Source organism: Rousettus aegyptiacus, unplaced genomic scaffold (assembly GCF_014176215.1).
Source record: "Rousettus aegyptiacus isolate mRouAeg1 unplaced genomic scaffold, mRouAeg1.p scaffold_m13_p_4, whole genome shotgun sequence".
NCBI classification, from domain to species: domain Eukaryota; kingdom Metazoa; phylum Chordata; class Mammalia; order Chiroptera; family Pteropodidae; genus Rousettus; species Rousettus aegyptiacus.
In genome coordinates, this window is record NW_023416307.1 from 38,349,658 (window position 1) to 38,493,836 (window position 144,179).

Sequence of the window (144,179 nt, forward strand, 5' to 3'; positions counted from 1 at the left end):
AAGATCTCAAGATGTAACCCGCATTCAACATAAAATTACTTTTACTTATATAGTAGTGGTATCTCTGAAAGTTGTAAATTTTCGCATTTTGAACAGTATTTTCATAGAGATTATTTCCACAGCAAAATTATATTCTACTTCGATGAAGCTGAACAATCTAAAAAAAGAGAAGCTCCCAGTCTACTACTTACCAATAATTTGAGCTTTGATAAGTCACTTAATCTCTCTGAGCCTCAGATTGATTATCTATAAAAAAAAATTAATAACCCCACTTGGTAGTTCTTATAAAGATTGAATGAATGTACCTGTGCATACTTTATAAAACTCAATACTAATATTCAGTGGAAATTTAACAAACATCAGACATTAGGTCCTTAAGTTCTTCTTTTGGAAATCTTCTAATTCTTAGAATATTCAACATCTTTATAGACCACAAAGTTATATGCAGTATGTTCTTTGTTAAGGCACTGCCAACCTAGAAAACTCTTGTTCTCATTAATGCATTTGGCCACTGCTCTTATGGTTTTAGAGATCCTTGCTAGTTGAAAACTTCTGTGAAACCAATTCAAGCTTCTTAATACACTAATTACCCTATACGACAATATGCTAAGCCTGACAAAACAGCCAATAATGATGTGCTTGCTAATTTTAATTCCCAGGTCTTTGCCAAAGAATCCAAAATTAAAGAATCACTCTTCTCCCTGGTATGGTCAAAAAGTCAGTTATTTCAGTCGTTGTAATTCCTTTTTCATTCTAGCTCTTTATAACCTCCCTAATCAGAGAAACCAATTTTAAACATGTGACCACAAGATGTGATTTAACCCCCATTTCATCTGTTCAGTTCTAGCTCTGTCTCTTATGGCTTCATTAGACACCTGTTTTCTGTACATTATTGCAAAACACAATGTAATATGACATTAGAGTCTCTAGTTATAGAAAACTACTTTCTTTACAATAAAATTATTTTCCCAGGTTGAGTCCGTCTCTCAGTCAGCTTTTGACAAGTACTCATAAAATCGTATTGGCATTGCTAGCAAATCTAAGGAGATACTAATTTTGGAAACTTGAAGTCTTTTGGCATTTCTGAATTTGAAAAATGATCTGAGTGGCGACCTTATAATAGCGTATTCTATTCTTCTTTGGGTCTATGACACCATCATGAATGTACTAGGACACATCTGAAGGGTGTTCTCCTTCCCTACTCTGCTATTCATCCATCAGCCCAGCCAACTGTTTTAACATAATATTTTCTACCCTTACTCTTACCAGTATCAATAATGGAAAAGCAACTGAACTGAGAGTGTTCTTTGTCTATTAAACTTCTTCAACAGTCATAGCATCCAACGCCTTTTATTATAATTGCTTACTTAATTGTAATCTGTTGTATTTGCTTCCCCTTTAGACCTTAAGTTCTAGTGCTGTTTACCCATTATCTAACATAGTTCTTGTTATAAAGTAGGTGCTGAATAATAATTTATTAAATAAATAAATCCTCTTTCCCAATCCTAGTTCCCATATTCATCGGCAAAATTAATCGGTCAAGGTGGTAGCTTTATGAGTCAATTCCAGAAAATATAGTCCACCAGTGCTAGGCACAGATTGTTCTCTAGAATGTGAAGCCATTCCTGGCATCACCCACAATAAAGATGTTTCCACAATGACAAATGGGTGATAGTCAAGTAAAATATTAAAATAAGTTATGCCGAATGAATGGCAAGGAATCCATCTCACTTTTTGTTATTTTTTAAATCAAATAGCAGCTGCCACTTTTCATTATCAATAATCTTGTCTCTAGCAATTACTCCTTTCTCCTCATAATAGCTAAGGTTTATTGAACACACACAGGTGATAAAACTGTCTTATGCACTTTATATAAATGCATTATCACTTTAAATTTGTAAGGTAGAGATTGTTATTAAGCCCATTTTATAAATTAGAAAACAAAACAATAAAGTTAAATAAATTTTCCAGTTTTCCAAAACATGTAAATAATAGAGCCAGAATTCAAACCTGCTTCTATTTGAAATCAGAATACAAGCTCTTGTCTGCTACGCTCCGTTACTGCTGCTTAAAACTCAGGATTGCCAGGCTTGTTTTAGTTTAATTCCATTGTATTCAGAGAACATACCTTGTATGATTTCATTAATTATAATTTTCTGTTTTTCGTTTTATGACCCAAGATACAGTTTATCTCAGTCAAAGTTCTTGGTGCGTTTGAAGAAAATGCGTATTCTGCTATTGCTGGGTGAAGATCTCTATGAATATTAATTAAATCCAGTTGGTTGATGGTGTTTTTTAGTTCTATATTATTGCTGATTTACTCTTTACTTATTCTACTATTCACCGATAAAGGAGTGTTGAAGTCTCCAACTATATTTTTTATTTGTCCGGTTCTATCACTTTTTGCTTAATGTATTTTGGAGCCCTGTTGTTAAGTGCATACATTTAGAATTGCTATGTCTTCTTAGTAAATTAACTCTTTTATCATTATGTAATGTCTCTCTTTATCCCTGGTAATTTTCTTCATTGTGAAGTCCACTTTGTCTGATATTTTTCTAGCCTCTTAACTTTGTTTTGAATAGTGCCTGTATTATATGTCTTTTTCCTTCCTTTTGGTTTTAATCTACTATATTGTTATATTTAAAGTGAGATTTTTATAGGCGCACGTAGTATTTTTTATTCGTTCTGACAATTCCTATATTTTAATTAGTGTAGTCACATAATTTACATTTACTGTAATTATAGATTTTTAAAATTTCAGTCTACCATTTTAGTACTTGTGTTTTGTTTATTCTTTCTATATTTTGTCCTCTGTTTCCACTTTCCTACGTTCCTGTAGATATTTGTATTTTTTCTACTTCATTTTAATGTAACTATGGAGTATTTAAATTATCTCTCTTTGTATAACTTAGTGATTTATCTAAGGATTAGAACACACATACTTAACTTTTTGCAATCTACTTGGAATTAATATTTTACCACTTCAAGTGGAATGTAGAAACCTGATTACCATATAGGTCCTTTTAATTCTCCCACTATATGTTGCAGTTGGTATATGTATTATACATCTACATACATTGAAACCCCCACTAGGCAATGTTATATTTTTTGCTTCCAACTGCCATATATATTTTAAAGAACATAAGAAGAATAGTCTATTACATTTATTCAAATTTTTTCATTTTGGTTCCACATTCCCCTCTGGTGTTATTTCTCTTCTGTCTGAAGAATTTCTCAATTGTTTCTCTTAAAGCAGTTTGCTGGTTTTCCTTCATCTGTAAATGCCTTTATTTCACCTTCATTATTGAAGATTTTCACTGGATGTAGATTTCTGAATTCTTTTCTTTTAGTACTTTAAAAATGTTGTTACAACTTCCTCCTGGCCTTAGTATTTTCTGATAAGAAATCTTCATTTATTCAAATTACTTTCCTCTTATGTTTAATACTTCATTTTTTTAATAGCTCCATTCAAGAAGTTTTGTCTTTGGTTTTCAGTACCTTGATTATTATGTGTCTGGGCATGGCTTTCTTTAAGTTTATCCTGTTCATAGTTCACTGAGCTTCTTGAATATATAAGTGTATATGTTTCACCAAATTTGGGTAGTTCTTTAAACCTGTACTACATTCTTTCTGCTATCTTTCTAGAATTCTGATAACATTGAAGTTAGACATCTTAGTATTGTCCTATAAATTCCTAAAGCTCTGTTCATTTTTCAATGTTTTTTTATTATTGTTGTTTAGACTAGATATTTGAATTAATTGATTTGTCTTCTCCATTTTGCTATTGGCCTCATTCAGTGAATTTTTTAAATTTTCAGTTATTGTATTTTTTTAGTTCTAAATTTTACATTTGGCTCTTCATTTAGTATCTCCTATTTGCTGAAACTTTTTAGATTTTCATTTATTTCAAGAGCATTCCCCCTTACTTTTTGAAGCATTGCTATAATAGTTACTTTAAAGCCTTTGATAATTCCAATACATATGTCATCTTGACATTTGTTGATTATCTTCTTCCTGGTAGGCTGAGATTTTCCTAGTTCTTCGTGTGCTGAGTAATTTCGTATGTATCATTTAATATTATGTTTGTGTCTCCCATGTGCACTATCCAGTGATTAGTCTGGGACCTGGGCAGTGACCTACTCCATAGTTCAGTTCCATGTCAGGTCAGATCAACTCATCACAGCCCAGAGATGGTATCACTCTCATAAGCTCCTTTCTTTCTACAGTGTCTTTGAAATTGTCCAGCTAAGTGAGAGGAGAGGTAGACAGGGTAAAGGGGGTCAAATATATGGTAGCTGAAGAAAACTAGACTTTGGGTGGTAAACACACAATAGAATATACAGATGTCAAATTATAATGTACACCTGAAAATTATATAATTACATTAATCAATGTTACACCAATAAGCTTAATTAAAAAAAAAAGTATGCTATTTTATTTTAAGTTCAATTCAACATCTAGAAATCAAATTCTCTGTTTCTCAAGACTGACAATTATCCTACACTTCTTCTTAGAGCCAATTCATGAAGTAGTTAAAGTATCATAAACATCCAGGACACAGAGTTTTATTATTTATTTGATGGTTCATCTTTGATTAAAGAATAGTTCTGAAGAATCAGGGCTACTTTCCTTTGTTCAAAAAAAATTAGAGTTTATTTCAGAAACTGTACTTTCTCTGTTAAAAGGACCATTTGAATTTGAACTTACTATGAATTATTCAATAAAACGGTTTTTACCTCTCTGGAAGGTAGTAGATCTAGAATCTACCTTTCTCATAACACATAGAACTTATTACTTGAGCCACGTGCTTTAGCTCTTGAATATGTGCAGCTTAAATATCTCACTTATACTGTTTATTTCCCATCTTTGTTGGTTTGGCTTCTTAAGCTTTTTGTGAAAGGAAGAGTCAAATATTTCTTCTGCAGTGAAACATGAATATTCACATTAAGTGGAACGAATAGATTATGATCAGTCAGTTCTAGTCAAATTTTACTACTTAGTTACAAAAAAACCTTTGTTTTTAAAAGATTTTTTTGAATTTAAGAATTATAGATACCAGTGTATAGATCTAAAATACTATGATACAAAGGAGTTTTTGTTTATACTGAATAATATTTATATTTTTAAATCAAATAAATTACAACCCTACATTTAAAAATGTACATGTGCATATACACGTCTACAAATTGCAAACAGATATTACAATAATGTTCTTATCTAAAGTTTAAATAGTGTCTGTCAGGTAGATACTGGATTTACCAGTATGATCACTTCATAAATTGTATAAATGTATAATCATTATGTTGTACACCTAAAATTAATATAACATTGTATGCCAACTGTAATTGAAAAATTAAAATAATATAAAAAATAATAAAGGCTTAAAAAGAGCATATATATGTATATATACAAATATACATATATATATACAAATATACATATATATATATATATGCATTCACAATATTGAATCAAAGACTTGTTTTGAGAATGTTGATACTATTAAAAGAATATTAATCTATTACACCTTCATATTACTTTATATTTTGTCAAACAGATTGCCTTCCACAATGCGAGTGGGCCTCATCAAATCAGTTCACATACCTAACAGAATAAAAAGACCAGCCCCTTAGAGCAGGAGAATTCTCCACCAGACTGCCTTTGGAATTCATCTGCACTCTTGCTTCTCCTGGTCTCCAGTCTGCCTGCCTTTGGACTAGAACTGCACCGTTGGTTCTCCTGAGTCTCCAGTCTGCAGATTTTGGATTTTCCAGCCTCTAAAATTGCATGAGCCAATTTCTGATATTAAATTTCTTTATATATACATACATGCATGTGTACACACACATCCTATTGATTCTGTTTCTCTGGAGAACCTGGCTAATATAGGGTGGGGAACACAATTCAACCCATAACACAGTCTCAGGGATACTCTACCAAGTTGAAAAGAGACATACATCATAGAATTTTAAAACTTGTGCCCTATTATAACATACTACATATAGAGTATTGTAAATTAATCTTCTTATAAATTATGTAATCATCTCATGAATGGTATAATTATATTGCATTTTTTTTTTTGCCTTTAAAGGATAAACAGATGTCTTTGAAATATACCATAAAGTTTACAGCCCTGTTTGGAATTTATTTCTATATTAACATTCTGGAAGCTTCAAAAATTGGATAAAGCTTAGATCTTTCTCAAGCTCCGAGACTCGACTTAGCTGTCACTTCAACTCTCCCACTTGCTTCATATTGCCAGGAAAGCCTTGTTAATTCTCGCCTGTTAGCCTTTCCACACACTCTTCTACTTTTCTCTCTCCCAGGTCACATTCATCACCTTCTCTAAGAAATCATCTCAAATAAACTCCAGCCTTGTTTAATCACTATAATTAGTTACATGTCCAATTCATGCTAGTGAGAGAAAAAGTCTTCTTTCATTTTCCACACCACATTTCTCAGATTCCTTTACACTTAAGTATACTTTTATGACAAAGTTCTCTCCAAAGACTTATAGGTCAATCTAAGAAACTTGGAATCTACAGTATAGTAGTAATTAAAGTATTAGAAGCAGGTGAATGAAATGATTCCATTTTTACTGGAATGTTTCCTCTGTCTGAACTGTAGAAAATGGATTAGAAAAGATAAAAATGAAGTGAGAAAACAAGACAGGAAGTCCAAATATTAATCCAGATGTGAGGATTTCAACTTTAGGATGGTTGCAATGGAGGCTGAGGAAGAAAAAAATACTTGGTAATATGTTTGATATGAAGAGTGAGGCAGGAAGGATCTTTTAGTAATCACTAACAGATATAAAAAGATAGTCAACCTCACCCCATAATAAGATAAATGCAAATGAGATCTGTAGAGAGAGAACATTTCTCACTTATTTGGGGGAAAAATCAAAATTTTGGTAACATACTCTGTTGTTGAGACTAAGTTAGGGAAACAAACACTCCCATTTAATGCTGGTGGGAATGCCAAATGGCACCACATCTTTGGAGGAGAATTCAGCAACATAAGCATTTATCCTTTGACTCAGTAATCCCGCTTCTAAAAATCTATCCCAAAGATACACTGGCAAATATACAAAATTGACACATGTAGAAAGCTATTAATCACAGCAACATCTGTCATAGCAACCAATGAATGAATGTACAGGAGCTGGCTTGCATTGCTTACAAAAATTGATTGTTAAATTTTGGTAATTTTGCAAACTGTTGTTAAATATAGTGAATGTTTAAAATTAAATTATATAAACTTACAATTAAATAACTTATATTTAAGAACAAAGATAACAATTACTCAAAATTCATCATTTCTTAGTTATGTCATCATACGCTATTATTATCTGTGCTCTTGAGGTGTTTTACATGTATTATACCTGAATAGTAGAAGTACTATATAATGATGTGCTACGGTATCTCACTTCCCAATTTTAAATCTAGCGACAAGATATTAGTAGCTTGAAATCAGACATGGTGGGAGCATTTATACTACATAGAAATTTGCAAACACTCCAGAACAAGAGCTTTTCCCCCCAGGAATGATTGTTAAACATTTACTAACACACAACTGGAAAAAATTAAACACCCATCAAAAGGGTTCTGGTTGAATAAACCATGACACATCCACTCAATGAAGTACAACACAACTTTAAAAGGAAATAGACCTATTTTTATATACTGCTATAAAAGTGATCTCCAGAGTATATAGGCAAGTGAAAAAAAAAAAAAACTGAGGAAAAGTATATACAATACGCTATGCTTTATTTTTAAAAGGAAACAGGTAAAAAAAGTATATCTATTTTGCTAATTTTTTTAAATAGAAGGCTAAAGTAAAAATGTTTTAAAATGGCTACATATAGAGAGAAGGAAGAAACTGTAAGAAAGGTAAGAATATACAATAGACTTCTTTGAATATACCTTTTTTGGTAGGTTTCTTTGGAACCATATAAATACTTTACATAATGAAAAGTAAAATTTTATTTAAAAGAGAAATGTCTACAAATGTTAAACAAAATGAAACAAATCAATCACGGTGAGTTGGTGGCATAATCACATAGAAAAGAATTATTTTAAATAAATTGAAAACATAATAATTTTATCTGTCTAGAAGGATATATTCTGAGGACAAAAATAATAAATAAAACGTGAAAAAATATCTTCAAAATTTTTCAGTAATTATATTGTTAGTGATAACATTGGCTATGTTATTCTGAAACTATTTTATATAATCCAGGATATAGAAAATGAGTAATTATGTTTATACCATTAAGAAATAATATTTTTACAATGGTAGAAAATGGCATAAATTTCAAATCAAAGAAGTAAAAAATTTGTAATCTTAAATTTAAAATATTGTGAACTCATATTTTCTTTTAGAAAATATTTATATATTTCTTAGCTCTGTACATTGAACGAGCCTGGAAACTACACAGCAGCAGTGAGCGCTCCTAAAATCCAGATCGTGGTCTCCAAATCCCATTTCCCAGTACCAGACTCCTCAGAGAAATGGATGATCTCAGTCCTGTAGTAAAATATGTCTAAGATGATCTTGAGATGATCTGGCATGATTTTATCATACCGGAAAGCAGTGAGGTTACCAAAGACTAGTGAGGCATGTCTAAAAGATTCAGGAACCAAACTGAAGAAGCTCCTGCTAGTCAAAGGTGGCATAACTAAAGCACCAATAAAAATAATGACTGCAGTGGATTGAAACATGTAAGAACATTTTTAAAACTTCATCGACCGCCTATGAAGTATGATACAGACTCAACTCATTATGCTGAAAGTTGATAAACAAAGGAAAATAATATTTTGTCTTTCCCATATGAAATATATACCACTAGGTAGCCAAAAGTTGTGAAAGGAAGTTTCTCTTTACAGTTTGGGGTGTGGTGGAGCGGGTGGGAGTGTAAATGAAACAAGGTCGGCCAGGCTAATTGTTGAAGACGTGTATTCTCTTTGTTTTTGTACATGTTACATAATGAAAAGTAAACTTTCCATATTAAAAAATTAAATTTAAAAATATATGACTACTTAGTTTTTGTTTGAACTTCAGGCATGAAGTTACTACTTGCTGACATCGTAATGTTTTAAGAAGGATCAACGTGGAAGTGGGAAAGAGATCTAGAAAGAGGGAGATTAATAATTGAACTTTCAGTTCAGAACATGGTTCAAAGTATCTGAGAGATATCCAAGGGAAAGTACTGATTAATCAGATATATGTAATGTCTGAACCTCAGAAAAGATATCTAGGCAAGAAATCTAAATTTAGGATTTACCAGTATATAAGTGGGAATTGATATGATAACTTAGGGAGAATATTATTGCAGAATAAAAACAATTAAAACATACTCAGTGCCTACTATGTACCAGGCAATATTCTAAATTCTTTAAATGTATGTACTTAATTCTCACAATAATTCCTTGAAGTAGATATTATTATTATTATTATTATTATTATTATTATTATGTCCTTTTATATATTAGGAAACTGAGGCACGTAGGGTGTAAGACTTATCTATAGTGAGTTTAAGCATTGTAACCAGATTTCAGATATTTGAAGTGTGACTCTGTGTAAAAACAGAAAAGCCCAGGGCTGTGACCTAAGAAGCTCTGCTATCTAGAGGTAGAGAAGGAAAAGCCAGAAAAGGACTCTCTGTGAAAAAGCAGCCAAAGGGGGAAGATAGAAATGGTTGAGAGAATTGTTAATATAAGCCAAAACGAGAACACATGCAAGAAAGGAAGTGGCCAATAGTATTGAATGTTGCTGAGGTCAAAAAAATGCATGCTGAAATTAATTCTATCACTGGTAGCAAGCTCAGCTCAGGACTCACATTACAGTTTATTTCTGTCAGGATTCTTTTCATAGTATGACTTATGGTATGATTCTAACTTGATAAATAATAAAGAAATTTTAGCTCCTATTATTGTACACGTAGGTATAAAGCTTCTCCTATAATATATCTTGCCTTAAAATACATGAAGTAAACAAATCTAGACACTGAAAATATAATTTAAAGAGGACTTTCCTGCAGTTAACAATAGAATTTCTTACTGAAATGATTCATCTTACGATTCTTTTATATGAGGATTTCTCCTAATACATTTAAAATATGATTCAATTTTCAAATCTGTCAGACACGACTTTTTACAGATATATCTGCTGTACACCTGTACTATGATTTTTATATGTTTTATTGTTTGTTAAGATTAGGAAGAATTTAAAATTTCAGGAAGAATAAAGCTTAAAAGCTATTTAATAAAAGTGATTAGCTTTTTCTACCATTCAAAGATTATCTTCTTTAGATTTTCAAATCTTATTTTCAGTTTCCATGAATAAATTGTTAGCATTTATGTTTTTGGATTCATAGAGAGAATCTCCACATTCTTAGGAAATTTATTATGATACGAATAATAGTAAAGAACTCCGTTTTCATTTGCACATTCCCACTTCTTAAGGAATTTTCAAGCAACAACTACGTTGCATATAGTAGAAAATGAGTTAGAGATCTTCTCAGATAATCTATTTATAACCATCAGTGTAATATTAGCTTCTGTTTCCACTTTGATGAAAGAAATATACCATGAGTGCTTTTTTACTTGAATTTTTTAAACCTTAATAACAATACTAGAAAATGGAAGATGCTTACTCTCCCATCTATGCTTGTTTGATTTTAAATGCTGGTCTAAGGATCAAGATGCAATTATTAACGAGCTGGTTCTAATCTAAAAACAAACAACAATGACAACAAAACTGGAAAAGAATAGAAGAAAAGGATGTGGCACTTGCCATGAACTGCATAATCTGAGAAAGCTTATGAAAATGAATGTGTTATTTATCTTCCCTAGGATCTACGGTGAGAGAAAGGGAAATAATTGATATATTAGAGCTGCCAACTACAAGACCAGAGCACGCACATGACCTAGCACAGTGACACACAGAGGGCATTCAGTAAATCAGTACAGAACAAACAAACAAACAAATAATAAATGAAGTATGTGTTTGTACCAGTAACAAGAAGCAAAAAGCAGTGTGTTAAATAATAACAGCCAAATTACACTGCATGGTTACCATGTGTCCAGCACTCCAAATAATTTTAATTCATTATTACTTACCATGTGCTCCACTGCTTACCAAACCATTATGGATTGACACTGCAATAGGTAGCATTATCATCATCATCATCTCTCATCATTTCATCTTATAAATGAATACAATGAGACACAGAGAGGATAAGCAACTTCCCCTAATCACAAAGTTGGTCAATTGTAGTTTTGGGCTTTGAACTGTTTGCATTTGAATCCTGTTCTTTTCATCACCCAGTCATGTTGCCTACATTTCGTATGATTCAAAGTTCTCTATTTGTTGCATTGGTTAAAATCCTTCCAGTTCACCCAAATCCTTTGGGTGTGTGTTAGTACTAAACTCTTTCAAGGCTGTCTATGTGGCTTGTCTCTACTACCACCAGCCACTTGCCACTCCTATAATGTATTTGTCTTCCAGAATCACTGACTTTCTGAGCTGACTAGTGGCACAGAGATCAATATATGGCAGTAGCCCTGCACATGAGCTTTGGCCTCAGGCTAGATCCAAATCTTGGCCTTGCCCCTGTACCAAGAATTTCTTGAAGTTCTGTTTATTATTATACCACCTTGGAAAGAGGGCCAAGTATAATAAAAAGATTTGCATACTGCTTACCAGCTACAGACTACATTAGTTCAAATTCCAGCTGTTAAACTCTGGGCAATCTAGTCATTAAAGAATGGGTTCCTGCTTCTAATGAATGAGCCTCATTGTTAATGATTCCTTACTTTTGATGAAGCAACTTTGTGGGAAATGGAGAGGTGAGAAGAAATCCTATTCTTTTGACAATGGAAAAGATGGAAAATACAGACCATAATAACACCGAATTTAGTCCAGCAATTTTCTAAATGCAATCTGCATACTCCTGGGGTCTCCAAGATCCCTTCAGGGCGGCAGCAATGTCAAAGCTATTTTCCTAATAAAACTAAGATGTTACTTTTCTTCTTCACTATGATAATATTTATCATTAAACTATTGGTCTTTTAGGAAGAATCAAGGCAGTGACAGCAAACTACACCAGTAGTTATATTCTTCACCATCATTCATTCACAATAAAAAAAAATGTCGAGTCCACTTAAAAATGTCCTTTATAAAGAAATTAAATGATTAACTTTAATAGACCTATTCCTATGTTCTGTATGATGAAATGGGAAGTATACATAAAGCACTTTTTCAGTATACTAAAATGTGATGGCTGCCTCTAGGAAAAGAATTTTATGCCATTGAGTTATAAGCAGAACCAACTTTCATTCTCATGGAATATTATTTTTACTTGAAAAAAGAACAGACAAATTATGGATTATCAGACTCTCTCTTCAAGGAAAATAATAGATGATATGTTTTGCCTCTGAGAAAATTTGAGCCTTAAATTGAAAATTAAAATTTTGGAAAACTTGAGTCCACCACAGTCAACTTTACAATTTCTCAACAGCTAAGTGCTTTTCTGATGAGACTGGAGGTAATGTTAACTTCTTTTTCATATTGTATAATGAAATGAGTCAACATTCAGAAGATCTGAATAAGTCAGTAAACTAATATTTTCCTAGTGACTAATGAATAATGTTACAAAACACACATTAATAAATGATTCATTCAAAATTCAAGATAGATCAGTAGCTTTTAATACAACCAAGTACACAAAGTTTATTTATATGGTTTTAGATTCCATATTGCCATTAACCTTTAAGAAACTACCCTTCATAAGGGTTTGATATAGTATAAAAGATAAGAAAACAGGGACAGGCAGAACAAGTGAATTGCCCAATATCCAAAACAAATTTCTGAGGGTCTGAGATTAGAAACTTGGCTCCTAAATTCCTACCTCCCAAGAAAAAGTTTATAATAATATTACCCCTCCCTTAGTGGTAGTTGGCCTTATTAAGATCCTAAAGAAAAACATAGTCCTAACCTGATCCCTAAGCATCAGAACTTAAAATTTAGAAAGTTTCCAAATTTTTAATGCTGAAATATTTTGAGAACTGCATTTAGTGCTTATTTTTTAAGCATCCGTGGACAAAATGCCAAAAGGAATTATATTCAGTCTATCAGCAATATGTGGTATACTTTTCGATTTAGGGGACTCATTCCAAAGATCCGAATTCTCCAAGTTGGAATTGAAAGATCTTCATCTAAACGTTTGAAAGAGATAATAACAAAGAGAGCCCTCAAATTCAGACTAACGCTGAAGGCAATAATTTGTCTTGTCAGCAGTGGATAAATCTGAAGTGTGTGTGTGTGTGTGTGTGTGTGTGTGTGTGTGTGTGTGTGTCAAAGGGACAATTTTCTCAAGAGGAGTCAGTCTAGGGCCTTTGACAAAGTGCTAGTAGCCTGGGATTGGTGAGGAAAACGGCACTCAGTCTAATTTCTTTTGTGAAGCTAGCACTACTTTGGCTTTAACTGGTGTTCCAGGTATACCTTACTTTAACTCAGAAATACAACAGCACCATATTACTCTATTGCCAAACTAAATTCGAAATTGAAGTTGACAGGATCTGCAAAGTAAAAATGACTATGTGTAAATATAAGTTGTTGTCAGTATCTGGTCACATTCTAACCAACATTTAGATTCAAAGAATTTCAGATTTGGCAGAAATCTTACATCTCATCTAGACAATCCTCACTTTTCAAAAATGAGGAAACTATGGCCCAGAAAAATTTAACAGCTTGCTCAAATTTTTACAGTGAATTAATGCCAGAGATGAAACTAAAAGTCACAGGCTTTTCTCCTTATTTGATTATTTAATTGCTTTTTTCCTTAATTGTCAGTTTCTTATCTCCAAACCTAGATTGAGATCTTCCTCACCACATCAAAAATGATACAGTGTGATAAAGAACTGGTTAAATAGAATCAAGGAATCCTATTTAATTGCCAAAAAAGAGAAAGGTTTGTTAAATGCTAAGAAGTTTTATAATAGTCTAGTCAGTTGACACAGGTTCTTAGGTTTCAATTATAGGAAAACATTATTGCCAGAGTCCACAAGTGATATCCTAATTTTTCAGATTACTTCCTTGGAAAGTGTGCTTTTGATCTGTTCTTCCAAAGAAGAACAAATGTGCAGACTTCAATGCTTAATAAAGTTGAAAGCTTCTCCCTGGGGTAACTAAAATTTTTATCAAAGGGGCAATAGACCTGGTTGCAGCTGCAACAAAGAAGTGCCATATAAAGCCAAGTGGAAAGCAGTTATCCATCATTGGTGGTACAGGGCCATTGAACATGGTGATATTAATTGGAATCCATTGCACAGGACATTCCACTACATGCTGAGCAAATGACCCTGAAAGTTTTGAGTCTCTCTAGTGAATAAAAAAAAGTTCAGATGTAAAAATAATCATACACATGGTGAATTTTCTATCCTTGAATGAGTATATCTACAGTGAGATCTGGGTGGCCGGAAACTTTCTTTTTTAAATAATGCCCTTTGAGTGAGTCCCCCATATATGCATCTTCTTTTACAACCATTTTAAAACTTGTCTTCTAATAATCTCACACAGAGCTTTCAGCATAGCAACATTCAAAAGGATAAAACCAATGAAACATAGCAACTTTTACTTTTTTACTTTTGTACTTTGGGAAAATTTCGATTAAAAGATATGAGGCAGTTCCAGTTGGAATTGCTTTATTGCTCCCAAAATGAATAACTTCTAATCTGATAGAAAAATTAGAGAGATTTAAAGCCAAGGTAGTATGGAACATGTTTCAGATGCATTAGGATGCAACCCTTGTGCCCTTAATGATTAAAATTCTCATATCTTTAGATGCTCATATTGTTCCTGATTGCAGGTTGTATATACAGAGCAATCATCATATTTGTCTTTTAGGCAACAGCCATTCCTGAGCTTCATCACAGCCTCTTTATCTTACTCTTAAAACTAAATGTTAAAAAAAAATCCCACAATATATAATAATATCAATGAATAATAATCTTAAAATGTCAGAAATGTTGTCAAGATATAGCCAATTGATAAGAATAATCTCTTTCTTGGATTCCCAAATTTTGCACAATTTAATAAATAAATTAAAATACAAATTACTGAAAATGTAAGCTATCACTAGATGATGCCTGGAAGATGAATATCTTTTAAAACTATCACACTTCAAACCAATTTTTATTTACTTGAAACCGAAAGGCCCAAATTCTCATGTACATCAATCTTTTCATCAAACTATATAACACATGCTAAAAAGATGCTAAGTTGATATTACATTTAAGTTCTATTTTCCCCCAAGGATCAACACACAAAGTTGGCTGGATTTTTGATTAACATATGTATCTAAAACACAACATTCATAAGAAGTCCAAACAGAAATCAACATATTTACAAACAGCTTTCCTTAAACAAATTAAAGCAAACAGAATAACTATATTTTTTCCTCTTCCATAGCCATAGCCAGTGTCTCCTCTATGTTTATCTTTCTACCAACAGGTTAAATTTCAATGATACATCCCTTTCACAAAATGACTACTTCAGAATGAATTGAAGCTCCCAAAAGGTGAGCATTATTATTGCCAAGGAGACCAGGGAGAATATTTACAACCAGAGCTTACTAGATGTGGCAATTTTTATATGAATAACCTATTTCCTAAGGATCAAATATCAATGAATATATTATTTAAGTAAGAGCAACATGAGCTCTTGAATCACACACACTCTGTTGGGTAGAATGGAAATGATGAAAGACAAACAACAAATGAAACAGTATGATATTCCACTGTGGGCCTTGCTTCCTCCTGAATAGGATCTTCCATCTAGCAAGAACCAAAACCAAAATTTGATAGAGATTACAAGATAAGTATGGTAGACTTTGCCAAATTCTCTCTTGATAAATAACAACTCTGGTCATCGCTGTTTTCATTAATTATCAGAGTAATAATCCCATGTGGTTATCATTGAAAAAGATTAGCAGAACATTAAATGAATCATTTTCATACCAAGACATTAGGCTGTCTATAATACTTTCCCCCACAGCTCTCCATTGAAATTGATGTGGCCATAATATTCGGTGAAGGATGTGAGCAAGCACTATTCTATAAGTGGTCTCACTACAAAATACAACAGTAGGGACACAGTTGTAATGGGAATCTACTTTTCCTAGATTATCTACTTTCATAAATGTATATCACCTAGTATTACCCAAGCAATTTATCTGTATGCACATTCCATAATCAAAGTAAAAAACTTTTATCCTCAGTTGGAGTACAAAGCTTTTCAATCATGTTATTATTGTATTATTTTTCTTAGTGGCTGGTAAACTGTGATTGTTTTACTTGCCTAAAATATCTACCAGAGAAATTCGAGAAACATTTGATGGTCCACTTAACAAAAAATCAATCACTGACTATATAACATATTAGTTTTAGAATCAGACAGATCTAATTTGAATTCAGAGTACCATACATATCAATTCTGCAACTTTGATCAGGTTATATAAGTTCTCTAATCCTCAATTTTTTTCATTTTTAAAATGAAAATGATAATACTTTCAATATAGGGTTGGTATGATTAAATATGATAACACATTTAAAACCTTTAGCACAGTGTCAGACATATAATAATTATAGAGATAAATGGTAACTATCAGGGCCACCACCAGCTTTATAGTTCTTTTGAATTAGAAAAAGCCCAGTGTATACCAACTTGAAAAGCAGAACATGAACTGAATTTTAGCATCCCTTGGCCACCTCAGCTAGGTGCTTCTGTTCAGTGTAGACACTGTACAGCTGTATTCAGAGGTCTTGAGAGGTACTATCTATTACAGCACCTGAAATTTCCATCATTTAAATAATTCCTTGTTAATAAGTTTTTTTCATTTCCCTAGGAAGCACCTGCTATTTTGACATTTAATTAAAATAAGAAGGTAATGAGATAGATAATTGCACACACACTATTTCAGATATCAGTAACAGAAAGATATCTTAAAATCCTCCTAAATTTGGAAACTAAAAAACACGCTTCTGAACAACCACTGGGTCAAAGAAATCAATAGGGAAATTAGAAAGTCTTTGCAACTGAAATAATATAAATGTAATATTTCAAAATATATGAAATACACCTTAAGCAGTATTTAGAGGTGAATTTATAGCATTAAACATTTGTCTTAGAAAAGAAAATGGTTTCAAATTAATGACATTAGCTTTAATCATAAGAAACTAGACAAACGAGATCAAAAGAAACCCAAAGTAAGCAGAATAAATGAAATAATAAAAAACCAATAAAACAGGAAACCAAAAAAACATTAGAGATCAATGAAATCAAAGGTTTTTCTTGTGAGAAGATCAATAAAACTGACAAACCTGTAGTTAGATTGACTGATTAGAAAAAATGGGAGAAGATAGAAATGACCTAGATAGGAATGAGAGAGGTGAATTAACTTCAGATCCTACAAATATTAAAAGTATAATAAGGATATATTATGAACAACTTTATGCCATTAAATTCAACACTCTAGATGAAATATTAAAATTTCTTGAAAAACACAAACTACCAAAGCATTTCTTTTGGAAATGCCATTTCTGCTCAATAGGAAAAAGCAGGTAAGCAAGTAATTGAAGAGAACAGAAGCAGTGTGGAAAATTACAGAGCATAATCATAAAGATTATTTTTAACACCTAGAAATTTTTAGTTCCTTTATGATCAGTTCTTTAGCAAAACATCAATAGAATCTGAGAATATAATTTAAATGTATCAAAGATGTGATGGAAAGCATTTGACTTTTTAAAGGCCTAATAAAGAGTCACCGAGTTTTATATACTTTTAATGTAAGATCTTAACTAAAAAGTAATTTTAATGCAACGAATAAGGCAAAGTGAATGATTTTTTATATTCTCCAGAATCACCTTTTTATGAACTTGGATAAAATATCTGTAGTTTCCATAAATGACATAAACTAAATACCTGTAATATATAAGGGGCTTCTACAAATTAACAAGAAAGATAAATGAGGCTGAGAAAAAATGATCAAAGGATATTGAAATTATGACAATTTACAATTACAAAAAATAACAATTACAAAAATTCAAACATCAATAAATTAAAAAATATTAAAACATCTTTAACTTCACTAGTTATCAGAAACATACAAAGTAAAACAATGAGATAGCATTTTTCACCTATTAGGTTGACAATGAGTAAAAGACCTTAATAATAATCATTGCTGACAATGAGAAAATTAGTTTTGCAATTTGTTTTGGGAATATAAATTGTTATTGCTTGAAAGGGTAATCTAGCATTATCTATCAGAGTTTAAAATGCACACATCCTAAGAAAGGATAAAACTCACATGTTCACCTCAGTGGAAACAGAAAAAGCATTTGACAAAATCTAACACCCTTTCATAATAAAAATATTCAACTAACTAGAAACAGAAGAGAGCTTCTTCTACCAGATGGACATGTACAAAAGAGAACCTATAGCTAATATCAACTTAATGGTGAAAGATTGGATGCTTTTCCCTAAGATCGGGAATAAACAACCCATCTGCTCCCTCCACTTCTATTCAACATTGTGCTGGAGACTCTAGCCAGGACAATTAGGTAAGAAAACGAAATAAAAGGCATCTAGATTAGAAAGGAAGAAGCAAAACTATCTCGTTTTGAAGATAATATTATCTTGTATGAAGAAAACCCTTAAAAATCCACTAAAAAAATTACAAGAACTAATGAATGAGTTTAGCAAGGTTGCAAGATATAAGATCAATATACAAAAATCAATTGTCTATACTAGCAATAAACAAAAAAAAGCAAAATTAATAAAACAATTCCATTAATAACAATTCCATCAAAAAGAATAAAATACTAACAAATAAACAACCAAAAATAAAAAGTCTAAGACTTATACACTGAAAATTATAAAACATTGTTGAAAGAGATTAGTGAAGATCTAAGTAAATGGAGACACATTCCATGATCATGGATTAGAAGACTTAATATAATTACAATGGCGATATTTTCCAAATTAATCTACGGATTCAATATAATCCATATCAAAATCCCACTGCAGTTTTTGCAGAAGCTGACATGCTGATCTTAAAATAAATGTGGAAGTTCAAGTGACCCAAAAGAACCAAAACAATCTTGGAAAAAAATAACAAATTTGAAGGACTTGTCCTTTCTTATTTTGAAACTAACTACAAAGCTACAGTAATAAAAACAGTGTGGTACTGGAACAAGAATAGACATAGATTGATGAGCATGCAGAAATAAACTCCTATATTTATAGTTGGTTGATTTTTGACTAGGTTGCCAAGATTATTCAATGGGTAAAAGAATAGTCTATTTTCAGACTAATTGCTGTTTATGTAGAGATGGGCCACAATGATTTATGGGGTCAAAATCAAGTGCTGAGGTCAAGAATTCAGTTTTGGGATAGACATCTCTGACATCTACCCACTCAGAGTGGTTGAGGAGCAGTTCCCACACACACACCTCAAATGCTAGAAAGATACACATAGCAGATGTCAATTATATCAAACAATAAACATTTTTTTTTCCTGGAAGTCTGACCTTGAAATGGAGTTGAGAGAGAGGTCAGTATATTTAAAGTGGAATGTGAATCAAAGAGGTTTGTTAGATCAGAAGTAACTTGAGTACATTTAAGTGCTTGTGCAGAGTAGCCAACAGGGAGCAAGCAGTTAAAGATACAAAAAAAAAAAAAAAAAAAAAAAAAAGGAAGCAAATCCATGAATCTAAAGAGATAATTATTTCCAAATCTCCATCAGAAAATATATAGAACAAAAAAATTTCTTCCTGGGTCCTTGGAAGATAATTCAGACACTCCCTTAACTTTCCTCTATGCTTAGGTAATACAAAGTTGAACCACTACTTTAAATTACATTATATAGTCTATACAGTCATTGGGACCTAAAATTCCAATGGCCAGGCCATTATGTTAATGAGTATTTCAGTCTTTATTAATAATAGTGTTCTCTCCACTCACCCCTTTACCCATGGAAGACATTATTGAAGGCAGACCACCTGCTTTTGCAAAAGGGGAGGTGGTAAACTTTCTCACTTGTTCACCTCCCACATTCTCAGCTGCTATTGCTGACCTCTCTAGATTGAAATATTATGAGGGAGGAGAGCAAAGGGAGGCAGAAAAGTTCTTCCATGATTAGTACTATTTTAAGATGACTTTGCATTCTCTGGTTTGGCAGATGTTTAAAGCTGAGTCATTCTTAAAGATTGTTTTATGGATTCTTTGGAGACTATCCTTCCGACTGCAACTCCCACAACATAGGTTGTTCTTTCTGTGCTTTTAGCTACTGATCCATCCTTAGCTGATTCTACAGCTCACTTTTCAGATTCTCTGTTGGAGACCCATCACATTCCCAGACAATCTTCTTGGAAAACTTCTTGCTGTATAAAATTAGACATTTTCCTTATTGTTTATAGCAACTGAATCATAGTTTTAGGTTATCTGCAACCAAGGCATTTTCACTGATAATGGTGACTTAAATTTTATTCTTCACTCCCTTGTTTCTGCTTTTGTTTTATGAGAGGGGAGTTGCTGATTGTATATTTGATTTCTCTTTAGGAAATTTCGGTGGTCCTGGTTTGGAAGCTCTAAGTTTAGTGCCTTCAGAGCATCAGAGAATATTGAGAAAATTCATGAATTATAAATATGAATAAAAATTATAATAAAGAATTGTGTTTAAAAGTCTTGAGAGCCTTATCCCAAAACAAACTAAGGGCAAGGTTCCCAGACTTCTCTCATTAAACCTTCCTAAGTGAGTTTTTTTTTCTGAAATTGACATGTTTTATTTTTACTGTGGTTTGGAAATCAGAATGCCCATGTGTTTTAAGCAGTAACTGTAATATATTTGCCTTAAAAACTGACAAGAAACCAAAAGAACTAGCACAAAGAGCACTAATTTTGTACCCAGCTGCATGCTAAACACACAATGAACCAATCTGAAACCAAATATAACTGCTATTTTCAGACATCGGTTTAATTTCATAAGTAACACATAACTATATTTTATTATGAAAGATTAAATAATCTTGAAGTTCTTTCCTTCTTATAAGTATTTGAATACATACACACATAGAACTTTAAACATTTTACATAAATGGAGTCATCGTAAATATATTATGTGGCTTGCATTTTTAGTTAATAATTTGTTTTGAAAATTTTTTCAAGTCAGTGTACAGAGCTCATTTTAACAACTGCATAATTAATATTCAACAGTGGAGTGCATATAATTTATTTAACCATATCTATTAATGGACATTAAGTTTTCTTTCAATTTTTAGTTATTATAAACAATATGCAACAAACAATAAATATTCCTATATTCATATTTCCTTATAGCATTTTAAAAAATCAATTGAGACATATATACCTGGAAAAACAAAATATTCTCTGAATCATTCTCATATGCTTGCTTAAAGTTCTTACTTCAATTACATATAGAGGATTGTCTAACAAGTTGTAACAATATATCATTTGAACAAATAGTTCACTGCTTACATGAACATTATCTATAATAGTATGCTTAATAAATGTCTCATGTCTTAAAATGGAATAGCAATAGATAAGTTCATGAGCCGACTAACTCGGAATGCAAGCTGACTTTAGACATGGCTTATTAGACCAAATTTCTTTCTTTTCGTTTTCCTTCCTTTTTTTCTCTTTCTTTCATTTTATCAACTAAAAAAATTATGTTGACCAAGTGTTTTGTCACCAAAATGGCTTTATTCAGGAAAAAGCAAAGGGTTGCAACCCAGCGTGTGCAGACACGGCAAGCCACATGCACACTTCTGCCTGCATGCCAAGATGGAGGAGTATTTATAGAAGGGAAGAGGAAGCTAAGAAAAGGAGAAGTTAGAACCATAGAGATTTATTATAAACATAGGGTTCTTCCTGTAGAGTTCTCACGTGTAGGGGTCTCACAATTATGTGATTTGAGAACTTCCATAAGCCCTACCTCCTCCCATAGATCCTCCCAATTGATTGTGTTTGCTTAAAGTTCCAGTTCGTCTTTATCCCTTCCTTCATTCTTTCTTTCTTCTCACCCTTGTGGAACTCAGTTATTTATGAAATATTTTAGATCACACCTTTCAAGTCTTGGTACTTTCATTACCCAGGTATATCTATGTAGTAATGATTATGTATGAACTACCTTAAGAGGTATTTCTAATTTTCACAACCAGTTAGAAGACTAAAAGATCAGTTTTAAAAAGTGGTCCTCTTTAAGGCAGTTACAGAATTACACTTGTTTAGCTGTTTGTTTTTCATCACAAGGGAAGACTTGCATTACATTTTTATTGCCTGAAAGAAAACACTGTCATGCTTTGCATGTTATCATGTAGTCTATAAATAGATTTTCTCATCCAGCAGAAAGGAACCAGACATTTGATAAGTTTTATATAAGGTATCAAATATTCCTGTCATTCATAGGTCAACAAACCAAACAACGACACCAAATCTCCCTCACATATTACCATCTGCATTAGCAGTAATTCTCAGTTTAGCAACCTAAGAAGAATATTGTAACAGAATCAAGGTCTGAAGGCATCAGAGGGTATTTTTAGACTTCTGTGGGATCATGATCTGCTCTTTTTAGGTGTGGATTTCATGTATTAAAATTCAATAACTAGTTTTTCCAACTTTTTAAAGCCCATAAGGCAAAATGCATGATGAAAAATTCTGTGGGGTCCCAAACAGTAACAAAGGAAACATTTTAATTTTCATTCCGATATTGTTTTGAGTAGTTACTCAATTTGTTTATTGTTGTGGTCTAGGTCTTCCTAGGCAGCCAGTTGTAAAAGACTTCTGTGATTTGGCAGTGTAAGAGCCCATAAAGGAATAAATACTAAGTTATTCCAATTAGCACAAATGCCAGGTCAGATATCAGTCAAGTGCAAGAATAGATAACATTCCTTGTACCTGTAAGGAATTTTGTTAAATAAAACTTCCTGCCACGTTGATTTAATTTAACTAAATAAAGAAAACTTTTAGAGACTTTGTATACAGATTTCTTAGAAGGCTATATTGTTGACTCAAGTATCTCAGATGAGTCTTATAAAAAAGTCTTAGTTATACTCTCAGCATTTTCATACTAACATCATAGCAATCTCTTTTTACTTTAACCAAAGACTTTTAAAATGTAATGAGTTAAATGAAAAATAAAATAAATAAAACATTAATTAATTAATTAATTAATTGATTAGTGAGTTAGAATCAAATATCCATTTGTTTCTGCAAAGGTGCTTACAAAATTAGGGGATTTTTTTTAAATGCATTAGTAAATAATGGGAGATTTTTATTCTAATTCTGATTTACTCTAAATACTCTTAAGTAGCTCTCATAAGTATTTTCTACCATTTGTGATTTATAAACCATAAATGCTTTCTTAAATTTTGTATAATAACATTTCATCAGTACTGAAATTTTTGAAGTGTATATTTTAAAGGATTTTATGAATTACATAGGAAAAAATAATTGACTATTTTCATCTCTTAATTGGATCGTGAGAGGTGGAAATTCCATTCATCATTCATTTTGATGACTAAGATTTGACAAATATTCAGCACTAACTGCTTGGTTGCTTTCATTTTATAGACAAGGAATATGAGGCATGGAGACGTTGAATAAGTCTCTCAAATTCACATAGCATTTAAATAACAAATCAAACTTAGCTTTCTGGAAATTTCAGAGTGTGACAATTTACCAAGTGATTTCAAAATATCAATGCAATGACTAAAGATAGGAATGAATTATAGCTGATGCCATAGAGCAGTAGTGCGGAAGCTTATTCTAGCTCACACTTTTCCCAAGAAGAAAAAAGGGCAAAGTATATACATAGAATAAGAAATATAAATAGCCAATTAACATATAAAAATATGTACCCTCACTAAGAACTAAAAAAAAAGTAGATATACATAGAAAAAAGTCTGCGAGGATTCACACCACTTAACAGCAATTATTTTGGGGAATTGGGATTGTGAAAGGAAATCCTTTTATTTTGAAATTTAAACATTTTTGTATTGTTTATGTTTGTTACAACCACAAAGTATGATAGTCAACAAATATCTGTTGGACTTCTACAGTATAACAAACACCAGTGTTTGGACTATATCAGTGAACAAAACAAAAATTCCTGTTGCCATGAAGCTTCCTTTCAGCTTGTTACACTGGAGTTCCAAAAACAGCTGAGGCACCTTTAATTTAAGCTTAATTCGAACAACTGCAGCATTAAAATTTAACCGAAGAAACTGCTCTCTCAAGCAATGTAAGTTATATTAAGACAGATTTGTTTTGTGTGTTTGTTGTTTTTAATGATCAGGAGAACAAAAGACCCATGTGAAGGTGAAAAAGGACAAAACAAACAAAAACATAATTTAGTGGTAGATAACATTGCAATGTGTAAATTGTGTTATATGATTTCAAAAAATTATCTAAAGCATGACTTGCATAACTTAAAGTAAACAAAGAGTGAGGGTTAGAGTTTATATTTCTAATAGAATATGATTTCTGTAGTACATTCGAGAAACCTTTCATCTTCTTATAACTTGGGTATCAAATCACAGGAGGAAGAAATCTATTAAGAAAATGAGAGTATATCCAAATACAGTCTGAATTGTGGCTTTTACTCTTAGCTCAACTGGTTCAGCTAACTTGCTGAACAAGGTATTGTAAATATTCCAGAGCAGGGAGGGGCATTTACCGCACTGCAGTTGAATAAACTGAGGAGTAAACTTATTGCTTCAAAAATCTCCCTTTAATTAAAAATTGATTCCCTTCTTATAAGGGTGACTCATATTTCTGATTTAATATTTTCCATTATCAGAAAGGTAGCTCATGCTGTTCCACATTTAAAAGGCACTGATTTTTATTTATGAGCACATAGAGATTTTTCAAATGTCTTTCAGACATATTCATGAATACTTTATCATTCATGGTATGGTTTCAATCAGGCTTAATTTTTAAATGTTCTTAAATTTATACTTGAAGATTTTTTACCGCTACATGATACATTTTACCTGAATTTGATTTTGGATGCCACAACAGTTTTCAAAATGTTGTATATACCTTGCTCTTTATCAGTCATATTGAAGAAAACCCATAACAATCATAGCTATATCTATTGAATACAATCAATTATGCTATAGAGAGCTTTTGTACATATTAAGGTAAATTCTATGTCATATATTCATTCAACTTTCATTCTGTTAATTTTGGATTCTGAAATATATATTTTATATTATATTACATATAATATATATTAAAAATATATTATATATGCCTATATATTGCTTATGTTCTTTGTATATTGCATGTATGTAGTTTTACTGAATTTATTTAATAGCAAATAAGAAAAGAGTTGACATGGGGAAAAAAATGGCATAGATGATAGAGGCTCTGTTCATCCCTCTGGTGACCAAATCAAAGTTGTGACGGAAACAAGGAGTAGCATCAAAGAAAAATCACCTGAGATCTAGACGAACAAGCTGTATAACTAGGGAGAAATCTAAGGAAGCACCCTGCAGTGGAAGAAGGTAGGACGAGGTGAGGACGCAGGGCTGCCCGGTCTGAGTGGCTAAGTGAGATGGAGGTTATGGCAGTGGCAGCAGCAGATGCCTCTTAAAGGGGTCGAGTCCCCGATCAAGTTTTCGTGGTGACAGACCTGCTCACTCTGAGTGCCAATTTGACTGTGTACAAGGGGCACCAGAGACTTACAGGGAGACATTGTCAGAATGAGGGCCGAGCCAAGACTCACTCTGCACAGAAGTGCCCACGGTATCCATTATTCCCTGTTGAGTCCTCCCCACTACCAGTGCCAGGACACCATGCCACCATAACCCTAATAGCATCAAGCTCCGCCCAGAGGAATCCCTGAAACTCCACCTCTCCCAACTAATGGCTCCACCCAAGCCACATTCAGGTATAGCCTCAGCGAGTCAAATGCTCCTTACTAAGCAGCTCCAAGACTCACACTGGAGGCAGCTGGCCTTGGTTTCTGGTGTGGCCTTTTGAGGCAACTATAAGCACAGCATCTGTGGATTGTTTGCTGAATCTTAACAGGTGGCCCCGGCAGGGTAGAGGCTTGGGCTAAATTCGGCCTACAGCTGAACCCCTCTCAGGACTGTGCCACTGGACACCTACTTCACACTAGTACGACCGGGAGACTCAGGAGCTTTGCCTAGTACATAGAAACAGACACAGAAAGGCAGCCAAAATGGGAAGACAAAGAAGCAGAAACCAGATGAGAGAACAGAACAGAGATCCAGTTATAATGGAGTCAAGCATCTAACAGATAAAGATTTCAAAACACTGGTTATAAAGATGCTCAATGAACTTTTGGGAAGTGTAGACAAATTCAATGAGAACTTCAACAGAGAGATTTAAAAAAACCACACAAAAATAAAAATGGAAATTATAAATGGGAACAAGTCTGAAGAAAGAACACATTATATGAGATGAGAAATATATTAAATGAAATAAAGGAATAAACAACATGTATAAAGAAGAGGACCAAATGCCTGTCTAGAGGATGGGAAAGCCCATCAGGACACTCAATCAGAATGGCAGGAAAAAAGATGCCAAGACTATAAAAATAATTTTAAAAGGATATGGAACACTATTAAGGCTCCAAATATTCATCTGATCACTGTAAATGAAGAAAATCAAGATCCTTTGAAGAAATAATGATGGAAAATTTCCCTAACCTGGTGAAGGAAATGGACATAAAACCCCAGGAAACTCATAGAATTCCCAAAATCAGGGATCCAAAGAGGCCCACACCAAGACACATGATAATTAAAATGCCAAAGATTAAATACAAAGAAAAACTATTAAAAGCAGCAAGAGAAAAACAAATAATTACATATAAGGGAAAACCCATAAGACTGGCAGCTGTTCCCCGCCCCTCCCCCAAAAGAAACTATACAGGACAGAAGGGCTTGGCACAAAATATTTGACAGGATGAAGACCCAGGATCTACGACCAAGAATAATTTATCCAGCAAAGCTATCATTGAGTTGAAGGACAGATAAAGAGCTTACCAGACAAAAATAAGCTAAAGGAATTTATATCACCAAGCCAGTACTACAGAAAATGTTGGAGAGACTTCCTTAAGAAGAAAAAACATGTATCAAAAACAAGAATAAAGAATGGTAACATCTACATTATTATCAATAAGTACCTCAAATGGAAAAGAATTAAGTGCTCCATCCAAAAGAGAGAGTAGCTGAAAGGATAAGAAAACAAGACCTCAACATATGGAAAGGAAGGGGAAGGAAAAAGATATTGCTTTGATGGACCTAGAAGGTATTTTAGTCAGACAGAAAAAAATAAACACTGTATGATTTCACTTATATGTGAAATCTAAGGAATAAAAAGAACAAACTAATTAAAAACAGACTCATAAATATAGTGGACAATTTGGTGTCAGACAGAGGGGAGGGGGTTTGGGGGGCTTGGAGAATGGGGTGAAGGGTTAAAGAGGTACAAATTAGTAGCTGATGGATGGTCACGGGGATGGGGAGCACGGTATAGGGAATATAGTTAGCATTAATATGTTGGCTAGGTGGAGGGTCAGGGGAGGGAGGATGCAATTGCAGGGATCATTTCATGAACTACATAGATGTCTAACCAATGTACTGTATACATGAAACTAAATAAAAATAAATAGATGATAGATAGATAGATAGATAAAAAAGAAAGAAAAGAGTTGACATAATACCAGTGAAGAACGACTTCTTAATACTTAGAAAAAAGCAATGAATATTCTTGGTGTATTTAATATTGTTATTTTTTAAGTATGAATACTTACCAGTTAAGCATTCTAAATTTTTTAAATCACATTTTCCTGGGAGTGACATGAATTATATATTATAAACTAAATCAAAATACTCTATTTTTTACACCTGGTGAAAATCAAAGAGTCATCCAAAAATTAGTAGACAGGTTTTTTGGAATTCTCTATAATGTTTCTTTGTTAAGTTGACTTTCGTTTTTACCTTCTCAAAACATAAGTGTTGTATGAACTAAATTGATATTGAAAATCTTGAATTCATAACTGAAATTCTGAATTTATGTAACACAAGAGCATTAGGGAAGGTTGGAATGATAAATTTTGATGTGTTGGGAATCAGAAAAAGCAAATTTTGATTCTCTTTCAAATTCTAAATTAATCCAATGTCAATAAATCTACACACAAAATAATTACATGTTGTTTTAGTAGTCTTCAATAAGGGATAGGGGAAAGGAAAAAGAAATAAGTAATAATTATTGAAGACTCAAACTTGTCAGGAATCGATACAAATGATTTTCCTTAATTCTTGCAACAGTATTACAATGTAGAAAATTTTGTTTTCAGACAGACTATGGCCATGCCACCTTGAACAAGCCAGATGTCTAATATCAGAAGCTAAGCAGAGTTGGGCCTGGTTACTACTTGGATGGGAGACCACCTAGAAAGACCAGGTATTGTAGGCATAAATAATAATAATAATAAAGAAATAATAAACTTAAAAAAAGAAAATGTTATTTTCAACAATTTAGAGGTGAGGGAACATAACCTTCTCAATATCACACAATTAGTAAGTGGCTGGCTGTGTGGGTCAGCTCAGGATTTATGACATCAAAAACTCAGTTCTTAATGATAATACCCTGCTGCCCATCTGATTGGTCTCATTTTCACTGTTAATTTCTTATTTTCATCCTTTTTTTCTCCCTCTCCCACTTTCTCTTCTTTTTTTCCTTCTCCAATACAAATGGAGTGAAATACAAGAAAACAACAAATATTGTTTCATCATTTTGCGAAAACTACATTATAACTATCCTAGAAATTTTATCTTATTTATCTTCAGATTTTTTAGGGTAAGGGTCAAAAACTGCAGAGTCCTAAAGGGTTTTTATCATTTAGCATCTGGCAGGAAATAGATGGCATACTCGAATTGGATAATTTTAGGAGAGTTTTAAAAAGAGAAGAGGTTAGTAAACGTGCAATTGGGACAGAGGAAAGTACATGAGATATAGTCCAGTAGTAGCTGGGCTCCTTTGGAACTGCTAGCTAGGCCTGCAGATCAAGAGGAATTTGTAGCTTCTAGAACTTAGAGACTCGAAAACTCTGTGGAGAGGGTCATCTAACAAGTATTCTAATCTTCGATCAATGGGTACAAACAGATATGAAATGGTGGAACCAGTTCCCATAGCTCTCTGCCCTCCTACCATTTCCTACTGGGACTGTCTATTGGATTTATCCATCCAAAGCTAGGAGGAAAAAATCCTGCTGATACAGTCTACACAGTCAGTCTTCCAGGACATAGAGCAGCCTGACAGAAGGAGAGAAGGAGGGCCCGGAGGGATAAACAGAAGGTATCCAGCACAGTGTCTAAATTGTGATGCAAAGAGGCATTGCGACTACTCTACCTGAGGGTATTTCCTTGTTTTCCAAAAGCTTTCTTTTTTGCTAATATCAGAAATAACTTCCTTTGATTAATCTCACTAGAATTCACATGATTTCTTTGTATAAATTGTAATGACATTAAATATTTTATCATTTCTTTCATATACATCATTGTTCCTAAGTTTTTGCAACATGTATCTGTGAGGTATGCAGCTACTGAGTCATAGAAACAGGCAGGCCTGGAATCCCTAGGTCAGGTAGGTGGAAACACAATGTGAGAGTTGCTATTGTCCCCAGATCATACCATCCTCAGGCAGCCTGCATTGGACAATGTTTAAGAATAAGGGCTCTGAAGCCAGACTCTACAGTTAGCTAGCTATGATACTGGGCAAATTATTTCTGCCGATATTGCCTATTTGTAAAATAGGGAGTAATGATACTACATATCTCAAAAGGTCATTCCAAGGTTTAGATGACTGAACGTGTGCAAAGTGACTACAGCAATGCCTGATACATAGCAAGCACTGAATAAATGTTATTATCTCAAAAAGTTCATGATCTATAAAGGATCTGTGTTTTTATGAGAGAGAATTGAATTATAAGTGTTAAGTGCTTTTGTCTCCCAATTTTCTGTTGCAGTGGGCATCATTATTTCCCACTTTAAAGAAGAGGAACATGTTTAGAGATGTTACTTAAGATATTGTTGGGATTTTAATCCCTCTGAATTCGAAGCTCATTTCCTACTACATCCACAGCAGTCAACATGAGCTTTTTAAATTAAAATTATTGGAGCGACATTGGTTAATAAAATCAAATAGGTTTCAAGTGTACAATTCAATAATACGTCATATGTATATTGCATGGGCATTCACCATCCAAAGTTAAATTACCTTCTACCACCAAATATTTGACCCTTTCCTTACCCCCATTTGTCTCCTCGCTCCCCCCTTCCCTCTAGTAACCACAAATCCACTGTCCTTATCCATGAGTCTCTATTCATCAAGTTTATTTGCTATTTTTAGTTTTATGTCCCACATATGAGTGAAATCATATGATTCTCAACTTCTATCTGACTTATTTCACTTAGCATGATTATCTCAAGATCCATCCATGTATGTCATCTTTTCTTATGGCTGAGTAATATTTCATTGTAAATATGTACCACATCTTTTTTATCCAATCATCTATTGATGGGCACTTCAGTTGTTTCCATGTCTTGGCCACCACGCTGCATGAACATCGGGGTGCATATATCTTTGTGGATAAATGTTTTCAAGTTTTTTGGGTAAATACCCAGAAGAGAGATTGCTGGGTCATATGGTAATTCTATTCTTAGTTTTTTGAGGAGCCTCCATATTGTTTTCTATAGTGGCTGTACCAATTTACATTCCCACCAGCAGTATTATGAGAGTTCTTTTTCCCTACAACCTCTTCAATACTTGTTATTATTTGTCCTTTTGATTATAGTCATTCTAATATGTATGGGGTAGTATCTGATTGTGGTTTTAATTTGCATTTCTCTAATAGCTAGTGAAGTTGAGCATCTTTTCTTATATCTGTTTGCCATTTATATGTCTTCTTGGGAGAACTGTCTATTCAAGACCTGAGATTTTTATGTGGCTTACTTTGCTAAATTCCAGAATATGGAGAGGTTGGGACTGTAACATTCACATTTATCAACCAATCAATAATTATTTTTTGAGTGCCTACTATATGCTCAAGTTCTATAAAGAAGACAAATGTATGAAAACTTAGGACAGAAATTAAGCACTGAATTTAGGGAATCCCATAAAGTTGGACAAAATTAGTTGACGGATGAGTAGACTTTATGAAAATCACTATAAGAGCCAAACGGGTGATCAATTCAAGTTAGGTCTGGTTACAGAAATCACTTCAAAGAAGTCATGGCTCCCATATCGTAATATGGATTTGGAATAGCCCTAAGAAACATTGCTTGTATGTCCTCTCCCAACTCATTGACTCTAAACTATAAATTTGAGAATATCAGCATTAAATAGTTATGATTAACTGCAATAGTTTTCCATAATTTTACAAAACTAAGTTTCTGCTGTGACAGGCTTACAATGAAGTCTAAAATGTAGAAGAGTTATAAAAGCAGCGCTGATCATAGAGACAAGAGTGGTGACGCAGAGCAACTCCCCTCCCTTCCCAACAGTGTCCAATTGTATATGATTGGAAACAGTTCCTTGATTATGTTATTATTTATAAGACACTGGTCCCAGCCCTCGGAAAATAGAGAAAGTTGAAGGGAAGTAAACTTAAAGGGTTATTAGGAGTTCACAAAATACATCGTTACATATCATTTTCTCACAATAATCCTATGTGGTAAATTTTAGACAACTTGGCCAAGATTTTATACAACTTGGCCAAGACTGTGAAGTTCCAACCTGACTATTTTTTTAATTGTTTTTTTCTTCAGAGGCACTCATACAAGTGGCTTTATAAATATGTTCTTAAAATAATGTTGAAATCAATACAATATTTTGTAATATAGGATTCCTCAGAAGTGCTAAAACTCACTTGCCTTTTATTTCAAAATAATAATATATTTGATTAGTGATGGTGAAATGAAACTATACTTATTCATTGTCTTATTCAGTATTCTTTGAAATTTCCTCAAGAACTGAACATTTTACATTTTGGTTCTTCTGATTTTAAACTGACATGCAAAGAAGGCTTAAACTTTTTACATTAACCATTGTATATTTATACCTTTTTGAAGATACCTAATCTCCATATACATTGATTCAAGGCATTAGAATCTCAATTATATCTTTACATTTAACATGCTTCCTCTTTTTTAAAGTGGGGATAACATTGCCTATTTAATGATCATCTATTTGTAAACTAGTTTATAAAATTAATTACCTGTCAAATGTCAAGTTTGTAAAGGTTTATGGATGTGTCTTTAAGCATTCTCATTATAATTCCCATATATTCCCACTATAGATGTATAGTGTAGTTTGTTACTGTAGGATCTCAGCTTAAACCTCACTTTCTCCAGGAAATAGTACATTGCCTTCCTCCATGATTATGTTATGATACTCTGCTCTAGGCTCTAAAAGAACCCAGTCTTTTCTCCCTTCTGAAACTTGTTCCATTTTGTTGTAATTGCTTCTTCAGTCACTTTCTTTGCCCGATGAAATGAAAGCTCTTAGGGAACAAGGATTCTTTCTCATTATTATATCCCACCTGTACCTAGCAAAATATATGACAGGAAATGTCTGGTAAATACTTGTAGAGTAATAAAAAGTCAAAGTTGGAGCTTTTTCTTCATTTTACTGAAGACTTTATTTTTAGTATTAAATATTATTACTTTAAAAAATAATTTTATTAGTAATGCAATCCCCTAAGGTTCTGATCACTTTATTCTTCCTCCAACCCATTAATATGAACATTTTTGAATAGAAAATGCAGTAAAAATAATAACAACAATAAAATGTTTTTAAAATGCTTTCACAGTATATTTGCTTAGAAAACTGATGTCTTCGAATGAAGTTTCATCAAGAAGATAAAGTTTAGAGTTATCACTCTCGCTGAGTTGCTGTAAGGTAATTACATATTATTCTCCAAAAATGTAATTTTTCCAATGACACCCTTTTCCCCAAGAAGATAATTCCTGGTAGAGAGGAAAAAAAAATGTTTATATTTTCTGGCTGTGGTAGAAAAAGAATTTACAAAGCAAGATCGGAAAAAGAAGTAAAATAAATCTATAAACCACTTTCAGAAAACAAAATTGTAATAACATATCAAGACTGCAGTTGAGTGCATAAACAAATTTTTTTAAGTTTGTAAGCCATTTTCTAGGTGAAGTCATATATTATTTGGTCTTTCTCATGATGAATGCTGACTGAATCTTCATTTAAACAAACAATATGACGTATAAATAAGAGTTGTACGGATTACTAATTTGGTATTAAAGCTTATGCACAATTTAATTACTGAACTGGAGAATTCAAAGGAAATTGAGGATCCAGGCATTATCTCCTTTTTCTCCTCTTCTCTCCTACTCTTTACTCCCTGGGGAGAGGATGGGAAATTTATATAATTTTTTAAATTTTACTCAGCATATACCCATCAAAACAATATGATGGTTAAAGAAATTGACCATATCTTTTTCTACTCTTTGTGATACTTAGCACTTAGCAAATACTAACATGTTATGTATATTTCAGAAATGTTTAATTGATGAATGAATGACAAACTTTTTATAAGAATCAGTTCTTCTTAAGATCACACTAGAATTTTCAAAAATCCTACCTTAGTCTCTATACAAATGTATATTTGTACATTGATGATGTTATCCAATTTTTCTAATAATGCCTTGCAGAGGAATTAAACTTCATTTATGGATAAGAACCTAGCTTAATTCAGTGGATTGAATCTGATGTATCCTCTACATACCCTGCTCTTATGGTTTCTTAATAGCAGTTTGTCATTAGTATTATAGCAACTCCTTTATAAAAATCATTAGCTTATTCACAGGAAACAAAACGAAAAACTCACAAAAGAAAAACAGACCAGGTCAAATGATTGAAGAAACCTCAGAAAATATTTTCTATCTCCCCTCAATTAGACCAGATGTCTTCTTTCCCATTTGCCCAACTGCATTTACCTGATTTGATGTTCTTTATACAAAAGTATCTTCCTCTCAACATCACCAAGTATAGATTTAAAGCAAAATAATTCTAATCAAATTCACATGCAGATTATAGGGGCTCCAACCACTTCCTCTTATCACCATTGACCAGAACTGTGGCACTGCTGTGCTTTATAGAGTTTTAGAATAATTTTCTTTGATGCACATTTTATGTCATTATGAAATGACATGGCCTGTTTAAAAATATGTTTTAGAAAATCAATTTCCTCTCCTGTCTTAATAATTCTTGAGAGTGTTGGACAGTAAAATTTTTGAAAGTTTTTTATTTCCATCTTTTTGGCTTTGAAATTTCTTTTATATTAGAAATTAGAGAAAACACTATTAAATTTCATCTATGTCTCAAAGTAGTTTTACTTACCCCGAATATATATTTAAAAGTACTACAAAGTATATATCATTGCGGTTATCATTCAAAATGCCTTATGGAAATGATAAAGTCGAAATTAGCAAAAGCAGTTAGGTCTAAAATACAAGGAATTTTATATTAAAATTGAAAATGCTATCATTTTTTTAGTTTGCAATTTATCTTTAAAAAATTTTAGGATATCATACGTACATAAAAGCATATAAAAATAATAGAATGAACACCCATAAACCCATTGGCCTAATATAGAACACATTAGTACCTTAGAAACTGTTTTTATGCCCATTCCAGATTGAAAATCTTTCTCCTGTGTGTGTTCACCTCCCATAGTTAGATTTCCTTCTGTCACCACATATTTGACCCCCTGTACCCCATCTTACTGTTAAAATGTACAGCTGAAACTTATTGGATTTCATTAACCAATGTCACCACACCAAAAAAAATAATAATAATAATTAATTTTAAAAATCTTTCTCCTATCCCAAGAGGTAACTGCTATCCTCACTTGTCTGTTATTTATTCCCTTACTTTTCTTTGCAATTTCTATTACCTACTCCCAAGCAGTTTCATGCTTATTATTTAGTTTTGAAAACCTAAGTAACAAATCCAAAGCCAAATGTATGCAGAAAGGGCTGTATCGCCAATGCTACATATACCTTCCAAGGAGAATAGAAACTGAACAGTTTTTGTTTGCAGTGATAGTCTTGCTTCAGCTTCCTCGAGAGTTTAAATTAACCCTTTTTAAGGAAGTCCATGGCAAAGCCATAGGGAGCAGGCAGAATATCATCAGTCAGGACAATAATGTGGGTCAACCTGAAGAAGACAGAGACAAAGCAGAGGAGAAACTTACAAAAGATTATTCCTCAATAATATCATTAATATAGCCAAAATTTAACAAGAATATGTATAATATATAATATATGTCAATACATTTTTTCTGAAATGCATAAAAAATATATATATACACTTTATTGCATACATTGCATACATGCAATAGACTGAATGTTTACATCCCCCCAAATTCATCAGCTGAAATCCTAACCCCCAAGGTGATGCTATTAGGAAGTGGGGCATTTGAGAAGCGATTAGGTCCTGAGGATAAAGCCCTCCTGAGTGAAATTAGTTCCCTTAAAAAAGAGACCAGAGAGAGCTGCCTTGCCCCTTCCATTACATGAGGGTATGGTGAAAAAACAGATCTTTATGAGGAAGTAGACACCAGACACCTTACCTGACATCAAATTTGCCCCTACCATGACCTTGGACTTCTTAACCTTTAGAACTGTGAGAAATAAATTTCTGTTTTTTATAAGCCACCCAGTCTGTTGTATTTTGTTATAGCATTCCAAATGGACTAAGACAATTAGATATTTATTTATTTTAGAAAATTAGAAAGGACTTCTGGAAATCAAAAATATGATAATAAAAATGAAAACTCAGTAGGGAAGATGAAGATAAAGTTGAGGAAATCTTCCAGGAAATAGAGCCAAAAGATTAAGAAATTATCACTAAGACAGAAATGATAAAATTAGAATATCAGTTTAGGAGATACTATAGCCAATAGCAGGCATTCTAAAAAAGCTCTAATAGAGAAAAGGGAGGGGAAATCATCGCACTTCAAGAACATGACCCAAAAAGAAATAGGTGTGGTACAAGATTGAAAAACCCTATCCTGTGCTGAACACTTAGATATAAATAGACACATACCAAAGCAGATCATCAGAAATTCCAGAATACTTGAGACAAAAATAAGATATTACAAGCTTCCATAAATAAAAGAATGATCCCATACAAAAGACAGGGTAAAGATTGCTTAGACTTTTCAATAGCAACATTGCAAACAAGAAGATAATTGAGCAATGAATTTCAAAAGTCTGAAGAAATACAATTTCCAACTAGAATTTTATAGTAAGATGAACTATTATAAGTTATAAAGTAAAATAAAGACACTTTTAAGACATAGAAAAATGTAGAAAATTTTATTTCCCCATGTTCTTTTTGAAGAAACAACTGAAGATCGTGATCCTCAAAAAAACAAAATTGAGAGAGTAAATAAGGGACTCTAACACAGGAGAGAGGTGAAGTGAATCCCCAGCATGGTGGTGAAGGGAGACTTCAGGACGATAGCTGGTACCTAGTGGAGATTATAACTAGTCCAATTTAGAGGAGGTTAAAAAAAAAAAAAATCCCCGAGAAAGACTGTTTCAAGATGAACCCGTTAGAATTCTTGTTGTGAATGAACTTCTTAAAAGGACTAGTTTAGACAACTAGTGAAGAATTTGGGATTGAATTGTTGATAAGTAATTAGAACATTAAGCAAGTTTAAAAAATCATTAAAAACTCTAAAAAAATACTAAGTCATCCCAGAAAAGTAATCCTCATTTATCTTTAGGCTTAGCTCTGAATATATGATTAAATATATATATATATATATATATATATATATATATATATATATATATATTTCCAACCTAAATACCTAAATTCCAATAAAACTAATATAAAGGAAGAGCAATAGAAGGTGTGCATGTTTTAGTGGAAGCAGTAAAAAGAAGAAAGCTAAGGCCTTCTCTTCCTTACTGAGAAGTCAATAGATAATACACTCATATTATTTAGATGTATAAAAGATGGCAAAATAATAAGCTGAAAAGTTAAAAGTGGTTATCTTGGGGAAAGAAAAAAATGATTGTAGGCCGGAATGGGGCACTGCAGTTTCTAAAACTCCTGGAGAACTAACTGATTCTTTAAATGAGGCATAATTTTTGACAAAAAGAAACTCTTAAGAGGAGATACATAATTTTTCAGAAGAAAAAAGAGTATCCTGCATCCTCTGCAGAGAAACCAGGACTGAACATCTCAGGTCTGGTAGCACCAAGTGGTGACTGAGCGAAGTAGAAAGATGTTCGGAAGGTCTGTAGACAAGATTTGGTTCTCAAGTTTACATTCCTATTCCTGGCTCACAATATCTGAAATCAGTTGTTCCCTCTTAATCTGATTTCCTCTACCATCTGCTCTAGGCAATTCTGATCATCTAACTCTTATGCCCATTCTACTTGAATTAGGTTGCCATGGTACTAAAATGTGATATAGCAGTTAAGGGCATGAGCTGTAGAATCAGAAAGACTTGAGTTAGAATTCTGACTTGATCCTTTATTTGTTTTATGGTATTTGGTGCGTTAGTTAACATCTCTGAGCTTTAGTTTTTTCTTGTGAAGTGAAAAATAATAATGGCCACCTCTGAGGGCTAATGAGAAGCTTAAGTGAAGTAATACATGTAAAAGTAACGATACAGTGCCTGGCATGTAATGAGTGCTCAGTTATTAAACTCCAGAAGCATATTACTGTTAGAAACAGTATTTTCATTTAAGTATGAGACTCTTTTACTTGAAGTTATTATGGGTACTTGGTGCTTTTTAAAACTACTAGCTATCATTTATTGTTGAATCATGGAATCAATTCAGTGGGTCATTATCAACATTTTAAAAAGTAAAACAAAATATAATTAATAGACTAGAGTACCTTGCACTAATTAGAGTTTATTTAAATTTTTGAGAAACACTGACCCGACCGCTGGTTGGAGGAAAGCCTACTGTTTGAAGATCATGGTGGTTCTCTCCATTTTAGCAAAAGCATTGTTATATAAAAAAATTGTCCACGTTTACAATAAGGTAACTCCTAGTTTTCAGGACCACCAAAGTCCAGAAAGGTACTTGTTTTGGGGTCCATTGTATTCTAGCTCATCTTTCATATCTAAGAATAAAGTTCTGAAATCTTTTTAGTTTATAAAAATGTCTTTGATAAAATTTTGTATTTTAAAAGAAGCAGGTGTATTTATCACCCAGACCTTGGTTTCTAAATACAATTCCTCAATAAAAGGAACCAGGTCTCTTTGGAGAAATGGCTAATTCCACAACAGGGGATGGAAAGTACACGATGATCCTGGAACATCTTATTGTGCTAGAAAGTAAACATTGCTCAAATATGGTGAGTGATGTTCAAAAAAACTCACAGCCAGTTTGAAGAGATTCCTACTGGCTAAATCTGGGACAAACTGCAAATCAAAAGGAATATTTGGAAAAATAAGTTATTCTTGGGCTGAAGTAGGGAAAATGAACTTAGAGCATCTTGTAATGATGAAAAGCAAAGTAAGTACTCAGAAAATAATAAGAGTTTGTCAAAGGACATATAAGTCAACCTAAAGAGCTTTAATAGTCAAAGCCGGAACAATTTAAACAAGAAATAAAGTAGTATTGTATTATATCCAAAGTATTAAGTAAATAACCATGAGTCCATGTTCATATAAATAAGTCATTGAATAAATAAATAAATAAATAAATAAATAAATAAATAAATAAATAAGAATGAAGGGACAAATTTTTGTTATGAAGAATTCCAAGTAATATACGTAAATCCTCTCCCCTCCTGAAAGAGGAGATGAATTGTTTCCTCCTTTCCACTCCCCTTCCACCTCTGACCTTAAATGTGCGTTTGATTTATTACTTCCGAAGCACACAATATGTATAAGGAAAAATAGCAGTGAAGACATCTGAAAAACACTACCTTCACCAAGTAATCAAGGCTGATATCACCAGTAATACATCATGTTGATGGTGGTTTACGTCTGTAATATTATGTGATGAGGACACTTCACCACCATGGTATTCTTCCTCTAAATTCCTAACTTCAGTCTAATCATGAGAAACCATCAAACAAAACCAAATTGAGGGACATTCTAAAAATATCTGACCAGTACTTTTCAGCTGTCGAGGTCTTGAAAAATAAAAATAGAAACTGTCACAGACCAGAGGAGACAATGGAGACACAAGAGCTATATGAAATTTGGTTATCCTCGATTGGATCCTAAACGGTAAAAGAATATGAGTGGAAAAACTGGTGAAATTTGAGTAAAGTCAAGAGTTTAGTTAATAGCAATATACCAATGTCAGTTTCTTGGTTTTAACAAATGTGCAATATCTATGTAAGATGTTAACATTAGGGAAAACTAGATGAAGAATATATGGGAACTGTACTAAACTTGAACTTTTCTGTAAACTTGAAATTATCTCAAGATAAAAGTTTTTTTAAAAAAAAAGAGCAAATATAACAATAACAATAACATTAATAAAGAACTGAAAATAAAGAGTTCTAAAATAAGGAAGCCCATAATTTTCTATGCAAATTTTGGGTAGAAATGAGCAATGTGGAGATGAGCAAATTTTTGGAAAGCTGATCACAGCTCCCAGATGATAAGAATTTGAAATAATCTGTTTTTCAGTTCCTCATACCTAAAGAGGGTAAGAATTTTGCTGAAGGTCACTTGGTCTGGCAAGTCATGTGAACAACTGTCTTGTAATAGTCTATGCTTCAAGCCCTGTTTTGATGAAACCATTTGCTTTCTAGCATGAGCTTCTGGTCTTGTGAGAGCCACATCTTTACTTTATTCCATCCTTACTGGATTCCCATTGTCTTTAGTATAAAATTTAAACCTTTTAGTTGTTTGCTAGGGATCTCCAGCACGTCTAAAATCTTCACTGAATGGTTTTAAGACACCTCAAATGCAAGATTTCCCAAACAGAACTTATTTCCCTCCACAAATCCTCCCCTATGTTCTAAATTAATGGCATCTTTATGTACCCAATTGTCCAAGTAAAAACTTAGACTTATCCTCAAGTCTCCTCTTTTCTCATCATATCTCTAGCCACTAGGTCCCATTACTTTGACATTTTAAATATCTCGATTTTACTCTTTTCCTTCTCTTTAGTTGCTTTCGTTCAGGCTTCTCTACACTTGCAATTAGCTTTTTAACTGGTTTCTGCCTTCTCTATTTTGCTTTTGAAGCCTTTCTTTCTCTCTACCGATAAAAATTCTCTTCCTAAATCCAAATGTGGTTAAGTGATCTTCCTACTTCTAAACTTTTGATGATGGCCCATCATCATTATTTGTTGAACATGTAATATATACCAGGTGTTCTTAAGTTTTATATATATTATTTTACTTAATTCTTACATCAGCCCTTTGGAGCAGCCACTATTTTGATTCTAATTTTATGCACAAGAAAAACAACACACAGAGAGATTAAATATTTTCCCCGAGGTTATAGCTAGTAAGTGGCAGAGCCAGCAGTTGGACTCTGGAGTTGTTGCCCTTAACATCATATTAAACTGCCTTTCAGAAATAGCACTATTTCGAAATCTCCTAACATGGTTTATAGTATTCTTCCCAGTTGGGTCCAAAATCCATCCATCCATTTATTAGATATTTATCAAATACCAAATATAGTTGAAAATAACATGAGTACAAACTGTTACAATGAAGTGGATAATACAATGAAACAGAAATATTCCTAATTCTATGTAAACAGTAAAAAAATTTCAACTGGGGTGAATTATCCTTTTTAATACCTTTGGTCATTTTTTCATGTTGTTCTTGGGAATGTCTCCTTCCTTGACTACATGACAAACATCAGTTTCTTCAAGATGCCACTAAATTGTCTTCTGCCCTGTGGAAGCACACTGACCTCTTAGCACAGAATTGGCATTTCTCCTTTGAATGTCCATCCTATATAGAACAGAGTTGTAATACTATGTGGTCTGTTGAATTATTGTTTATTTATAAGGCTGCCCCCTGCCTCAACCCTAGGCTATAAACACAAATAAGTGTGATTTTTTTTTTTTTTTAGTATTCTCTTCTACCACACATAGCACTGGGCATGTACTAATTTTGTGTTTTAATTGCTTAAAACACAAAATTAAAATGGCAGTGGCCAACACTTGACTGTTTACTATATGCCTGTTTTTTTTTCCCTAAGTGCTTTACATAAGTTAGATGAATAAATGCATAGATGAATGAGTGAGTAGATGAAGTCTAGGGAGAGGTTGGCTGGCTATAAGTGTACTTCCCAGATTCTGAGTCACCACTAGGTTCTATCCTCTTTCCATTGTGGTAGGCAGAATTCTAAGATGGCCTACCACCATCCTGTGATTGCTTCCTTTAAAGGAAAAGGCATGTAAAGGAAAAAAAAAAAAATATATATATATATATATATATATAGGGTTCAGTACTATCCCTGGTTTCATGCATCCACTGGGAGTCTTGGACCATATCCTCTGTGGATAAGGGGTGGGGGTGGGGGAACTACTGTATGGCTAGATGCAATTAAGGCTCCTAATAAATTGACTTAATCAAAAAGATTATCCTGGGTGGAGCTGACCTAATTAGGCGAGCTCTTTAAGGGAAAGTCAGAGACTGAGATGGTTAATTTTGTCAACTTGGCTAGGCTATGGTGCCTGTTGCTTAAGTAAAACACTAGTCTAGGTGTTACTGTGAAGATATTTTAAAGATATTATTAACATTTAGATCAGTAGACTTTGAGTAAAGCAGATTATCCTCTCTGATGTATTTTTTTCAACACTACCAAACAGTTCTCCAATTCTCTGTAGGCATCGAGTGGGTGTCCTACGAATTTAACTCAATTCTTGTCACCGGAGCCAATGGGTCTGTCTGTCTAAGTGTGTCTAAATCAATGAGATAGGTACAGGTTTTGCAGCAAACGAAAGTAAGCATTTATTTTAGACAGTTGCCAGTCCCGGAAACACAGGTGAGGTACCTTGAGGGCATAGATTATACATAGGGGTAAAGTCCTTACTCTTGGAAACTAAGGGAGTTGGGGTCAGGGGCACTACTGATTGGATGGGGTTAGAGTAATCGATCATTGTTCTAGAATCAGCCATGGCACCATTCCCTCTGGTACCGTGGTCTGGACCTTTGGGCTGGACTGGTGGTGGGCCATGAAGCTGTTCTGACTCAATGGGCCTGGGGCTGAAGCACATTTAAAGCTAATTATATTATTCTTAGTTTAACCAAAACTTATTTTCCTCCTGATCATAGACCTGAGGCTTTATTCTTAAAAGACTTGACACTGGCTCCAACCTTATGTCATAAGGCTTAAAGGTTAAGGGAGTAGGCATACAGAGGTGGAAGGATAAGGGTGGAGGAGAAAAGCAAGTGAGTCACAAAGCCATCCATTATTTAGGCAAAAACAGCTCAATCAAAGAAAAAGCTTTAAGACAAATCTGGGTGCAGATACATTCTGACACTATCCACCTGGAGACAACAGCAGATCCCACAGGTTCAGGGCTCAGTTCACAAGACTGCCCTCACTTCAGAAATAATCTACAAGTTTAGGTTGTCACCTGCTTCTCTTGCACCTATAAATTGGAGGTTTCCACAACAACTTTTACCAGTTTATTATAAAGGATACAGGTGAACAGCCACATGAAGAAATACAAGAGCGAGGTCTGCAAAGGCCCTGCCTGAATGCATGAGCTTCTGACCCTATGGATCTAGAGTGTGCTGCCTTCCCAGTAGATGTGTTCACCAACCCAAAAGCTCACCAAAAAAAATCTCATTGTTTTTATAGAGATCTGATTTCCAGCCTCCTCCTTCCCCCCTTCTCCTTCCTAGAGGTCAAAGGCAGGGCTGAAAAATTGAACTCCCTAATCCCTTGGTCTTTCTAGGGACTAGCCCATCTTGAGGCTACCAAGAGCCTCACCCTAAATCATCTCCTTAGCATAAATTCAGGGTGCTCATAATGGCTCCTTATGAATAACAAAAGACCTTCCTATCACTGAGAACATTCAAATTTAGGAGGTGGTAGGAGGAGAGATAAATCGATGGATTCCTTTTAAGAAATTGGCTCTCATACTCCTGAGGGCTAGCCAGCTTGAAATCTGTAGGGTAGGCAGAAGGCTATAAATTCTGACAATTGTTGATTTGCAGTCTTGAGTCTGAAGGCCACCTGGAGATAGGATTCTTTCCTTTGGGGGAAATCTAAGTCTTTTCCCTTTAAGGCCTCAACTGATTAAATGAGATCCAGCCACATTACATCATGTGGTAAATACATATCCTTAACAGATAATGTAGGCTGTTTAAAGCCTCTAAACCTGTCGTATTTTGTTTTTGTATGAAGCAATAGAAAAACGTAAATTTTAAATACCATACCATACCCGTGTGGTGGTCATTTTGATTATTGTTTCATGTGGGGTAGGGTATGTCATTTTACTTAGAAACATTTACTTTTTAAAAAATAATATAAGGTAATATATATACATTTTAAAAAGTAGCAAGAAGTATAGGAAAGAAACCAATGCCTCTTCCTCCCACAAACTGTTCTGCAGTTTATTTCTCCTAATAATATATGTGAAAGAGTTCTATATTTTCACATATAGATCTACTTCTACTCCAAATGTTCCCAAACTTTCTTGGTTTATAACATCTTCGTCTCTCTGTACTCAGTACGCTGCCTAAATAAATACCTAATGGTTTTATTTATTAAGTAGTTAGATCTAAAGAATTTAAGCATTTATGTATTAACAATTTAATAGACATATGAAAAAGAATAGATGCAAACTGGTAGAAAAAAAGTATTTTAATCTAATTTTTAAGTAATCCAGTTACTAATAGAATGTGTCTACCCCATTGGTCACTACACACTTCTCTTGGAATCACAGCGGACATTGCCACTCTCATTTCCTGTTCCACACTGATTTTTGCTTTTTGTTCCATCAATTGCTGAAAAACAATGCTTGTGAAGATATGAACTCATCGAATATAATGTAGCATGTCTAATACTGAAATTGTTAACTACCTTGAGACAGCAGTATGCACAATGTCTGACAGGTATCAAGCATCACTGTGTTTATCACTGTGTTTACAAGATATGTGAATGCACTGCTGCATCCTGGTGCCTGTTTGTGCACAATTTGGGAACTCTGGCCCTATTCCATTTCTTTTAATGGTTACATATTAATCAATTTTATGGACAAACTTTTTAAAATTACTGTTCTATTAAGGGTTCATTTAGTTCTTTTCTGGTTTTTATTTCCTTTACTCTTTTATTTTTTTGTAATTGTGACTGCAAGATTTTTCAATCTTACAACTTTATTGAGTATAAATTCCTATATTGTAGAATAAATTCCTATAAATTGGATTGCTGTCTTAAATGGTATGATTAACTTAACTATCGATATCATTGAAAAATATGTCTACAAAAAGATTAAACTGGTGTTTCGATATTGCTGTTCTCCAAATTTTTTCTAAAACTATTTTATCAAAATTTCAAATGTTTATCATTCGGAGAGGAAAAATGTGGTATATAAACTATGTTTTAATATGTATTTCTTTTGTTGATAGTTGTGAACATTTTCTCTATGTTTGTTGCCATTTATATTTAGTATTATGTCAACTGTTCACTTTCTGTGGGATTATTTGTGTTTCCATACAATTCGAAAGAGATCGTTGTTTAGTAAGAAATCTAGTCATTTTTTTTTCCTCCAGGCTATCATTAGACTTCACAGTAATTTTTTTGTTTCATTGAGAAGTTTTAAATGTTTATGTATTTAAATTTACAAGTCTTTCCCTTTGGCTTCTGGGCATTTTGTTATGGTAGAAACAAACAATAGTTTAAAATTTACCCATATTTACTTGCAGTATTTTCATGATTATTTTTACACTTAAATCTTTGTTACAACCAAAATTTATTTTGGTGTAAGTAGTAGGGATATACATTTTTTGCTAACTGCTATATTAAACAACCCTAAAATCTCTGTAAGTTAACATTCATAAAAACTTCTTTCTCGCTCATACATATTCCAAACTAGAAAATAACAAACAACGCTGGACTTGAAATGGGTGATCCATATTTAGAGCCCATGCTCTCAACTCTATTTATTATTCTTCAGTTGGGTATATGATCTGGTCTTTTTTGCACTGAGTTCAACTTTACATTAGGTTAGAGCCTAGGGAGGAATGAGGCTCAGTTTCTCACTTGTAAAAGAAAACCAGTATGGTTCCTTTCTTCCTTTACCCTGGGTTGCCTATATTATAAGAAATAAATCAAGGGACTCTACAATATCAAGACAACTGAACACATTAGTTGAGTTTAATGTAATTTTTTAAATAGTCTCATACTCAATGTCTGATTTTTTTTTGTGATAAAAAACTCAGAGATGCCTATGGAACAACAGTTGAAATATTTTAAATATGACTTGAGTTTTTCATTAGCTAGTTATAAAATAGGGCATAATTTGTATTGGAAACTGTTGGCTGAAGCACTATAAGTTATTTTAGACTTTCTAGATCTTTGCTTTTTAAGAAAGAAATATGCCTAGAGTTTTACTTTAGTGAAATTAAAATTGATTTTAAATGCATTGATTTGAAGAGATTTAAAATGTTGATAGCATGTTTCTGTATCATATTTCATTAAGATGACTCGAACTAAATGTAGTGGCACAGAAATGATGAAAATCTTAAGTTCTTAGTGTTCTAGTAACTGTGTATATAAGGCTTCGTTATGTGTTTAAATTCTATATTTAAAGAATATTTTCCTATTTAATTTATAATTTTCTAAAATTAGAAATAGTTTTCCTTTTCAATGCAGAAAACTTGCAAAACATAGAAAACAAAGAAAAATAATCATTCATAATGCCACTGCCTTAAGATAACATAACCACTGTTAGCACTTCGGGAAAAATTTTTACAATACATTTTGGGAAATACATGTGTACATTTTATTTGTACAAAATTGATTCCATAAACAGTATTTGACAGTCTTCTTTTTATAGTTAACATGGGCATTTTCTTATGTCAATATATACCCTTCTAAAACGTCATCTCTAATGGCTGTAAAATATTCCATGGTAGATTGTTTTAAAAATGAAAATACTTTTATTTCTGAGAATCAAGTGATATGCTCATTTCAAAACATTCATTCAGACAGTGCAAAAATATAGACATTTATATCGACCATAAGTCCACCTTCTGAAATATACATTATTAACTTCTAGACTATTGATTTATCTATCTACAAACATACGCAAAAAATGTTTCAAATCTGATTATACATGTTGTTTTATGACTTTTCCTTTAAAAATTTTTAATTTTTATTTTTTCCCCAGTTTTATTGAGCTATAATTGAATTTCTTTTCCTTTTAATAATGCACATCTGTTCAAGATGATGTAAGTAAAAATAAATCTACATCAAAATTTTGAAGTTTGTGTAATATTCTGTCATGAATATAACATAGGGCAGCTAACAGGGTCATTGATGTGGGCTATGGATATGGAAAAGGGAGGACTTAAATCCTGGTTTTGCTACTTAGAAATTACGTGATCTTAGACAAATGCTTGATTGCTATAAATTTCAATTTCTTACTGGACACAAGGTCTACCTAGCAGGAGTAGTAAAGTGTTAGTGGGAACTGGAGGAGGGTCCAAATTAAAATGTTTTTAGCATGCAAGATCTGAAGAGGACCAATCTTCACTCCTCAAAGTTCAGATAATACAGAATACTTTGGCCTGTGTCCAGATGGAACTTCAGCAGTCCTACCCAAAGTCACTCACATTGAGAAACAAAACAATACACTGAAAACCAAAGCAGGGGGTGGGGGAGAGAGAGAGAGAGAGAGAGAGAGAGAGAGAGAGAGAGAGAGAGAGAGAGAGCGCGCAAGCATGGGTGCACGAGTGTGAGCACATGCGCGCAAGCGCTCACTCGCTCCCCATAATGCAAAACTAGGACCCTCATACGTTGCTGGTTGGAATGCAAATGGTGCAGCTACTTTGGAAAAGAGTCTGGAAATCCCTCAAGATGTTAAACATGGAGTAGTTCATGAGCCAACATAAATGAGCCAACAATTCCGATTCTAGATATATACCCAAGAGAAATAAAAACATCTGCCAATACAATAACTTGTACAGCGTTCTTCATAGCAGCATTATTCTTAATAGCCAAAAAAGTAGAAATGACCTGTTTTGTTGCTCATGGGCGCCATTATGCCAGCGGGAAGGTGGCTCAATACCTAAGATGGCTGACGCTTCACGACCAAAGTTACAGGAGAGGCTTCCCAGGCGGCGGGATCAGCCAAACAGAAAAGTCCCCACCCTGTAACCCCACTGACATCCTGGGCCAAAACCTTTAAAAACCACGCCTATACCCCAGACACGTGCGACTTCTCTGGCCCCTTTCCTCGGGACCAGAGAACCTCGCCTGCAGATCCTAATAAAGCCTGTTTTATACTTCGCTTTGGCTCAATCTCACCCTCATTTTCGTCTCCTCCGCCGATCATGACCCAAATGTCTATTGTGGGATGAATGAATAAATAAATAGTGTATCCATATGCTGATATATTCGACAATAAAAAGGAATGAGTAGTGATACTTGCCACAACATGGATGAAATTTGACATTATGCTAACAGAAAGAATAAAAGACCACGTACTGTGTAATTCTAGACTAGGCAAATCTATAGAGACAGAAATGAAATTAATGGTTGTGTAGGCAGGGATCCCCAACCCCTGGGCCAGGGATCAGTACTGGTTCCGTAGCCTGTTAGGAACTGGGCTGCACAGCAGGAGGTGAGTGTCAGGCCAGCAGGCAAAGCTTCATATGTACTTACCGCTGTTCCCCAGTGCTAGTATCATCACTTCAGCTCCATCTCAGATTATAAAGCATTAGATTCTCATAGGAGCACCAGGCTCTAGTGCCGGAAAGATTGCAGACCGCTGTTTTAGGGCCTGGAGGGTTTGTATGAAATGGGAAATGACTGCCAAAAGGTACAGGGGTTCTTTTGGGAGTGATGAAACTGTTCTAAAATTGATTGCACAAATCTCTACTACTGAATTGTACCATTTAAATGAATGAATTGTACCGTTTAAATGAATGAATTGTATGGTCGTTAATTATATATCAATAAGGCTATTGGGGGACAAAAGCAAACTAGGGCATTATAATTCTGAAGGAGCTTAATAGGAAGACATATATAAAGTGTTGGACAAATGTAGCCTTTATTAAATGGCGGCTATTATTCATCGATGGGTATTTAGCTTTCCTCACTGAACAACCAAAGTGACTCCATCTTAGGTATAAGACTCCATCTTAAGCACAGGCCAGTTCCCCGAAAAGCTGCAGATAGCAAGACGATCACCCCACCCTAGACTCAGCCAATCAGAGCAACTATGGAAAGTAACTCTCCAAATTCCCCGCCTTGTTCCTTGGCGCCATCACCCAGCCAATCCTGCTAAGAGACAAGCTCATTGTACCAATCCTGTAACGCCAAGACATCGCTCCCCATGCTTACCATTTTTCACTTCAAATACCCCTGAAGCCCCATGTTCGGGACCGCCTCCTACTAACTGCTGCATTGGTGTGCGGACTGCGGTCCAGACTCAAGTCTGAAATAAACTCCCTCTTGCTCTTGCATCGGTGTCGGCTTCTTGGTGGTTTGTGGATATACGAGTCGGGGCATAACACTTACCATGATCAACATTTTTAAAAGAACACTGTACACAGCAATACAATATTGAACACTTTTGAGGCCACCATTACCTTTTGGAGCTTTTGGAGATGTAAAAGTGCTGATCAAATGCTATATACATATTTTTTAGGATCTGCTTCCCCCAACCTTTCTCAAAAAAAGGCTGCGCCAGTGGGCATTTCCTTGAGCATTTAGTGCCAGCAAAGCATCCCCTTTTGTAGTTTTTCTGTCACAATGGTAACATAACACACACACACACACACACACACACACACACACACTTGGTTTTGCTTTGGGAAAGAGCTTTATTATTAAAATATTCAAAGTATCTCTATCATAATGCTTACGGTATTGATGTAGGGTCTAGCAGACAAGCCATATAAATTTATTCTGCTTTGAACCTATTTGTGGAAGTTCACAAGCATCGCAGCCAGGGAAAACGTGGTCTCCTGCTCAATTAAAACTTTCCCTGGCTACTTCTAACAAGGAGTATTCACCTAAATTCTGCTGTAGACCATGAACACAGCTAAGTTGAAATGAAAATAGTTTTAAACGGCTTAAGTGCTAACAGGTGTGAACTTTCAGCTGAGCTGTGTAAGGACGCGCGGAAATGTGGAAACTGAGTCAAAAAGGCCACCAATTAAAAAAAGCTAGGCGAAAGAACTTGGAGCACTTGGTATCTTCATTTTTAGGCTCCGTTATTCCCTCAAAATGTTGCGTCAGTGGGCAGGTGAAGCCCCCAAAGAGTAGAGGAAGCTACTCTAGGGATACCAGCACTTCAAGAAGTTTAAGGGCAGGATGTCCAACAGTGCTGGAATGCACATTCGTGGGGCGGGCAGCATCCAGGCAGTTCACTCCGGGGCAGCTGGAGACACCGACCGGCCGGAGCTGGCAAGCTGCAGGAGCCGGGGGATGGGTGGGGCGGGGACGTAGGGGCGGGTCAGCAAAGCTCCCGCGATTGTTTCGGGAGGCAAGCTAGGCGTCGGCGGCGGCGGGCGGAGCCCAGGGCGAGTGATGTAAGGAGCGGAGGGATCCCACTGGGAGAGTCGGAGCTGCGCGTGGAGACCCTAAGGGTGCGGGGCGGGGGATACCAGTTCCTGCTCGGGTTTCCCCGCCCCTCCCCCGCCTCCTTCATGCCCCTCCCCCTCCTCCCCTCTGGTTGGAAAGTTTCTAGAATCTCTTCCCAGCGGCCTTTGCGGTTCCAACATGGCGGAGCTGACGGTGGAGGTTCGCGGCTCCAACGGGGCTTTCTACAAGGTACTAACCCTTTTGCTGCTTGTGGGGTCTTCTAGGGGTTGGGGCAGGTTTGAGAGAGGGCTGGTGGTCACGGAGTGTGAGGTTTGGGATCGAATTGGGCGGCTAGGCCAAAGCCCGAGGCCGCCGAGTTCCTCGCTTCTCCCCCCTCTACCCGCGGTTTAACGGTCTCGGGGGCCCGGGCTCCGTTATGTTTTGGAACAACACGTCGGATACTTCTTGTATTTTCCTACTTATAAACCTCTCCTTGGATGCTAGTGCGGTCCTTGGCGGGCCGGTGAGGAGAAGCCGAGTTGCTACTGGGCAGCGAGGAGCTCCCTGGGAGCAGGCCTGAGCGCCCGGAGGTGGGGGAGTCGTGAAAGGAGGTGGTGGGATTGTGTGGTCATAGCCGCTCCCCCGCCCCTCGGACTGGGCCGAGCGGGAGCGCCTCGGCCCGCAGCTTCGACCCCTCCCCACTACCTTGGTGGTGGTGGGAGGGGGGGCGTCGCGGAATCCTAGGAATTCACCTTCGTAATAGCGTTTTGGGGTAATAAACTTTAGTGTCTGAAGAAGAAGCGGGTGCTGGATTGAGGATAAGGACAGAAGATAAACTAGAAAACCTTGAAATGTGGCGGGTTAAAGTCTTTGCGGCCTGGGAAATTGGGCGGCGCCTGAGCCCCTCTATTACGGAAGAAAAGGCGAGAGTTCTAGGCTTTAAAGTAAGATTTAAAATGTGAAATGGATTAGGGAGACCGAAAGGAGGTGACTGTTTCTTTATATTAGTTATCCATTGTTTTTGGAAGAAGGTGTCGATTTTTGTTTTCTTTTTCGCCACGAGGTTTTTTTGTTTCCATCGGGAGGAAGGAGATTGATTCATTACTGTGGGATTGGGGCTGAAAAACGGAAGAGGAATTAGAGAGTACAGGAATTTAGTAGGGGCTTCCAGTGTAGGGGGTCACATAACTGAAAATGAAATCCTTGCAGCTTTGTTTTGCCCATTGTCACGGTCTCTTCTTCCGATTCTTTCTCCCTAAGTATGCCAGGATGTTACAAGATCAATACAAAATCTCCCCAGCTGTTGTCTGTCAGTCAATCTCACTAAGCCAGCATCTCAAATGTTTTGAGTCCTGGCTATTTTTATGAAGGGGCCTTCTTCTAATACAGGAGTATTGTGCGTATGCAGAATGTATTCTCACTGGGTTTCATTTCAGCGGACCTTTTATCCCACGGGATGTTAATTTATTTGGAGGTCGTAATTTTCTATTTTCTGATTAGTTTACTAGTTTACGGATTAGCTGTGTGAATTTTAATTGTCACGTGGTAATAATAGCATAGTAGGAAATCAGTTGGCATCTAAAAAGGATCTCCTTAAGCTTTATACAAGTTTAAATCTTAGGTGGTCAACAAAGTGAAAACCGTGGTTTGTGGATAGGTGTCTAAATGGGTGACTCCATTGGCAGTATTACGTTTAAAACGTGGTGTCAAATACCCTAAGTAAAATTCGAGTAGGTATTTTATTTACTTTTGTTCTTAATGAAACCTAGTGGTTGTCTTCTGTGAACGACTGCAGACACAACGTACAAAAGATGGGCTTGCCATACTTTTCCTAACAAGGGGTAAATAAAGTTCATCGCTTTTGTATCAACACTGTTTGGCTTTACACTTCTTGTGTAATGGAGGCATGCATTTTTTTTTTTTTTTTTTTTTTGGTCACATTGAAAATTAGAAAAGCATTATTTTGTCTTAAATATTTTGCAGCATGTGGGTGGTAGATGGAATACCGTTTCTTTTTAGCTATGTACTTTATGTTAATTGTTCTACAAGATGTTCTTCATTTACCTTTAATAAAATTTCATTATTTAAGATTATTGAAAGATTAGTAAAGACTGTTTATAATCTTTGGTTTCTCAGTATTTTTTTTTTTAAGTCAAATCACAGTAAATCTAATGTTTCCATTTCAGAACTCTGTTGATCTCTATCCATACATTTATTGATCTCTATCCATACTTTAAAATCTGCCTGGTTTTAACTTAGATTTTGATTCCATTACTCATTGTTACTTAACAGAGTAAGGTGATTCTTTGACAAAGGTTGGGAAGAATCCCTAGCCACCTTTGTGTGTATTAGAATAATTGCATTTGAACGTTTGGAATGTTATATCCTCCTATAATCCGCTAATACATGTTCTTTGTGGAAACTGGTTTTAAGAACTCTGGAATAATGGTGAAATGGAGGAATCCCAGGTTTGAAGTTAAGTGGGAATTCTAGGTCTGTACTTTAGTGTACCATTACTTTTAGCAATGGACCCTAAACAGGTCTTCCCGGTTCAAATTTTCTTTTGTGTAAAATGAGAACTTTCAAATAGTTTAGTGGTCCCCAATATTTTTTATCCCATGAAACTTCTCATTTGGAAAAAAAATTGGCTTACTGCACAAGCAATTTAATTTTAGCTATGTGACTTGAGATTTTCATATAGTAACATTAACCTTTTGATGGACAATTAAATGAGCTTTGATAAATGCTAACAGTTGTGTAACCACCACCAACACGATGAAGAATGGTGTGCCATTATCCCCGGAATTTTCCTCCTGCCCCTTAGTAGTCAGTCTCCTCACTCCCAGACCTTAGAGTGTTTTTTGTCCCCATAATTTTACATTTTTAAGAATGTCCTGTATGTAGAATCGTATACCTTGTTTTAAGTTTTTTAATTTGAATAGTACTTGGTTACTGACGGAATTTTGGAAACTATCAGAAATTGCCTCGATAACAGCTGTTAACATTTTGGTATATTTTTTCTTTCAGTTGTGTTTTCAGTGTACAGGTGATTCTGATTTTCCTCTCCCTCTTCTCCCTTTTCCCCCATAATACACAGACACATGCTTTTGGCTGTAAATATGAGTTGCTAGTGAAGAATTTCAGAGTCATGGGATTAGATAGTATCATGCCTTGAGGCGGTGCTCTGTAGAGTTTGATTAAAGATTTCCTAGTGGAACTGAAACTTCATTCTACGAATTAATTGGAACTGGTGAAAAGCTAAAGATTTGACCTTAAATTAGGTAGTCTTTTTTTTCCTCGAAAATATTTACACAAATGATAGCACGTTCTGCATCTTTCTTTTTTTTTCCAATTTAACAGTGGATCTGTAGTTGTTAAAGAGATAAAAATTTGATGTGTTCCTGTTTGCAGCCTTATAACTATGGATTGAAATGAATTGGAGATATGTTAATTAAGCATTTAATAGGGGTTATAATTTTTGTATAAATATTTGTTTTTATGGCCTTTTCTGCCTGGAGCATGGCATTTTAGCATTTATACTACTAGCCATGTAAGATAGCTTTCTTTTAAACTGTGAGATAGAATTTACATTCTATGATTGTTTAGAGTATTTAGAGTTGTGTAACCATTACCACAGTCTTAGAACATTTTTATTATCCTCCCCCAAAAACCTTGGACCCATTTGGTGTCATTAAGATGCTTTTTAACTGTGTATGATATTAAGCTTTGTAATAACGTTGCAGTTTGCATAGCCATGGGTAGAATGTAATTTTAAATGCATGTTGAAAGTAAGTCACTCAATTTCTGGCTCATTTAGAGAAGTTTCCATGGTGTTCCAAGGAAATGTGTAATCTGTAAATTGGTCAGATGAAGTATTAGGCCTTTTCTATAGAAGATAGAATTAACTTTAGATCTATGTGATTTTTTTTGGCTGTAATTGACTATCAAACAAAATTTAAAATACAATATTTCCAAAATTTCCTTGTTACTTTAGCTTAATTTAATATTAGAATGAAATTTGAGAGTAATTAGATTAATGCCGCTCTATTATCACCCATGATGATGACTTATGGAGTTGGAGTCTCAGGGTGTACTTACTTTTCAGTTAGTATTGAGTCATTTGATTTCTTTGTGGAAATTAGTAATTGAGGAAAAGATGGTGGCTGTCTTAAAAATATTAGGGACAGTTAAAAACATACAGTTACAGGTAAAGATAATTTAGTTGTATATTTTAAAATGAAACTTTTGTAAAAATGTGAAAACTAAGATTTAACTAAATGAAAAGGCCACTTTAACAATTAACAAAGTTACTTTTCCTGTAATTTGTCTTTGTATTACAAGAACAGTACATAATTATGAAAAATCTGAAAAATTAAATAATCTTATCTACCTGGAGATATGCTGTCAAGGTCTTGGCTTTTGTAGACTTACAAAAAACACATTTTTCCATATTTTTACTTTAATGCACCTTTATATTTTTTACATCATTGTATATTTGTGTGCTTTCTGTGAGAGAATAGTTTTCTATGACTGCTTGTTTACTAGCTATTCCGTGACTCTCATACATGTATTTCTTGATTTTGTTCTCTCAAGGACTCCATGAGGTGTAAGTGGTTTTATCACTAATTTTCATATTAGGAAACTGCTGATGATTACCTTGGACAAGAATATACTGTAGCCGAAGTGAGATTTACCTCTCATTTACACATTTCCAGTTGCCTAGGTTAGCATAGTATTAGAGGTTCTTCAAAGGAAATTTTATGATAGAGAGCTTACATTTTAGTTAGAAAGATGGGGCAGACACTTGACTGGATAATAACTTAAGAATTCAGTTCTCTACCACAATGTTAAGGATGTAGCGGACTTGCTTTTTTTGTTGTTTGTTTGTAGTGGGAAGAAAACTGTACCTTCCAAAACTGTACCTCCATTCTTGTATTGGCTAGTTGAGACACCTTAGAGTTTTTATTTACAGTATGAGACAGTTTTAACGATTTATCAGCTGGTGGAATCTGCTAGGTTCTGTTAGTTCACTAAGATCCCATCTGGCTCTAACAATAGTAACATCCAGTATATAGCATCCAGCCTATCAGACTGTGCAGGTACTTTACATGAATTTATTTCATTTAGTCCTCAATCACGATGATGGGGAGATAGTGTTACCATCAATTGAGGAAAGTGAGGTTGAGTAATCTAGGTTTGTAAAATAAAAGGCTGTTTCAGTATTTCATCTCTGATCTTTCAGACTCCAGAGCGCTTGATCTTTAATCATTATAGTGTGTTTTTTGAAATATAAATACATGGCTTATCAATTATTATTAATTATTGATTACTAGTAATTAAACCATGGAAGTCAGGAGGACTGAATTGGGAGGATTCGTGGAGAAGTAATTTGAATCATGTCTTCACTTTATAAAATCTACTCTTTCCATAGCGGTAGTCACTAGCCATAGGGCTGAAATGAGCTAGTCTGAGTTGAGATGTGCGTTCATTATAAAATGCATACTGGGCTTGAAAGACTTAGTAGGAAAAAAAAGAATACATGATTTAAAAATATTGATTACATGTTGAAATAGTATCATGGATAGATTGGATTAAGTAAAATTATTAAAATTCTACCCTTTTTTTCTCCCGCTTACTTTAATATGTCTACCAGAAATTTTAGAACTAGATATGTGGCTCAAAATATAATTTATGCTGAGTATAATTACCCATACTATGCATTTATATCATTCTCAGTTGTTAGCTTTGCATTGATCATGTAAGGTATTTGGGAAATAACTAGAAATACTTTATGCACGTGTATATATGAAACTGTCTTCACATTTTCTTATGATGTGGCACTTCTTGGTAATCTTGCTATGTAGCCTTTCTTTTTTTTTTTTTTTTGAGCATGCCAGGACTTTTTCTTTCACATTTATTTTTCAATTACAGTTTTACAATATTTTTAGTTTCACGTGTATAACATAGTGATTACTACCTTACAAAGTGGTCACCCCCATAAGTAATCGCCCATCTGACACCATACATAGTTATTGCAGTATTTTGACTGTATTTCCCCTGCCAGGTAGTATTTTTGAGTATTAAATGGCTTTTGAAGGTTCTTTGGCATATGTTTAACAAATAGTTAAGAAACACTGTTTTGGTAGTTAATTTTCTTGGACCAACTCTTCATAAAAGCATACCAAACAAAAGCAATGCTTTGTTCATCTAAACATATATATATATATACTTACAAGTATAACAATCCCTTTATTTGTCCTTATGTTGAAGAGGCTAAAAGCCATGGCAAAATTAAAGCAACATTAAATCTCAGTTAAATATTAGTTGTTTTAACTTGTCTTTAACACTGTCCTCAGCATTTTTTGCTTAGCTTTCTTGGGGGGATGAGTAGAAGTTTCCTAGTAATAACTGATGGAGTTTACAATTACCGTTTGCAAAGGAACATGCCTTCTCCTGTCAAGATTTCTTCAGGATAATGAATCATTAAAACTTTACTTCCCATTTTATAACTTTTTACTTTTGTAGTTTTTTGGGTTATTTTCAAGTTTTAAGTTTTCTAGTGACTTGATGCCTATACTTTGTACATAGTAGGCCTTCAGTACATAATGAACAAATGAATCAGTCATTCTTGGCTATTGGACACTTCTTGATTTATTGTTAATCTTAGTATAACTGCATGTATACAAAACTACATCATTTTTGATTTTGATGCAAACAACTTGATTTTTTTTTTAGGGCTATGTATTCTGGTCAAGTTGAAATATTGTCACAGAACTTTATGCATGTGGAAAGAGAACAGTAGGGAACTTCGACTCAGGAAGGTCACAGTAGTTTTAAATGGCCATTTGAAATCATTACATCCCATTTCAAGGAGAACTGTTCGAGACCCTAAACTTGTGTAATTAACAAGCCAGGAACATTAGTAGTATGCAAACATTAGTCGATATATATGAATTCTTATGAAATTCCCATATCCTCATTTTCTTTTATTCAAAACAGTTATATGCTAATGAATGCTGAAAGTTTGCCTTGAATAACTTTCCTTAATAGAACTTATTCCATAATGATGCAATAATTTCTTTAATGTATAAGGTTATTAGCAAATTTGCAGACTATTTATAGAACACATGTTCATTGACTTAAAATAATTTTTGGTAGATTTAGTTATGTAGAACGTCACAAAGTATTTAAAGTTAAGACATTTTTTTGATTGCAGTAGCTGTCTTAAATGTGCTTGTTATTGGAATCAAATTACAACTCAAGATCTTTTAGAGTGTCATAAACATCAAACAAGTTCATTACTTAGAATGTAGATTTGTGATTCTCAGAGATGGACAAATTAAAAGATGTGGCGAGTGGTGATCTTTATATGTGCTGTATGGAAGAGTGCTGGCTGGCAGTGTTTAAGCTCTATCTCAACTATTTAAAAAACATTTATGCAAACTTGCTTCCCTTTACCCCTTGATCTCTTTTTCCCACATTTAGGTAAACTCATTTATTGCCAAGTATGCATACTCAGAATGGTGCATAGATACACATTCAGATAAATATGTAGGTTTTTTCCCATACTGCTTTATAAAAATAAGATAATCTGCATCTTGGCTATTTTCACTTGGAATGTTCTTAGTTTTTCAATGGTTGCGTAATATGTCACGATAGGAATTACTGTGAAATCCAGCCATTCCACAGTTAATAGACATTTTGTTCTCAGTTCGTTGGATATGTTTGAAAGAGTGGTATAGATTGTTGGTGGAAGAGAACTTTATTTTTTTTTTAACTCTAATAAATGTTAGCAGATTACTTTCTAAAAGACTTAACACTTCCTATTTTTTCATTGATGAATATCTTTACATCCTTGCCAGAAATGGGTTTTATAATCTTGTCAGTTGGATATAAAGGGTTATCTCATTGGAACTTTGATTTGTAAAGGTGTCCCCACTTTGAATTTTAATGTTTGTTGGCCATTTGGATTTACTTTCTCATAAATTGCCTGTTGTTGGCTCATTTTCCTATTGGGAGGTCCTTTGTCACTTTTTGAGATCTCGAAAGTCATTTATTGTGAGTGCCTCCACATCTATTATCTGTTGACTTTTCAATATTCCTCACCATAGAAACATTTTATTTTTTTATGTACTGAACTATTTTTTTCCCTGTTAAGGCTTCAGGGTTTCCAACCTTGGTTAAGGCAGCCTGTGTTCAGATGATACATATAATTTCTTAAATTTTCTTGTAGTGTTTTATTCATTTATATTCATTACATCAAGATTTATTTTTTTAATACTCATAGGCAGTTGTGCTAGCACCATTGTATTAAATAATAATCCTCTGTTTTAAAGGTGTTGTCGGTTTGTTCCTTTTGGCATTTGGGGGTATTAGGTACTTGCTTTCTTTAGCCAAATTTTCCTCACTTCTAGGATTGGGATGGGAGGAGGATGTCCAGCATCCAGGAACGCTGGGTCCCATTCAGGGTTGATAGAACTTCCTGAGAATTGCTCCAGAAAGTCTCTGGGGTGTTGTAGGAAGACCATAGAATTCCTGAAGGGGAACATTGTGTCTTGCTTTTGGGCAAATGAAGCCTTTAGGAGTTTTATTTTCCTTACCTTACTGCCCTGGGCTGTCTCTTGTTTTACCTACCACACGGTAGTGGATCTGAGATCAATCTTAATACTGAAATGCCGCTATACCATGGTGTCTTCAGTAAATGAGATTTTTTTCTCTTTCTCTAATAAGGCATTCTTTTTATATGTTAGCTGTATACATTGTTCAGAAACGTAACATGTTTTATTATAAATTGTTTAAATTACCAAACACAAATGTTTCAGGAAGACTTACCATGGTATTTTTGGGAGGCGAAGAGTAGCTTTCAGTACTTCTGGCGCACCTTTGAATTCCTGAGAATACCTTAGTTTAGTTTACGAAGCTTCAGCTTCTGCAGTTTGCAGATCTAGAATGAATATATATCTATATATATATATTTGCTTAGGTCGTGATTATCACTTGAATCTATGAGTCCCTTAAGGTAGTTTATTCAACCTAATAGAGTATGTCATGAATTATAGAATACAGTTTTTTTCACAATGTCTCAAGTATGGTGCTTAGCTAGTACCATTCTAGATGCATTCTAGAGAAGTTAATTCATTACACAAAATGTCTTAATGATTGGGCTGTATTCTTTTTAGAACCTTGTTTAAGGCATACTCTTTTCTGTTTTCAGTTTTCTCTTTAATTCTGTAAATTGGGTCATGTGTTAGAATGCACAGTAGGACAACAGGTAATTCTGACTGTTGTCATGTTGGTTTGAGGTACGAAAGTAAGCCAAAGGTGGAGATGTCTCTATAATTTCAGTTGGGTTTAGCTTTCATGGAGTAGGTTATTTTTCCATAGATTTGGGATGTTAGTGGAAGATCCATACAATTTCATTGTATCGAAAATGGTATCAGTTGTAAGAGTCACTAAGAAGAAAAGTTGCCAGTTAATCTATGAGTGGTAGTTTTCTTTTAGGATTCTTGTTACATACTTACTGAAAGATCATCTTTAAACACTTGGACACAAAATGGAAAATACAAGCATTTAAATTTAAAGCAACAATTTAAATTGGTTAAGACATCTTCAAATTCAGATGATTGTGTTTTTTCTCACACTATCTTGGATGTTTTAAGCATATTTTTAAAAGAGCTCTCCTCTGTTATCTCCAGGATTTTCTTCCAAGAATTTTCACCCACTCTGCAAATTTTGATGGTGGTGTGTTTTGATTTTATCAGAAAGTGTCAACAGAACAACCTCCTGGTGCGAAACCGCAGTCCTTCCTAAAATGATCCTTCATTGATTTGCTGAATAAAATAAATATTCAGGGATTACAGTTATGCGTCACAGAAAATTGCAAGCAAACCAAGTTTGAGTATGCTTAAACAGTGATGTTTATATCCTGGGTGCCATATGGTTTTAGCTGTTCTGAGATGCCATCAGTTATAAGAAGCATCTTGATTTTTAGAGTTAAGTTAGAATTGATGGGCTGGGAAGGTAGGCTGGGGCCAGAGAATGAATCAGAAAATAAACTGATAATTGATCAAAGGGCAACAAGTGGTAATCAGATCCATTGTGGCAGATCTCGAAAAGCAAAAACTTGAGGTGAATTTTACATAAATGCTTTTAACTTAATCTTTCTCGTTGGTTCTTTTTGTAATCACATTTATCCTCAGTAGCACACTCTTCCTGATGTAATTGGGGAAAATGGAAACGTAACCCAGTCAGAGGATAGGCCCTATAGGATGGACAAACTCGAGTTGAATACTTTTTATATAGAAAGAATTCAGATCAGTTTATTTTTAGACTGCAGTATTTAATCACAAGTTTGCTTCAGCAATTAAGCTTTCAGCTGTAATATTTTAACACATTGGAGAAGGTATCAAAAATGTTATTTCTTTTGACAGCAAGCATGCATCACTTTTGTGAAGAGGAAAAACAAAGTTTTCCTATAAAAAGGAAAAAAAAACTAGTTATTTCACTGTTACGCCAAATAAATGGAAAAATAAAATCTCTAAATTTTGTGCTAGTGATCCTGACAAAGACATTCAGAATTGATAGAAATATTAAGAGTAGAGTGCATCTTAAATTATATAGGAATACTTGATCAAGTTTGAAGGAGGCATAATGTGAGTGTGAGAATTTTTTGCTTGCTTAGAGAATAAATGTGAACCAGAGGTTTGATTCTTGATGGAACCCTTGCTTTTTCCACTTGAGATTTGATAGAGTCTTTAAAACCTACCCTCCACGTAGGAAAAGAGTACTGTTTCTTGCTCAGTTTATTGGCAACCAGCAAACTCTTCTAAGAGGGATTTTGAAATTTAAGAGTTACCCCTTTAGGATATAAATCTCATGGCTTTGGATCTAGTCTTTCCATTCCAAACCTTACTTTAGTTGAAGTTTCAGGCTGTCTGGTTTCTGTTAGCAGTTTGCTGAGTATTAAGATTTTTAAGTTTCTGTTTCCCCTTTATAAGGAATGTAAACTTAGACTTCTAATGAAATTGCAGTTGTAGGAAGTCATTGGTGGATTTTTGAAAAATATAAAATAATAGGTGAATTTGAAATGATACTTTGCAGTCAAAGGAAATTTTCTAGGCTAGGACAATATGTTTTTAATGAATTTAGTGGGAATATTTTCTAAGGAATTCATGTGTCTTTATAGATATTATAAGCAATAGCTTAAGCAAAACTTCTGATAGATGGATCAGTACTTTAAACATTAAAATTTTTATTTTAACTTGAGTGTATGTTTTGGATATGATAGATGCCTTTCCTGTTGTGAACTAGATTTTGATGTTTTGTTCTGTAATTTTGCTTTAAATGGGCTTTTAGGAAAGGTGCCATTTATTCCTCTGTTTATAAATTCCAAATCAGTATAGCTACCAGATTTAACCTTACGGGGTTTAAAACTACACGTTAGCAAAAACATTTTATCACCTGATTCATAATGAAAAGAGCTCCAGACAGAAGATAAGGCTTTAAATTCAATACCTAAGGAGTCAACTTTTGGGCCGTATGTCTTTGAATTCCAGAAATATATTCATACTATGTTTCTTGTTTAATCAGTAGGCTTTTTTCTCCCCATGACTACTATAATTAAGTTGAAAACACGTGTTTTTCAGCTGTAGTGTTCTGTAACTTCAAAAATATATCTTTGTAATTATCTTTGTGTACCTTGTTCTTTCCATAGGCCATTTAGCTTTCACCTCAAAATTGCCAAACACTAAAAACTCTATTGTGTGTTGTTTCACCCTTTCCTCGTATGTGGTAGTTTTGCTTATCATATTTGAGTTTTTAGGTAGCATAAGTTTATGAAACTTTGTGGCTTTTGTGTGTGTGTGTGTGTGTGTGTGTGTGTGTGTTTGATTAGAAGCCTTATAAATAATTTACTTGTGCTTCCACCTAGAATATTTTTTAAAGCTTGAATCATTCATGAATTTTTTTTGGTGAAGAAATCCATTTTCATTTTCCTTAATTATCTAAATGTCCCAGTACTGTTTTAAAATAATTCATTTATCTCTCTATAATTTCCTAAATGATATAGTCTTATTTTCGGAATCTGTTTTAATGATTACTGTAGCTTTAAAATAGGTTTTTACTATTTGGTAAGGGATAGTGTATTCTAGTTATTCCCTACCCCCATTCAAAACTTTCCTTTTTGAATGCTTGTTTTAGATAGACTTCGGTGTAATTTTATTAAGAGTAGCCCTTTCCTCCCAGCAGAAATGTGGAATCCAATTTAGGGATATACTGAAAAATTCACAATATCAAGAACTCTTATCTAAGAATGTGATGTGGTTTACATTTTTCTAAATATTGTATTTCATTAGTCAAGTTTCAGAGATTTCTGCACATAGGTTCTGCACATTTTTTGTTGTTGAGGGCATTTCTAGGGTTTTATTTTTTGAATGCTGCTGTTAGTAGAATATTTTTGTCTTTTCCAGCTGCTTATTTTTTTTATATAGGCAACTAATTAATTACTGAATCTTTGAATTGTTTTTAAAAGTTTTTATTTTAAGCTTAATTACCAGTTCTTAAAATAGTGCTTGCACTGCTTAGGGATTCCTGCTATTTCCTTTATCCTCTCTCTTACCCCCAATTTAGACATAATTTATGGCATTCTTGGGCTTTTACTATTATTATGCTCCGTTATTTTGTCAGGGAGCGTATTCTAAGACATTTTGATAATATTTCAAGTGTGTTACACTGTCTTGTTACTGGTGGTTATTTAGACTGTATGAGTGAACAAATTAAGAGACCATTTTATAAAGATGCCTTGGAATCTTTCACATCTATGTGTATGGGAAGGAGAAAAAAGAAATATGAAAAATTTTGTTGTGAGAAATATGGTTCCTGGGCCAGATGAGTAAAAGACAAAATCCCTAAAAGTTGGACTAACACTAGGAGGACAGAGTTATGGAGACTTGAAGTCATAAAACTCCCCAAATAACAAATGTAGCCGTTGTTATTTGATGTCCCCTACTCAAAGATTTTGGGAAAGACCCAACCCTGCCATTTTGGGTTTCAAATATGAAGGAACCTGCCATTCTGGTGATTTGGAGAGTACAAAAATATCTTGGAAAGTATTGATATTGTCTTGTATAAAATGGACACAATTTAATAGAAGTCTGGCCACTAGAAGTACCTTATCCTTAGAACCTAGGGTTCGGAGATTGGAATTTATATTCTGAGTTTTCACTACACTACAGTCCAAACGTATTTTAAGAACTGGTGTCAAGTCCTTAATTCGTTTAATCTTAAACCTGAAGGATATTAGCAATAAGTAGATGGCCAGAGCTGTATTTTTCTTAAAGGTTGTAGAAAATGTGCACCCAAACAAAGCTGATGGCTGATGTGGTGAAAGTAAAGTGGGGATGGGGTGGGGAGAAGAATAAGCACTGATTTTTAGAAAAGAAAGTTTTTATTATAATGATGGCTAGAATTTCCTACTGACTTTAGAGTTTTGATTTGAACTAATCCACCATATAAATTATACAGAAATAAAAAGGATTAACAAAACATTCCAAATTTTGAAAATCGTGAAGGACTAGAAAACATTATTGAAAGTTGAGAGTATGATTGACCTCAGGTAAGATATTTTACTCTAATATTCATAAATTTGGAAATTCTTAGTTTCTGAAATGTTCCTTCGTAATGGCAAGGGTATAATAGAGATAAATGTACTGGTAACATAACTATGAAAGTGCTGACCAAAAGTGATTGCTGAAAGTGGATGTGTGGATGAACTAGAAATAGAGAAACAGGCCAGGAAGTCATTATTATATGGTGAGATAGAGCTTGAACTAGAGTGGCAGCTCTTAAATTTTAGCTATGGGAGGAGAAAGGGGAGTAAAAATGTCACTGCAGTTGCAAGAAAGGAGCTACTGTAGCACTTTTGAAAGGAAGGTACAGTACCTTCTCACTTAATGTCATCAGTAGGTTCTTGGAAACCAGCTTTAAGCAAAATGACTTATAATAAAACTAGTTTTACTGTAGGCTAATTGATATATATAAATGAGTTCGGTTCCTAAAGCACATTTCTGATCACAAAAATGTCACCAAATTTCTAAATAATGACTCAACACACTTCTCATGTTAAACATTGAAATACATGAGCTATACAGACATTTAAGAAAGATTAATAGAAATGAATGATAAGTTTTTTCCAGTCTCCTGCTTCAGGGGTGTGGGGCAAGGGGAGCAGGGGCCAGAACCTATCCCTGCAGCTCAGGCAAGGTGCAACATGGGAACCAACTCTGGACAGGACACTCTTCCATGGCAGGGCACAATCACATATACCCACTCAGCACCCAGTCAGACAGTTGAGACATGCCAGTTTGCTTCACGGACACATCTTTGGGTTGTGGGAGGAAATGGAGTACCCCAGAGAAAACCCGCACAGACATGGGGAGAACATGCAAATGCCACATAGGAGTGGCCTTGGACAGGAATTGATTTTTTTTTTTTTTTAATCCTCCTCAACTTTATAGAGAGGCAACATTATTTGTTATTCGAGGATCTTCTGTATCCTGCGTTTTAGGCCTCACATGAGGATGTTTTTATTGAAACGTCCTAAAGAAAATAAAATGATTTTATTTTTAGCCCCATCTGTTATCCTTTCCTCCTCAAGTTCCAAAGATTTTTCTTTGGTAGTACTGATCTTGCTTGAAGGTTTTTCCACTGCGAATTTGTTTCATTGTCTTTGGTTTGCTAATTTGCTTAGAATAATGTCTAAGCTGTAGTATTTAAATATTAGTAGTAGTTGCTTTTTTGTGTGTTACTCCTCTTCCATCTATTTTGTAGTCTTTTATTAGGGATTTATGTCGTAAAATCCCTTTAGTGTTACTTAATGGACTTCTGGGAGGGAGGTGAAGTGAACAGATGTGTTCATTTTCTATTATGTTTTATCAGGTACTGCAGGAGTTTGTGTTTATTTTTGGTAGTTTTTAGTGCAGATTTTGGAGATCAGTATGATAAAAGATGTTTAGGAAAGTATTTACTAGCTACCTAGTGTTTCCAAGTGTGCATGTAAGCATTCGACTAGGATTGGGAACTTTGCAGTTCTGATTAACACAAATATAAAACATCATTTAATGTCAGTTGTAGTCATACAAGTGCCAAGGAAGGACTGCTTGCCCAAAGTTACATAGTGGTGGAGCAGGGATTTGAACAACAGTTGTTCTACACCCGAGTCCTTTGCTCTTTTTTGATTATGTCATATATCCTGGTTTGTTTCAGTGGTATTAATTAAATGAAGACAGTATAAAAAGACTAATTTCAAATTAATTTCAAGGCTAGAAAATGACTACTGATTAAAATTGAGGATCTATAGTCATTCCAAAATGGTATTGAGGCAATATACTTACTATAGCCCATTTTTTTAAAATGAAGGAGGGAGAGATAGTGTAGGAAAATAAGTTAATGGCAAGGTTAGTATTCAAAATGCCATGCCTTTTATTAAAGATGAGCTATAATTTAATTCTTACAGCTAATATTTGAAATAAATTTGAGTTCTTTCTACATGCCAAGTACTGTGGTAAACATTAATTATTTTACTTAATTCTCAAAATTCCATGAGGTATGATACTGTATTGAATTAAGAGTTTTAAAACTATGCTCAATATGTAAGTGATAGAACCTGGAATATGAATCCTGGAAGCCTGACCCTAGAGCCTGAACTATTAGTCACAGTACTAAATACTCCTTCACTCAGTTGAGTATTGACTAATATCTGTGATGTTTCAGACATGCGTATTTATTTTTTCATAATTCTGAGGTAGGTGTGTAAAAGTGAGGTTATGATACTCTGTGAAACTGAAGTTCAGAGAGATTAAGTTACTTCTACGGTCATGTTTTACAAATGATGGAGCTGGAAATCAAACCCACATTTGCCTAATTTCAAGCTCTGTTCTTATCAGTGTCCCCTATTACCTTCGAATCTTTAATATCGCCTTTTAGAGTTAACGTTTAATTGAATGCTGATACACTTTTAATGTTTTTGGTTTTTTTGCAGGGATTTATCAAAGATGTTCATGAAGACTCTCTCACAGTTGTTTTTGAGAACAAGTAAGTTACTTTTTATTGATAAGGATGTTAATTTTAAAGATAAATAGTCCTAAACTTTGCTTTGGGTGTTCTGTCGATAGTGGGAAATGATTTTGCTTTTGGGTCGGGTTTAAGTGGTTTGATCATCCTATGAGTTCAGTTAGTTAATTCTAATTTTGATAACTTGTTACCTGTTTTTCTGCCGACAATTTATTCATCACCCTTTTCATGACTCTTTTCTTTGATAAAACACATGCAAACATGAATCAGTAACTAGTTTTGCAAAAATAGGCTGTGCAAATGGGATTACAATATGCTTAATCCTTGAAAAAATGCAGAATGTTGAAATGATGTAGGCTTTCTGAATGGCTGCTGGTAGTCCGTATGAGTATTAAGCCACTTTCTATTGCTTGATGTTAATAAGGAATAATGTCAATTTTATAAATATTATATGGGCTAGGTGTAAAGTTGAAAAATGTGAACGGTATGTTGGGATTGGGTTATAAAGGAGCACTGTATAACTGAAGGTCAGAAAAGAACTGTTCAGCTTTCACTTTTAAGCTGCTTCTGGAGCTGTCTGAAAATATATCTGCCCAACAGCTGTTTATGTGGAAACAAGTGTGGTGATTTCTGTCTCTAAGCAGCTGCCATTTAGACAGTAATGATTAAAAGAAAGCACTCAGAAATCTTGTCTTCTGTTGTTTTACCACTCCACTGGCAGGTAGAAGCTGTAGGAACATTTTATGTGTTGATACACTTCCTAGGCATATGAATGACCTATTAAAACTTGAAGTTGCTCATCGACTCAGCTTATAAAACACACAAAAAATGTCCGTTAAGCAATAAAGAAATTAGTAGTGTAGTGTTGGTACATATTTGCTTCAAAGAGTAAGCCTTTTCTAGGTTTTAATTATGTATACATTCACTGTCGAAAAGATAAATTCTATGTGAGAAAATCAAATCGTCTAATTCAGCTATTTAAAAAAATTGAGTAATTTTCTGTATTTTTGTAAACATGTACACTAAAAAAATTATGTAGTTCGTATTTTATAATCTCTGAAATTATGTTTCTTTGACAGGTCACATAGTTGTGTGTTTGAATTAAGTTGATCTCACTGCTGCTAATTTGACAGTGGTGTAGATGTGATATTTCAAAGCTAAGTCGTTACTGTGAGTGTAGTCTATTACAGGTAATGTGTGATTTTTAATGATATTAATTATGTATAAATTTCATTAAGAGTCATGTAGAACCTGTTCTACCTCAACAAACTAATTACTTGGAAAACTATAAAAAATAATTTTTCTTTAGGGAGCGCTAAATGACTAATTTGAAAAACAGCACGAAGCTTAGACTATATAGCTTCCATATTAGGGGCTGTTAGAATAATATATTTTAAAATTGTTCATTTCTTTCCTAATCTTTCAGTTGGCAACCAGAACGTCAAGTTCCATTTAATGAAGTTAGATTACCACCACCACCTGATATAAAAAAAGAAATTAGTGAAGGAGATGAAGTAGAGGTATGTATTATAAGCTTATTTTCTTGTGTGTCTATTTTTTTGTTTTAAATAAATATTCTTGTGGGAAAATAATATGGAGAATAAATCTAATTCCTTTCTCTCTTTTCTGTTGGTAATGGCTGTGTAATGTAGCAATGCTTAAGTTTTGGAGTCAGAACTAGGATTCATGTCTCAGTGCTTATTTACCATTTTAACTTTGTGGCCTTTGCCAAGTTTATCTCTGAAGTGAAAATAATGAAATAATGTGAGAGTTAAGGATCACGATGCATTTGAATTGCTTTGCATGAAATCTGGCACAGACAATTATATGGTGTTGGTTGCTATTTTCCTTTTTGCTAATTTAAAATTTATCTTGTGCTTTTTCCTCGGTGTCTTTGTAAAATACTTCTCCTTTATTATAGTGATCATTAATATATATGTAATTTGAAATATTGTAATAAGTATACTGCCTTGTTGAATAGTCTAGAAATACCTGGAAAATTTTAAAAGTACAGAAAAATGAAAGAAAAACAGATACCACTGCTGAAAGATAAAAATCACTATTCTTGGGTTAGGTATCATTCCCAGGCTCTTCTTCCTCCCTTCCTTTAAGAAATAAAAATAAGATCGTATTATACTGCTTCTTTATATCTTGCTTTTTCATTTTTGGTAGATCTTGAATTTCTGACTTCAGTATATTAATGTTGTTGATTAATATGCCTGCTGCTCTGTAAAAAGAAACTTGAAAATTGTCACAGGTGTATGAGTTCATTGGAGATAGAAAATTTGATTTTCAATCTTCAAGAAATTGATACAATTCTTCCAAAGTGTCTAAATATGCTAAATATATTTCTCACAAGGAGTTGGCTTCATAGTATTGAGATTTCAAATTTCATTTGTACCTAGTTTGTGTAGGGTCAGGTAAGGGAAAGAAGGGCATAGGAGAATCTTCACTGATAAAGATACTATCTGAAGGTATTCTTAAACACCTAACAGTATGTACTATGTGCCAGACACTGTTCTGAGCACTGAACTCATTTAGTAAACCTTTTATTTTTCATATTTTTTATGGTAAATTTTCTTTCGAGTTTCCATTAATTGCAGATATTGTATTAGGAAACCAAAGAATTATAATGTACTTAACCCCTGCCGACCCGAACTATTTCCATTTTAAAATTCTACTTAGATTTTAATTATTTGCCTGTAAGTTTACTGTGCAGTCTTTTTGATTTTGCCAAATCTAAAAGCATGTGTTATTACTTGTGTCAGGGTACCATGAGCCTGCTCTCTAAAATTAAAGCTTTCACTTTGCTCATCTTTTTCTTATATAGTTGACCAAAAGTGGGTGTAAGGAGACCTGTAACTGTAATCTGGGGGGGGGGGTGGGGGAGGGGGGTGGTGGTGGTAGTGGTGGTGGTGTGGTGTGTGTGTGTGTGTATGTACGTATATATGTATATATTGAGTCCTTAGGGAAATGTCTCATGGTACGGGAAGACATGGGGGAAACAAAGTGGCAAAGTGTTGAAAATTAAGAAGTGTGAAGTTAGGAGTTTTTGGTGGATACTATGAATTATAGCAGTGATACTGCTGGTTACCATTGTACTGTGTTCACTTGGAATTTTGACTTCATTGAAAGTGATTTTCTCAGTATTATATCTGTTTCTGATCAACATATTTCTTGAGGATGGCTACAAGCTTGTTTTAATTTTTCAAAATTTGTTTCTATTTTAGAAGATTTTTCTTCAGTTCTGGTGATGAGTCAGGTCAAGCAAGGAATTGACTCAGTTTTAGAAATGTTCTAGAATTACAAATGTCTGGTGGTCCATTCTGAGAGTAGTTCTTTCTATTAACAGTATGCTTTCTTCAGTCTTAGGGAAAGTCTTGTCCAGTTCCTGGACCATCTTTGTGGCCCATTTGGAAATTGAAGATAACAGAGTGTTTTATTTCACTTTATGTTTTATGGTTTAGTCTTAAAATTTGCTCCTTCCAATTTGAGAACCATCTGAAATTAAAAAGTCGTTTTTTTTTTTTTTTTGCTTTTGAAAAATTTGAAAATTTATGAAAGAAAGAAGCTTAAAATTAATCTTGCTACCTACGGATTTATTGGGGGTTTTTTGTTTGTTTGTTTTGTTTTGTTTGGGCCACCAGTAGTTAGGAATCTGTCCATATGACCTGAAATGTTTAGGAATTATGGTTGTTAGGCTTTATATTTTGAACAAAATAACTTTCGAAAGGCCCTCCCCCTTTTAATTCAAAGTAATAAAGCTCAGTGTAAAAAAAAAATGAAATGATACAGAATTACATAAAGTAAAAAGTGAATCTTCTCTCGCAGTGTAGGTGTGCTTGTTGCCCATCCCAGCCTAAATCCCATTTACCAGAGTTGAGCCTCCCTAGGTTTCTTCCTTTGTATTTTGTTACAAAATAGAGACTATATTATATATCTGTGATTTTTGTTTTTAGTTAATTAGAACATCATAGACGTTTTCAAGTCAAAACATAAAGATTATTTTGTTTTTTTCTAACCACCTCATAATATTTAGTACAGATGTATCATAATTAGAAGATATCGAAATTATTGACATTTTTATTACCCCCCATAGCCAGAATTAATGTCATCTTCTGATAATAGATTTAAGTGATTCAATTGCTGAATCAAACTGCATGTATATTTGAAATTTTGATAGTACCAAAATGTACCATTTTGTCCTCTAAAAATGCTGTTTGAATTATTACTTCATAATTTTGCTAACAAATGAAGATGTTTGTTTCCTCACTGATTGGCTGGAATATTATTAATCTATAAAGTTTTATAAACCTAATAGAAGGAAGCTGATGTCTTTTGAATCTTTTATTTCCATGATCATCGCTAGTAATACAGATCATCTTTTAAATTAGTTGATTGGCAGTTAGTCTTTTGTTCTGGGAATTGTCTGTTTTTCGTTTTTTGTCCATGTCATTTTTGATGTAGGACATTTTTGCATTTTATAGATATGTTAGATATGTTTTTATGTGTTACATATGCACTGTTTTCTCCCAGGCAATTAAAACAATGTTCAGTGACTTTTGCTATTAAGAAGTTACTTTTATTTATTCACATCTGCTGTTTTCTGTTTTTTTTTTTTGTTGTTGTTATGTTTTGATTTTGGGTGTTGCTTCTAAGATACTCATTTCAGTATTTCTACAGGTTTGACTATTTTTAACGAGTATTTATGTTTTTAACATCTGATATTTTCTCTAGGTAATTTATTGCACAGTATATTATTTATAGTATATTAATTTTTTAACTGATCAGCTACTTTTTTTTTATCCTAATCACAAATGCTGTATAATAGCAGTAATGATAACTGGCACTTGTATAGCACTAATGTTTGTAATATATAACTTAACTGGCTTTTTAAATAGATTATTTCAGTTTAATATTTCTTGATACCAGTTTCAGTTTTTGTCTTAAATGTTATTCTTTACTATATCATGCTGTATGTGTAGTGTTGTCAGGTTTATGCCAGACTCAACACTTTTGTTGTTCTGCAGCTTTAGGAACCCTTCCTCTTCAAAGAACGGAAAGGTGACTTTGATTTGGTCATTAGTAATAAATTTAGAACAAAAATGATGCAGGAGAGAGCTTTACATTGCGCTCTTCAGGCATTTATTTTAAATTCAGCCATATGAAATTTCCAGTCTTTAAATCAGGAATGGTTGAATGTTAACAATTTCATATGGTTAACTCTGAAATTTTATTACTTTAAAAATGTTTGGCTACTTTAGGTTTGCCTTTCCAGTCAACTTATTGAGATGTAAAGTTACAGAACATAAATTAATATCATGGTCTAATAAGAGCCTCAAGAAGACACTATATAATAGGAAGTTGTTTTTTGAAAAGTGCAAAATTCAAAGATTAGTTTTTAAACCAAATTAGTGGTGTTTTGTTTGACTTTTAAAAAAGAGGAATGTATTTTAAAATCTTCATAACATTTAATATAATTAAATTTTTAAAATAAGTGTTTAATGGTTGATTTTGCTAACTAAAGATTACTAAAAATAATACTCGGCTTATAAAGTTAGATGAAATGAGAAAGTGAAGAGTTCTTTAGATTCTCTTGAACTGGTTATATGATATAATGTTTTTAGATATTGGAAGGACAGTAGAAAACTTTTCCCCCCTAGTTATTTCACATGAAGTGTGCTTTGTCTTTTTTTTTTTTTTTTTAGTAGATATGGCCTTGTTCAGCAAATTAATGTACACATACATATGTTAACATAGGAAGCCTGACATCTCAAACCAGTATAAAATTTTACAAGGTTTTCAAGGCGTTCTTGGGTTTAACATACTTGATAAGAAGAAAACTTTTTTTTTTTTTTTTGAATTGTGAAGTTTTCTGGTTGAAATAAGAATTGGCAAGGTTTTGTTCTTGTGACATGCCTTCCATCTTTTATGGCAGATTGTCAGATGTTATGGTTATACATTTTTATATTTTAATTATAATATTAAGGTCGGTGCATTGAGGGAGAAACTAGATAAAGGGGGTAAGGATAATTTGAGATAGAACACTCTTACAATTTTTTAAATTCAGTATTTTATATAAAAGATATACTACATGCATTGTTTACATATTACCTTTAAAAATGTTTCAGTTTGATTCTTGCTACCAAAATGAAAATTTTAGCTGCCGTAGTCTTATAATACTAAGTCTATTGTTAATGCTTGGAAATGCTCATACATTAAAAAAAGAGGCGATCATATTATTTATCCTTTTCTCTTTTGGAAAATGGCTAGTTTTTAAGACTTAATGAAACCCATTTGTTGGAGTATCCGCCACAAATACAAATGAAGTAATAATGTTGTATAGGTAGGTTAGTAAGTGTGTTGTAGATGTTAAGCTTACTTTCCTAATGGACATTTTCTGTTTCCTTACAGATTGTAATGAAATGTGATACAGGGGATCTGTATTCAATAAATATATTTAATGTAGTTGTAAAATAGGTCATTATGGTTAAATATTCAGTTTAGTAGTTAACATTTAGAAATTTTCCTTGTAGTTTTGTAAAATGTGTAAAAATTCTCTCCCTGTGGTGTTTATTACCTCTATTTGACTGACTTTGAAAGGCATAGTTGAACATTATTAACTCGAATGAAAAGTTGGTAACATTCGGATCTGGACTGGCATTCCAATTAAGTCACAATTTGATTGTGTACTAGAATTTGAAGACCATTTTGAATAAGATTTGACTTGGAGTTATTTCTTAGGCTGCTTAAATAGGCTTTTCAAATTAATTCTTCATAGTCCATCCTCCACTCACTCCATGGAACTGTAACCTTCAATCTCAGTACTGTTGTGTTTTTAGGTATCCCGTGGACACTCCTTAGTCTCCTGCTTTTTTAAGCTCTTCCTTGGATTGGAAGAAACTTAGACTCTTATAACAGTGAAGGCCATTTCTTTAGAGTGTGAATTGCTCTCTTGGAATAGTTTAGAAATTTAAGTGAAATCTGAAAAAGGGCATTTCTATGAGGTGCTCATACTCCAGTGACATAGTCATGAATAAATTCGGTAATCAACATTTCGAACATAATTCACTAGGGCACAATTTTAATTCTGGGTTGTTAAAGTGATTTTTTAAAAAACGTTTGAGATATTTTCCATTTTAAAAAGGATGTGATTGACCCACGGCACTCAAGTGGAGCCACATTCATAGTTGGCTTTGTCTTTTAAGGAGTAAAGTTATTAATGAAGTTTACATAAATATGGATGTAGGTATAAAAAGGGATCCAGCATTTCAGTGTTCAGTGAGACTAAAGCCTCAAGGCAGTTTAAATGGTTTATCCTTTTTTTCTGTAGGTAATAAATTTACATAGGAAGCCAGATTCCTGGGTGGTTATGCTTTGGTGAAAACATAGTTAGACAAAAAGGGATTTAGGTAGTTTTAAAAACTGTTTTTTTCAGTATTTAAGCTTGAAGTACTCATCCACTCTAGTTCACTGGGAGATATTCCAGTCCAGCTGAACCACCTTTCTGAGATAGTGCTTGGAATTGGCAAGAACTTCTTGTTAGGGTTTTCTTTTTGTTTTCAATCCTCAGTATTCTAGGGACAATAGTCGTCATTTATCATTTGGGCTCAATAAGCCATCTTTATTGGTTTTTAAAATATTTTAAAGTCATTTTACATATAATTTAACAGAAGTAGGAATAATAGGATGGTGATAGTCAACAGTATTAGAGATCTTTAGCATTTATATATAGCAAATCCAACTTTTTATTCCATATTTTCCTGGTTTTGATAATACATATGCCTAAAATGAGTGAAGTTCTCTAAATATTACTTATGCTCTTTAGCTATTACACATAAACCCCAAACATATCCATCTTATACTGATAGCAGATTTAAAATACATCTCTAGTAAGTTCTAGTTTATCATTTCTTGGTTCATTTTACATTTGAATCATCAGAATGCAATACTTTAAGAATATTTGGAACTTTGATAGCTTCTAATTTTGCTGAACAAAGAAAGCATAATCCTCTGTTATAATTATATCATTTTCCTACTTAACTACTTGTATTGACTAATCCATTGAGTTTTTTTGCCTTTATCTCTTTCTATTAATTTTTGTGTACATAGCTGACTTTGGCATTTGGTCTCTTACGAACCATAGCAAATATATTTTGGTGTGTAAACATAAAAGATGAAAGAATACTGTTATGTGTCCTTTGAGAAAACAGAATGGTCTAGGTTCTGGTTATAGGATTTTATATGATAAAATCCCCGTTGAATGATTAACTGGACTAGAATGCTAAATTTCCTTTTTCTCCTTGGAAGTATATTGTTTGGAGATGCTCATGTAGGATGTTATCATCTGAAGACTTCATAGTCTGAGATTCCACTTATAATTTCACATTGATCAATAGAATCTAGAGTGCTGTTGTCTGTCTCTGCATCAATTTAATTCCTCTAATAATTGTGAAAGTAATAAAATTTAAAAAATTAATACATTTTCTCTGCTATTATGAGTGGAAAATAAGTTATGAATTCTTAACTGGTCAACAATAGTCAAAGGCAGACTGCAAGAACGTTGTTTCCAGTCTTTTCATATATTCTTGAAATGCTGTGCAGTAAAGAAACTAGAGGATGATGTGATAGTAACTTTTTCACTGTTGTATTCTAGATGATACCATCATTCTTCTGTTTTCTTCAGATTTTTTTTAAAAACATAGTTGGGAATGACTCTCAGGTCATTTTAATAGAAACTTCAGGTTTCCAAAACTATTTGCCTGTCAGTAGTAGTTTGCCTTTATCTCACAGATGACTGTAAACTTGTCTTGGTGGATTTCTCTGGCCACCTCTGTTAAGGGCAACTTTAGTTTGTAAAATCAAGATTTTTGTAGGATAATTCTTAATCATCTCTTCTCAAGCCTTTCCCCCAGTTTTCCATGTATTAAAAAAAATACATTAAAACTGCTGTATCATAAAAAATACCTAATCTCTAATGGAGACTTTAATGTATTATGTTTAAAAATACTTGATAATTACAGATACAGAGCATATAAAATATACATATTTTTTGGATATGGGGTTTTGTAAGATATTTATGTACTCTGCTAGATGGACTAATGTGTAATTTTTTATCTGCTAAATGTTTAGTATATTTGATCTAGGTTCTTCTTTAGCAAGGGATCCTAATGTCAAATCCTTGAAGGAATTTTAAAACTGGGTTTATTAGCCTGTTTGGTATATAGGCGTACCTTTTTTTTCCTCATAGCTTTTTTCTAATTATGGTGAACAATGAAGTTGATATTTTATAAGAATAGCTTTTTTCTAATTATAGTGTACAGTGAAGTTGATAATTTATAAGATTGAAATCAGAATTCTTGATTTTAACATCTTACAAATATCGATATCAAATTTAAAATACATCTCTAATTAAAGTACTAGTTTTTTATTCTGATATTTGAATCATCAAAACGTAATACTTGAACAATTTTAACAGAACCAGAAAGACCTATTTTTTACACTGTGCAAAACTGCTTTTAAGAAGCATTTCTATAAAATGTTATTAAACCCTCATGAAATAGATTTACAAGGAGCCAATTTGCCCCAAAAAGGTTGTTTTATTTTTCAGTAGTAGAATTTAAGCAGCTTTTATTAACCTACTTTTAGTACACCAATTTCAGTACAATAACATTTTTGATTCTTGAGTTTAACAGGATTTGGCATTTATAATAATTCATTATTTACAATGTTGAGATCTTTTGGGATGAATGAATGAGGGCTTTCCCCCCTCTCCTTCTCAGGTATATTCAAGAGCAAATGACCAAGAACCTTGTGGATGGTGGTTGGCTAAAGTTCGAATGATGAAAGGAGAAGTAAGTAAAGTTAACACTTGGTTTGTGACTAGTTTCCAAAGAAATACTCAACTCTTGGTTTCTGTAAATGTTACTCCAACTGTTTATCTAAAAGCCTACTTCAGAAATAGTTTATCACACATTTCAAAAATTCATCAAACCATTAATTTCTATTTGTGTTCTGAATTTGGAAACACCAAATCTGATCTCCAGAGTTACACCCTGAGCATGTAAGGGCCACCAAGGTTCATTTTGTTAGAACCTATAATCTAGTTTAGGCAAATCAGATTGATGTAACTAAGCCGTGCTTGGTATTTGTGCCACAAGGGGGAGGGTCATCTGTTTAAGCTGAGCAAGGTAATTAGAACTTCATTTAAAGCTTATTATTTTTGTTCAGATGGGATTTTTAAAGTATTTTGATGTCTTTTAGTTTTATGTCATTGAATATGCTGCTTGTGATGCCACTTACAATGAAATAGTCACATTTGAACGACTTCGGCCTGTCAATCAAAATAAAACTGTCAAAAAAAATACCTTCTTTAAATGCACAGTGGATGTTCCTGAAGATTTGAGAGAGGCGTGAGTAATTTTGTTTACTATTGAAGTGCTTTGTGAATTAAGAGGATTTTTCAGTGCTACAAAAATCTTTTTTCCCCAAACACCTAATCAGAAACTTCTGGTAAATCTCTTTAATAAAAATTTTAATGGGTGGTGTCAAAATGAAATAACTGAGTTTGCATTATAATTGCCCTGTAATCTGTTATTTAGTTTTATACATGAATTAATTTCTTCCTTAGGTGTGCTAATGAAAATGCACATAAAGATTTTAAGAAAGCAGTAGGAGCATGCAGAATTTTTTACCATCCAGAAACCACACAGCTAATGATACTGGTAAGGTAACTCCATATTTTAAGCTATTGGATATCGACAGATTTTACTGTTGACTATTTCAGAAAATAAAGCTAACCTTGTATATAGTGATTTTATTAATATAGTGTGGGAGAAAAAATTTTTTGTAGTTATAAAATGTTGATTTTTTTATTAACAGAGGAAAAAATCTTTTGACTTTTTAAAGATATTATGTTGATTTCTGCCCAGATTTTTTAAAATACTTTTTTTTTTTAGTTATAGTCGTCATATAATATTATATTAGTTTCAGGTGACTTTTTTAGTTATGGTTGGCATATAATAGTTTCAGGTGTACAGCATAGTGATTAGACATATAACTCACAAAGTGATCTTTTGATATTTTAACATCATATAAAATTCTCAATGTATAGTGTTCCCTCTCCCATCATAATGTGAATACCAGAATTGCATATTATGGAAATTCAGAAAGGGAAGTAGATTACTTTTAGGGTAAGGCCAGGGACGGGGGTAGTGTATGTTCGGTGAGGAAAGAAGTGTGGTAGGTGAGATTCAAGGATGCCTTATTGTGAAGGTTGTAGTTGTATTATCTTGAAAAATAATTTTTTGAGTGATTACCTTGTTTGTTTATAGTCTGCCAGTGAGGCAACTGTGAAGAGAGTAAATATTTTAAGTGACATGCATTTGCGAAGTATTCGTACGAAGTTGATGCTTATGTCCAGAAATGAAGAGGCCACTAAGCATTTAGAAGTAAGTGTGTTTACTCTAAAGGTTTGTGTGTGTGTGTGTGTGTGTGTCCCAGTTTCATAAGTACATTCCAGTTCCCTGGCTTAAACTAGTACTTGACTGTTAGGGTTAAGGCAACTTAGGACTTGTTTTGTGGTGTCATTGTGTTCTTAGAAGAATTTATTTTTTCTGTTACCTTTCTCAAATATACCTTTCATTTGCTAAATGCCTTTTAAATTTTTTGTTAGGTCTTAGATGACAGGTGCCAGATAGTTTAGAAACTCACTAGGGATATCTGGTGGAACTGTATTGCTAATTCTTCTTTGCTTTGTCCTTAACCTTTTTTTTTGTTTGTTTTACTCCTTTGTCCCTTGTCAGTCACACACTTTCATTAGTAACTAGGTTATTATAACAACTCTTGTGTAAGAGAAGAGTAGGACACACAGCATTTAAAAGAGCCTAAGGTTGGCTTTCTGTTCTGTTCTAAGATAGTCATGTTTTCTTCTCTGTCGCAGCCGCGCTTAATTAAGGGACTTGTTCCTCCCACAGTCCCTCAAACATACATGTACATACTCTGTCTTAGAGAAATTGAGGTATTCTTATCTTTAGGACAACTTTTGCAAATGTTCTTATTAATTTAAAAGTTCCAAACAAGATATGCAAATGAATTTTGAAACATGAATCATCTGAATTGGAGAACTGCCTGTGTCAGTAATTTTAGATAATTATTTTAGAATTCCTGTTTTCTGTGACCATGACTAAATAGATTCATCAGACCGTTTCCCCCATTCCATTATATGACCCCCCCAGATGAGTTTTCTTTATTTGTTTTATCAGGGTTTTTGTTGTTGTTGTTGTTGTTGTTATGTTTGATTGTGGTAAAATACACATAATATAAAATTTAGCATCTTCATCATTTTTAAGTGTGCATTTAAATAGCGTTAGGTATATTCACATTGTTGATCAAACAGTCTCCAAGTTTTTCGACTTGAGAACTTGAAACTCTACCCATTAAGCAACTTCCCTTTACCAACCCCCTTCTCCCCAGCCCTAGGCAACCACCATTCTATTTTGTTTGTATGAATGTGACTACTTTAGATACCACATGTAAGTGGAATCATACAATATGAGTCTTTTTGTGACTGTTCTAAAGCTATGAACTGTGGGTGGTATATAGAAAACCTTTTTGTTTTTGATCTCTTATAATTCTAATTTATCTCTTTTACTAGTGCACAAAACAACTTGCGGCAGCTTTTCATGAGGAATTTGTTGTGAGAGAAGATTTGATGGGCTTGGCAATAGGAACACATGGTAGTAACATACAGCAAGCTAGGAAGGTTCCTGGAGTTACAGCTATTGAGCTGGATGAAGATACTGGAACGTTTAGAATCTATGGAGAGGTAAGCTATTTTCTTTCCCCCACCTAGTGAAGTAACTTTGCCATAACATTATTGTTTGATCATATTTATTTGGAATTTGAATTTCTCAGTGAAACACTTTAAATCATTCTGCCTAGTAATCATTACACATACGCATGTGGATTGAAGGTGATATATGTAGGGCAGTGAAAGGTTTACTGAATATTTAATGTACTATTTTTCAGAAGTTTCTTAACCAACTGCTTCTGAGTTTAACTCAATTTTATGTGCATTACAAATAATTGGTTCAGCTACTCTTTGCATGCTTACTATATGTCAAGCACTGGCATTTGTAAATAGCATATGATAGAACAGCTTTGGTAGAACTTGAATTTAGATGATATTTTATCACTGGTTAATTATGAAATTTGTGTGGATAGGAAACTGAAAAATAATTCAAAGCTTTCATTGAGACCATCCTTCACATTAGAATAAGTGGGTGAAATTCTTTTGGGTAATTTAATTTCACTTCTTGACTTTTCATACATAGCTCTTATGAAAAGCTTGAGTCATAAAGTAAATCTTATAGGCCTAATTTTTGTTTCTGAAACCTTGAGAAGCGGACAGTATAACAAAGTAAGTTGAAAGGCTTTGAAGCCATATTTCCTGAGTGGAATTCTGTATCTGTCATTTTGAGTGGACTTGAATAAAGTTATTTAACCTCCTTGCATAATTTTCCTCACTTTGAAAATAAGAAATATAATATTGCTTACCTTAAAATTTGAGGATTAAATACATTTAAAAAATTTATTATATATGGTATGTGATGAGCACAAAATACACTTGAACTACGATTATCAAAGAACAAACGTTGAAAGTAGAAGTTAAATGTTACTGAGAACAGTGAATTCTCTTTAGAGCAGCGGTCCCCATCCTTTTTGGCACCAGGGACCAGTGTTCCTATGAGAATCTAGTGCCTGATGATGTGAGGTGGAGCTGAGGTGATGATGTTAGTTCTGGGGAGCGGCTGCAAATACAGATGAAAGCTTCGCTCTCTGGCCTGCCGCTCACCTCCTTTTGTGCGGCCCCTTTCTTAACAGGCCAAGACAGGTACCTGTCCATGGCCCCGGGGGTGACCCCTGGAGACAATATGAACAATTTGTTCTTAATGTTTACTTGGAGAAATTCAACATGGAGAATGGACCAAATGAATTTAGGACTGGGTTAAAATTTGGCTAACATAAGTAAGTTAAACTCTCTTGCTAATTTTCTCAGGAGCTTAAAAAGGGACCTTAGAGATGCTTTATATGCTTTGGTTCTAATAGTACCTTTTATCTTTGCCCTTTTTTAAAAAAAGTACTTCATGAATTACTTGACCTGAAATGTTAATCTAGTGGGCTGAGAATCTTGTATGAGAACATAATAATTCAGATTTTTCTCATTTCTCATGTTTTTTGTTTCGGATTTTGGGGTTACTTTTGGGTTTTTTTTTTCATGTTCTCTCTCCTTCCCCTATCCCCCAGAGTGCTGATGCTGTAAAAAAGGCTAGAAGTTTCTTGGAATTTGTGGAGGATTTTATTCAGGTTCCTAGGAATCTTGTTGGTAGGTACTTGTTCTACATGTTATATAAATTAAATGTTCTTTAATTACATACAGTGACTTAGCCAAAAATTAGTCTTGTATGATATATTACTTTAGTAGAGTATTTTGACAGCAATACTTGTTTTTATTTTTTCATTAATTCATACATGACTGTCTCATCACTGTCATGTTAAAAAGTAAAGATGTCTTTTCTTCTGTACAGGGTGACCTGCTAAGAGCCATAATTTTTGTAACAGTTTGTCATTGCAGTTTTTCTTAAGCATTATTATGCCTTGGGCTTTCTTATTAGTTCTGTTCACTCAGTGTCTTTTTATTCATATACATATCAAAATTGCCAGTACTTTTTCAGAAGGTGTGATAATTTTTTTCTTTTGTTTGGTGCAGAGAGTGAACTAACAATAGAGTAATAAAACTTTTACACAGTGGACACTGAATAAATAATAATTTGGTTTTTGTAAAGGCATAGAATAAGGTAAGATGTCATGAGCAAGAGAGGTGAAGGATGTTATGTATGATAAGAGGTTTCACTATTATGTTTTTGATACCATTAATGATAACTTCTGTACTCATAGGTTAGAAATTGTGATAAAAATTTTGAGTTTGAAGCTGTAATTAAATGAGCATTATAGTTACAGCTTGGGATGAGTTGTTTAATAGCTTCGTTATTTATGTCATCTATTTGTGCTGTCTGTCCTTTTGAATGCTATTTGAAACATAGGAAAGCTTTTGTCACATGTCAAATACTCTGATTTTTCTAGAAGTTTAAGAAATAAGCATCAACATAAATAGCAAAGTTTATTAGGAGGGGAATAAATCACCTATTGTATCAGCTTTCTTTTTTTTTTTTCTTTTTTAACCTTATTGACATCATTAGAGCCCCTTGGGCTCCATTTACATGTAAATAGCCCTATTTTATCTTTAGGAAATGATTTATTTACTATTAGGTGTTTTGTTCGACAAATTCTGTTAAATATTGGAGAAAATTAAAACCTCGTACTATAAAAAAGGGTTTGTTTTCGCTAATAACAATAGTATACTATGGTACAATTGTGTATAATGCAAAATTTGGACTGTTTCTTGGTATTCTGTTATTATTATAAAAAGCTTTTCAAATTTGCCCGAATTTGTGTAGGTATGACATAATTGCCAGTTAAGTAATCTCCACTTTATCTCTTGGAAACCACTGTTCACTGTAGACTGAACTGTTGGAGAGAGTTGAGATATTAAAATTGAATATAAGTTTGAAGAATTTAGTGTAATTTTAATAACTGTTATGCTACAAAATGTTATCAAATATTTGTCAAATGAAGTTACCTTTAATAAGAAAGCTGATTTTGAAAATGATCCCTTTTGTTTAAATTATACTCAATTATTGACAGTTATAAGTACTAACATTGGGTTGCTGTTTCACAGACGTATTTTACCTTGGGTTTTTTTTTTCACTTGTAAAAATGATTTGGATATGTTTGTAGTTATCTGATTCTTTATTCATCCATCTGTACAGTGATGTGAGTGCCTATCATTGTTTTTATTTTTCCTCTTGCCTATCTTGGTTGACTTTGGTGATTGGGCGATTTGTGTACTCTTTAGGAAATACACATTAGCAACAGCTATTATACATTGGTGAAGTAGTATAAAGATTTCAGTTAGTTGTGTGTAATAATAGTACATTTCCCTCCAAAATGTTTTATGGGCGACGCTATCTTTTGAAAAATAATGCATTCTTAGTCCAAGGGAAAGAGAAAAAGACTGAGGAATAAAAGGTAATGAGGACTACTTGGTGGGTAAGTTCCAGAGAGGATTCTGTTACACATTCAGGTTTCAAGAGTTAGTTCTAGAACTTAACTATTCCCACCCTTCCCAAATCAAAAGAAATAAATATTATGTGAAGATTCATTTGAAAATCAAAATTTTTCACCTAGAAGCCTTCATTAATTGCTTCTCTACTCTGTCCCTTCAGCATTTATGCTCAGTGCTCAGTTTTGTACTATGAGTCTGCTTCAGTTTGTTGTTATGCTTTGGAATTGATCAGTTAAAATATTGACAGTCTCTGGTGGGATTAAATAAAACTCACAGGTAGGTCTTTGCCATAGACCCCAGAAGGGTGATGATGGCTGTTCACTCATCACTGGTATAGTCCACAAGAAGAAAGGGGCACAGATTTGTGGGGTGGGGGTATTATGCTATATCAACATGATAATTGTTTTTTCGAAAAGATATTTGCTTATTTTTAGCAGGGTCAAGGATGGAGTTGCTGCTTGAGCTTCACTGTCTTAACAATGAAGGTTGCTTTTATATGCTGCTGCTAGGGCTGCTCAGAGAAGACATACATCATGTGAAGTCCCTGACCTACGCTTTTTTTTTTTTTAACCTGTTCAGTTGCTGTCAATTTTAAATTTAGGGTTATTAATGGGGAAGGAGGTTTGAGAATAGGGATAGAAAATACCATAATAGCGTCTTCGCTGTATTGACTGGCTTTATGTTGCCATTGTTCTCTTTTTTATTCCTGAATGCAAACTGTTCTCTCAAGCTTGTGGAAAAAATCCATTTTAACCTTTTTCAACCAAAATTAATTTTATTGTGGAAATAGATTGCTTATTTAGGAAAAAGTTAATTGGGGATTCGGACTTAATAATAACTTATTAACAAATATATTGTTGCTATTAACTTTATAAGGTATGCATCCATTCCCTATAGTGAATGAAGGTTACCTGAATATTCTATTACCAGGTAACACAACCCAGTATTGTTTTATTATTTTATGTGAGTGTATGTTATCTTTATAACTAGTAAGTTCCTAAGGTGAAGAGTCTTCATGCTCTTCCCCTTTTAGGGTTCTCCTCTAATTATTGGATGCTCAATAACTGCTGTTTGATAGACTTAATAGGTTATGTGTGGAGAAAGTAAAAAATTTGGATTTATGTCATTACAGTATTTCCTATCTAGGAAGACAGCATACCATATACATAAGCTGTGTTTGTATTGTTGTAAAGTACTTTAAAAACTTAACTGGTTTAAATGGTATACTTCTTAAATGTAAATTTTAATTTCTGTGAAGAGCGTATTTATTTTAAAAGTTTCTTCAAGTTATAAGTGTCTTTTGAACAAACAAACTTGAAAATAAAGCAAGATTGAATTTGTTAATTGTTTGAATAATTATAATAAACACATTGATATGATTAATGCCAAAATAAAAATTTTCTTTGTGCCTATATTAATGTATCCAAGCTTATGAAATGGGTTAGACTTGATATTTTAAAAATATAAAAATAATGTAGAACATATTTAAAAAATATTTAGACTTTGAAAATGTCATAGATGTGAGCTGCAGTGTCAGTCCCAGTTAATTGCCTTAGGCATACTGAAGAGAAGGAAGTTTCAGACAAAAGATAAAATTTCTCAGTGTTCTTTAGGGGTGAGTTAAATGAAAGTAGAAAGATGGAGCATAGCCGCTTGGTTTTTATAATCTAATAGCGAGTGAAAAATTATTTAGACGGTGTTGAAAGGGATAGCAGCATTAGTTTTTAACTTAGCCATTATATTTGTTTTTTATTAAAGGAAAAGTAATTGGAAAAAATGGCAAAGTTATTCAAGAAATAGTGGACAAATCTGGTGTGGTTCGGGTGAGAATCGAAGGGGACAATGAAAATAAACTACCTAGAGAAGATGTAAGTATTTAAAATTAATTTAATTGGCTTGTTTTTTCATATTCTTTTCTTGGCTGACTTATAATGTTACTTTATATTTTGGAAATTGTTTTATGAAATGATTTTACATCTAGTTTATATCTAGTGAGCTACTTATGCTCTGGTGCAGTGGATTTTTCTTTTTAAAAAAATTCTGTTTTATATTTCTTTGCACAACTAGAAAACAATCCATCTTTTAACTGTGTGCCTTGGATACTTGGTTGGTTTCTTAGTACTTAATAAAAAGCCAGTTTTTGATAAAAAGGTTTTAATTTCATGATTTAACAGTTCTTTTTTGTACTTAGAATGTAAAGCTATAGAATTTGATATTCCACAAAGCATTCTCTAGAAAGGAATTCTTGATAAATAACATTCTCCTTGACATTTTTTATAGAATCTGTAAGCACTACCATTTTTTAATTGAAATATTTAAGCTTTTATGTTGCTATTTAATTTTGGTACCAGCTTTATGAATTTTTTTCATTCTTCTCACATGTTGATTTGTCCACAGTGCTGTTCTTTGGTCTTTGTACATCACTTAAAGGTCTCTTAACCCTTGTTGTTCCAGTAGTCAACTCTATAGTTGACTTAAACTTTATATGCCTGAATATAAGGCAAGAATTTTCTCCCAAGTTATCTTCCAGAAAGCAGTATACTTACAACTTCTTTAGTTCCTTACATGGCTTTCAAGTAGCCATTAAAATATCTTTTTACTGCTCCTTGTCTTTGGAGGTAACTAAGTGATAACATTTCCAGTTCAGGTCAAGGCGTCTTATTTCTTCTATTCCTTTCAGGTCATCTGTCTGGAATGACTTTCCCTTTATCTACTTGGTAAAATCTTGTTTTTAAAAGCCACTTTCAGTAACAATAATAATATCGTGAATTTCCCTAAGTTTCCACATCTAGGGTAGCATAATGCACATTCTGTCTAATATTACTAATGTTTTTCATATCAGAAGTGGCTATACAATGAGATATTACAGGAATGTTTAATCTTTTCTGAGATTGTGATTGCCTTTAGAGCAGGGACTTTTTTTATTCATTAGTATAGATTCTTGCAATTAACCAGATGGATGTTATTTGAAATTAGGTAACTATAGATGTGAAATCATCTGGGCAGATGGTTTTCCTAACTATAAAATTGGTGTATTTTTTAAAGTTACTTCTTAATGAACATTAAGATAAAGAATAAATAATACAGTCACAAGAATATGGTATGTGGTTAAAATTAGAAAAAATACTTTCCCCCCTCCTCTGGCTTTTATTCAGTTTGCGTCCTCTTATCTGCATGTGAATTCTTGAGGACAGGGAGGGTCAGGATTCACTTCATAAGCTTAAGTTAGATTCCCTTGTTTCATGTCTTCATGATTACTACTTTAGAGTCACTACAGCTTTCTGTAAGTTCCATAATAGCTATGCTCTGTATTGCATCCTTACCACCTGCCCTGGTGTGTTTTTCTACTTTTTAATTTCCTATATTTAAAGTTTGCCAATTAAATTTTTAAAAAAATAGTTTCGAAAATAAGTCATAGAGTATTTTCTTATACAGAATCAAAGGTTCTTAAGCTATACTTAGTTCTATAACTGTTAGTAACTATTTTCGAAAGTCAAGAAATGAGAGACACTGAAATTGATTGGATGAAGTTTGTTTAGGCTTTACTCATTCTCCAGTAAGCTGGAAGTGTATTTCTTAAAAGGAAAAAGCTTATCAATTAGTTATCTTGTTTCTTTTCTTACTTTCTTAACCCATTTCTCATTTAGGAAAAAAGTGCAGCTCAGTGCCAGCGATTAATTTTATATAAACATGCTCTTTGAGGCCGAAGTAAATCTCACTGGTTTTCTATGTGAAAATAAAATATAAAAACTGTTCTTGGAGTTATTTCTAAACAGAACTTGTCTCTGATTTGAATGTAGCGTGTATAAGTCAGTTCATCAAGTAAATCTTCAGCAAACAACTGTTCAAGAACAGTGTTCACATCACGTGTAGGAATGCTACATTTCCTGGGATTTGACATTTTCAGCGATTGAGAATTATATTTTGTAAATGGAAATACCACTACTAAAAACAGAATGCTATAAATATAATGATGTCATTTGTTTCCAAAGACTATCGATACACTAGAGTGATGAGAAAATAATAATAAAAGCGAGATATATTGTGGCAAACTTTAGGGGTATGGTTAGGACTGTAATCCCTGAGTTACCTTGGGGTAAACGCTGCAAACACAAGTGCTGCTGACGAGTATTCTCAGGGCAAACAGGAACTAGGTTAAACCTTCCTCTTGAAATTCAGTATAGTAAACAGGGTTTGGGTTAATCATTCGATATGCTTTAGAATCTGTGACTAAGTATATGCCCTTATCAGTCATTCTTTTATTTTTTTGTGTGCGTACGTATTTCTACTCTATGGGTGATACTCGCGTTAATGGTCAAGAAGCACTCCCTGCAACACACAGACATTGAAGGATTTGTTATCTCAGCACATATTCATATTATAAGGATAACCTGGCTAACGTGTTTTATTATATTTTTAAAGCAATCACTACTAAGGTAATACGATATGTCTAGTCTATAAATTCATGACAGTTTGAAGGAAAATGCCTTTAAAGTTGGTTTATATTAGAAAATTAGATTGACTTAGAAATTAGAAACCGTGATGTGAACTGATATTTAAAAAGAATTTCTTAAACTTTTAGCACACTTAAAAACTGAGTTGTGCAAATAAGACATTGAAAATCTCAGTATTTCAAAATTTTTTAAAAAGTATTTTTAAATCTTGAAGTTCAGTAGATGTAAATTGCTGTGTGTTTTAGAAAAGTTTTCCAAGTTATATATTGGTATGTCACATTTAAGCTAGAACTTCATTAAAATATTAAATGCTTGAGGACATTGTGTTTTCTTACAGGGGATGGTTCCATTTGTGTTTGTTGGCACTAAAGAAAGCATCGGAAATGTGCAAGTTCTTTTAGAGTATCATATTGCTTATCTAAAGGTTTGTATACTGTTTATATTTACATCATTGTTGCTCCAAACATGAAACTTAAATGAACCGTATATTTGTAGTAAATTTCAAATCTTAACATATTTTTAAACCAGGTTCAGATATGCCCTGTTTTTGTACATGAGAATTTAAAGGTAAAAAGTTTTTTGCCATAATAAAATGATTGGCCTCATGTACATTGTTTCTCTTTTCCTCCTCTCTAAACTTTTACATTTCTTTTCCTGTTGTTTAAGAAAAATTATCACTCTGGTGTTTCTTTAATTTGTTATCACTTATGTACCTACATGTTCTGTACAGATGGAAATAGTGCACAGAACAAGAAATGAAGATGGGCTTTCTTGGTAACTGGTTTTGTCCAGATCAGATGCATTATCTCCGTAGATATCATTTTATAATTCTTAACCATTGTTTCTAATGTAGACTATTTGAGTTGATAAAGAGCAAGGGTTATTGAAAATAAATGTCTCATACATTATTAAAAGTTGAATTTGCTATTTTCTACTCTTACGCTTTGATTCCTGACATTTTCTCTTGTTTAGAGTATGGCAAAATCCTCAGCTGCTGTCTTGAGTTTAATGTTTTCCTGTTAGCACTAATATCATTTTTGGTATGTTAATATTGAAAACACCCTGATAATGTCATTTTTTTCTTTTAAAACTTTCTAGGGTAAGTCTCAATTTAGTCTGGCAATCTAAGCTCATGTTTTATCTTCCAGTACTCTACTGCCTTTTAGCCAAGAGCTTTGTCTAGACATCTTCTTACCTTCACATCTTGTAATGACTTCAGTTTCTAAATGACCAAGCCTGCTCGGTCATCTAGGTCACAACTTGGAAGTCACTGTTTTGATAGGAAAGTAGGTTATTTATAGTACCTCTCATAGATGGCACCAGAACTTAATTTAGCAGAGCTATAACTCCTTGAGATCTAAATCTGGTAATACATTGTAATTATTAATCATTTAATAAATAGGTTATTTTAATGCTTGTCTGTGAAACATCCCTCTGAAGGAGAGTCACTTTTTTTTTTTTTTTTATGTTGTGTGCCTGTAGCACTTAGAGTGGTTGACACGTGCTAAGTAAGGCATTCAGTAAATGGTGAATTGAATCAGCAAGTGACCTTGTAAATTGTGTTTACAAAGTACACAATTATACTTTACCAAATGCCCAAGATCACAGCTTCTTTCTTTGATATGGAGTATTGCTTTAGCTTTAGGCTTTAAGGATACAAAAAGTTACAAATAAGATTTATCCTTTTTGTTTTGATTATAGGAAGTAGAACAGCTAAGAATGGAACGCCTGCAGATTGATGAACAGCTACGACAGATTGGTATGGGTTTCAGACCTTCTTCCACCAGAGGGCCTGAAAAAGAGAAAGGATATGCCACTGATGAAAGTACCGTCTCTTCTGTACAAGGTTCTAGGTCTTATAGTGGAAGAGGCAGAGGTCGTCGGGGCCCTAATTACACCTCCGGTTATGGTAAAAAAAACATTTTTTTGGTAGAACTAGTTTAGGTGCTCCAGTACATTTTGCTGCTTATTATTTAGTTAGTTTTTCACTTAATCTTGACTTCAAGGGCAATAGATTGTTCTGAGGTATACATCTTAATACAGTAATGATGGCATATTTTATATTAATTACAATGAAAAGGTATATAATGTTTAAACAGCTGTGTAATGAAATGAAGCCTGTTTTTGTTGGTAGTTCATGATGGGTTATTCTAAATATTTAGAGTAAATATTTGTGAAACTTCATATATCTCTCCTGTACAATTGTGTACATTTTTAAATTAAAACCTGGTAATGGTGGTGATGCTGCTAGAAAGCATCTTTTGCTTACCTTCTAGGGAAAAAAAAAATGAAGAATAATGTTAGTCACTGTGCCAAGATTGTATATAGCAAATCTGTACTAGCTTTAAAAATATACTTTATTGGCTCATCCAGCAGTTTTAAATACTAATAACACATCTGGAATTTTGTGAAATAATAACATTTAACTAAAAATAAGGGCTTTAAAAGTCAATTAACATTTTATAAATGAACATTTTTCTCAAATGTACTTATTTCACTGTGAGGATGGAACCTAACCCATATAGGAAGGGGCCAGTGGATGGTGATGGTCAATAATTCTCTAATTCTAAATTTTTACTTATTCTTCTTCAGCTTTGGAGTTGTTCCATTTTTCTACATTTGGACTTGGATCTTAGCAGTGACTGGTTTTTTTCCTCCTTTGTTCTCTTCCCGTCCTCTTTCCTTCCCCTTCACTCCCCGTGCTTATCCTAACTGCTTTAGGCAAATATTTCATGAGGCTTTTCTAAAACAAAAGGCATTTAGGAGAAATAGGAACACACAAAAGCTTACAGTGTTCATCAGATTCCACATCCAGATTTCATGTTTGAAGGATCATTTAGTGATGCTAATTATATTAAATTTGTACTCTCTTAATTGTCATAGAGTGGGAAGGTTAATTATCCCTTCCATGTCTTAATTTTTTTCATTTTAAAGTTAACTCTGTATTAAAACCTGAAAAGCAAAATTCCAGTGGAGTAAAATTGTTTAGCATGTGATAGCCTGAGAATTGTGAACTATTGTATTCCTGAAAATACATTTAATAACAAAAGACAACCAGTAATTAAATAGAAATTAGGTACATACTGAATGATTTTAGAGGTATAAATTACGAGTTCATATAATCAGATTTGGCTATTTGGATGATAAGAATTAATTCACTGAATAATTTCATCAGCCTCTGTGTGAAGTCAAGTTAGCTTATTGATGAGAAGTCACTCTTTGGCAAAATGCTTTTGTTGACAGTAGATAATTTATATGAGAGTGGTAGAGGAATATCGGAATTGAAGAAAGCTATGCAAATTGTTCAGTAGATGGCACTCTTACCTCTGAATCTTTGCAGACTAGTAACATATTTCATGAAATAGTTGTCAAACTTAAGTGGACTTGACAGAAATAACATCTGAATTTATAGATTTTACTGCCCACTTAATATCAGAAGAATTTAAAAGATAATTTATACGAGCTGTATAAGAAACATTTTCTCAGTTTAATGTCTCTGAAATTGGTACATATCTAACAATGGATGATGCCTTACAACTTTAATTGGCAGCATTTTCTTTAATGGCATACAAAATACTCTCTTAATGGATGGCATGTTGGATTTGATAAAATGTGGTACTTCATCTATTAAGTTTAGCATACATGATCATTGAAAAGGATGTGAACCATCTTTATAAAGTGATTTTAGAAATTTTAGGGGGAAATCTTAAAATTCTGTTAAAAACAGGTCTTTTCATTTATGGGAGTGATTAAAAATTGAATCTGTTTCATGTATTATTTTTAAAGCTTTTTTAATTTTTGGATTTATGAACTTATATTTTACAAATTTGAGAGATTGGAATGATTACAGTGATTGCAACAGAGTATTAGTTTTCTCTAGGTGCTGTATCAAATGACACACTTAGAAACTTGAACAATACAAATTTATTATATTTCTGTAGGTCAGAATTCTGATGAGTCTCACTAGGCTTAAGTATTTGCAGCGATGTAGTACTCTCTGGAGACTTTAGGGGAGAATCTGTTTCTTGATATTTCCAGCTTTTAGAGACCGCCTCCCTTCCTTGACCATAGCCCCTACTCTTTCCATCTTATGAAATCTGTGACTGTGGAGAGTCCTTACACTGCCACATCTCTGGTTCTCTGCAGCTGAGAAAGATTCTTTATTAAAGATGCTTGTGGTTGGTTTAGCTTCACTTGGATAATACCCCTACCTCAATATTCTTAACCTTGAGCACATCTACAAAATCCCTTTACCATCTCAAAAATGTTCAAGAGTTATTTAAAATGAATAAAGTGGAGCACAAGCCAATAGCCTTTTTGTTTTTTGTTTTTGACCTTGGTTATCTGTTTTATCTGTTGAAATCTATGATTTTGACACCCTATTTAAATATTTTAAATAGTAGATAAGGTTAAATTTAAGGAAGAATTTCCTTGCTTATGACACTGAGTTAGATACTACACTATATTTCTAAAGAGAATTCACTAGGTACATTTGTTAAAATCTTTACAAATGAGATATAAAGCTACCTTCAAATTTAGTTAATGTGTTTTCAGGCAGAGTAGAGGTTTGTCAGTAAATTCAAAAGTTTGTATACAATCCAACAGTTTTCTTCACTACTCATGAAATGATCAGTTGCCCTTATTCCAACAGGCCATGACATCTGTTAATAATTTTTTTTGGTCTGTGGAGAAAGTATTTAGAAGATACATTCTCTTGTGTGAGACTCTTATTCCTAACAAAGACTTGAAAAGTAGAAACTAGCTATAGTCTTCCAGCTAATTACTTGTTCATTCTTATATAATTGACTAGTTACATCCATATTTAACGGTTCATGGAGAAAAAAAAGATGCATTGAAGAGTTATTTTTAAAGGAGAAAGGAAGTTATTAGGCTCCTTCATTTGTTAAACTTTACATTTTACTCCCTGCACCTTAGTATTATTAACTTTGTGTTTCTGAAGAGTTTTTATTTTACTTTTGTTATCAAGTGACAGTGAAGTTTAAATATAGGGAACTTTTATTATGGAATCACTTTTATTTGGGAATTTAGCAAAGGAATCTCAAAAATCATTCAAATTTACTTGAGAAAATTACTATGTCTGTTGGTAGGCAACTGAGGGCATTTAAAGTTATGAGACAGAGCTCCACCCTTTAAATTTATGATAGACCAAGTGCAAAGTAGAATCAAAGGGATAAAAAGAGAAAACAACTCTTGACAAAAATGACATGATAGGGATACATTACTTCTAAGGAAATATGAGAAGGGGAGAGGTCTTTTTTTTTTTTTCTTCAGTTAAATTGGCCTGAACCTAGAAATTAGAGTAGGCTTTGAAGGAGATATGTTTGGGTATGTGGTAAAGGGGAAGAGTGGAAGTGGCATCCCAGAACTACCAAAGAGTAGGATGGGAGTGAGTATGGTAGTGATTGGGAATTACATAAATCTGACACTTTGTGATGTAATGATGATGATGATGATAGGCTTCTATAGAATATTTGGAGTGTTTAAATTATTAAAAAGTAACTGTTAAGTTACTATAATGTTAAAAATTGTCCATAACTTTTTAAAGTCATGCTGAAGTTTTGTCTCACTGATCCTGGCTTTGATTCTGTTGTCAGGTTATCCTCTTCTCAGGATAACCTTAAAATTTGTTCAGTAATTTCACATACTGGATTCTAATTTAAACTGGATTCTAGTTATTTTTTGTACAACCAGTAAAAGTACACTCCCAATTTTGAGGCCATCAATTATAATAAACACCCTAATTTCAGAGATGTTAAAATGTGAAAAAAAATCCTCATATCAGTGAAATAATGGTAAAATACATGGTATAATTCAGTTACTTTTTTGAATATGATTAAATTTGCTTCTAAATATTAGATAATGATTATATATTATGCTAATATTTGGATATTAAAACCTAAAAATGGGCAAAAAATTTTGAATAGTTTCTTGTTAATATTCTGCTGGCTGTTTTTCTGCACATTCAGATAATTTAGTTTTTAATAAATCATAATAGTAGGTAATTATATTGTATTTACTAGTATAATATTAACATTTCATTTTTAGTTAATTTTGAAATTTTAATTTTTATCTAGTTTTTTGAAGCAGCCAATCGGTAGGATTAATTTAAACAATGAATTGCAGGAAGTAATTTTGAAGATTTTCACCTTAATTGGCTTATGTTATCTTCTTTCCCAAGGTACAAACTCTGAGCTGTCTAACCCCTCTGAAACAGAATCTGAGCGTAAAGACGAGCTGAGTGATTGGTCATTGGCAGGAGAAGATGATCGAGAGAGCCGACATCAGCGTGACAGCAGGAGACGTCCAGGAGGAAGAGGCAGAAGTGTTTCAGGGGGTCGAGGTCGTGGTGGACCACGTGGTGGCAAATCCTCCATCAGTTCTGGTAGTCTTTTATATACTATGTCAGCATTCTTTGTTTGTAAACAGTATAACTTTATGCAAGCTAATTTATTTACCAGGGCCACCCAGTTTTGGAAGTTTTTCTTGCCACTCAATGTCTAAGAAAAATAGAACATATAGCAATCTGAGGACAAGCCCTGTAGAATATTTTTCAGTGAAACTGATTCTCCGATTCCGTGGTCAGATGTTTATCCCTTTAATTTTGGGGGGCTTAAGTTATCATTAGAATGTTCTTCCCCCTAGAATTTTTGGGTATTACATAGTTGTTTGCAAGACAGACCCAAAGAATTTTTATGCCCAGAGAGGTATAAATACATATTTTATACTTAATACTGCAAATTAACTTAAAATCATTCCTTGTTACACCTGTACTACTTTGGGAATGGGGAAAAATAGTGAAAGCAACTTAAATTTTTTTATCCTTTGAAGAACTGAGTTGTAAAGAGTGTTTAGAAGACAGATTTGAGGTGTACAAACAACTGTTTACTTATGGTTTTTGGACAATTTTAAATGCTTTAAATAGATGTAGTTGTTGCCAGAATGTTCTTGCATGATGGGCTAGTGGGGAGAATTGTTAGGGATACTTGGACTAGATTGTATCAGTGATATAACCTTAACATATCATCTTTGTATACCACTTTAAGAAAACCACTCTCAATGTTATATGATTACCTATGAAAGTTTTATATAGTTTTTTAAGTGTTATAGAACATATATGTATATGATTAAATATCTACCAAAAAATTAGGAAAAACTCGAACAAATCACAAAATTTAGGGACTTTTTAAAAGGTGAAATTCTTTTGAACCCTTTAGTTTATTGGCTTTCAGGAAAAGTTCTTATATTTCAGGACATTGTTCACTATTACCAAGGTTTATAAAATTACAGTGTTCTGAATTGCAAAATAAATATATTTAGTGTTTATGATTAATGGATAAACAGTGTTTTTTGCAAGGATGCTAGCGTGCTAGCTGTTACGAAAGGAAACTTAGAAAGGAAAAGTTGTGATTAGGTGAATTTCTTCTATAACTTGATTGGTGGAGGCAATAAATGCACATAGGTAAGATGGGTGTTTTTTTTTTTTTTTTCATATAAATCATATCTTGAAACTTTTCCTTTTCTATCCTTACCCCACCTTTATGCTTTTTCTGGAAATGGGAGTACTAGTCAACATTCATTTCCACATTTTCTTCTTATAACCAGTTAGAATTTCAACTTTTTTATTTTGCTTTCTTAGTGTAGATTTTGATTGCTTTAGTTTATAATAACAGATTTCTGGTAAGTCATGGAATGCAGGTGTTCAGAACTATTTGGAAATAATCCATTGAACTCTGTAAAGGGGACAGAAGCTCTTAGAATTAATTTCTGTTAGCTGAAAATTTATTTCATTGAAATCTGGGTAGAGTTAGCTAGGAATGTGAATGTCAGAAATACCGTGTAATATATTAATTCCTAACATTTTTAAAGAAGACAAAGAGAAACAGTAGGAAACTGTGGTGTCCGCTGCTCTTCTGCATTACTTTTTCATTACCATTAAAAATTTTTTTTTCATATTATTTTACAGGTAAAATATGGTACAGAAAACATTTGAAGACAATATATTTTTATTGGGGGAAAATTGACATTTCTTTATCATTAATTGGTGTAGCTCAATATAGATCAAAACATTAACTGCTGCTCTCTTAAATGACTATTTCTTGCCTCTGACATGCATATAGTGCTCAAAGATCCAGACAGCAATCCATACAGCTTACTTGATAATACAGAATCAGATCAGACTGCAGACACTGATGCCAGCGAATCTCATCACAGTACTAACCGTCGTAGGCGGTCTCGTAGACGAAGGACTGATGAAGATGCTGTTCTGATGGATGGAATGACTGAATCTGATACAGCTTCAGTTAATGAAAATGGGCTAGGTATGTAAGCATTTAGGGAAAAGATAGATGTTTTATAATACTGTTACTGTATGATGCATTTTTCAAAAAAAAAAAAAAAATTACCAAACATGCAATTAGCAAACCGAATTTTTTAGTGCTCAATTCAAATAAGATAGCTTGTGTCTTTCTTAAATGTTTAGTTCTTGGATTTGTATAGCCAAGTTATTTGAAAGAGAGAGTTTATTTAAAGTGCCCTTTGATGCCATTAAATCAATACAGATATTCAGACTGTAAGGCACTTAATACTCTTATTTATCCTAAACCAAAATTGGGCTTTCATCTTGCTTCGTTAAAAACTGTTAATATATGACACTAGTGAAGGTATGTATATCGAGTAGGCATTAATTTCCAAAGGGCTAAAATGTCATTAACTTTGGTAAAAACTAAATTGTATTGGAGAGGAAAACTGTCTTTGAATGATGGTAATTAAGTCTCAGAGTTTGAGTTAAAACTCTCTTAATTTCTAGATAATAATTCCATTTTATATCTATTTGGAATGCTTAAAAGTATAAACATTTTTCTTGTTAGTAATGTATGTTTTATTTTTCCTGCTTAATTACGAAATTCCCTTTCCCCTTCTTAAATCTTTGAAGGAAAGAAGTTATTTTTGATTTGCATTTTGTTTTGTTTTTGTCAGAATAGTTCATGGTAAATTTTGCAATTACAGATGATAGTGAAAAAAAACCCCAGCGACGCAATCGTAGCCGCAGGCGTCGTTTCAGGGGTCAGGCAGAAGATAGACAGCCAGGTAACTTGAGTGGACCTGTTGACATCACCAGGTCATAAGCATGAAAAATTGTCATGTGTCTGCTTTCTAAATATATTATACTTACATGTACACGTGTGCATATACATTCAAGATGTGCATTGCATAAATTGTTTACTCAACTAATAAGACTACTACTCTTAAGAAAATGCATTCTTCACACCGTAAATGTTTAGTAACCTATCTAATTGAACTAATGTTGTGTCTCAATTTTTTACATGGAAATACTGTTGAGATGATCATTATTCTGTCCACTTGGCAGATTCTTCACCCTACAGTTGGAGCCTGCCATCCCAGGGACAATGTTGTAGATTGTGATTGAGGTTGATTGGCAAAACTGGGCAGCTTTTGCATGGTGCCTGCTTAAGACTATCCGCATTCAGCACCTCATTTTGTGGGAATTGTAGTAATACCCACAGTTTTTTTTTTTTTTTAAAGTATAAATGAGAAAAATAACTTGAAAGTTTCTTTTTCCTATAAGAGGAATGCATGTTATGTTTTTGTTTATTGTAGTGTTATTCCTTTTCCCTACACCTACTAACTATTCAGATTAATAGTACTTACTTAGTTTTAGAATGTTAATTTTAAGTAGTCATAATTTTTAGTAACTTCAAAGAAACTTGTTTGCTGTGTCTATATTATTTTGAACATAACTCCATTTCCTGTGTACAGAGAATCACATGTATATTCACAATGAAGAAATTATGTGCACCCGAAATAAACCCCTTTTAAACTAATCAACTTTTGCATTCTTTCCAAAGCAAATTCTTTCTTGTGTTTTTCCCAAATAAAGAATATAAATTTCAGTATTTTTAGTTTTTAAGTTTAATGGTTATAGAGACACTTGGGAAAACCAGTTTAAGGGTATTAGTTCCTTTTCTTGAAAAAAAAATTATGTTTTAAAAATAGTTGTAAACTTAAAAGGAATTAAATATTGTTAAAAATAGAAAGTTTCCAGAAAATGTTTATTTTCCCATATCTTTTCCCTCTGTAGTGTAAGAAATATATTTTAGATCAAGAGATTGTATTATTTCAGTTTTTAAAGATGACACAACAGTGAATACTGTCCCTGGCCCTACTTTATAAATAAAATTCAAGCTATCAGTATGGGCTTAACAGAGGAAAAATTACATGTAATTTATTAACTAGATAAACAGTGGTTTATTTCTAAGTCAGTGGACATAAAAGGAATAATATAGTGGGTTTGTTAAAGAAGAGGCAGAGATTTCTTCTGGTGTTAATTGAAACCAGTAAATTATAGTTTTCAATAACTTGTGTTCCATATCACTTATTCCTATTTTACTATTTTCTTTGGAATTAACTGCTTTTCATTTTTGGAACTCCTTGCTTTCCCCAACCTGTTCGTCCCTCTGTCCCATGTCCCTACCCGCCTCCTCCAAAAAGAACCAAGATAGAATAGATTGAATGAACAAGCACATTATTTTCTTCTTGCCCCTGGCAGCAGTTGTAGGAAGGCACCCTCCATCTAAAGAATATCCACATTCTCTATATAAACACTTAATTTGTTCTCATTTACTTAAAATTTGTTGTCTTTAATGTAAATTAAACATTGGATATTCTTTGCTTACAATAAATGTGACAATACACTGGTGTCCAATAGATTAACTTGGACCCCTTAGGGAAAATTCTAGAGTCTAAATTACATTGCACAAATTACCTGTATTTTTTTCTAGATAGTATAAATATTAATCTATTGAACTTTTAAGTGGCTATAAACCAGGTTTTTTTTTGTTGGTTTATTTTGAATCAACTACCTCCCCTTGGGGAGAGGGAAGAGGGGCACTGATAAGTTTTTACCTTTTCAGCTAAGTGCCTGTCAATTTATTTAATTTATATCAAAGTATATTATTCTGTGTCTATACATAGTAGATGAAGAGTTCTAAGAATTGTCACATTTGAATTTAGCAGTATGTCTATATATGCAGCATAGTTTCCAAGTAGATTAGTTCTTCAGGTGTAACTGAGGACCGAGCTATGAAAACTGAATTTATTAAGGTGCTCCCCAAACTAGAATCATTTCCAAAATGATTTTGCCACCCATGCATGTAGACATAGTAATGAAGTGAATTTGATAGAATCCCCTTCCCTAGTTTTGAAAACCATTCATTGTATTTATAAATTCATTAACAGTGAATTTAAATGATTTTAAAAGCTCCAAATGAGCACACTAAGTTTCTAATAATTTAGAAGAGGAAGTTTTAGACACAAAATATCAGTATTTAGTGGTATTTCTAATAATGTAGATTAGTTCTGAATTAAGTTGTTTCCTTGAGTTTTTAAAAGATTAATCATTCTAGAAAGTTCTTGGATCTTACAGGATCCAAGTGTTAGAATGTTAGTTCATGATTATGAAAGATGAATTATAAATGTATCCAGCTTAATATTTTATCAAGATGATTTATTTTCATGAAAGTTGAACCTGGTGGACCAATTTTCCCCTTACCTAGTGATTAATTTGAAATTTACTTGAATTTTCATTCTTTTACATAATAAACTTAGTTCCATAACTTAAAATACACTGTATTTCACATAGTCAGGGTTTTTTTTCCTCTATCATTTTCTGATATAAAAGTCTTTGAAAGAGGGTGATTCTTTTGATATTTCTTCAAATTAATAAATTCTAAATTTCATGTCCTTGGAGAGAAAGGATTGAGGAATGAAGTGAGGCCAGTCTAGAGTACCATCCTATATAGTACATGTTGCACCGAGTGCACTGTGTTGGCAGTAGGGTGTTATTTTGGGTTAATCTTTTTCCTGCCATCACCCACTTCCTTGCAAACACACATATACTTCAGTCTCTGGAAGGATTGAAAGATTGGCAGTGGGGAGTGAGTGGTTAGTGAATTCATGGTGACTTTTTTCATCACCATGATCAGTGTCCACATTTTTAGGGTGGTGGTCTATCATCTTTAGTTTGTAGTTTGGTTATTTTGGGGTTTTTTTTTTTTTTTTTTTTTTTGGTAGATAATTAAATGATTTCTAGTGTGGGACATTAAAAAGGAACCATAAGATACCACACTTGGATTTCTTAATTGTGCTATTAAAAATAATAGGACAATTAATATTTGAGTAAATCTTTTACATCATTCATGGAATTTTCAAATTGAAGTATACCACACCATGATTTATACCAAATTTGCCCCATTTTTTTCCCCACTGATAATTACAGACACTGGGCTTATATTGCTGCATTTTCTTTTCTTGGTTGTGGATTTCCATATCAAACATCCCACAGCCATAGACTCAAACGAGAAGCAAAAGGCTGGATTCTTGTGAAAGAGGACGTTAATCTAGGCTTCCTCAATTTCCAGCTAAAAATTTTCTGTTGTCATCACTAAATCACAGGCACATTTTTCAAGCTTCATTTTTGGTTGGAGGTGGTACCCAGCCTAAGAAAATTTTGAAATTGGGTAACCCACCATTACTTTATTTTAAAAGTAAAATTACTCTTTATCCATAAATAAACTTTAGAAATATTTTTTCAACACCTGTAATTTTTTTCTCATCTTCAACAGTCACAGTTGCAGATTATATTTCTAGAGCTGAGTCTCAGAGCAGACAAAGAAACCTCCCAAGGGAAACTTTGGCTAAAAACAAGAAAGAAATGGTAAGGAGAATTTAAACTGTAGGTTTTGTTGGGTTTTTTTTGTTTTGTTTTTGTTTTTGTTTTTTTGGTATGGTTTAGCTTTATTTTTACTTACCTTTCTGTATGATCACTTGTTTCCCCAACTAGAAGAAGAAAATTTTAAAGACTATTCTTGAATTTATTATTGGTCCCAGGTAACTGAAGATATGCATGCTTGAGTCTGAAATACTTTTCCATTAGAACCTTAACTACCTTTTATAAAATTGAGTCTGCCCAAAGATACTGGGTACAGAGACTGTTGCTTAATTTGGGAGAGCAGTAGGCTATGCACTTCTTCTCAGTGATGGATATAGACCTTTACATTTCAGTTCTTTTAAAAAGTGCTTTAAAGATTTGATATATAAATATGAGTTTAAAAAAGGTGAGTAAAATAGGTAATTATTTGTTAGGGTATTAACTGTTTATACCTTGTACATGTTAAGCTTTCCAGTGGTTAAAATAAAAATTTAAAATTAGGTACAAGTTTTCATTAAACAAGTGTAGATTCTTCCTATAGTTTAGGTGTTAGGTACTAGAGACCGTTGAAAGACCTAGAGAGGTGAAGTACATTAATGTTTTGAATTTTAAGAACATTTGAATTATTTGATCCATTGTGGTATCTGAAACTAAAATTGTTAGCTAATTAATGTTTATGTAGCTATTTTCCTCCTCAGCTATAGATGTCATTTATAAAGAAGTTGAAAAAGTTGTCTCCCTTTGGCAGGCAAAAGATGTGATTGAAGAGCATGGTTCTTCAGAAAAGGCAATAAATGGCCCAACTAGTGCTTCTGGCGATGAAATTTCTAAGCTACAGCGTACTCCAGGAGAAGAAAAGATTAATACCTTAAAAGAAGAAAATACTCAAGAAGCAGCAGTCCTGAATGGTGTTTCATAAACTGAAGAAGTTCCTAGTTTACAGTTCTTTTTACATTACATTTTACAATAGTGCTTGTACAAGCTTGCCAAAGATAGAATATGGATCGCCAGTCTTTACATCGCACTTTCAGTTCCTCCATTTGGAATTCAGAAAGGGGAGGGATCCTGAAGAAATCATATGTTAAACATACTTTGACACCTACTGTGTTATAAAATATATCATCAGATGTGCCTTGAGAATAGTATATGTAACATTAAAAAAGTTGCTGGCTATAGGAAATGTTATTTTGTTTTCAAAATATGGCAGAGATGGGGGGGATGTGGGTGGGGTGGGATCCCTAACGTAATATTCTTTATGAAAGCATTAGCTGCTTTTGTTACATTTTTAATAATATGCAACCACTTCTTCACCTGAGGAAAACTAGAGTGAAATGCAGTCTAAAATATTTTGCACTGAATTGTAATTTCTTCATTAGTTTAGTCTGGAAACTGGTCTGTTTTAATGTGTTTATAAAGTGCTGTATGTAGAGGAAAATCTGCAGACCACTGGAATACATTTGTTAAACTCTCATCTGCAGGGATACTGGGTGATATTGGCAGTGACTGTTCTACATTGAGGCTTTGTTTGGTTTATTTATTAAAGTGTACAGTATTTAAAAATCAAACATAGCTTTAGTTAAACACTAAGCTGAATTAGTCATGTCCAGACATAAGCTGAACTACTGAAAAGATCAATTTCCAGAAGGTTTATTCTGTATAAACTACATGTTAGTCTTCAGTAGAGTATCTTTTCTTTTTCTTATTTTTATTTTTATTTTTATTTTTTTGATTTTGGTTGTTTGATGTGCAATATGTTTTTGTATGCAGGTAGTAAATAAACTTTGATCTTCCATTTGCTGATTTTTAACTTTCTACTTTTTGTACCAACTGTTGCAAAGTAGTTGGAACTATGTATAGGCTTAGAATAGTATTGTGATTGCTTTTTTAAAAGCAGTTATATTTATTAGTTGGTCAGTTAATCATTTTATTATGAATCCTCTGAAACCTTGCACTAGTCTTTTGAATGGAATAGCTTAGGGAATTGATCATACATTTGATCTTAGGGAAGTCTTTGTAACAAAGTTCTAATAGAAGGCAAATTTTGGAAGGCAGTGGGATAAAATCTAGAATTTTACTTTTGCCTTTCTTAAAAATTTTTATAGAGAAGTATGAGTAATTTTTAAATATGGAATAGGTTACTGATTTGCTTTTTGCTTTTCAAGTAATGTGAAGGTTCATACTTACGATTGTACTTTTTATATATATTTTAGCCAGATGTCTTAATTTTAGGAAGATTTTCATAAGTGTGTTCTAAAGGTAACAGTACGATAATTTATACTGCTAATTGTGAGGTCATATAAAATAATTGTGGATTTATAGGAGGGTTTGGCTCTATTATTTAGACCAGAGTAAGAAGGCCCTTTCAGTGTTTTTTTTATGTGCATAATTTGTTATGTGCATAAAAATGTGATTTTAGTTAATAATGACTGAAGGAAAATTCAGGGTATAGTTAAAAATAAAGTAATTGCCAGGTAAGTGTATATAACCGTACCCCTCAAATATTGTTGAGGTTAATATAATGGTATTAAATGCTTAATAACATTTATTAAAGTGTGTTGTGTGTAGTGCAATCTTTGCACTTTGAGTAACAGTATCAAATTTCACATCCTGATTTTTAAAAATTTACCCAAAAATGTATTTTTATCCATCAAAGTTAGAAACAAGTAAAATTGTTAGCCTTTCTATTCTTGGTTCTCTTCAGTGATAGGTTTACAGATTAGCTATAAGGTATGAAAAAAATGTTCATTAATCCTCAAATTGGTGAATATGGTATAAAGAAAAAAAGACTTTTATTTTCTTCCATGTAGAACAGATTCACTGAAATTCTTTTTCCATAAAGATTGTTTCAATAGGAAAGGAAGAGGAGACAATCTTAAGTGGGTTTAGCCCAACCAGTTCATCAGACTAGAACTAATAACCGCATTCTGGGAAATAAGTATTAAGAGTTCATTAATTACAGATTAATAAACCCAATATTTTGTCTTTTTAAAAAATACATGTACTGCAGAATCATGATAATGCTGTTTTTGAGTAAATAGCACATGCTCAGATTGAGTGAAAAGCACACTCCATAGGTAAGCTGGTTCAAGTAGCCTTCTGGATTCATATTGACATGGGTGCATCTTTTGGCTGCTATTACTAGTTAAAATTTTCTATGGAAGAACTTGCCAATATACATTAAACATAGTCACTGAAGCAAAACATTCTAACGGTCGCGTGCAGCTCAAATATTGTATCAGCATACATATGTGAAATCATGGATTCTGAACTAAGTCATGAAGGAGAAACTGAGATTATGTTGGGACAAAAATCTGCTTTTCCTGAAACCTCGGAAAGTTTAGGATTCTTGGCATCACCTTTTTTAAGCCTTCAAGGGTCTAAAACTTTTTGCAAAATGGTGTGGGTCTATTGACAGGTGAGTATTCACGGGTAATATAGTAGGGATACACAGTATCTTAGTTTTAAGTAAACATTTTAATATGAAGAGAAGCAGTACATCAAACCAGTACATTCGTGTAAGCTTATCTGAGACCATAGGACAAGGCTGAGGGAAAGTTACATAAATGTAATTTTAAAAAATGGACAGATATATGTAGGCAAGCAAAATAACTGAAGAACAGGGAAATATTAAGCTAGTGAGGAGGCAAAAATAGCTGGTGTTTTATTTTTGTTTTCTGGATTTCCATCTCAGCCATTCTCTAGTGGCTGGGATCCATCACCTTTCTGCCAGTATTTTTGTAGCTCTGAATCTAGTGTTTAACGTGTGAAGAGTCTCGTGAAAAGTTGGCATGTTAACTTAATGTTGCAGTTAGATTGGGAAATAGAACCATGTGTCCCTCTGTAAACAGATTTACACGAGTTTGAAACCAACTAGATGTGGGCTGTGCCTAGTAGGAGCTTAGTCTACTAAGCATAGATCAATGGAAAACTGGCTATAATTCAAGTAAGTCTATGTCAGATGATTGGCGGTTATTGGAAATGCCAGTAATGGAAAATTACACTTGGATTTTCTAGAGTCAACAAGGGACTTGGGTTTGAAATTGATTAGGGGATTGGCAAAATTACTAAAGGCCAAAAAAGGATGTTTGCTATAAAGTCCCATTCAGTCTTCCTATCTTCACTATTATGATTTGGAGTCCCTGTACCCTTTTATAAGGATATCCGGCACAATGAATTTGCTTGCTCCTTACTTGAAAATTTTAGTTCTTCATTAGGATGTGTATTCTTGTATACATAGTGATCACTTAAATTCCATGATTAACCTGTGACAGTATTTGAGTATTACTTAAGGAACTTGCAATAAATCAATTGCAATTTGCTATAAACTTTTGACAGGTGATGGTAATTTGAAATTGCACTCAAATGCTAGTTGAAATTACATTGAATCATGGGAAATTGCCAATAGTTGACTGTTTTGACTCAAAACAATGGCAATTTCCTATGGTTCAACCTAAGATGTTAAGTATAATCCTTTACTCTAGGAACCCAAGCAAGACTAATCCAGAAAACCCCAAATTACTGCATAAGGGAGGTACATGTCATCTTACAAGGAAATAGAATTTTTTTTAAAGGGTTTTATCAGTGGGTCATTTTAGAGTCAGGCTCCTATACTAAAATAAGGTGCATAATAATGCCCCTCAATAGTGCAGCTTTTTTCTTTGAGAATGAAAAGATGTAGGTTTAAGTACAGAATTTGGGATTATCTTTTTCTGTATTCCATTTCATTTCATTAGAGAAGGCTGGACTAGCTCATCTAAGGGTCTTTCCAGTATTAATGTAACAAGTCTATTCATATATGATACCCTGGCTAACACTTAACTATATCCCGGGTACTCTCAATAAGGAGTATGCTGAATTAGCATGTATTTCATGTATGTATTCATCCCAGATATTTCCAACTATGCTGTATGCAATCTAAAGCAGGGGTTAAGTGGCTGGAGAGCGAGCAAAGCTTCATCCGTATTTGCAGGCACTCCCCAGCCACTAGCATTACTGTCTCAGCTCCATCTCAGGTCATTAGGCATTACATTTTCGTAGGAGTACCGGTCCCTGGCGCCAAAAAGATAGGGACTGTTGCTCTAAAGGATATCAAACACAAGGGCAAAATTATTTTTCACTGACATTCTCAGTCTTGAAGCCTTAACCATTTGTGTTTCAGGGAGTGATGTGTTGTTTTTGTTTTGTTTTTTTGAGAAAGTGGAGGGAATTACAGGGATATTTTCTGAATGTTCTGTATCCTTTTTACTGTCAAATATTATACATTTTCTAGTTTAGAGACTATTTTCATTACAAAAAAGTTTCCCATAGTTTTTCTAGATGAATCATTTTATACTTAATTGTTGCCTGGAGCTCCTACCTCAACCTCTTTGAACTCTATTTTTCAACTTGCTTGTTTTCAGATTGTAAAGAAAAATGCCATGTACACATTTCATTTGAAATTCCATTCATTGAAACCACTAAAAGTAACAGCAAGTGCTAATACATTCCTGATTATACCTTAACACTGGACTATATCTTCATTGGGTCAGGGATAATAGGTAACACTGGACAGAAGCCCTTTCTATATCATGTTGCTAAGGCAACAGTTGTCTCTAAGCAGATACATAGTAACAACAGTGTCCTCAACAGCAGCGTTTAGGTCATTTAAATTTCTTGGTACTTAAGTTTACCCTCAATCCAGGATTCTTGATATAACCAAAAACTCATTATAAATAGTGTTTTTTTTTTACCTTAGATTTACTGATATTTTTTCCAATCACATTCTATCCTTTGAATTTTTTGAGCTAGTTTCTAAGTTTTTAAAAATTGGCATTAATGTGTTTAGGGGAGATCATTTATGCTCAGAAAATGTGACACCACTGTAAACTTCTGATCTGCAACCAATTTTTATAGGTCATTATCAGAAAGATGCCTTATAAATTCTCATTGAAATGGAACTCAGTATTCTAAAGTGTTGAACTTTTAAGACAATGCTTTAAATGGAGCATTCTGCCTAATTTTTAAAATTATTTCTGATGCAAGATTTTAAGGTAGGGCATACATTTTCAGTATGCCGTATAGCTAAGTTTTCCCAGTTCTCAATAGTTTTGCTTCTAGCTAGCTGCCTTCTACCCTTCTTGCTATTATAATTTATAGCAAACTAAAGATAGCAGAGAATGCCACAACTAAGCTTCCAGAATTAGTATAGGTATTGGCTTGCATTCCATTTATTTCCACGCAAGTTCTCAATTCGAATGGTTGGAATCTTCTGGAGTAACTTTTTCTTGTTTAAGTGCTTCCATTGGTGTTCCCATCATCTGGAAGATACTTGAAAGCAAGATGATTTGCTTATTGTAAGGCTGGGAAAGACTTAACTTTGAGGACCACTCATAGCCCATTTTAATCACCAGCAAAGCAGTTTTTATAAAGCAAAGTATCAGACTCACCTCAGGAGTATCACCAAGGAAAACATAACTGGGTTATCATGATTTGTGAAAGGTGCCACAGTGCAGAAGTTAACAGCATGGCACTTTGGGTTTGAGAAATACCAGTCTTACCCTGCATGCTGTTTGGAGCAAGTTACTTAAACTCACTAAATTTCAGTTTCCTTACTTGTAAAATATAGTGAATAATGGTAACTACAATTGAGATACAGCAGGTCTTTAACGTTTTGTTCAATGTCATTTTGTTATGTTGAGAGATGCAACAAGAACTTGATATATCAGTAGCCTATGGTGTAACTGGCTTTGTTACGTGTTGTGTCTTAAAGCACAATGCTGGCATATTGTAAGTAATGTTAACATTATACGTCAAATATTTTGTAAGAAAATGCAATTAAAAAGGTACTCTTCCAGATCATACTTGCATCAGTTAACCCACTATAATCTAGAGCCCTTACATAAATGATTTTTTCCCCCAAGAAAAACAGTAGGTTTGCCTAATAGCCATCAATGAAATATGGATTCTTCTACTTAAAGGTAAGCCTAGAGAAACAACACTGATTATTATGAAAAATGTGATGCTGTGCTCCTCAGTATTAAAATGGTTTCCATTGTCTTCATACTTGTCTTAAAACAGGTATGCTATTTAAACATTCAAAAGTACTTATATCCACTACATGAAGGTTTTTTATAGTTAATGCTTGATTGCCTACTGGCATATTATCACACTTTCTATTTGGCTTTGAAAATTTGCTTTTAAGTTTTAATTGATACTATCTCTTTAACTAAAGCTTTTGTTCATAGAAACATTTTCTAAGTTCAAAGGACTGAAATAAAAGGTCAGCAGCCAAAATATAGTTGGTCCTCATTATTAGCAGATTCCTTATTTACAAATTCATCTACTCAAATTATCTGTAACCCCAAAATGAACACTTGGGGTGCTTTCTTGGTCTTTTGTGAACATACAGAATGGTCAAAATTTTGAACCACCTGATGTCCACACAGTGATGCTCTGCCTTGTTTCAGTTTTCAGGCTGTATACAAGTCTTTTTATGATGCATTTAGTGTTAAGTTTTCAATTTTTGTGCCTTTTATTGGTGATTGCTTAAAGGTGGCCCCAAGCATAGGTGCTACCTAATGTTCCCAAACGCAAGTAGTCTGTGATGTGCCAGCATGAGTTAGGGTTGTTGGCTGTTAAGTTTTACGTTAAGAAATTGGTATTTATCAAATAAGGGTTCTTTAAACAAACAACATAAAACAAGGTTTTATATTAACTGGTTGACAAAAATGTGACCAGAGGCTCATAGGAACCTATATATCCCCTAAGAACAGTGGTTTAGTATTAGCTAATCAGTGTTCTCAGAGACTTTATAGGACACAACTGCCTAAAATAATAAAAACTATACCTTCCTACCCTATTTCCCTGGAAATAACTAAAAAGATCCTACACAAAAGCCATGGCTGCCTTAAGTTGGTGCCTCATCAACTATAACAATGGACTTAAGATTTTAAACAGGATGAAAAATAAAAGAGCAGATATATCTCCACTTTGAAATGCACCTAAACACATTCCAACACTAAACATGATTACTTCCATTATTTTGACCTTGAAAGTGTGTTCTTCATTAACATTAAAATGATTTAATAAAGATTAGATGGTAGGTAGTATAATCATCTTAAGTTAAACATACATGCTGGAGACTAGACTATTTACCTTGGGTGTTTTATACAAGTCCTTTGGTTAAGATCCTTACATATTTTATGTTAGACCAATAGTAAGCCATTTACCACCCTAAGTGTTATTTAAATATACCTGTATAAATTTTCAGAGTTCAAGCTAATTTTTTTAATAACGGCATTTCGATTTAGTTGTGTTCAAGCTTGGCTGTAACAAATGCATAACTTAATTATGTAAAAAAAAAATTTTTATAATGGTCAGTTTCTTTAAGGGGCTAGCGAATAACTGTACATACCTTCCTGATTAAAAACAAGATCTGTATTCTCAGATCTTTTTTTATCAAGTTTTTAATGTATGAAATCTGAATCGACAGTGTATATACATACCTAGATCAATTTCTTAGGTCAAAATTGTGGCTAAATACACTTTTAAATAAAGTGTTCCAAGCAGCTGTTGTAGTTCTCCATACCTTGACAGCCTTTCCTCCCAATGCGAAGATTCCCTACTATAACCACCTGTGCAAATTCCATCATAGTATTAATCACACTATTTTAATTACCAGATTATCAGTTTCCCATTAGACTGGGGTTCCCTGAGGGCACACTGCCCTGTTCACTTTGCTGGGAAGTAGACACTAAATTATTTGCTAAATAAGGAACAGTATTTCTATTCTAATGGTATGTATGTATCCATAATTATGGAGCATTAATCTCCAAATATTCTATAATCTGATTCAAAAATCCTCAAAAGAAACTTATACCAAGGCTTTTAGTTTGTGCAAAATCATTTAAAATTTGTGGCTTCAAGGCATTTTATTATAAAAAGCTGGTTCTCATGTACATAAACTAATAAGAACTTAAACTTCAGCATACATTTGCTTTATTTTCTAGCTTGACCTTCTAGTAAATCTTTAGCTTCATTGATTTTGGCTGCTATATAAGGAGATCCTCCTATGGGAAGAAAGAGAAAAGGAATAGTTACAATACGGATTCTCAATTTGTTTGGTGCAAAGGTATTATGTTTCAAAGATCCCTGTGCTTATCTGAGAGGTATAATTAGCAGAAATGGTATTCTAGTTTTTTAAAGTAATTATGACACCGTAACTGGATAGCCAAAAATATATGATGCAGTATTTGACCAATGGGAAATGAGGCAATTCACATGAGGGAGATTTCCACAAAAATGGCACTGTTCAAAACTTAAACTGATGACAATAGGATTTTTAAAAAACCCATACACAGACTTATATAACTTTGAAATGGTGTAAGTTATCTATTCATGATTATAAATCATAAATGAACAGCAATTTATTGTAGTGTTATTTTAAAACCATGATATTCTCAGAGGCTTCTGAGCTTTGTTGGGAAGACCCCACTTTCCTTGAGATCCTTTTTCTGCCCCTCATAGTTTTCCTGTTATTAATTATCCCTTCACAATGTCATCTACAGTCACTTTCCTACTAATCTGGAGCAGTGATTCTCCGTGTGGTCCTCAGACTAGCAATCATCAGCATCAATAAGACTGGTAGAAATGCAAATGTATGAGTTCTACCCCAGCCTTGAATCAAAATCTCTCCTGTTAACAGAAGCTACATTTCATAAAAGAGGCTATGCAGTCAGATACCAAACACAACTCTGTTTAAATTCAAAACTCTCTTTATGAAAGGCCTCTCATATAAAAGTAAAAGGATATGAGGACTAGAATATGGATTTTGTGGTCTATATTTTGGTATTCCAAGGAATTAGTTCCTGTAACACATAGCTAAGTTTGCTTAGAAGCATATCAGAAATAAATACATTCTATAGGTTTCTAACTAGGTAACATCTAGTTAAAGGTCTAAACAAAAAGGAAAAAATTACATTTTTACTTTCATTAAATGAAATTAAACATTTCCTTTAAGAATGTACACTTAACCCCAGTCCCCCAAAACTGTAGGATTAGCAGTATTTGACTATTACAAGTTAAATTTTATCACAATTGCAGATATCAAGACATTGTTAACGCTTATCACTACTAACAAATTACAGTAGTTATTAGATATCTGGTCATTATTCCATAAATAAAATTTTTACTCAGCATTTATCCTTTTAAGAAACCAGAGAGAAAAATGGATGCAGCCTGGGAGACAGTACTCACATACAGATTTGGGTATTTTCCTTATTATAGCTAAGAATTAGATATAAAATTAGTCCAATAACAATTACATAGTCCAACAACATGTGTAAAAAGAGTTTAATGACTACTTACCCTTGTCTGGGTGATTTAAAAGCATAATTCGTCGATGAGCATCTCTTATTTTTCCTTTATTGGCAGTAGGGCTAATTTAAAAAGGAAAAGGTAATGTTTACTTTAGATTACTTATGGATCACATAAAAAATTGTACATTAAGAGCCAACTGAAGATGTGAAACAAGTAAGTCAACACAACAGTATGAAAAGCTGTTTAGAAACTTTTTCCCTAACATACAAAGGTGATTAATATTCTGAATTTAGGGAACTAAACAGCTCCCTAGAAAAATAAGGAATTTTCAAAAAATTTAAACTTGATAATATTTATTATAACAGTTCTATTCTTGTAAAGGAAAGTATGTTTAAGTATTTTCCCCCCAAAAAATGTTATAGAGAACATTGAGTACTATGATTATATGGTACAAGTCTATCATTGGAATTTTGAAGGAAGTGTTTAGATGTTAAAAATGTATATAACACAAATATCCCCCTCCTAATATAAGGTCTTATATTTGGTAATAGCTCTATAGAGTTGTAGGAAATACTAAAAATATTAGAAATTTTACCTTACACCTAGTATTAATGCTGCTTCTCGTTTTGTCATTTTGGGTTCAAATCCACCTCTGTAAAAGCCACCACTGAAGGCCTGAAAGAGGAAATAACATTAGTAAGAAAAGATTCTTAGAAAAAACAGATTTGCTAAAAAATGTCTATAAATGTTCACAGGACTAGCAGAAAAATAAGTTATTTCAGGTAACTATAATTCTCATGGTATTTTAGCTTTGTAAGTAGCAACAAATATTTTAATGGTCATTAAACAGATCAATTTTTTCCCTAGACGACCGAAACTTTTTAAAGACAAAAGAACAGTGCCTCACAGGCAGTTTTTTGAGGGAGTGAAGGGAAGATTATTGAAGTTAGCCATGTTCTACATATAAATTTGATCTCATAGTATGACTGTATAATGAGAACAAGAAATGCCTCAAGAAGATTTAGAGATCTTTTAAACAAGCAGTTCAAGGGTATCCTGAAGTTTAAGGCAACTACTAAAGACTTAAAAAATACATAGAAAATTGGGGTATTAGATTTGCTGACCTTGTGTCAGAAATATTGGTAAAACCTACCTCATGCTATTTTGTCACATTCAGTCAAAACAATACAAATACTCAGCAGGCTGTTGAGCCACATTCATTCTGAACTATGACCCAAATATCATGCTAGGGAGTGCCAGGGCTAAGAATGGATCACTTTGAGATCCCAAGGTCCCTCTGTGCTTGTGATACAGAGCAGACTGGGGTTGGGGAGAGGGCTGGGCAAGGATGTGAACAGATAATTCTGAAGTTAATACAATGTGAACAATAAAGTGATAGTAACTTTCATACTAGAACTGTTAACACCTCTGCCCCAACCCCTCTGCACATAACATCTGACTTTAGGGTACTACTACTACAAAGTCCAGAACTTCTAAACCCTCCCTCCTGTGAAAAGTAAGAGAAGAGGCCCACCGTAATCACTTAGAATTTCATAGATGTTTGAAAATTTACCCTCTTTAAGTGTAGTTCTAGGCTTCATATATAAGCAGTAAAGAATTAGCAAAAATGTTTAGTAAATCTTACAGATTTTGGCAGACTTTGAAAAACTTGTTTAACTTGAGGCTCCATATGCTTCATAGCTTGCAAAAGATAACGGCCTAAAAATAAGAGCAATAGAATAAAAAGTCCGCAACCTCCCTTACTTCATTTCCACCCCCTAAACCACAAACCAACCTGCAAATCCCGCAGCAGCAATGGTCAGTCCAACTGCTACCACTGTACTGGCCTGGTAATGGGAAGCAGAGTAAATATTTACTTCTCTAAAACCCACCCTTTCCTATTACAGCCATTCCCCATCCCAACTCATTAAAAGTTGTATTTCAACTGAAGAAACAACTTTTAGAGTGAAAATATTCTGCCCAATAATCCTTTAAAACGACTGCAATTTTTATGCCCAGTGCATTGTACAGGTAGGTATCGGAGTTTCACTATAGAAGGAAAGGATGATTTTCCTCCCTTTGAAAACTTTTCACCTCAGGGCAAATGAAGTTTCATTAAAGTTCAATCAAAGCAAGGTAAATAAAGTTTCTGCTAGAGAAGGAAGAAATGCCTACAAAGGTTCTTGTAAAATTCTGAAAACGAATTTCAGCTTAACGAAGAGACTAGCTTTTCGCTGTTCCTTCGACACTGTCCCGCCTCACGACTACAGAACATGAGAAACGCAAATGTTTCAGGAATCCAGAACAGATATGGCGGCAAGAGCCAAGGGACGGACAGCGCAAAGTAAAGAAAGTCCTGTGAGGATGTGTAAGGGGGAAGGCAGGTATAATCCAACGTTTCCACTGATCTCCGAGCGCCGGGGACGACGGCCCAGGGGCTCGAGCCGCCCGCAGAAGGGCTGTGTAAGAACACAAAGGCCCGAAAGGGGTGAGCCAAGGCTCCGCAGAGTGTGACTCTCGGAAGCCCTACACCGCCCCCCGACCCCCCGCTCCCCCGCCCGGAGTCGCACTAGGGAGACAACCGCGGCTCCTCTCCTCCGAGGCCGCGAGCTGAGGCTGAGGCCTGGGCATGAGATCGCCCAGGACACCGGAAGACCGCACTCACCATGACTCCGGCTCTGCTCCCCTAATTCCACCCAGCACGGGGTTCATCCCAGCCCAGAAGCTGCAGCCAACTCCACGCGTCTACCAGAAAGCAACGCAGACACCACCAGCAAGAACAAACTGTCCAGACACAGGCGCCGCAGCGAACACAGCGGTGGCGGCCGCGAGAAAGGCCGGAAAACTGTCGTAAAAGCGGAAAGCCGACGGGGAGGGAAGGTCGCTCAGGCTGAGAGCACACTGAGAACTCGACTTCGGATTGGTTGATGAGTGGGAGGATCGTCTCCTTACTGTGCTCAAAGGTGGGGCTTCCCTGTGTTTTTCATTTGCTGATGGGCCGAGGAGATTTGGGAATCCTTCCAGGGAAGGATATGGGTATGGAAGAGAGTGAGAAAATACTGAATAGCCATACTCAGAACACTTTTCTTTCCCTACCTCTCAGGACCTTCATTTGCCATTTATTTTGTTTTTAATTTTCAAAGGCAATGATATCTTTAAACATGCCATAACAGTTCCACCATGAAACCTCATAAATATATGGTAAGCTAGTATAGCAAATGTGAAGCTCTTCCAGAAAAACAAACGAAGAAACCACATTGTGTTACAGAGGGTTTCTCCGTAACATTCTTTTATTTAAAATAATTTTATTGAAATATGTGACTTGACAGTGCGAATGTTTGGGATTTTATTTTGTAGAATGGACTCTCCACTTCAAAGACAGTTAATAGGATCTCAAAATCTCCACAATTGAAAAGTGCTATTTACAATTTTCCCCCTTGTCCTAAAATAAAAACTAGGATTTGGTTTTGTCCTTTTAGGGCATTAGTTTAATATATTCCTACACAAATGCTTGAGAAGAGAAAAATAATGCATACAATATGGAAGTTTTACACTGCTGTGTTTGGTTGAGCAAAATAAGTTTGGAGTTACTTCTCATTTAGATCTTACAAAGTATTAGAAATCTGTTTACATTGCAATGAAATTCTGTTTCGATGAGCTGTTGGTTATTAGATATATATGAAATTTGTTGGCTTTGTTTTCCTCATCTATAAAAAGATTCTGCATTTGATCTCTAAGAACTCTCCTAACCCTGAGATTTTTTTAATGTCATTTATTGTCAACAAAATGCCCAGCACCAAAACATTAGAGTTAAGTGTTCATCTTTCTTTTTTATCTTTTATTTTTATCTAGCTTTTACAACCACACACACACACACACACACACACACAAATCAAGTGAGGCATAAGATCCTGGACCAAAGTGGCCAGAAACAAGCTAGACTGCTGCCTGAAAAAACTTCTTACGTATTTTTTTGGTATGTGCAAACTATGGCATGCAACTTGCTTGAGAAACGGTTACCATACAGAAGTCCAGCCCCAGGAAACCAGGAATGGGCAATTCAGGGAGACACTTAAAGTGGAGATAGCTCTCTTTCTGAAGGAAACTAGATGTATAGCTTGACTCTGTTGTTAACTAGTGTGACTTAAGACACGTTATTTCTGACTCTGAGTTTTCTTATTCATAAAACAAGAGTAATAATGACTACCTTGCCAAATTTTTTTGTGAAGATAGAGATTATGCATATAATGTGCTCAGCACATAATTATTCAGTGTGGCTAGTATTATGAGGGAAGTCAGAGTTCAAATAGGTGTGCAAAAGCCCTCCCAATTCTCATGACACCTCACTCGTGGATGTCAATCTGTTATTCTCTCTCCTACCCACTAAGGGCATGGAAAGAACCTTTAAACGTAATCTTTTTAAATGTCTATCAACTGTTGAAAGGATAAATTTTCATTCTTTGCTTCTTCTAGCTTCTGGTGACTATAAGCATTCCTTGACTTGTGACTACATCCCTTGAATCTTCAAGGAAGGTCAGTATCTTGAAATCTTTCTCAACTTGGTCTTCGCATTGCCTTTTCCCTCTGTATGTAGAAGTTCCTCTATCCCCCTTCTTAAAGGATACGTATAATTGCATTTAAGGCCCACACATATAATTCGGGATATCCTCCCCCTCTCAAGATCCTAATCTAATCATAGATTTTTAATGTAATAGCTGCAAAGACTTTGCCATTTAAGGTATTATCCACAAGTTCCAGGCTTTAGGACCTGATATCTTTTGGGGTCATGATTTAGTCTACTATAGAGAATAAGAGAAGGTAAAACAGTACTATCAGGGACAAGAGAAAGGAATCAAGCATGTCTGCTCAATTTTTCCTCTCAGATATATCAATCAGGTAAGTCATTTCCTAGCGAGGTATAAGTGAGAGGTGAGAGGGCGTAGCCAGAAGTGTTCTTGCATTGTGGCTTTTAAACAGTTTTTGATCATGACTCTTAATAAATGTATTTTACATTATGGCCCAGAGAACAAATACATACCTGAACACCCTTGCAAACACACACACGTGCACATACAAATACACATTGAATTTAATGTGTATTTAAATCGAATTTAATTCAAATTAATATTTTTGAGACAGTATTTATCCTTACTTCATGAGATGTGTGCTGGTCTTTCTGTTTCTTAAAAATGCTGGGAAATCCATTAAGTTCACAACCCACTAATTGGTCATAATCTGAAGTGTGGAAAGCATGCCTGTATTGTGCTAAATGCTTTATGTAAATTATTTCAATTCACTCCATGACGGTAATATTTATTTTTGTTTTGCATATGAGAATATTTTGTCAGATATACTTGTTTTCCTTTCCAGATCCCTTCTTTATCATTTTCCATTCTGCTGTGTGTCCCAGACAAGCACAGGAGATTAGGAAGTTGACCTTAAATGACTGCATCAATGTCTCTCTTGTTTTCTGAGTTGGGATTCAGTTATGTCTGTGAGCAGAAGATCAGAAGGTCATGAGTTCATGATCTTCATTTCTCTATCTTCTGGTGGTTTGTCACTGAAGGATACAGTTCCTGGTGTGTGTGTGTGTGTGTGTGTGTGTGTGTGTGTGTGTGTGTGTGTGTGTTCAGGTAATTTTCTCACTCCTTGCTCCTTCAGTCCAAGTATAGTAATGACTCCATTGGTCCTTACTACCTTGCTAGACACTGAACACTTGACAATCATTTGCTAGTTTCCCTTAATCTTGTCCACACTTTTCCAAGTAGTCTCTTTATTAAATTCTCCTCAGTTATTTCATTTGGGTAGGTCATCTGTTTCCAGCATGGATGGTGATGGTTATAAGAGGCTACTGTAATAATTCAAGTAGGAGATAATGATAGCAGTAGATGTGGAAAGAAATGGCTGGACTCCTGCTTATATTTTGAAGGAAGAGCTGATAGTATTTCCCAATGGATGAGATATGGTATGCGAGAAAAAGCAAGGATTCAAGAATGACTCCAAAGCTGTAGCTTGAGCATCTGGAAGAATAGAATTGCCACTTAATAAGACTGGAAAGACTTCAGAAGAAGAAAGCTGGAGGTGGGAAATTTTGTCATGTTAAGTTTGAAATATCAACTAGATAACTAAGGAGTGTTTTCAAGTAGGCATTTGAATATACATGTCTGGCATCAAGAGAGGTCTTGAGTCATCAATCCATAGTTGTCTTTGAGGCCATGTAATAGACAAAATCATCCATTGCATGAATGGAGAGAGAAAGAAGGGGAATGAAGGCTATGTTTGGGGATCTTCCATATCTAGAATTTGGGGAGATGAGGAAAATCAGAAAATTAGACTGAAAAGGGGTGACCAGAAACGAGGTGAGTGTGGTGTCCTAGAAGCCAAATGAAGACAGTGCTCTTTGGAGAAACTGAGTAAAATCCTGCCGATAGTCAAATAAAGGAACAACTGAGAATTGACTGCTAGAGATCGTTGGTGGTATTTATGAGAATTTCTGTTATGTAATGGGGGCAAAAGTCTGCTTGGCATGGATGCAAGAGAGGATGGGAGAAGTAAGAGTGGAGCTATGGAGTATAAAATACCTCTTTCAAGGATTTTTGCTGAAAAGGGAATTAGAGAGATAGGGTGGTGCCCAGAGGGAGCAGTATAAGCAGAGTCTTTTTTTGTTTTGTTTTTTTGTTTTGTTTTCGTACTAAGTCGGAAGAAATAAAAGCATCTTTATATGTTATAGGAATGATCTTATAGAAGGAAAATTTGACAAAATTTATTGAATTGTGTAATTTAAGAATGAGAAGAAAATGTAGAGATCATCTCTCCCCCAACCCCAACAGCTTTGTTTTATAAATTAGGAAACTGGGCCTCAGGGTGGTTGATTGACTTTTCTAAAGCCCTGACAAAGTTCAGTAATTACTCACCCTTATTGTCTACTTTCCAGATGTATATAATGTCAGGGTCATAAGATGAAAGGCTCATAGAATTGCCCTTCCCTATATTTCCTTACTACTCTTTTTAGGAATTAGCTCAAATCTGGATTATTATAGTCTAAATTCCTGACCAGCAGCCATTTAGCCCAGGGAATCTTTTGTAGGCAGCAGTTCACATAATGCTATATGTAAAACTAAATGGCACTCAATAAATATTTTCTTCCTTTCTTCATTACATCCCTTTTTATCCTCTTCCTTCCCTCTTTTTCTCCAATGATCCTGCTATGACATGACAATTTACCATTGGGAGTTCATCCTATTGTCCTCTACTTGGATATGAAATTTTGGATAAGTGATCAACAGACTTGTCTATGAAGTATTTTAAGAGATCCTTTTAGTGTTGTAACTCAAGGGTCTCCAACCCCCACGCCACTGACTGATACTGGTCTGTGGTCCATTAGGAACTGGGCCACACAGCAGGAGGTGAGTGGCAGGCAAGCAAAGCTTCATCTGTATTTGCAGCCACTCCCCAGTGCTGGCATCACTGCCTCAGCTCTACCTCAGATCATAAGGTGTTAGGTTCTGATAGGAGCACTGGTCCCTGGTGCCAAAAAGGTTGGGGACCACTGCTGTAAGTAGTAAAAGGAATACTTTAATAAGGGTGCAGAAAGGAAGGAAGAAAGGAGAGATTTAGAGCAAGACAGACTAAGGGCAGACCTGGGCAGGAATCATATGAGGACCTGGTACAGTGGGAAGCAGAGGATATGCTGGGAAACCAGAAGGGAAGACCAGGCAGACGTCTAGCTACTCTTTCCTCTAGTCAGCACCATCTGCATCTAAGTCAGGTCACACTACCCTGCCCTGTGGCTGTTATAAAATAATTTATAACTCTTTGTCCAGTGATTTTCTCTCCTTTGTCCTCAACTTGTTTCAGTTTTTTCTCACTGCTTGTGTTTTAGTCTGATTTCCTACTTTCCTTTCAATTTATAACTGTTGTCCTTATTTATTCCAGAGCATGTAAGAAGGCGACCAGTCAGGGAATTACAGTGTGTTTGACCAGAGTGACAACCACCAGGAGGTAGTATTTCTGAATAAAGGCTCTTCCCTCTTCTCAGGCTGTGAGGAAGGAAAACTGAGGCGCTCAGGATTTCAGGGGAAACTTGGAAATTAGGATAGGCTAGGTGCCTTTTCTAAATGGAGATTTCCCAACCAACCCTCCATTTCATTCTACCTTTGCATGGCTTTTTCCATTGCCTTTCTCAGTCCTTTTGTCCCCTTCCCTAGCCAGGATTCCACTAGTATACAGCAGCTTTATGCATTGAATCAATCAAGCCCTCCCTGCTGTGCTGTCAGCAAATGGAACTGACCAACAGAACAGTCTGTGTAAGTGCATCCTGTGCCTGGGCCAGACAGACAAGCACAATTATTTGATTGCTGGAGATTGCCACTAAATGAGGGTGAAATAGTGGGTCTGAGACTTGTTGGTGAATATTATTAATAATATAGTGTCATGCATTAATAACATAGTGTCATGTGAAACAAAGCTACAGTGGAGGGTCTGTCTGAAGTCTCAATTTAAATCACATTTTCAGAGAGCTGGATAGTGGAGGAGATGAGATATAATAAAGAACGGTGTCTTTAGGCACTGTTGGGGAGTTTCAGTTTGACCTAGGTTGAAGTTAAGAGAATACATATTGCTAATCATGAGTTCTTTGGTGACTATAATAAAACACGGGATTCATCCCTGGCTAATTGCCATAAAAATCTCATTATCATAGCGCTGTACTGTGAAAAATCATCTTCACTCTCACCATTAGAGTCCTTGAAGAGAAGCCATTGCAAAAACTCCATGAAATTTTTTCTGGCAACTGCGAGGTCCTCAGTTACTGCATAGTCAACTTCCTTAGCCCACCCATCACAGCCAACTCTTCCAGACTCCTCCATTTCTCCCTTCAGTCCTCATAGTCCTGCCAAATGAGATCTGTCACCATTGTTCTCCAAATGTGCTCTAAAGGCCTCTGGCCCTGGGCTTTTATTCGTCATTCTCTCCACTCTAGGTGCCCTTCTCCATTTCCATCTCTGTCCATCAGTTAAAGGCCCAGATCAAATGTGCCTTGGCTAAGCCTCCTTTGTTCATCTGGAATAGGTGTACACAAACATTTTATGTAAAGGAACCAATAGTAAAATTTTAGTCTTTGCAGGCCGTGTGTAGTCTGTATTCTTTGTTGTTTTATCAAAATGTAAAAGCTGTCCTTAGCTCTTGGACCATTCAAAAATAAGCCACAGAATGAATTTGGCTCATGGGCCATAGTTAGCCAATCCAGGATCTAAAGTGATCTCTCCATTCTCTGAACTCCTATACAATTTTGTGTTACACATGCCACTATTACATCTAGCCTTGTATAGAAATCCTTAGTATACAACTATTTTCTGTATTGGACTGATGATCATTGGGAGTAGAAGTCATGTCGCAGGTACTTTATTTACTCCTTATAACATGTGTTATAGTATCTGAACTTAGAAAGTGCTCAAAGAATATTTTTTAAGTGAATGAGTAAATTACTTACGATATCTTCTAGCAAGAGTGTAATTTATTTCCCAACTTTTTCAAGCCCTTAATTTTCTGACAGGTAGGTGGTCCACCTCTAGCCCAACCCTGCACCCCTTATTAAGGCCGTGTGCACTATAAATGCAGCTGGTAATTAGACATAGAATATTGTTTTCATTCAGCACTTATGTGAGAAAACATCAACGGACAGCAGAAACCTCAGCCCCTGTGGTGCTCGCAGTTTAGGTTGGGCAGCATGATCTTAATATGAGCTTTCCTCCTGATGTCTAAACTTCACTTTTCTATTTTTCAGATCATTGACTTAATAATAATATTTGCCCTTTAGTTTTCCACGTACAAAAATAATAAAAACGATAATAATAGAAGCTGACATTTATTGTATGCCTTAGACAGTTATAGATATCTTTTTAAATATGTACAACCACATAAGGAATTTAATGAAGCAATTAACTGCATTTAGTTATTTTGTTGTCAGTCTGGAAAAACTGGTGATCACAGCTGTCACTTAACTAGATTACAGATAAACTAGTGGACTAGAGGCAATATCTTGATCACAGCTAAATTAAGCAACATCATTTAGAATAGGCATATAGGGCTTAATAATTGGCAGTGGTTTAAAAAAATAGCTAGTAAGTGAAGAAGTAGCAATTTGATTTAAGGTCTGTTTGAATCCTAAGCCTGATCTTTATAATATAATAAGAATAATGTTGGATCGTATTTAGTTTCATTCTGAGCACAGAATTGCATTGAAATGAACAACGGTGAAGCACAAAATAAAAATAAGAAACAAAAACAACTAAACATACAATTAGTTGAAAGGAATTAAAATATTTTATGGCAGTCTCTAAAGAAAATACCAAAAGAGGAAGTAAGTTCTTAAGTCAGAAGAATTTCCTCAAGATCTTCTTGCCTTATTTTATCTTTTTAAATTTCTGCTTCACACAAAATCCATTGCCAGACAAAATTCTTAACTCTCCCAGTTCTCTCCCAATATTGTTTGCTCAGCTGTTTTCCCCCTTGTCACCATTCTTTAATCTATTTCATTCCCTTTTTCCAGTTACTCTCTACCCACTCAAGGATTTCCCATTCCTTTAAATTGTCTTTCTCTCTGCAGTACACACTATGGTAGGTCAAATTCTAAGAGGGCTCCCAATATTCTCAGCTACCGATGTGCACTCCCTGTATGGTTCTATCCCCTTGGGTAGGGGGCTGACCTGTGAATATAAGAGGGGAAGGAGAGTTATGGCCCTCCTGGTCACATTATGTAATATGGCAAAGATGCCTACATAGTCACTTCTGTGGTTATGTTACTTTATGTAAGACACCAGCATAGTAGACTAGAGTGAAATTCTCTTTCTTACTTTGAAGAAGTAAGATGTCGTGTTTTAAAAAGCCTTGTGTCTAGGACACGAGGATGGTCTCTAGGAGTTGAGAACAGCCTCTAGGAGCTGACAGCCAGTAAGAAAATGGAACTTCAGTTCTACAGCTGAGGAACTGAATTCTGCCAACAACTTCAGTGAGCTTGAAAGAGGGCCCCAGGTCTTAGATGAGGTTGCAGCCCTGGTTGACACCTTGACTTCAGTCTTGTGAGGCCCAGAGCATAGAACTCAGCTACAATGTGCCTGGGCTTATGAGCTAGTGTGATAATAAGTGGGTTTTTTTTTTTTTGGCCAATACATTTGTGGTAATTTATTGTAAAACAGTAGAAAATGAATACATGAATGTTAATTCGGTTTGTGTGATAAGGTCCTAAAATATCTGAGGAAAGAGAAAGGAGTGTATTTATTTTTCGTTCCATGCATTTATATTTTTGTATTTGTTACATCAGTGTTGTAGCAGTTCTAATCTTCCCCCTACTCCACAATGTGCAAATAATACACCTGAAGAATGTGGCATTCTTCTATCGCAATAGTGGCTTCTTATACCTATGAATCTCCAAGGATCGGGCCAAGGCTTGTGTAGTTTGTCAAAGTCCCCAAGTAACTGGGATATGCTTTGGGTTGAAAACTAATGCACCACAATATTTTAGAGACTTCTAAAATGGTCCGCTCCTCATCTCTGGCCTAGATCATGCGTTGACTTTATTTAATTTCAGTGAGCTGGAAATTTGAAGTCACTGAAAGTCAACAACCAGTGGTCTCTTCCTCTTCCTGATAAAACTCAGTGCCAGATGTTACCTAGATGGAACCCGCTCTACCTAACAATGGGATTCTTCAATCATCAGATCAGTTCTGGGCTTCCAGAAAAGTTGTTATGGCTTTGTTGGTAATTACAGGTAGTTGGTGGAGATGGGGATACCTCCAAGCATCCACAGACCCAGTGGTCTACTACTTGAGAGAGGTGCTGGGGGAGGTAGTGAAGGCATTATGGCTCCTTTCATTAAATTTTCTTAGGGGAAAAATTGTAGACTAAGGTGACATCTAACACAGCTCTGTCCAGCTGAGAGATGTATTTCTCCTTATTTTTTTCCCCTCTCTTCTGTTCTGTCAGTGTTCACATAGAGAACTACATTGATTTCTTAATGGAAACACAATTTTGCATTCCTCAACTGGATCACAATATATTTATTCCTTATATGTATTGCTGGATTCGGTTTGCTAATATTTTATTTAGGGTTTGTACCTATGTTCACTTGTGATGGCCTGAAATTTGCCTTTCTCATAATGTCATTTTCAAGTCTTGATGTCAAAGCTATGCTAGCCTCATTAAATGAATTGGGGAGGGTGGGAGGCTAGAAAAATGCCCCGCACCCCAGTGACATTCATGCCCTAATTCCTGGATTTTATTAATGTTATCTTGTTTGGGAAAAAGGTCTTTGCAGATATAATTAAGTTAAGGATCTTAATTATCCAGGTGGGCTCTAGCTGCTACCACATGTGTCCTTATAAGAGAGAGGCAGAGAGAAATTACACACGGAAGAGGAGAAGGTAATTTAAGATGGAGACAGAGATTGGAGTGGTGTGGCACAAACCAAGAATGCCAGTAGTCTTCAGAAGCTGGAATAGGCAAAGAACAAATTCTCTCCAAAAGTTCCAGTAGGAGTGTGGCCCTGCTGACACTTCGATTTGGGCCCAGTGAAACTAACGTTAAAGTGGTCTCCAGAACTGTGAGAGAATATTCTGTTGTTTTCGGCCAGTTTGTGTTATCTGGCAGCCATAGGAAACTAATATATGCAGTTTTTCTTATTTTTTTCTTCTTTATTCTCTGGAAGATTATAAAAAGTTGATATTATTCTTCCTAAAATGGTAGAATTCACTAGCAAATACTTTGAGCTATTTTCTTTTTGGGACGGTTTTAATTATAGATTTAATTCCTTTAATAGTTATAAGAATGTTGATGTTTTTCTCTTTCTCTTTAGTAAGTTATATATATGAATCATATATATATGAATCATTCCCTTTAAATTTGAAAATTTAATGTCATAAAGCTATTTAAATATCTTCTTAATATCTGTGAAGTCTATGAATTATCTATAATATCTCCATTTTCATTCTTGGTTTGGATAGCTATGCTTTCTTTTTTAATTCTTGATCAATCTCATTAGACACTTATAAATTTAAATAGTTTTATAGAGAACCCAAATGCAGCTTTAACTTCACTATTATGTTTTTGATTTCATTAATTGCTGCTCCTATTTTTACTACTTCCTTTCTTCTCTTTATTTTGTGTTACTTTGCTTTTTATATTCTAACTTCTTGATGTTTTCTTAATTTTCAGCCTTTCCTCTTTTCTAGTGTATGCATTTAAGACTGTAAATTCCCTTCTAACTACTAGGTTAGCTATATCCCAGAAAGTTTGATATGTACTATTTTTATTGTTCGATTACGAATTTTCCTAATTTCTATTGAGATTTCTTTTTCTTCAATCCATTGGTTGTGTGGAAGATAATTCATTCATCTTCAAATTTTTGGAGTTTTTAAGTTACTTTTAAAAAAAAATGACTTCTAGCTAAATTGTAGTGCAGTCAGAAAACATTCTTTATTTCGGATTTTTTGAAATTTTTGAGACTTGTTTATGGCTTAGGATATGGTTACTTTAAATATTTCATATATAGTGTTTGAAAGAGATATATATTCTGCCATTGTTTGATATATATCATTAGGTTGTTTGCTAATAATGTTCAAATCTATATCTTATTTGTTTGTTCTATTACATTCTGAGAGAAAGTATGTTAAAATCTAACACTATCATTGTGGATTTCTCTATTTCAGCTTTTAGTTTTTTTGATTTTTGCTTTATGTGTTTGAAAGCTATGCAGGCATACAGAGAAATTCAGAATCATTATACCTGCCTATTGGATTGACCTTTCATCTTTACGAAAAAAAATTTTTTTCTCTCTAATAATATTTCTTGCCTTAAAGTTTTCTTTCCTGATCTTAGTATGGTATACCAGTTTCCTTTTGGTTAGCTTTTGCATGCTCTATCTTTTCACATAATTTTACTTTCAACCCTACTTCTTTATATTTAATGTGCTCTTGTCAGCAGCATAAGCTTGAGGATTTTGTGTTTTAATAAACAACAGAAATTTATTTCTCACAGTCTGGGGGCTGGAAGTCCAGAATCAGGATGCCAGCATAATCAGATGTGAGCTCTTTTCTGGGTCTGACTTCTGGTTATGTCCTCACATCCTCAGATGGAGGAAGGGCCTAGAGATCTCTTTTATAAAAGTGCTAATCCCATTGAACTTGAGTATTTTTAAAAGCACAATCTGATAGTCTTTTGATTTATCTGTTTATTTCATTTATATTTAATATAATTAATGGTATGTTATTTGTTTTCTATTTTACTCTCCTAGTCCATGTTTTCTTTGCTTTCCTTTTTTGCTTTTTTTTAGATTAGTCTGGTGTTTTGTTTTTTAAATTCTATTTCTGCTCCTCTGTTACTTGTTGATTATATTATTTTACAATTTTTCGTAATGACTACTCTTGATAATATAGCATGAATCTTCAATTTATTAAAATCTAATAGAAAGTAGCACTTTTGCCATTTCCTAAAACTTTTTCCTTTTCTGCCTTTTGTAATTTTTGTCATGCACTTTAATTATATATGTATTTTAAACACCAAAAACTTTTTTTTATTTTATAGTCAATATTATTAAGATTTACCCAAATACTTACCATCTCTATTGTTCTTTATTATTATTTTTTTGTTTTTCTTTTCATCATTTCCATGTCTCTGTGATAATATTCCTTCCACCTAAAGAAATTTCTAGTATTTCATTTAGTACAGATCTATTGGTGTCCTACAGTTTTTATTTGCTTTATTATCCACAACCGAGTGACAAATTACCCCAAAAACTTATGGCTTAATACAGCAAACACTAATTATCTCACAATTTCTCTAGATCATGAATTAAGGAGCAACCATCATTTTGCCTCGGGCTCTCTCATGAGGCTGCAGTCAAGATATTGGCCAGAGCTGTGGTCATCTAAAGGTTTGAATGGGGCTGAAAAAATCTTTTAAGATGGCTCACTCACATGGCTGTTGAAGGGAGGCCTTAGTTTTTCACCACATGGACCTCTCCCTAAGGCTACTGGGATGTCCTCATGATCTGGCATCTGGCTTTCTCCAGATTAAGTGAAATGAGAGAATGCAAGAAAGAGACTGTAGTTAGTCTTATGTGACCTAGTTTTGGAAGTCATACACTGTTCCTTCTGTTACTTTTGCCATATTCTGTTTGTTGGAAGTGAGTTAATAAATCCAGCCCACACTCAAGGGGAGAGGAATTAGGCTCTACTTTTTGAGAGGATAAGGGTCAAATAATTTTTGGATGTATTTTAAAACCACCACACTCTGAATTCTGTTTTGTCTATTCTTTTTTATTTCTCTGCTGTATTCTTGAAGCTTTTTTCCCTGACCTATCTTTCATCTTACAAATTCCCTCTTTAGCTGAGTTTAATATACTATTAAACACATCAATTGAGGTGTATTTTTTTTTTAGTGCCTATAGCACCTGGTCTTCCTAGGTGGTCTCCCATCCAAGTACTAACCAGACTTGACCCTGCTTAGCTTCCAAAAATAGATGAGTTCGGGCACGTTCAGGGTGGCATGGCCATAGACTCAATTGAATTCTTAATTTTGGTTCTTATCTTTTTCAATTCTATAATTTCTGTTTGGCTATAAATTTTCTAGTCACTGTGTATACCTTCTAGCTCACTGACAAAATTTTTAGTCTTTTCAATAAAAAAAAGTATAGCTATTTTAAGTTCATATCTGACCAATTCAATATCTGGAGCTCTGTTTCTCTTGTTTATTGTTTATACTTCTTGTTTGTGGTGTCTTGCTTCTTCTGTGTCTGCTTATATTTGATTTTCTGATGGACAGTTTATTTGAAAAATTATTTAGAAAATTGAAAGAGGTTACCTTCTTCCAGAGGGTTTTCCCCTTCTCTTCCTCCAACTGTCTGCAAACACTAACCTTAGGAATCACATTAATCCAACTTCAGAGACTGATATTTTCTGGACCACTCAGATGACTTGAAGCTGGGATTTCATTCTGGTTCTTCCAAGGGTACAGCTTTTTGGGAATGCCAGTGCAAGGTTTACTAGAGCCCTTATCATTGGGAAACATAGACTCAATTTTATCATCCTTGCTGCATAAACCTGTCAAAAAAGCGTTCTTTAGTATTTCAGCCACCTCACCCTAAATTAGCAAATGCCATCAAGGCAAAAGAGGCCAATGTTTGGCAAACCTCTTTGGAGGTTTATGACTTCTCTAATATCTCAGACAAGTTATTCTTTAATCTTGTTAGCTCTCTGACCCACACAAGTCAATATTTTATATATGTTGTCCATCCTTTTCAGTTTTCCTTTGGTGATAGGATGATCTGAATTACTTCATCAACCATAACTGAAATCTAAAGTCTCCCTGTTCTTTATGGCAATAAAAAAACAGGCAAGGTCTGATTACAAACAGTTAAAGGATTTTAATAAAACATATGCAGAAATTACATGTGCTTTTCCTTTGTCGCAAAAATAATTCATACTCTGGAAATAGATGTAGAAAACTTGGCATACCTTGCTTGAAAGGACAAACAGTAGTTATTCCATCTACTTTATGAGGAGGTTCCTCCTCATCATTAGTTACATGGTAACGAGAGATCTCTGGCCTCATGGATATAATTTTCCTTGGGAATTTTTATATATCGTAAGTGGAACAGATGAGCTTATATGGCACTTTGAATTTACTTGATAAGGAGGGAGGAAGGAATGGAGGGAAGGAAGGTGGGAGGATGAGAGAGAGAGAGAGAGAAGGAGAGAAGGAGAGAATGAGAATAAACTAGATTGGTGGTGATATACTGCAAGCCTGAACAAATTTATGTGTAGGTCTGTGGGATGTACTCTTATGGGGATTAATTGCATAAGAGCTGTAGCTGGATGTGATGGGAGATGGGGAGGAAAGCTTGGTACTTTGGACTTGTGAGAGAGAAGAACTCAGGCAGAAGCTGAAGGAGTTGATACAAGGATGAGCTTGTTGAGATGAGGCCACTGGCAAAGCCATTCTAATTCTCAGTGACAAGCAAATCATAGGAAGAGCACAAGAAGGTTTGGCATTGGAGATACTTTGGGTATTAAGTACCATTTTAGTAATTTGGTGCTGTGGCAATGAAACATCAATGAAGGCTCAATGGAATTATGGAATGGACCATTGGTTAGAATTTAGTAGGGAAAGTTCAAATTTGGCAGTCATCAGCCTAGAGATTGATACCTCAGAATCAAAGATATTTTTAATAATTCTATATAAACTATAAAAAATTCTGTTGTTTAAAGGAATTCATTTATGGTTGCAGTTCTTTGTTCTCGGACATATTCCTGAGTTGAGATGGCTTGGATCCTTTGAAATAGAAGGGGTGTGTATATGGAACATAAAGAGCAGTGAAGCACTGATCCCACTGAAAGGAATTGGCCAGATAGCAGAGTAGTATTAGCAGGTGATGGGTTTAGTAAAAGTTAAAGAAATGGAAAGAAAAATTAAATTAGGAACTGAATCATTCATTCTCCATAAACTGGAATGCAATGGAAAGACATATGGGCTCATTCTTAAATACCAAAAAACATTCAGCAGACAGAGACAGGGATTAACTTAGATTTAGCGATTTTTTTCCATGACCAAATGTAACTATTAATTTTTTGTAATAAACATTCAGTTTCTTCCTTTAAAAAAACCTATAATTTAAATATTTCCCATTTCATTACGAACAAGTCTGTATATGTTATTTATATCTCTCAATTAAAACATTTTTCAGATTTTCTGACATTCAGTATCTTCTTTTAAAATCAAAATGATGAGGCAATTAGACTTCGATCAATAATAACTACAATGTGAATAATCTTGACACAGTTTACAATATAGGACCTGTGTTGCATTTTATGTTTTAGACTATTTTTCCCTTTTCAACGACTTCAATATAGAGAGAAACTATCTCCAAGAGAGCAGGATCCCTGCCTACACATTCTCTGCAGCATCTGCACAGCATGAATCCTGCCCTTATGCTTCTATTATATGTCGCTGGCAGTATTCTTTTGCTTTGTCCACATTAATGATTTCTGTTGAAACTTAAATGTTCTCATGCTTTCTGTATTCTCTCTCACGGTTCCGAGATAATTTTAAATAATCACGTATAGGAAAAATTCAAATAGAACAAAATTTAAGTGTCCTTCACCCTAGTTATGTGTGCACAAAAATAACAAATACAATTTAGTGACTGTGAAAAAACTATTTCCCCTAAAAATAGTTAGCAGAACAATTTAGGAGAAAAGTTTTCTTAAAATAGAAATGCACTAATTTGTTTTACAACTGAAATAATTATTTCAGAAACAAAATAAAAAGGAAAACATACACAAACTAGTAAGAACCTACACATAAGAATTTAATAATATATAAAAGAGAAATTAAATATCAATAAAAAGTTTTAATTTATATCACTAATGATCTCAATTTTGGTGACATATTTAAAGAAAACTGTGAACCAAAAAAACCTAAAAATGCCTATGTAAGTAGCATCTTCCAGGACTTCAGCAAGTACTTCGGAAGCACTAACAATGAGGACCTGCACAATCAATGTGTTTTGTCTTCCAAGTGCATGGGTGTTGTGGGATTGGAAGTATGGAAAGTCAAAACTGTAAGGAAGTAGAGGGACTCAATGATTTCTGCAAACTTTTCCTTTTACTTTCCTCAGGTCACCTTTCAGACAGTAGGGAATTCGCTTCCCAGGGCAATAGGAAATCTGCTTCTCTCTTCTCCTCTTTTCTTCCCATTCTGCCAACTTCCTGGCTTGCCCTGGATTTTTACAGTCTCAAACAGTGGAGACCTATCAGACAAACAGACTTCTCTTGATACACAGTTAATGTGTTGTTATGGTAAATTATCTTTTTTTTACCCGGTGTGAGCATGGGGCAGGATGAAAGAGATAAAGGGAAAAGACATCTCTGTCCCACCCTTCTGGTGAGATGAGGTTGGATAAAGGTAGGGAGGGAATAGAGATTCCAATCCAGTCTTGTATGTGAGTGATGAAAATATACACTCTTTACATGGAATTAAAGTAGTTAAGAAATGGCCATGTGTTAGAGATGGCTTTTAAATGTTTCAAATGCTATTTTAAGATTATCGGAGGTAATTGTAGTCACTGAGGGGGAGGTTGTAGAGATATGCAGAGCAAACTAGAGAGTTGAACACTGAAAGAAAAGTGGCAACCTAGCATTTTATGTGAAAAGTGAAGAATATAATAATACGAAGAATATAAAAAATGCAAAAAGAGGAAAATAGTTCCATTTAGAGCGAAGACTTTTAAACTCTTTTAATGGCAGTCATGCATTACATACATGCTGGCCTGCTGGCCTTTAAGGATGAGACACACCTGCTCAGGTGTGCCCTTTGTTTCTGGTATCCAGGATTCTGCCTTAAGACCCAAGATTTAGAGGGTTTTATTCTCTGGCTGTGCCTCTCCTGATGGGTGATGATGAGTTTATGGGGCCAAGGAAATGTGCTTACTGAGAGTCTGTATTACCCTTTCTTAGACATACACCAGAACCCTCAAGCAAAAAACAAAAAAAAACAAAAACAAACGAACAAAAAAAAAACAAAAAAAAATGGGCAATGATAGAGAAGGTAGAGGTGGGTGGGGTGTTTTACACAGCTAGGAGCCTGCATTTATACCGTTGATCAGAGCCTCACAAAAGTTAGGGTTGGGCCTGTACTTGCTGGTACTCGAGCCCATTTTCTTTACCTTCTCCATTCTCAGCTCTTATCTTAGATCTGCATTCCATCAGGCGGGTTTCTGTTTTTTATTTTATTTTATTTTATTATTTTATTTTCCAGCTTCATTGAGGTATATTTTTAAAAATTAAATTTGGGGTGACATTGGTTAATAAATTATATAGGTTTCAAGTGTACAATTCAATAATACATCATTTGTATATTGCATTGTATGTTCACCAAGTTGAATTCTTTTACTTAGCCAATATGCATTTAAGGTTCCTCCATTCCTTTTCATGTCTTGATAGTTCATCTCTTTTTAGGAGTGAATATATTCCATTGCCTGGCTATGCCTCAGTTTTACTAATTCAGTCAGCTACTGAAGGACATTTTGGTTGTTATAAAAAGCTGCTATAAACACCTATTCACAAGTTTTGTGTGGACAGAAGTTTTTTATTCATCTCTGTAAATACCAAGGAGCATGACTGTCGGATTATATGTGAAGGATGTGTTTAGTTTTATAAGAAACTGCCAAACTGTCTTCCAGAGTGGATGTACTCTCACATTTCCACTATCAACGAATGAGAGATTTCCTGTTGCTCCACATCCTAGCCAGCATTTGGTGGTGTCAGTGTCTGGGTTTTGGCCATTCTAATTGGTCTCTCATTGATGTTTTAATTTGTGTTTCTCTGATGACTTATGGTGCGGAACATCTTTTCATATGCTTATTTGCCATCTGTATATCTTTTTTGATAAGGTGTCTATTCAGATATTTTGCCCATTTTATTTGGCTTGTTTGTTTTCTTATTGTTGAGTTTTAAGATTTCTTTGTATGTGTGGATAAAGTTCTTATATCAGATATGTGTTTTGCTAATATTTTCTTTGAGTCTGGGCTTGTCTGTTCACTCTCTTAACAGTGTCTTTCACGGAGAACTTTTAAATTTTAACGATGTCCAACTATCGATTGTTTCTTTCATGGATTGTGCTTTTGGTTTTGCATTTAAAAACACTCAGTCAAATTCTTGGTCACCTAGATTTGTTCCTATATTAAATTCTCTTATATATATTCTATATAGCTTTGTGTTTTACATTGAGGTCTACACTATGTTAAATTAATTTTTTTGAAATGTGTAAGGTCTGTGTATGGATGCATTTTTTTTGCATATGAATGTACAATAGCTCTGACACCATTTTTTGAAAAGACTTTTTTCTCCATTGAATTGCCTTTGCTTCTTTGTTAAAGATCAGTTGACTACATAAGTGTGGGTCTATTTCTGGGCTCTCTAATCTGTTCCATTGATCTACTTGTCTCTTCTTTCACCAATACTCTGCTGTCTTAATTACTATAATTTTATAGTAATCTTGAAGTCAGGTAGTGTCAACCCTTTGATTTGCTCTTTTACTTCAGTATTGTATAGTCTATTCTTGGTATTTTGTGTTTCCACATGAACTTTCAAATCAGTTTGTCAGTAACTGCAAAATAATTTTCTGGTAGGTTGATTGTGATTACATTGGATTCATAGATCAAATTTGTTAGAATTGACAGCTTATCAATATTGAATTTTCTTATTCATGAACATGAAATATCTATCCAGACACTTCTTTTTTTAACTCAATGGTTTCTGTTTGTTTCTTTTCTGTAGTTTTAATCTTTCTTTTTTTTTTTTACTGAGATTTATCATATTTCCATTCATTCTAAGTATGTTTTCTTTTATATCCTTAAGCATAGTTTTATAATTACTTTAAAATCATTGTCTTCCAATTATAACATCTGGGTAATCCAGAGGTCTCACTTCATTTACTGTCTTTTTTTCCTGAGTATAAGTCATATTTATTTCTGTTTCTTCATATGTTAAGTAGTTTTGGATTGTATCCTGTATTTGTGAAATATACATTGTTGAGACTCTGGATTTTTTTTTTTTCACCTTTTGACTCCTACCTTCTATCCCCTACCTCTCTCTGGCAACCAACAATCTTTCTCTTCATCTAATAAGCTCGAGTTTTTTTTTTTCTTTTTGATTTCACATATAAGAGAGATCATAGCATCATGCCCTCGAGATCCGCATTTGTTGTTGCAAACAAGATTTTATTCTTTTTTGCAGTTGAATGATATTCCATTGCATATATACCATAGTTTTTTATCCATTCATTAATTGTTAAACACTTAGGTCATTTTCACATCTTGGCTAATGTAAATAGTGGTGCGGTGAACATGGTGGTATATATATCTTTTTTGAGTTGTTTTTAATTTGCTTCAGATAGATACCCAGAAGTGAAATTGCTGGATCATATTATAATTCTATTTTTAATTTTTTGAGAAATCTTCATACTATTTTCCACATGGCTGCACCAGTTTACATTTCCACCAATAATGCACAAGTGTTCCCTTTCTTCCACATCCTCGCCAACACTTGTTATTTCTTGTCTTTTTGGTAATAGCTATTCTAACAGGTGTGAGGTGATAGCTTTTTGTGGTCTTGATTTGCATTTCCCTTATGACTAGTGATATTGAGCATAGTGATATGGCCATCCGTATGTCTTCTTTGAAAACTGTCTTTTCAGATCTTCTGCCTATTTTCTTAATGGGATTATTTCTCTTTTTTTGCTATTGAATTGTATGTCTATTAAAAAAACATTTTAGATATTAATCCCTCATTAGATATGTGATTTACAAGTATTTTCTCTCATTCAGTAGGTTTCTTAGCTGTGTAGATGTTTAGCTTGATGTAGTCCCACTTAATTACTTTTGCTTTTTTTACCTTTACTTTTGGTGTCAGATTCAAAAAAATCATCACCAAGACCTATGTTAAGATGCCATGTTTTCTTCTAGGAGTTTTATGATTTCAGGTCTTTTGTTCAAGTATTTAATTCATTTTGATTTAATTTTTGGGTCTGGTGTAAGATGATGATCTTTTTTTATTATTTTGCAAGAAGTTGTCTGGCTTTCCCAACACCATTTAGTGAAGAGACTGTCCTTTCCCCATTGTATGTAATTGGCTCCTTTGTCATAAATTAATTGACCATATATGTCTGGTTTATTTCCGGGATCTCAGTTCTTTTCTGTGTTTGTTTTATGTGTTTGTTTTTCTGTGTTTCTTTTATGTGTTTGTTTTGCTGCTAAAATCACACTGTTTTAATTATGATAGCTTTGTAATAGAGTTTGAAATCAGGGGACATGATTTCATTCTAGCTTCATTCTTCTTTCTCAATTACATTGTCTATTCAGGGTCTTTTGTGGTTCCATACAAATTTTGTAAAAAATTCTATTGGAATTTTGATAAGGATTGCATTGATTTGTAGATTGCTTTGAGTAGTATGGACATTTTAATATTAATTCTTCTAAACCATAAACACAAAATATCTTTACATTTATTTCTGTCTTCAATTTCTTTTCTTAACATCTTATAGTTTTCAGTATATAGGTCTTTTTTTCACCTCCTTGGTTAAATTTATTCCTAAGTATTTTATTCTTTTTGATGTAATTGTAAGTGGGATTGTTTTATTAATTTATCTTATGGTTTGTTATTAGTATGTAGAAAGACAACAGATTTTTGTATATCGATTTTGTATTTTGCAACATTACTAAATTTGTTTATTACTTCGCAGCTAATAAACAAATTGTGGAAAAATTTATAAAACATAAAATTCATCATTTTAATTATTTCAAAGTATATAATTTATTGGTATTTAGTACATTCACAATATTGTGTAACTATTTAGTTCCAGAACATTTTCTTCACCTCAAAAAGAAACTTGTACTAGTTGATCTCTCACTTCCCAATCTCCCTGCCCCCATCCCCTGGAAACCATGAATCTGCATTCTTCCTCTATGGATTTGCCTGCTGTGTATATTTTATATAAATAGAATAATAAAATGTATTATTTAGCTTTTTTCATTTATCATTATGTTTTTAAGGTTAATCCATGTTGTAGCATATATGATTACTTCATTCTTTTTTATGGTCGAATGATATTTCATTGTATGGATATGCCACATTTTATTTATCCATTTATCGGTTGATGTATATTTGGATTGTTTCTACCTTCTGCTTTTGTGAATAGAGCTGCTGGAAACATTGATGTACAAGTTCTTGTTTGAACACCTGTTTTTAGTTTTTTTGGGTGTATACCTAAGAATGAAATTCTTGAGTTGTACGTTAATTCTGTGTTTAAAATTTTCAGAAAATGCCATGTTTTTCAAAAGAGCTGCATAATTTCTATTCACACCACTCTTAAGCCCTGGATAGGCTCCAAAGTGTGCAGGGGTAGGGAGAGACTAGATAAGCCCTAAGCCGATTCCTCAGAAAGACACAAGTTAGGTCAAATCACACAACCACGATTCTTTGAGAACAAGGTCCATATTGCTTATTCTGGCACTAGCAACCTACACTGGGCACCTGGGACACTGTCTTCATGGCTGCCACCTGAGCTGGGAGTGGAGTAGAGAATTTTAAGTAAGATAATATCCAAAACTCTCTCACCAAAATTCAGTAATTTTGGAGGACACAATTCATTACAGAAAGGCATCTGCTTGGTCTCATGCAATAACAGATCAAGGAGGACTGTGCTTGTTGCTTCTAGCCAGGCATGTAAAATCAATTAATTAATTTTAAATGATAATTTGTTGGTGGCAATTATTCATATTAACACTGTTTCACATAATATTGTATCTGGTTTAACCTGCTGGTTTTTTAAAATTAAATTTATTGGGGTGACATTGGTTAATAAAATTATATAGGTTTCAAGTGTACAATTCAGTAATATATCATCTGTTTATTGCATAGTGTGTTTACCACTCAAAGTCAAATCTCCTTCTGTCAGCATATATTTGACCCCCTTTACTTTTATCAACCTGCCCACTCCCCCTTTTCCCTCTGGTAACCACTAAGCTGTTTTCTGTGTCTATTTTCTTGTTCATTTGTTCCTTTCAGTTTTATATCCCACATATGAGTGAAATCATATGGTTCTCAACGTTGTCTGTCAGACTTATTTCACTCAGCATGATTATCTCAAGGTCAATCCATGTTGTCGTAAATGGCAATTTTTCACCTTTTTTTATGGCTGGGTAATCTTCTATATATATATATATATATACACACATATATATACATATATATGTGTATATATATATATACACACCACATCTTCTTTATCCAATCATCTGTTGAAAGATACTTCAGTTATTTCCATGTCTTTTCCACTGTGAATAATTCTGCAATATACTAACAATGAAATTGCAGAAAAATAAATGAGAAAAATAATTCCTTTTGCAATTGCAACAAAAAGAATAAAATACTCAGGAATAAATTTAACAAAGGATGTGAAGAACCTAGACACTGAAAACTATAAGCCATTATTAAAAGAAATTGAAGAAGACACAAAGAAATGGAAAGATACTCTGTGTATATGGATTGGAAGAATTGACATAGTTAAAATGATCAATACTCAAAGCGATATAGAGATTTAATACAATCTCCCATCAAAATTCCAATGGAGCAAAAAAATCAAGATTTGTATGAAATCACAAAAGACCCTGAATAGCCAAAGCAACCCTGAGAAAAAAGGACAAGGCTGGAGGAATCACACTGCCTGACTTCAAATTATATTACAAAGTGGCAATAATCAAAACAGCATGGTAGTGTCAGAAAAACAGACACACAGACCAATGGAACAGAATTGGGAGCCCAGAAATAAACCCACATATATATGGGCAAATAATTTTCAACAAAGGAGTCAAAAACATATAATGAGAAAAGAAACCTCTTCAATAAATAGTGCTGGGAAAATTGGAAAGGCACATGCAAAAGAATGAAATTAGACTGTTGTCACCATACACCGAAATGAACTAAAAATGGATCAAAGACATAAATATAAGACCTGAAACAATAAATTGCATAGAAGAAAACACAGGTACTAAACTCATGGACCTTCGTTTTAGAGAGAATTTTATGACATTGACCTCAAAGGCAAGGGAAGTAAAAGCAAAAATAAACGAATGGGACTATATCAAACTAAAAGGCTTCTTTTCTGCACAGCAAAGAAACCTTCAACAAAAAAAGAGACAACAAACTGAATGGGAGAAGATATTTGCAAACAATGCCTCTGATAAGGGGCCAATATTCAAAATATATAAAGAACTCATACCACTTACCAACAAAAAAAGAAATAATCCAATTTAAAAATGAGCAGAGGACATCAACAGACATTTCTCCAAAGACAGCATGTAAAATTTTAAAACTGTGTAAAATTTTAAAACTAAAAAGAAAAATTCAAAATGAACTTCCCGAATTAAATATCTGAATGTCAGTGGCCGCTACTGGCTGACTGAGTGACAATTATAAACCAGAGCTCTCCTTAGATTTGCTTTCTTGCTAATGAAAAGAAAAACTTTTCATTTGGAAGCAATCAGATGAATATTTCCAACTAATTACTAGTCCCTTTTAAAAGTGGAGAAGTGGTAACAAAAGTTAAAATTTATAATTTTTTTCCTTTCTTCCTAAGTAGAATAAATACAGGTGCTGTTAGCAGTGAAGAATATAGAATGCTTAGGAGTTATTTTACAAAGAAAAATTAAATTGTTCTATAAATATCATAGTTTCCTTTTAGGTGGTGTTTGTGGGTGCACATAGTGCCTCAGGGAATGTTCTTTGAACACAAATATTTCAGACAGTGGTGTCAGGATTGTCATTCCATAGCAGATGTATATAGTTTTGGTAAAGCTTGTTAAGAGCAGTGTCCTTAGAAATGGGAGTGTACTTTTGACTCCATGGTCACTAAATTCATAGTACTTGCTACCTCACTGTCCATTGGTCTTCTTTCTAAGAAACTGGCTTCCACATGATGCCAACCAGAAACTCATCTTTAATGCCAAATTATAGGTCTGCTTCAAAGATTCGGGAGCCCCGTAAGGGGGGCTTGTTGGTTCACTTTTGTGCCAAGTTGTGGGGATCGTATTTCCCTAGCCAAAATATTGGGACTCATGATTCTGATAATGGGGTAGAAAAACTGAGATTGAGACCATCCAAGCAATTGTAGGGTATATGATATTGTATATAGTAGCTATAAATACAGTCCTAAGATGTCCAGAAAAAAAAAAAAAAAAGGCAGGATATAAACTGTTGTGTACTGGCTAAATTGTTCCTGGAGAGGAATCCTTATGGGAATGGTTTGATACTGGGTATTCTGTTAGTCTTCGGAACATTTTCAGCAAGAAACCAGAGGATTCTGGTTCAATTAGGACTTTGACTTGAACTGATGAATTAAAATGTCCATGTGAAGTCCACAGCTTCTAGTGTACTTTTTGAAATCCATGACCAGTATGAACTTTGTTTTCACCCTATTTGCTAAAATCTTTTAAGCAAACTAAATGAATCTTCCTTTTGATTGTGTTTCTAACTGAATTACCAGTTATTTGGAAATCATAATTAGTTCTGAAATTTACACTTAAATATAAATTGTTCACTATCACACTGATAGGTCTGAGTATAGGATAAGGAGAAGAGAATTCTCATAGTTTGATCTTATTATTCATTCCAATGCCTCATCTAGTGCATGGAATCCCAAATGTACCTTTTTTAAAAAAAATTATTTCTTTTTTTAATATTTATTTAAATTAGTTTCAAGTATACAGTACATTGGTTAGACATCTATATAGTTCATAAAATGATCCCCCCAATTGCTCCCTCCCTTCCTTGGCCCTCCACCTAGCCATCATATTAATGCTCCTGCATGTCCTCTGCTGTGCTTCCCATTCCTGTGACCACCTACCTATCAACTACTAATTTGTACTTCTTTAACCCTTCACCCCATTCTCCCAGCCCCCAAACCCCCCTTCCCTCTGTTCATCACCAATTGTCCATTATATTTGCGAGTCTGTTTTTGATTAGTTTGTTCCATATGTATCTTAAAAACCCCGATTGGCATATAGAGACTTCACTGCTTATTATTCTTTCTTTAGCTCCTCATATTTGTAGCATCTCTCATTCATTTAGGACACAATTTTAATTTCTATGGCCACTGTGGCTTTTCTGTGCTCTCTTAAAGGAAAACCAAGGTTGCCAAGGTTGATAGGTTCAAATTTGACTTTTCTTCCTAAATGCATTTATGTGTCGCCAAGATCTTACTTGTTCCTTACATGCTTTTGATTTTAATGGTTGATGCACTGCCAGTTGACCCAAGGGCTGAGTAAGTACAATAATGTCAGCCCTCAAATCTGATTGTATAAATCCAGAATGGTCTGCTGCTTCTCTTTGTATTCGAAGAATGTAACAAGAACAGTTCCCAGGAATCAATTTAAAAACAATAGGCTGTTGAGTTAAAGCATCATTAAGAGGTATTTTTATAATGCTTGGCATTTTTCAGTGGATGCAGTGATTAGATCTAGATTCTCAGCCCACTCCTACCATGACTTATTAGACGACCTTGGGCAAGTCACCTTAATGCTGAGAGCTTCCTTATTTGTCATGGTTGAACTGGATGTTTTTCCAAGTTATTTCAGGCTCTTAAACTTATGATTATTATTATTTATGATTATTATTATTCAGTATTCTACTGAATACTTTTTAAGTTAATTCTACTTTTATGAATGAAAATGGAACCACAGTGGTTTCATAAAACTCAGAGTTATACAGTAAGTTTTTTACCAAACTGATTTGAATTCCTAATTCTTTACCCACACTTGATTTTAAAACTTCAATGTAAAGACAACTTTTAGAGGAAAAAATACTTAGGCTCCTGATGTTGACTTAAATTATTTATTATAAATCGTGTAAATATTTAAGAACATAAGGTTAGGCATACATTTCTTATTTTTGTAGCTTCTACCAAGTTGAAGGAAATTGATAAACATAAACCAAACTAAAAATTTAATGTAATTTAAGCTGGGCAATATTGTTTTGCTGAAACCAAATGATTAATTGTAAGTCTCATTTGATCCTGTCTGTTATGGGGTGGGTTTCTTTGAATTTGACATATCTAATTAATAGTACCATGTCATGAGCCAGCTGTTTAACCAATTTTCTTTACTCATTTGTACTGCAACTGGGATGTTATTTGGTCTCAACTAAGTGCAAGTGTATAATTTACTTACTTAATTTACCTTTCTCTTTTCTCCTTAGCTTTTAATAATTAAAGCAGTAAAACTTAGGGCCAGTATGAATGTACCACAAACATGGGCACTAAAGTCATGTTGCAGAAATTATTTGTTTGTTCATTAATAATTCAGATGCCAGATATTTCTATGTACCAGGCCTTGTTCTAAGTAGTGAGGGTATAGAAGTGAATAAAAAATAAAAAATAAATCATATTAATTTTTAGACTATTACAGAATGAAAATGGAAATAAAAACATTTCTATAATGAACTTGTTGACCCTTGGGAATAAGTCTGGCACATTTCTAAGAGATTTATGGACCCAACTTTGAGACATTTTGCTCTCTTCAGTTTCTTTTGCATTATGCACTTGTTAATTTTTGTAATACATTGAACACAGAGTCGTTCATCCAGTTCTCAACTTCTGGAATTTTAATTTGTAAGGAGTTGCAACCTGGGCTATACTGCCCAGTGAACTAAGTTAAGGAAGCATGGCAGAATGAAAAGAGTGTCTGTTCAAGATCAGAAGACTGGGATTCTTGCCTCGTTCTGTCATTAGCAGACTGTCGTGACCTTGAGGAGGGCACTTAACCTCTCTGGACCTTAGTTTCCCCATCTCGAAAATTGCGAAAGGGCTCGGGTCATTCATTATTATCTTTTTTGGGCAACTATAACCCTTTGAGAACCAGATGACTGCTATGAAGCCTATTCATACTAACTGGCTTATATATAAGATTTTGCTTATAAGTTCAGAGGATTTATGAACTCTCACCAATCAGAGGTAATCATTATTAATATTTGGTTTTAGTTACTGCTGTTCTCCTGTCTTAACAATATATTGTGAAAATCTTTCCATGTAAAAATATTCTTCAATGTAATTTTAAAGGACAGGTCATAATGTATTTAAGCAGTGGCTTTATCTCTGTGCTTCATAGTAGATACCTGTGATTGTGTTAATGGTAATTGTAACCCACATTTCTTTGGTTAACTCCTACTCCTCAATTTTTAGCTATATGATTAGGTTCAGGGAGGATATGTAACCAAGTTAGAAACTAGTATGATGCAAGAAGGCATTTGTCGGAACTTCTGGAAAAAGAATATTTTCGTGCTTTGGATCTGGTGGTGTTCAAATGAGAACCGTTTAGTTGGCCAGTTAGAAGATGAAGCTGACCCTCAGAACAAGCCAGCTCAAAAGATGGACTCTGGTGACATTGTTGGGGATTTTTGAGTTACAAGAGCCAATACATTTTCTTTTTGTTATACCCTTTTGAGTTTTTGGTCACTTGCAAACTAAAGGACCCTAAATACAGGCATTTAGATTATTTTCAAAACTTCACTTATTATAAATAATGCTACAATGAACATCCTCACTGTTAACTTTTTGGAATATCTTTCTAGATTTTTAAAAATTACAGTTATATACAATATTATATTAGTTTCATGTGTACAGTGTGTCGATTCGACTTTTGTATATCTTATAAAGTGATCATCCTGATGTCTAGTATCCATCTGACACCATATATGGTTATTATAATACTACCGACTATATTTCCAATGCTGTAATTTACATCCCCATGATTATTCTGTAACTGCCAATTTGTATGCCTTAATCCCTTCACCATTTTCACTTAGCTCCACAATCCCCATCATCAGTTCATTCTCTGTATCTATTACTTTGTTTCTGTTTTGTTTGTTCATTTATTTTGTTTTTTAAAATTCCATATATAAGTGAAATCATATGATATTTGTTTTTCTCTGTCTGACTTATTTCACTTATCATAACACCCTCTAGGTCTATCCATGTTGTTGTAATGGCAGCATTTCATTCTTTTTATGGCTGAGTAATATTCCATTGCACATATGTACCACTTCTTCTTTATCCAGTTGTCTATCTATGGATACTTTGGTTGTTTCTATATCTTGGCTATTGTAAATAATGATGCAGTGAACATAGGGGTACACATATCTTTTCGAATTAGTGTTTTGGATTTCTTTGGCTAAATGCCCAGAAGTGGGATTGCTAGGTCATATGGTAGTTCTATTTTTTATTTTTTGAGGAACCTCCATAATATTTTCTATAGTGGTTGCACTAATTTATAATCCTACCAACAGTGCACGAGGGTTCCCTTTTCTCCACATCCTCATCAACACTTGTCGTTTGTTGATTTTTTGGTGATGGACATTCTGACATTCTGACAGGTGTGAGGTGATAGCCCATTGTGATTTTAAGTTGCATTTACCTGATGATTTGTGATGTTGCGCATCTTTTTATACATCTTGGCCATCTGTATGTCCTCTTTGGAGAAATGTCTATTTGGGTTCTCTGCTCATTTTTTAGTCGTGTGTGTGTGTGTGTGTGTGTGTGTGTGTTAAGTTGTATGAATTCCTAACATATTTTGGATATTAACTCCTTATCAGATGTATCATTGGCAAATTTCATCTCTTGTTCAGTAGGTTGTCTTTTCATTTTGTTGATGGTTTCCTTCATTGTACAAAACACTTCTTAGTTTGATGTAGTTCCATGTTTGTTTTTTCTTTTGTTTCCCTTGCCTGAGCTGATACATCCAAAAAAAAAAAAATGTTGCGAAGATTAATGTCAAGAGTTTATTGCCTATGTTTTCTTCTAGTTTTATGTTTTTAGGTCTTACATTTAAGTCTTTGATCCATTTTGAGTTTATTTATTTATTTTTAAAATTTATTTATCTATCTATTTATCTATTTATTTATTTATTTATTTATTTATTTATTTAATAGTGACATTGGTTAACAAAATCCAATGTTTCAGCTGTATACTTTAACAGTAAGGCTTACATATATTGACACTGTGTATTCATCTCCCATAGTTAGATTTCTTTCTGTCAACACATATTTGATCCCCTTTACCCTGTCTACCTCCCCGATCCACCCTCCCCTCTGGTAAACTCTAGTCTATTGTCCACGTCCATGAGTCTCGGCTTGTTTGTCCTGTTCATTTGTTGCTTTTAGGTTTATATCCCACATATAAATGATATCATGTGACTTTCAACTTTTTCTGTCAGGCTTATTTCACTTAGCATGATTATCTCGAGTTCCATCCATGTTGTTGCAAATGACAGTATTTCATCTGCTCTTATGGCTGAGTAATATTTCATTGTATATATGTACCACGGCTTCTTTAGCCAATCGTCTATTGTAGGACATTTCGGTTGCTTCCATGTCCTGGCCACTGTGAATAATGCTGCTATGAAGATTGGTGTACAAATATCTTTTTGGATATGGGTTTTCAAGTTTTGGGGGTAAATACCCAGTAGAGAGATTGCTGGATCATATGATAGATCAATTCTTAGTTTTTGGAGGAACCTCTATACTGTTTTCCATAATGGCTGTACCAATTGGCAGTCCCACCAGCAGCGTAAAGGGTTCCTTTTTCTCCACATCCTCTCCAACATTTGTTATTACTTGTTTTGTTGATTATAGCTATTCTAACATGTGTGAGGTGGTATCTCATTGTGATTTTGATTTACATTTTTTCTAATAGCTAGTGATGTTAAGCATCTTTTCATATATTTGTTGGCCATTTGTATGTCCTCTAGGGAGAAGTGTCTGTTCAGGTCCTCTGCCTGTTTTTTGATTGGATAGTTTTGTTGTTGTTGTTGTTGTTAGTGAATTGTATGAGTTCTTTGTATATTTTGGATATTAGGCCTTTATTGGAGGCATTGCTTGCAAATATATTTTCCCATTTGAATAGGAGTTTATTTTTGTATATGGTGTAAGAAAGTGACCTAGTTTCATTTTTTTTTGCATGTATCTGTTCAGTTTTCCCAGCATTATTGAAGAGACTGTCTTTACTCGATTGTGTATTCTTGCTTCTTTTGTCATAGATTAATGGTCTGTATGGGTGTGGATTTGTTTCTGGGTCTCTATTCTGTTCCATTGATCTATGTGTCTGGTTTTATGCAAGTACCATGTTGTTTTGATTACTCCAGCCTTGTGATATAGTTTGCTATCAAGTAGCATGATTCTTTTAACTTTATTCTTCTTAATATTGCTTTGGCTATTCGAGGGTCTTTTGTAGTTCCATGTAAGTTTTAAGATTTTTTGTTCTAGTTCTGTGAAATATATCATTGGTATTTTGACAGAGATTGCACTGAACATGTTTAGATTGCTTTGGATAGTATGGACATTTTAATAATATCGATTCTTCCCACTCATGAGCACAGTCCATCCTTCCATTTATTTGTGTCATCTTCAGTTTCTTTCATCAATGTCTTAATAGTTTTCAGAGTACAGATCTTTTACCTCCTTGATTAAATTTATTCCTACGTATTTTATTGTTTTTGATGTAATTGTAAATGGGATTGTTTTCTTAATTTCTCTGTTAGTTTGTTATTAATTTATAGAAACACAACAGATTTCTGTCTACTAATTTTGTTTTTTTTGCAACTTTACTGAATTCATTAGTTCTAATAGTTTTATGGTGTAGCAGGAAATCAGTCATAGGTAATATGTAACAAAACAACATGGCTGTGTTCCAATAAAACTTTATGCGTAAAAAACAAGCAGTTATTTTTATTCGGCTAGTGAGCCATAGCTGTAACTTAGTTGTAATATAGTTGTACCACGTTATAACAAACTTAGATTGTAAATTTCTTGGATTTTTTTTCCTTTTTCAATACATTTTGCCTTTAGACTGAGGACATATAGTCCTAGTTACTTGGATTCTTTTAGTTCAATCACATTTCATTGAATCTAAAATTCTATAGATTATAAGACATGCTTTTTCTCATTTCGGAGATGTTAAAATGTTAAAAATGATGAAACAATACCATGTAGGTACTATTATTTATTATTTTAAAGACAAATAGACCATGCCAGAAAGGTTATTTGTCTAAGAGTACATAGCTAGTAGGTGTCAGATTCAGGAAACAAACCCAGATCCTTTTCCCCTAGATGTTTTCTATTGTCTTCCCTCCCTTTTCTCTTCCTACTCTTTTGTCTTCCTTTTTTTTTTTTTTTTAATTTTTAATTTTTGTAAGCTGGGCTTACCATCTTTGTCCAAATTTGGCTCATCTGATCCCCTGATTACTTATTAAGCTGCTTCCTGTCTATCATCTCAGGTTTTTTGAAACCCAATTTCTGGAATTCTTACCTTAAATATTGGAAATGAATTGGGGATTTCCCATCATCACGACCTGTTTGGGATGTGCCCTTATGTATTTTAGCATTCATTTTCTATACATTAAAATTAATTTTCAGTAATTATTATAGGTCATTTGTACGATTAAGATTTTGTTAAATGTTTTTAATAAATTATTTTAGCTAAACAATTTTGTTCATCTAAAAAGACTTTTTTATGTATTGTTTATGTCAACATAATTTAACTTATACATTTCTAGGGAGACAAAATTAGCATAGATATGTATGCGTCGAGACAGTATTATGTATATATTTTGAGATGATAAAGGGATGATATACTTAAGCGATAAACATAGGAAGAATAATTGTTTTTAATTGAATCACATCATGAATGGACTTGTGTATTGTCACATATTCAAATACTGTTACTAATAGTATTACTACTACTAAAAATAATGTAAAAATAACAAAAGAATAATGAACATATTTTGAATGTTTCCAATATTCAAATGCTACAAGTGTTTTATGTGTATTCATACATTTAGGCTTATTTTATTCTGAAATTCCATAAATAAGTACAATTATTATCTCCACCTTACCTATGAGAAAAGTGAAGTACAAAAAAATAAATTACCTGAGGTCACACACCTAGTATGAGTAGGGTAAAATAGTTAAGTACTTATTTTTAAGTATTTGAAATTATTTCAGCTCGGTGAGGATATATAGTAATTACAGA

At 33.9% G+C, this 144,179-nt stretch overlaps 2 protein-coding genes and 1 pseudogene across 8 annotated transcripts; 1 reads left to right on the forward strand and 2 right to left on the reverse strand.

Annotated features, from left to right (window-relative positions):
* The first annotated feature begins 49,829 nt into the window (after window positions 1-49,829).
* FXR1 (FMR1 autosomal homolog 1) lies at window positions 49,830-101,054 on the forward strand. Of its 6 annotated transcripts, XM_016138022.2 has the most exons (18): window positions 49,832-50,050; window positions 65,838-65,890; window positions 67,296-67,389; window positions 75,652-75,723; window positions 76,133-76,281; window positions 76,500-76,593; window positions 77,203-77,319; window positions 78,525-78,695; window positions 80,177-80,255; window positions 83,814-83,923; window positions 86,847-86,933; window positions 88,211-88,268; window positions 88,356-88,418; window positions 92,709-92,912; window positions 94,648-94,848; window positions 95,537-95,617; window positions 99,172-99,263; window positions 100,006-101,054. In XM_016138022.2, the coding sequence occupies exons 1-18, from the start codon at window positions 50,000-50,002 to the stop codon at window positions 100,174-100,176; spliced, it is 1,947 nt and encodes a 648-aa protein (XP_015993508.2). In that variant the 5' UTR covers window positions 49,832-49,999; the 3' UTR covers window positions 100,177-101,054. The 6 variants fall into 6 exon arrangements, with proteins under 6 accessions (XP_015993506.2, XP_015993508.2, XP_015993507.2 ...); XM_016138020.2 differs by having other exon boundaries at window positions 49,830-50,050; window positions 88,211-88,418; XM_016138023.2 differs by lacking the exon at window positions 95,537-95,617 and having other exon boundaries at window positions 49,834-50,050.
* Window positions 101,055-108,107: 7,053 nt separating this feature from the next.
* Window positions 108,108-112,405, reverse strand: DNAJC19 (DnaJ heat shock protein family (Hsp40) member C19). Of its 2 annotated transcripts, XM_016138028.2 has the most exons (6): window positions 112,219-112,403; window positions 111,349-111,400; window positions 111,199-111,272; window positions 110,149-110,228; window positions 109,602-109,672; window positions 108,108-108,304 (listed from the first exon to the last, which is right to left on the reverse strand). In XM_016138028.2, exons 1-6 carry the CDS (start codon window positions 112,219-112,221, stop codon window positions 108,234-108,236), a joined length of 351 nt encoding a protein of 116 aa, XP_015993514.1. In that variant the 5' UTR covers window positions 112,222-112,403; the 3' UTR covers window positions 108,108-108,233. The 2 variants fall into 2 exon arrangements, with proteins under 2 accessions (XP_015993514.1, XP_015993515.1); XM_016138029.2 differs by lacking the exon at window positions 111,349-111,400 and having other exon boundaries at window positions 112,219-112,405.
* Window positions 112,406-124,986: 12,581 nt separating this feature from the next.
* On the reverse strand, window positions 124,987-125,105 carry LOC118602744 (annotated as a pseudogene).
* Window positions 125,106-144,179: the final 19,074 nt, after the last annotated feature.

Coding starts and splice junctions, on each gene's coding strand:
- FXR1 (XM_016138020.2), top strand. CDS start 50,000: ATGGCGGAGCTGACGGTGGAGGTTCGCGGCTCCAACGGGGCTTTCTAC. Junction 88,419..92,708: donor TAATTACACCTCCGGTTATG/GTAAAAAAAACA, acceptor TTCTTTCCCAAG/GTACAAACTCTGAGCTGTCT. Junction 99,264..100,005: donor CTAAAAACAAGAAAGAAATG/GTAAGGAGAATT, acceptor TCCCTTTGGCAG/GCAAAAGATGTGATTGAAGA.
- DNAJC19 (XM_016138028.2), bottom strand. Junction 110,229..111,198: donor TTCAAAGTCTGCCAAAATCT/GTAAGATTTACT, acceptor TTCCTCTTTCAG/GCCTTCAGTGGTGGCTTTTA. Junction 109,673..110,148: donor GCATTAATACTAGGTGTAAG/GTAAAATTTCTA, acceptor TTTTTAAATTAG/CCCTACTGCCAATAAAGGAA.